Raw genomic sequence first — 124,619 nt, forward strand, 5'->3', positions numbered from 1 at the left:
ACAAGTAGGCTGCCCAAACTAGGTGCATAACGCGCCTAGTTTCTGTGATGAGCCGCCTTCCCACCTAGGGGCATAACGACCCTAGTCCAGCGGGCGAGGCGTGCTCGGCCAACTAAGGGCGTAACGACGCTAGTTTAGCAAGCACAGCGCAGCGCCAACTAGGCGCGTAACGACGCTAGTTTGGTCCGAGTGAACAAAACCTCGGCCGAGGCGGACAACGCTCCGGCCTAACTAGAGGCATAACGGCACTAGTTTGGCATGGCGCGTGTGTGCCGGCGCCTGCCTAGGTGCGTAACGCACCTAGTTTAGGTGGTCGGACAAGTGCGCTCCCGTACCTAGGTGCATAACGGCCCTAGTTTTGCAGGCTTCGGACCATGCTCTAACCAAACTAGGCGCATAACGGCCCTAGTTCTGCAGGCTCCGGACCATGCTCTAACCAAACTAGGCGCATAACGGCCTCAGTTCTAGCCCTAATCCTAACCCTAATCAACAGATTCAATCTGATTCAAACCCCAATCTGTTGCAAAAACCAGGATCAGAGGGTTAGGAGAGAGGCTCTGAGCAGCAGGCACCGGAAGGGTCGCCTTTCGCCTCGTCGTTGAGTCTAAAGCCGACGTGGGCACTCTTATATTCGATCTCACGCGCGTGCGCTGTTACACGCGCACTACACGCTACCCAAGCGCTCCCGCGCCCGACCGTCGCCAACGGGCGACCACTCTGCGCTCGCCCCTACCCGCTCGACTGGCGAGATCCCCACTCGCGGGCCCAGAGCTCCCGCACTCGTGGCTTGAAAGTGTACTGTGCGCCCTCAGCATGCCTCCGACCCCTGAATGCTGACAGACGTGTCGAAGAGGCTGCCGAGGCGTACTATTCTTGCTTCTTTTTTACAAGACACGCACCGGAAGCGCAGGACGCTCACCTCAGCGTGTCTTCGGCTCCGTCAAGACACGCACGTGACTCGGCTGATCGGAGCGCCCGGCCGGTGATTCCGGCGCCACGCGCGCCTTATCTGATCCCGCGTCTGCCTCCGCGTCTGCCGCCGTCGCCGCCCTCTCCTCGCCCGCGTCGTCGTCGTGTACCCTTTCCCATCTCCCTCTCACCAGTGTTACCACCCTGTCTGATGGCTTTTGTAGAATTGAACTCGCTAGCACCGTCTTGAACACTCTGTATGCCCTTGACCACGAATAAATTGGTTGCCAGTACTTGTGCGCGATGTTCACTGTGAGCCCAACGGTACAAGTGTAGGAATCAAGGGCAGAGTCGTTAGTAGCGCCAAGGTCATGCACAAACGCGTGGTGCGAGACAGAAGTAGTACAATAAATCAGCAAGACAACAGAATCATGCCAAACGTGAACGAGAAATAGGCTCGCACAGCACGCGAGAGCGCGAGAACACGCAACCACCGGGAAGACGCGTCTCTCACTCGTGTTCGTATCCTTGAGCCTGGGTTCGTGTGCAGAAGCAAATTTTCTCCGTAAATAAGTGTTGATTCATAAGCTACACTGCATTATCTGCACTATATAGTAGGATGCGTCCCTGTCCATGCACGGCCGCGCGCGTCCTCTACGGGTGCGGTAACAGCGTGATACAATTTCTTCTATCGCACCCAGCATCCCACTGCCCCTCGGTCTTCGCCTCGCTGCCCAGAAGCAAAGAAATAGCGCTCCAGGCGAACTTCCCTGCATCTCCCCCTCCATTTCGCCCCCCCAAGTCTATCTCCTTCCCTTTACCCTTGTAATCAATGCATCGAGCGTGTTTCGTCGCTATGTAGTAATTATGTGAGGTATTCCGAATATCACACCGCGCGAGAAGCGGGGAAACGTACCCATAACGCGCCATATGTGCCGGTCAAGATCACGGGAAGGCGGCATGGTGCTGCCAACACTTCAGAGCTCGAACGGAGACTCGCGCGCGAGGCGCTCTTCCTGTGCGAGCCTCAACGGGAGCCGCGTAGCGCTGGCGCAATTCCTTGACCTTGCGCTTTATGAAAGCAATCTGTGTACATTGTCAGTGAGGTCTAACAAGATGGAGGAGGGAACACGAGATAAAGGAGGGTGAGAGGAATTTAGGAGGGGACGGGGACACGCTTCGTGTAGTCAGCACTTGACACCATGACGTCACGTTGTATTTCCTCAATCTCCTGGTATATGTAGACTTTTGAGTACTAGAGAAGCCCCGGCTCCGCCGGCTGCATACCTTGCTTGCATCACGCACGTGAGTCTGAAAACTGCTATCGTGGTCTATTCCGCCATGCCCAGGGTTGCGACGCTGTCGTCCAGAGGGCTTGTTGCAAGGAGGCAAATAAGTAGGACTTGTGGACGACGGTGTCTGCGCATTGACCGATGTTGTCTTGGAACGTGCTACGCACATGGGGTCATTTTTGATGGGGTCAATAAGACACGGGAAAGACCTTGCAAGCAAGGTGACTTTGGGGCATGCGAAGCTCGGCTGTATTGAAGAGGGGTGCGTCTGAAGAGTATGCGGCGGAGGCGGCGGTGAGAGACAATGTAGGCCTCATCAAGAAAGGGGTGGTGTAGCAGGGCGGTGCGGTAGGCTTTCGTCAATGCGAGCGTGGACATAGCGTCTGGGGCTCCGTCAGCTCAGATTCTCTGCACTCAAGGGCGAAGGCGAGCCGAGAAAACTTACCTTCGAGCGTGAACGGGCGGTGTCGCCTTTCGCGTGTTCCGGGAATTTGTTCGGGGCGGAGCCGCGCCTGTTGCTCAGCCGTGCGCGCCGGCAATGGTGCAACAGCATGCGCACGTCTGCGGTGGTCATGGAATTGATATGGCCCCACGTCGAAGGACCAAAACCTTTGCGAAGCGGTCATCAACAACGGGGATCGGCAACACTGGTAAGCTGCGAGCAACGCACCTGCCTGCGCTGGCCATGGCTTGCGCCGGTTCATCGCCGGTCTGTCAGCGTCACGTACAAAACCCCCCGGCTCACCTCACGAGCTAGGCGGATCGCCCATCGAAGCCCGAGCGTGAACCAGGTGAATATTATTAGCTTGCGTGTCTTGCGAGGACCTGTTACTTATTCCTTCACAAGACACGCATCCCCTAGGCCGCCCGCCCAGGATTTGCGTGTCTTGTGGGGTGCTAAGCGTCTAATCCTTTCACAAGACACGCAACTCGCCCGCGGAAATTGGCGTGGCGTTTGGACGTTGGCGATGCGCATAAAAGCATTAAATATTGGCAGCGTTGGATAGCTGCAGATCGTGCAATTCCAGCGATATATAACATGTGGGGGTAAGCTACGGTAGGGTGGGCACGGTGGGGGGGAGGAGGATGAGGCGCGCGACCTTGATCTGGTCCCGCGCCGGGTCGCCGACCGTCACGTTACGTCGCCCGCGTTCGGCTCTTACCGGTGCGTGTCTTGGGTCGATCTAAAGGTTGCTTTGCGTAGGCGAGGGATCAGATACATCATGTGATCCTGTAGATCGTCAATATACACTTTTTATGACCATCATGTACTGTCTGTTGACTGTCTGCGACAGTCTCAGCTCACAATGGTATCTTGAGCGGCAAGGCCTCCTATTGGCTTGCCCTCAATTTGCCCTTCGATCGACCTGTCGTCTTTATCCTTCGCTTATCCCCAAGTTGTCTCACGATATTGGTACACCTTGTGCTCAGGATTATTGAGAGGCGGGTCTAGTGCTATTGGCCAAAAGGATCCGCCGGTGCACTGGTCGTCAGGGCAAACATGCAATGCGCAGCAATATACATGCGGTACACCGTACCCGCATGGCATTGTTTGTCGTTGTATGCGAGATTCCTGTTGTGATAACGTAATCGTCATCGATCGCCATCGCTCTTTGACCTCTTACCACCATGGCGACGCTACTCGATCCCCTTTTCTTCCGCCCTGGTCGTGCCCGCACATTCACCTGTGAGTATCGCATGAGTTGCACGCACGGCGACATCTCAATGTCTTACAGGTGACGAGAGGACTTTCAATCCTGGTGACGGGTTTGTGTTTGCGGGCCCTTCTGTTGAGCTTGCGTTAGCTGACTGACATGCAGGCTGTGGATTGAGACCGAGGAACCTCCCGAGCTTGATCTGATGGATCCTGCGGATGATAACGACGATGAAAACTCGGATGTCGACAATGACGACCTTCCGGTGTGGGAGGAACCGTCGTTCTCCCCAACCCATGACCCATCCGAGCTCCATGAGAACGCTGTCCCTGCGGCGTCGTATAATTCGGTCCATGGTCCCGCTTATCAGAAAGGTGACCTGGATATGTATGGGGAAGATGAAGTGCCGGATGTCCCCGGGGTGGCGGTCAAGCGTGTCCTGCTCGTTCCGTCGGATGTAAATCATCCCCGTGCAGAGACGTATGTTGTCGGTGCTCATGAAGCGTGTGATGTCGCCACTGATCATCTACTCACATCAGGATTGTCCGCTTTCCCGAAGGTCTCTTAGAGGACAAGATCACCCTTATATCGGAGCGCTCGACCTTCGGTGAGTTAGCTGTGGGCTTGCTTTCGTTACATCAGTTTACATAGGTATTCTCCGCGACAGGTACGATGCCTCGGATCGTGATTCCAGCTGTGACCTCCATGGCCGTCATCGATAGGGTCACAGGCCGTGCTGTAATGCCGCCGTGCGATCCTAACGACATCTGGTGTCGATTCAGGGTTGCGAACGAGGAAGAAGACATCATGCAGGTGAGCGTTGCTCATGATTAACGGGAAGGTGTTCATCGGCGTCGTAGTTCGACGAGAAAATCTGCAAGGAGGATTGCAAAGCTGATGGCCTATGGAATGCCGCCCAGGCAGGCCAGTCACGCTTCTGCCAGACATGCGTCACGTTTTTCCATGTGGGCTGTATGCTCGGAAGGCTTGTGAAGCCTGAACAGCTCAAGGATCACAAGGATCGCCTCTCCGAGTATGGGCAGGAGTACCTGAAGCCGCTGTGCAGGGCCACTTCGCCACCAAGTTCTGTCAAGGTTCCCAATGTGATCATCAACGCGCGTAGTGCCGAAATCGATGCGGACGTCCACGACAAGCTGAACCTTATCAAAATGCCAAAGACGACGTATGCGGAGGTGGCGTGTCTGCCCATTCGGCGGCGCACGTATCCGGGCAGAACTCCTCTCACCAACGAGGTCTTAATCCAGCATGCCATCCGGGAGGTACAGGATGGTCGCGGGGCGAAGAGGGTTTCGAACCTGTTTGACGTCTTGGTTGCCTCGGGGCTGTGTCCACAGGCCAGTGCACGCGGTGCGAAGACCATTCTCCTAAAGGACTTGCGCAAGCATCGCGGTCGCGTCATGTGGTGGTTCTTGTGCCCAGGCTGTTCGAAGCGGTTGATTTAAGGGTGGAGTTGTGTTTGTTATGGGCTTAATGGGTCCGTCACTTAGTGTGTAGAGTTTGCTGGGCTATGAGTGTAATCATATTCAAACGTCAGGCAGACTGGACTTTTTGCGGCGAAAAAAGTGAGGGAAAAAGCGTGTAAAGGCGAAGAAAAAGTACCCAAAAAGAGGGAATAATGTAATGAGAAACCCAAACGTAGAAACCTTATCTAGAAATCCGGTTTCTGTCGGCGAGAATCCCGGAGACGCGCTGGGGGGTCTTCAATGTCGCGCTCACTGCTGCACGAGGCTATCGGCCAACTCCGATAGGCAGACGACCTCGATAGGGCCGGCCTCTACTGAATACTTTTGTAGGGCATCTCCATTGTATCTGAGGCACGAAGGCATACATGAGTGCATATAGCTGTATCTTGGTACAGTACAGGCCTTGGAGCCCTCCGGAGGGTGCTTTCCGAGGATAAATGTTCATCTTCCCATTGTAGCAAGGGGTGGTCGATCCTAAAATCCGACACATCCCCGGTGCACGCGAGTGATTGACGGCCGTGTTGACCGAGCAATGCCGAGCGCTCGCCGAATCCAGCTGAGCGGCGCTTACCTGGCTGCTGGCGAGCATCGACGCGGCGCACGCTCACGAGCAGTCCTGACGAGCGCACCAGAGATACGCTTGCTAATTATGATTTCTTGCAGATGATTCGTCAATAATATAGCACCTTTGGCTGTGCGGACAATATAATATGAGTTGGAGATCTCCTACGAGCACTTTGTAATACTCATGGGAGACCTCCAGCGGAAGTCACCGGTAAGTCGCCGGCCTCCTAGGCCTCGTGGGCCGGCCTGGCTCACCGGGAATCCGTCCGCAGTACACGAGGCTCAAGAGCGCGATCGACACGAGCGCGCTCGCCGGCCATAGCCGCATCCGCGCTCGCTCGCGGGCCACGCATCGGCCTGTCGGGCCCGCTCCCTGCGCCACGCGCACTTACCGGCAATCGCCGTCGTCGTCGCGCTCGCCGATGCACGCGGCACGCGGCGCGCGGCGCGCGCGTCGGGGGTCGCTCGTAGGGGAATAAAAGCGCGAAAAAAAGTGATTTGATATGTATATGTATATACATTGAAGAGTGTCGCGACGCGCTGAGCGCGTACACGACGCATGAGCAGGGATGAGGGGGTCGGGGTCGGGGTACGACACAGTGGGGGCGGGATCGCTGCGAGAGCAGCGCAGTGCCTCGCCGTCACGCAATAGCTCGACGGGGGTATGGGAAAGCCCCTGCGAGGGGGCGATACGGGCTTGTGGGGGGAGGGGGGGGGGTGCGGGGCACGCAGTCCAGCGGCTCGCGTACTGCGCGTGCGCCACGTACAGCGCGCGCGAACGCACTCGAGCTAGCGGGGAAGGGTGCATGTGGGGTGTAGCGCGCAGGCTAGAGCGTGGCGAGCGATTTGCTCGCGCATGCTCGGCGCTGCTGCCTCCCCGCTCCCTTCACCCTTGCTCGCGCGTTCCCCTCCCTCACGTGCCCCCCTCCCTCGCGCGTCCCCCCTCGCGCGTCCCTGGATCGCGCGGCACTCTGCGCGCGCGTAGCCTTCACCGCAGCGTCCCCTTCCGCGCCTCGTTGAGAGCGCGCGCGCTGGCTGCAGCTCGGCGCGTGGGCATGGCCGAGCGCAGACGAGCTGGACGCGCGGCATGCGGGGTAAAGCCCCAGAAGTACCGGCGCGTTGCCGGCGCAGCGCGGGATCGCCGTGGAGGCGATCCCGCGCGAGGGAAAGAGGGGAAGGGGGAGGGGGAGGGGGGAGGCGAAACGCGTCGAACGACGCGTGCAGAGCACGGGCAGCCGGTGCTCACGCTATCAGCGAGTCGCCCAGGACGCATTGCGCGTCCTAGGCGATCTCGCTGCTTCCTCGGCCGCGGTCTGCGGTCTGGGGGTGAAAATGGCGAAGAGGGGGCTTTATTCGGCCCCGCTCTGCTCGCCGTCGCGCAGCATGCGCCTCCTCCCCACCACCCTCCACGCGTGAAGCAAGTAAAAGTTAGTAAAAGTCCGAATGCGGGGCGTATTCACGCACCCGCTTCCTCCTCCTCGCGCCCTAGGCCGTTGGTGGTTATCCGGATCGCGGCACCGTCTTGTGCAGCGCTCGGGCCGCCGGAGCGGGGGCTTCTCTGCCTGCGCGACTCTCTGTGAAGGAGGCGATGGGGGAGGGGGAGGGGAGGCGGGAGAGGCGATGGAGGCGGCGTGATGGTGGTCGGAGGTGAAGAGACGCGCTGATCGAGCGCGTCGGATGACCGGTCCGGCGCGTCGGTCCGGTGTCCGAGCGAGGTCGTCGTCGCGGTCGATGACCTCGGAATGTCGCCGAAGGAGGATGTATGCTCTATAGATCTCGGAAATGGTGATATATAGATGAAAGAATGGATCCTGAAAGTTTGGTGAGATTCCGAGCATGGGAAGTAGGTGAACTCCTAACTCGCCTTGAATTCGTGCAAAACCAACCTGAATCCCTTGTACATGGGCCTTCGTTCGACGCCGTTTCGTCTGCCCCCTCCCCCAAAATGCTCCGATTTTCACGAAACAAATTGCGGTGTGTAGAGACAGAACTCCCCTATCCATCTCATTACCTTTAACAGTGTCTACTATCATAGATAGAAACAAAACTCATGATACATGTTGGTTAAGGCCCATCAAGTGAGCTCAAGCAATTTGGATATATACCTGACCTCCTGCAACCCATCTCACCCAAGATATAATTAGTTTCGCATCTGCATATCACTTTAAGTTACTTGCGCCTCTCACAAAGCGCCGCGATATAGACCTATGACCATCCCTTTCCCGCGGGCACGTCGTGATGCGACGCGAGTGTGACGTGACGTCCCTCGCGCCGCTTTTTGCTTCTAACCACCATCGCGCATCGAAGATGGTCTGGCCGCGTCGTCTGCTACCAAGGGAATGAGGCATGAGGACACGAGGGCATCCAGGTGCGTCTGCTACCCGCCCCGCCACATCATGTCACTGATCTATTGTTTTTCATTTCTATTTCGTCGAGCACGCGTCCTCAAAGACGCGCGTCGTCGGGGAACACGAAGGGGGATCAGCCGCTGCCACCTCCGCCGCAGTGAGACACGGAGGATCCCCCTTAGTAGTCCCCACTGACGCGCGCCTTCGTGGACGCGCGCGATCAAGAGCAAAACAAGAACAAACAAGAAAGCGATCAGCGACGCAGGCGCGTTCCCCCTCGCCGCAACCCCCCTCCCCCTCCTCCCTCTTTTTCTTTTGCTCTCTGCATTGCATACGACAAGTAGAAGACACGCCGTGCATGCGGCTCAAGACGTCGCCAACAACCCCGATCAAGCCGCCCACAAGGTCGCCACCCCCCACTCCCTCCCCCTCCCCGCTCCCTCTGCCTACGCCACATGCGCGCGTCGCGTCGTCTCGCACTGCGAGCTGAACGCGCTACGCGGCACGTGCTCACTGAAGCGCGGTGATCGACGGCGCGCTCGGTTTGCTGAGCGCGTCCGATCACGACGCTGAGTGGTAGTATGTAGCGCGCTTCTTCCCCCACTTTGGGAAGAAGAGGTTGCGCGCGCATGCAAGGGGACGCGTAGGCCGCCGTCGCGCTCGGACGCCGCTCCCCCTTCGTCAGGCCGTCATTCGTGATGTGCCGAAAAATGTCGCCACCCGCGCGCGGGCCCTGCCCCCTTCCTCCTCCTTCCCCTTCCCTCCTTTTACCCAACAAGTGTTTCCATTACACATTGTATAGTATATAAAGCTTCTGTATATAATTTTCCTCAACTTCCGACCGTGCGATAACAACATCGCCAGCGCCGCGTGCGGCGGCGACCGCGGCACATCAGGGCGGTGACGACAATGACGCGACGTCATCACGCGCACAGCGCGATGGACACGCGGCGGGCGAGAGGCCGGACGCGGGGGCACGAGGCGCTGCAGGCCACGCCCCGCGCGTTTCCGAGCCACGCCGCGCTCGCATCCCAGTCAGGCCTGAGCCGGCAACCCCTGCCCCACGAGCCGGACCGGCCTGCGAGCAGCGGGAGGGCCGGCGACTTACCGGTCAATTCCCCCGGAGGTCTCCCATGTATATTGCAAAGTGCTCGTGGGAGATCTCCGGGTCATATTGTATATGCCCGCACAGCATCAGCTGAATATAGAGCACGAAAAAGGTATCGAAGACCACCGAAATAGGCGCAGAAATGGACGTGTCGTAGATACGAGGCTGCAAAGTCGCCGACTGATAAGGAGCGCGCTCAATTGCGCCTCCATGGCTTGTTTTCGCACCCCTGTGGTGAACTGCGATTGGAGACTGTGAGGCACGGTGTCGCTTCATGGCCAGTACCGACTGAAGGCAGCCAACCCGCAGGCGCCGCTCAGCTGGGTTCCGCGAGGGCTCGGCATTGCTCGGCCAACACGGCCGTCAATCACTCGCGTGCACCGGGGGATGTGTCGGATTTTAGGATCGACCACTCCTTGCATTGTAATCACATGACTGTTGCGTCTACCGGTGGACACGATGTCCCATAGGTCAGTGACAGTCCTGCTAGCTAGGTGGGCTACCCGAGCGGTATCGAAGTCAGTATCCTGTCATTCTACACCTCTATTCCAGGTTACTGAGCTGAAAACATGCGGTACTGTGGCAAACGAAGGAGAACCCGCCAGCTCGGCGGCTTCGGCACCCGCAGGCGGGATTGATGGCGCATCACCGTCTTCCGGGCGCACGGACGCCGGTAGAGATCCAGCCTCGTGTAACGAAGTTGAACGGGTTTCTACAGAATTGCCTTATAAGGAAGGGAAACCGTAGAAACGGGGTTCCTCGTCAGAATATTCCCAGATAAACCGCCAGAGTACTACGTAGACGCGCTCGAGATGTCCAGCTGCGTGTACCAGGACTACATGCAACATTTCGCTGACCCAGCTATTGGTCTTTTACGAATCGAGCACCTGGTCATAACAAGCGTAAAGAAATCTCTTGTTCGCCCAACAACGTCCTACAGGTTCTCTAACATCTCTTCTGCCGTCCCGAAGCTGCAAAATCTGTCAAATATTCGAATCAAAGCCAGGCTGTTGTACATAAGGACAGGATCATCACCGATGACAAGGTCGAGGACGCTGTGCTCATGGTACGTTACGCTCGCATGGTTCTGCACATGTATAACGATTTCCACAGCTTCCGCATGAACTCGACGGCGCCAACAAGGCCGCACTGTGGAGAAGGTGTTTGCGGCTCCTTGGTGTTGAGGATGACCTGCAGGACTCAGAAGACAAAACCGATGGCGATGGCGAAGGTGCTGCGTACCGGACGACATGAAGGCAGCTACTGCTGAGGAAGTATGGTCTTCGCCGCTACTTTGTTGTTGTGCAAGCCTTTGATCACGCATATAGGAGAGTCTTCGGGCACATTAGCTTTGAGCCCTGACGCCGTCCCGTAAAGTAGCGGCAGCGGATACTCGACACGCAGTCCAAAACTCGCGACTTTGCGGCGGCGCTCATGCGGGCTCAAGCTACGCCGTCGCGCTTGTCTCAGCGACCTGGCAAAGTGATCCGCCTCGCTAATCGGTCTGATCCCAACCAGGCATTCGCCAGGCAGACGACTGTCGCCCAAAGCCGTGCTCTCGCCGCCAGGGACTTTTCTGCTGTGGGCCTCAGGCTCCGGCCCTAACTGCGTCGATATCGCCCGCCGCCGAGGCCGGCCAACACAGCTCACGCACCATCTCGCAACAGGGTTACTCGTCAAACCGCCCCCGCCCCGGACTCCTCTCTCGTCAGCTGTCAGCCCACGCTAACTCAGAACATTCACCTTCTCACAAGCGGGGTCAAGACAGGCACATCGAGTCGAATCCGCCCTAGCCGGAGGGGGTCGCAGCTTCGCCTTGGCCTCGAGCTCAATGACTTTGTCGGTCATGAGCGAAATGAGGTTGTAGCCTGTTACAGTTCTGCGTGACATCTTTCCCTAGGTGTCACCCCGCGTGTTGCGCTCCCATTTATGCCTGGTCCCTCCCTCCATACACGACACATATCACCCGATGTAGCCCTGCTCCGCAGGTCGCAAGACGCACATCTGATATATGAGCCCGAAAGCCCAATGGCCAGGAACTGGAGTGCGGTAAAGCACGGCCTTGGAGTCATCTTAGGTGATCACAGACTCACCCGACATCAAAAGGATCGCGCTGAGGGCCACCGAGATTATCCTACATGACGACGTACCTGATAGCTGACAGGCTCAACGACCCGCTACCGATTACTAACGCGATCTAGGGCTCTCTTGATTCACTCAAGGTATTGGAGTCCAGTGATTCGACGACTCGGAAGACAATCTACGCCATCATATCCGACATACCCTACCTCGAGGTGTGCGTCCTCGCCAACGTCAGCGACATTGGGGTGGTGTTCTGCGGCGCGCTCAAGAAGTGCGGTGCCTCGATGACGAGTCGGCTGTCTATAGAATTGGCAAGCACAAGTTCGTGCGTGACGGCGATACCCGTGCGCATCTCGTACACATGGCATCACTCATTGGGGGCTTCACAGAGTGCACCATGAAGCTCGAGGACATCAACTACTCAATTTGGATCCATTCCTTCCTCGCCAGCTGCGAGCGGTTGGACTGTGAGAGCGAGTAAAAGTGAATTAGGGTGATATCTATGGAGACATCAGCGTAAGTACAGTACATAGACGCATGGAGCGTGCACTCCTCGGTGGCAGTAGGTCATTGAGGAGACGCTACGCTGTTGGCGACCAAGAAACAAGACAAGTTAACAAAGGTAGACTACGAGTGTTCCTGTCCAAGATGGGGAGTAAAAGATTCGGATGACTTGACCCTAACAAGTACTGCTACTTCCCTGGCCATCCAACTGGACGGCGATACCTGCCATGTGTCAAGACGCTTTCATTGCGATAAGGCAGCGATCGATGACTTACGAAGAGCCTCTGCTTTCAAACGCCAGAATTCAGCCTCACCAGCCATCGCAGCTGCTCGAACGGACGCCTCCCCTTCCAGAGTCTGTCCAAGTCCGTGCTCGACTTGCTTCCAGACGAGCGGGACATCTTGTCCTTGTGGGTCAGGCCTGCCTTCCGAAGGAGCACTTCCCAAACGGAGTACTGCGTCCATTGACCATGGGGGTATATCTAAAGTGGCTCAGCAGCACATTCCTAGGAAGTTCGCCTGAAAGTTACCTATCAAGGACAGCTGGGGTCCTCGACGTGTCTTCTTTCCCTTTCTTGAAGGCTTTGCAGAGTTGTTCTGTGGTCGCTGACGCTTTTTGGCTGACACGTCATCCTTCTCCGATAGATGGCTCTGCGCGGGAACCGGGCTGGGTGTGGAAACTGAGGAAGATGGCAAGGGGTCGTTGCCGTGGTAATCTATCTTCTGTGTCTGATTGGCAGCCGCTAGCCTCCGTTTAGACATCAGCGGGAGCTCACAAGAAGGGCGTATGGGCTCGGGCGCCTATCGTGCGCCTCTGATGGCATCACATCACCTCGTGCCCATCGGTCCGGAGAGGATACGTAAAATTGTGCATGTTGTTCTTTGCTCCGTCTGTTCCATCGCACCGCCCTCCTTTTCGCATCGCGTAGTCTTCGCTCAGCACATCAGCGTCTTTAGAATGCCAGCACACCGCACTGCTGAGGCTGCTTTGGAGTTGGCATTGGCGTGCACGGACTTGCTGCCTGATGTTGATGTGTCGACGGCACATGGCAAGAGTAGCACTGAAATCCCTCGACAGAGTCTTCCTCAGAGGTCCAGACCTGATTCGTCCGAACCAAGTGTTGAGACCAATCATCAGCGAATACTACCCTCTTCGCAGGCTCCACCTCCGCGCTCGTCGCGTCGTGTTTCGGACCGTCGCCTGGTCAGAACCTCTATCGGCAAGGATTTCGGGAAGGTCGTTGGGATGGTGGAAGAGTCTACTGAGCCACAGGAATGGAGTTTGGAAACTACTGTGAGTAGCGCATACGCACTGCTGGCCCTGGTAAGACTGAGGCTGCTACGAAGGCATGGTCGAGTGACCCCCGATTGCGACATCGGTGCATTGACAAGAGCGTCATCCCGACGTTGCCAACTTCGACTCCGGCTACTTTTTTCGAGCAGAGAAGCTCTGCTCCGTTAGCCGACGGCGTGTCGGCTCGCGGGGCTCGGGTTTTTACCCAGGACCTCCGTCCCTTCGCATCGACTGGGGAGCATGGCGAAGTGGTGGAAGGTTGGGACGAACGTCTCGCTAGGGCAGACGGTGCAGGTCAGCAGCATGCTCGTAAAGCCGAGGAAGCTACGTCTGTCGATGCCTCGGCAAGCGGTGACCATTCGACCGGCGAACCTCCGAGGATGCGACGCTTAGCTCGCTGCCGTGTAGAGGGTGGGCCTCCCGTCCCCAGCGACGAGCCTTTGGTGAGTATCGGCTGGATTTTGACCGAAGACATATCTGATTGGGTTGGTAGATCAGGATGAATGAGAAGCGTGGCCACCATGAGACGAAGGAGGTGTTGGACCGGTTTGACCCTCTTCGACGTGCGTCGTCGAACACCCTCGAAGGACCGGGGATCAAGAGGCGCAGGACGAAGCTCATAGAGAAGGTCGTGTGCATCCACACATGTGGACCGCACGGCCACTGTCCGGGGCACAAGTTACTGCCATCCGGGGCACCCGTCAACGTGTTGCTGTCGACGAGAGGGGGGAATCATTATTCGCACCTCAAAACTCATCTACGCGTCTGCAACGACCCCTTGTGCCCGGGCAGAGGCAAGGACCCGGCTGACAAGAACAGCTTCAGACCCCCGACCGACTTGGAGCTGGCGGGGCGAACTACGTCTGCCCAGGACCTTCCTCTCTGGAAGATATCGGAAAGCAGTGTTCCACATCGGTTGAAGGTCCTCTTCATACCTGATCCCGTGATATCGAATGCTGGACACCATCTCGATCCTGACCAAGGTGTCCTCCATGTAACCATCGTGAACGCGACCCCGGAGGAGATACTCGCTCTTGAGCGCGTTGCGCCAGGGACGGTTGCCCAGGATGTTCCGTCAGAATTGGAGGCGGATGTAGCGCCAACGCCTGGTCGCGATACAAGAAAAGTAGCGTATTGGGAATGGGTAAGCCGCATTCTGTTCATCGTTCGTCCTCTTTTTGGTCGACTTCTCTGTCATGACCGCGTGCTGATGGACCCCCGGCAGGCTCATCTCCCTATTGCTCTGCAAGAGCTTTATGGGAGGGAGGTTGACGTTGTGGGCATGCCCTACGATCCCTTCTTTGAGGCTGTCATGTATCCCTCCGAGCATCCGGATGTGTATGCGGCCCTACAGAACTACGACATCATCATTGGAGGCGCACTTTTGAATGAGGATTTCAGGTACGTTCGTTCCTCTCGTCGTACACGCCTTCGCCCCGAACTCGACGTTCAAAATTCTTCAGCAATCCGAAATATAGGATTCGTAACAATGACGATCTGTGTCGATACCTGGCGGGAACGGAGAACTTGCAGAAGTCGACGGTCATCTACCCACCTCCAGACGAGCTTCTTTATGGCGGTGATAAAGTCGTCTTGACCGCCAACTTGGACGCAATCGCGAGGGATATGGCCACAGCGCGACCGCTGACGGAGACGAGGAAGTTCACCGAAAATCGACTGGAGGTCGTCGGTGTCTACAAGCGGGGTTATTCTTCGAGGTGCGACGATGTCGTGATCGTCCGGTCCGACGCCGATGCTGTGATGCGACCCGAGAACGTCTACAAGACGCCCATCAGACTCGTGCGACGGACGGCCGAGAAGGAGCAGCGCATGACTCCGTCGACCGGATTCCACATCATAGACCATGATTGGCTCGTTCAAGCATACATGCGGAGCCTTCACGACCATCGATTTGGAGAGCTGCGGTGCTACGTGATCGGTGGACGCGTCAAACGCATCGTGCAGACATCCCCTTGGAAAGATGGTACGTGGACAGAGAAGTTGTCAAGGGGTTGCTTGACCAGACAGAAGGCCTTGTACGATCCATTCCCTCTGTTCTGTTGAGATCCAGGAAGTTGACTCCGATTTGCAGCGAAGTTTTCAACAAGGGCGATGTGCCTATCGCCGAAGCCTGGACGAGGTACACATGTGCATCCTTGACCCATGCTGACTTCCGGGAGGGCCAGCGCGAGCTAGTCGAGTTCGTGGAAGATTTTGTGTATCGCTTGATCCGGCTGGAGAACGACAAGCTTCACAGATCGACGTCCAGCATGTGGCTGTTCTGTCGAATTGACGTTGGGATTCTTCCGGGCACGCACACTATGCACTACTTCGTCAACGAGGTAGAGCGGGGCCTCGCCACCTGTCTATGGGGATGGCATGACTGGGCGGACACGGTGATGGACATCAACACGATCGCGGAGTTGATTCCCTCGTACATTGCGTACGTTCGCGCTTCTCAGTAATGGCCTTTTGAATTCTTTTAGTTGGGATTTCATGTAGGATTGAGCAGAATGACGATGTCTTGGTTACTTTGGCGTGGTGTGAACTACTGGCAGTTGTTGACTTGAGTACGTGTTCGAGGTATAGTAGCCCCGGTAACTTGGACAATCGCTCGTGTGCAAGAATATGGAGTTCTCACATTGAGAGTCTGCTGCGAGACCGTGTTGTGTGCGCGCTTGAAGAACGCAGCTCGGCGCCAGGGTATTGGCTGTAGCCGTACCGCCAGGCAGAATATGTCGCACGCGCTGGGTTGGAAACGGCGATCGCACGCAGCGCCGGCCAACCAATCTGGAGCCGCCGTTGAGCAATACTGGGTCCATATCCCATGAAGGAATAAGGTCCGGCAGTGGACGTAGCCCTTAACATGCAGCCGTCGGTACTGACGCAGTTACCGTTTTGCCTCATACCCCGCAACCTCACTTCAGAGTCCCGAGCTTGCTAATCGGGCCGCGTTATTACGGCGGTGCGTTTGTGGCATGCTACGACTATTTATGAAGGTTCTGTCGCACCCTTGGAAGCCCTTGAAAGTCAGTCATGGTGCCGTCTGATGGCACCGTGCACACTGACTGGTCACTGTCAACGATGGCATCTCATTGTTTCAATGCCGTGTCTCCGTGGCCACATGCCCCATGAGCGTATGCATGTTCGCAGGTCTATAGTTGCGTGGGTCTAGCGCTACATCATCAATCCTCCTTCCCGTCAGCCCTCATCAGTGTTCCTTCCGACAGTGGACAGGACGAATAGGGAAGACCTTTCTATGGCAATAGGGCTCGCTCAGCGCTACTATAGCACAGGTCAGCTTTATTACCAAGCCTACTGTGGTGTCAGTCGTGAACGACAATTCTAAACAGATTTGTCTATAAAATGAAGGTAGGACCTTGTGTACTAACCATCTCTAGAAAGTAAACAGTTGCAGAGATGACATGTGACTTATGTGTACCATTCGTATCAGCACCGACAATGAATGTGTTTTTGAGGGCAGACAAAGAAAAAGGGGACTCCTGCAATGTCCGAATGGTTACTCGAATTCGCCCCGTGTCGTTGTCTACGTGTGCTTATCGACCTTGTGGCGGCGTAGCCAGCCAATCATGCTGTATGTTGCTGTGCAGCCAACGGCATCGCACCTGTGTATAACACGAGACTGGCTGCTCCGTTCATTGGTTGTCCTCCTCGCTCGCCTGCTTGCTATGCTGCTGCGCTCGTGGCCATCTCTCAATAGGAGGGTGCGCTGCTCGTGCCAGGCCAAGTGGTTCCAGTACGAGGCTAGCAAGGCATAGGACTTGCGACACCCAGGTCGCGAACAGACCAGTCGTTGCGAAGAAGTTGGTTCGCTGCATGTCACAACTGGAGAACGGTGAGGAGTGGTCGCAACTGATCCGTGGGTGTCGATGGCAGCGGCAGACGACGCAGAGATTGACTCGGCCGTAGTAAGGATGTGTACATCTTTTTGATGTGTCAGTTGGTCCCTATTGCGCGGAATAGAAGATGACATACTGATTCCTTGCATGCATTGAGGCTCAAGGGCACACTGCGCACCTTGTGTGGCTGATTCATGTGTTGCTGCCAAGCGTGGTTAGGGAGGTAACTGAGATGTGGACAGAACGAGAGTATTCACCATCTATGATGCCTTGACTAGAGGGATTAGCTTCGCATGAGGCGACGGTCTGGGCAGTAGGAGATAGAGACGGCACAGATGTGTTAAGGTTCAGCAATCCGTCGATGGCGTCCTCAAGTCCTGTGTTACTATTACATGAGGCAAGGGGCAAACAAAGGTCAGTCTATCGAGCAGCGCTGGAGGCAGGTGATCACGTACACTTGACCGTTAACGAGACCAAGGATGTGACTATCCTCGGAGTCGTCTGACATCATTGGGGGACAAGGGATGTGATGGCGATTATCCTCTACCACAGCTCTCATCTTGTCCGCCAAAGAGTGGATGGCATCGGCAATAGGAAGCATTGTTGGACGTGTTGCCACAAGGTCCATGTAAGATGCGGCAGCCAGGTCGCGCTCATCGCGTGCTTGGTACGCACGCTCAAGGGCAGGGTAGGAAGCCAACAAGCCTCGCGGGGAGCATAGACGTACAGCGGTGTCTATATGTGATAGCTAGGAAATAATCAGCAGTGCAGTCCTGGCATAAGTGGATGTGACAGACCTCGATGCCGTTGTCATTGACATCCTCAGATGGATATCGTAGTTCTTCGGAGAAGTCAACATCAGCGTCACCTACAGGCATGGTGTAGCGAGGTGAAGATGGAGACAGGATCACGACTGATGCTTTCTCTTGCCAGATGGTAGGCCCCGAGTATGGCCTTCGTGGCATGCAACGCACGGACGGTTTTATTCCTTTGCGTGGGAACAGTTAGATGTGATACGTGTACAGGTTTGACACTCCGCCTCGGAACAGTCGTACGCGTGCATATTCCCAGCAGGGTCCGAGACGTGTGAATGCCACACATATTTGCAAGACAAATGCAATGTGGAAGACCGATCACCCGAAGAAGGGACGTCAAGTGAAGGTGATGGAGGAAGGGGCCATCTGGTTACCGACGTCAAGCATGCATGCTGCGCACCTTGACGTAGGATATATCATCGTCGACGTCGGCTTTGTCTTTTGGGGCAAGAAACCAGCGTTGATTGGTCGGTAACAGCATGGAGCATCAAGGGCTGGTAGTACGAAGCAACCGCGTGTACATCAGTCTTTCTCAATTCAATTGTTCTGAAGGAGAGGCCGACCGAGTTCCGAGTGGCCGAAATACGACGAGCACGCCCGGTCCTGTCAAGCCCCGACAAGAAGATGCTAGTTGGCAAGACACTGAACCTCGGTCAAATCCCAGTCCTTGGGTGGCATGGCGGGCATTGTGGTCAACGTTGAGGACATCACCAATGGGTTAAGCTCATGACATATGTGACTTTCATCTTGACCGAAATCAGTGCGATGAAGCCAAGCCGTATGGTGCACCAAGTACGCCTCCTAGCAGGCTGCCGTTCACCAGACATTACGAATTTCAAAACAGTCTCGGAGCGGCCTCAAAAAGGGAGCAGGTAGAGCTGTGCTTCTTTCAGTATGGCAGATCCCCTCGAAGGGCATTCAGAACTCGTTCGGAACGTCATATTGCACATCGGATCGAACAAGACGTTTGGACACAGTTGCCTCTCTTGGAGCAACCGTTGCTGCTGTAATTGTGGAAGACATAGTTATATGGGATCTGACGCAGACCGACAGCGTGGTTTGGCCCCGATAACATCGTTTCCTGCATGCATACCTGCCCACATGCGTCCTGTACCTGGGACCAAGCCCCGTGCCATATGTCCTTGCACAGGGATGTCAGAGCCTACCCAGCACGTTTGGAGGCGATCGGGGCTCCCTGGCAGGCTCAGTGGGCCCGACGGCTCTCGCGCATACTACCATTACGTGATATGCTGATATGCGCGAGAGAGGTTTGGCTCACTGAGCGCCCGCGGCGGCTCCCCGAGTGGACCAGCGACGGTAGTGGGGCTGCAGAAGGCCCTGCGGCAGTTCTGACTGGTGCCGAGGCCCGCGCGGCTGTTGGTTCGCGCTCAGGAGGTGCGTGCGGCGTTCGCGCCGTTCGCGCGTGCGTGCCCCACCAAGACTGCTCCTCCACCCAGCGGTCCTCGGACACCTTTACGCCCTTGCACAGGGATGTCAGAGCCTACCTAGCACATTTGGAGACGATCGGGGCTCCCTGGCGGGCTCAGTGGGCCCGACGGCTCTCGCGCATATCAGCATATCACGTAATGTCAGTATGCGCAAGAGAGGTTGGGCTCACTGAGGCTCCTCGCCCACCCAGCGGTCTTCGGACACCTTTACGCCGTCGCACAGGGATGTCAGAGCCTACCCAGCACGTTTGGAGGCGATCGGAGTTCCCTGGCGGACTCAGTGAGCCCGACGGCTCTCGCGCATACTACCATTACGTGATATGCTGATATGCGCGAGAGAGGTTTGGCTCACTGAGCGCCCGCGGCGGCTCCCCGAGTGGACCAGCGACGGTAGTGGGGCTGCAGAAGGCCCTGCGGCAGTTCTGACTGGTGCCGAGGCCCGCGCGGCTGTTGGTTCGCGCTCAGGAGGTGCGTGCGGCGTTCGCGCCGTTCACGCGTGCGTGCCCCACCAAGACTGCTCCTCCACCCAGCGGTCCTCGGACACCTTTACGCCCTTGCACAGGGATGTCAGAGCCTACCCAGCACGTTTGGAGCCGATCGGGGCTCCCTGGCGGGCTCAGTGGGTCCGACGGCTCTCGCGCATATCAGCATATCACGTAATGTTAGTATGCGCGAGAGAGGTTTGGCTCACTGAGCGCCCGTGGCGGATCCCCGAGTGGACCAACGACGGTAGTGAGGCTGCCGGAGGTCCTGCGAGTATTCCTGACCCTCTAAGTGGCATCGTCAACAGGCTGCTCCTTTTGCTGCATCCACCATCGATGCTTCACTGACTCTTGATTACTCTTTTCGAAATAAAATGACACGAGACATGTCCTTCGGAAATGAAGAAGATGAGATTTTTGTCGAACTATCCTATATAGTCCTTCAGGTGTGTAGATGGTCGTACCATGCTATGACATCTGTGTCGGCCTTCACCTGGTCAAGTATAGTGAGTTAACTTCGAGAATGAGCCTCAGATGGCCATCGCTTCCCGACCTTGTCTCGGCGATAGTTCAAAACTTGTAAGCCTTCCAAGGTTGTAGCTCGCGAGATGGCGACGTATGCTTGACCTTCATTTTGTCAGTGGTTGATTTCGGATCTGCAAGCCCCGTCGTACCAGGTGCAAAAACGTCGGCGAGGTCTACAATCACCCGGTAAAGCGTTTGTCCTTGACTTTTGTGGATTGTGACTGCCCATGCAAGTACCAGCGGAACCTGACCCTGTCAGCATACAAACATTTCAGTCATTGGCTGAGCATGTCACCTGAATGCGGCTGGCAAGCAGATGATTGTCTCTTGTCTCGATCCGAAATTCATCTTCATAAACCAAGGCTGTCCTCATTCCCTCCATAGTGTTGAAATGGACGATGGGATACTTGACTCCATTCGTCCATGTTTTACCGATGTGGACCATGGGATCAATTCCGTCGGGTGCTTGCTCGGTCGGTGTCATCATTCCAATGACAGTGCCTGTGGACCCGTTGACGAGGGTCTCGTCGACATTCTTGATGAGCATGACGCGTGCGCCTACTTTTATGGACAAGTTTGCCATGACGCGCAGCTGATTGAGTGCTCTGCGGGCGGCCTTCTGCTCTTCTTCGTTGCTAGCGGCAATGAAGTCTTTTGCGCCATACTTATGGACGGAGCCAGGAAGCCCTGCCAGCCGAGATGAGTTGAATCCATCGACCTTATCGTTTTTAGCGAAGAGTCGAGTAGGTTCGGGACCCGGGGGTAACTCCCTGCAAAGAGCTTGGAGGATTGTGTTGGCCTGGTTCGGCACAAGTCCCTTGCGTAGGTCATTCAGGAGTTTGTCGAAGGCTTGAATGTGTTAGTTCTGAGCAGCAGTTCTGCAGTAGGAATAACGCACCTTCGTCTTTCTGTCTGTGCACGCGCGTGAGGCAAGCAGTCTTGCGAAATGTCAGGTTACACATAGGACTCTGAAACGCGTATAGCTTCTTATTGACAGGTGGGAGCTATACAGCGACAGATGAGTCGCGTCGCAACTGACGAGAAACCAACACACGCACCTGGAAAAAATCGCCAATTGCAATCACTTGAATACCTCCAAATACACACTTGTTATTTCGTTTCCTTTGGGCGACCTGATAGAGTATAGTGAAGAGCTCTCCATCCAACATAGAAACTTCGTATTATCAGATTACTGCTCATGGTTGGTTCCAAAACTGACCTAACCTTCGTCGATTATCAGGACCTCGACGCTTTGCCATCGCTCCACAGCCCGCGGATTTCTTCGTATATGATCGATGTGTTCTTGCAGGGTAGTCGGATTGACTCCAATCCCTCCCCAAGCATGAAGAGTCAGTCCTACGACATGTAAGTTTCCACTTTGCAATCAAATCAAGCGAATACAACTTGCCGCCAATGTTGGCGGCGGCGACACCTGTAGGGGCCGTAATTGCCACTGTTCCAACTTTGTTGAGACCCTTGGCCAGCGCCTCATGCGCACTGATGATGGCACGAGTGGTCAGTGACTTGCCGGTCCCTGCAGTGGCGACAGATGCGGCGTTAGCAACATCACCAGAATTTGTAGGAAGCGCCCAACCTGCTCCAACAGTCACAAACATACTCGTTGACTTCTGCACCGTTACCTCGAAGACAGCATTTTGTTCGTACAACAGACATACATTTCCTCCTGCTTGACCATCGAGCTGAGCCATAATCTCGACGGTTCTTTTCAGGTAGCCATTGATGGAGCGTTGTGCCAACATCGCTGGCAGAGACGAATAAGGGGGGATGCGCGTGTGCCATTTCCATACTTACTGGTTATATACAGTCCCAAGAGGTAATGACGTGATGGTGGGCTGCTATCAATACGTACTGCAAGATGTTACCATGTACATATGGCCGGTAGACATACGATTGTATCGTCGTATTACTGACCTGGGCTGGATCGGATTTTTCAATGACTGGTAAGGAGGCTTATTTCTACTTCGGCTGCGTCGTCCTCGTCCTCGTCCTCGCTGTCGTACATATGAAAGGTCCGATCACGCTCCACGTTAGTGGCGAAAACCTCGAGGTGAGCGACCTGTCCAACTATTTCTGCCCTCCTGGACTCTTGAAAGTCGTCCATAGCATCCTGGAGGCCGTCCTCGATGTGGTGTCCACCGCAAAGGAGTGAGAGATATCTGAGGGAGGGGAACAGTGGTTGTTTCCCAGGGGTGTAGAGCATCGCCCTCATGAACGGCACATATCGCCTCGGTGGGAGAAGTGCAGTTGGCCTGTCGAGGATTTCCAGATGCTCCACGGTAGCCATGGCTTGCGTGCATACAACATCCGCCAGACATGCACCCCATGATGAGACGCGCTCGAGCGTGACACACCGTAGGGATTTAGTGGCCATACCGGACGCCAGTCGCCTGATCAACCCGAAAATGCACGGCGGGGCGACGGCGTCTGAGATGTCACGGAGGGACACGGACACGATATTTGGGGCGCTGATGAATGTTCCAATGACGATTACGTTGGAAGTGAGGTCGATGGTGTGGAGTGAGGTGAGGGTCAGCATGGGTGTGCTGGCGGCGCTGCTCGGGATGATTGAAGCATCGACAATGAGAGTAGTGAGGGTGTCGTGACAGGATTCGATCACGCGCCATAGGTCGCACGAGGTGAGGGCAGTGACGAGGCTGATGCTCAGGTGCGTGAGCCGAGGAAAGCGTGGGAAGTCTAGGCTCATGGACTGGACCCAGGGTTCGAACGCGAAGGCAGCCAAGTGAGTCCGGCTTTGCACCAAAGACAGATGCTGAAGGTTTGGCGCTCCAGCGATGATGGACAGAGTGAGCTTGGATATCTGACCGCTGATGGCGATGGCAACAGATGTGAGGATGGGCAGGTCGAACTGGCGCTGGTCGACGAGTTCGTGGCACGTCCCCCCAAAGGCGAAGCTCCGCAGCCTTGGCCCGCATTGGTCCAAGATTGGGTCCAGTTCCATCTGGCTGTTGCAGCAGTATTGTATACCCAGAGGCAACTGGCCAGTCCTGGCAATCTGCCGCTCGACCTGATTGGGATCGAGCTGAGTCCACCACCGAGTCATTGGCAGTGGAGGTCGAGAGATGTCGACGTACGTCCAGATGTACGGGTATCCCTTGGCGGTCTCTCTCCAGGTGAAGCATACGGGCATGATTTTGGCGCGGAGGATGCGTGCCCAATCATACGAGTCCTCTTTCTCGACGAAGGCAAGGAAGATGAGCTGAAGGATCTCTGTGGGGAGCCTGCGCACGGGCGCGAGTAGGCCGGCGTTGAGATCCTTCTGGCATCAAAGCCGGTGAATCCGACGGAATACAGTCTCCTTTGTCGGAGCGCTCGAGCGAGCCTTGTGGCGGGGTGGCACCAACGGAGCCGCATGTCCGTCGACGTTCCACCGTAGGTCCCTCAGGCTCTGGATGCGTACTATGATAGTCGCCAGCCTGGCCTGGTATGGGAGCGCCTGAGCCCCTTCTGGACAGAAGCCGGTTCTCAACAGCGATATAGTGGCTAGGCCGATTTCATTGTCGAGTAAATCGTTGTCGTTGAAGAAAGTGGTGGGCTAAGTTGGTGAATCAGCCATAGAAGATGTCCAAGTTATGCATGGCTCTTACCGCCATAGCGAAGAAAACGTTGGATGGAAAGGGCAGGAAGCTGTTTGAAAGGTGGAAATGTGCGCCAATTTATACCACAAATTTCCGTTGCAAGCTCGGCCAACAGAACGGATCGAGCGGCGAAGGCATGGAGACCACAGGATGGCGCGCCCGTGTGTGAGGTTGACATGTGTACGTACATTCGCACACGTCCAGGGCTCAGTGCAAGGTGTACTCCAGAACGACGGCATCAATGATGAAGGGTTGTATCGCCGACGCGGGGATCAGAAAGGGCTGCGCATCAATAGGACTTGCTTCCAATGCGTGGAATCGTGTAGCAGCAACAATCAGGCTAGTAGTCAACCTTTTTCTCAGGGAGCGGACTTGATCTTCTTTGATTTGCAAACGCAGTCGGCGCTCGGCAGGCGGGGCTCCGAGGCTCCTGGGTTTCTTTCCTGTGGCCCTATTAGCACGTGATCTCCCTTCCCGAAGTCCCCGACAGCATAGAAGAGAAAGATACAGTGGTGGCCAGACCAATCACACGCTGCCCTTTTGGGGGGAATCGCCGGTGCCGGCGGTGGGCAAGGTCAATCACAGTTGTATTTTTTTTTATTGCAACAAGCGGTCCAGCAACGCTGAAGACCCCAGATACGAAGTTTCAAGCGAAATAAGCCTGTATTCTGTGAGATACATCGGCGGCAAGATCAATTGCGCGCTGCCTTTTTGGAAAAGAAATCGCTCGGGCGGGTGCAGGGCGTGGTCAGAAGATTCTGGCTTTTTTAGAGTACGATAGAGCATAACCAAAACACCCCACATACGAACTTTGAAGCGTAACGGGCTCTTATTTCGTGAGACATGTGCCGTAGGCTACTCGAGGTCGTTCAGTGCTATATGACACGTGTCTGCTTACTTTACAGGGTCATCCACGGTCGCTGGCAAATTCAGTATGCAGACAGGGGTTGTAAGGGCGCCATGCCTCTTTTAAAGATCACTGAGACCCGCAGAGTATGCCTAATGCTCACCTCGACAGCTTTTCCCCAAGAAAGGTAGCGTGTAATTATCTTGGCCGCCACTGTAAGTACAGCTCGCCGTCCTTGCCTACGGAACGCACTATCAGCTCTGCTGGAATGCGCTCCAGCTAAACAGCAACACTGCTCCACAAGCAGGGACGCGCCGAGGAACCTGACGATGGCTGTACATCTCGCAGAGAATTGGCCGTGGAGATGAGAGACGTGGAAAGAGCGATAGAAGTCAACTCAATTGGGCGTTCTGGGTGCTGTTCCGAGGGAGCCCTAGATGCCATTCAGAATGTACCAGAAATGTGAAAAAAAGCGCAACCACATACTCTCATTTGCTGCCTATCGCCCTTTTGTGCCTGTGCCAAGGTCGGTTCTGGGAGCGGGCATTGCAGGGCGCAGCGTTTAGCAAGCCTCGTCGAAACACAAGGCGCGCTCTCCGCTTCGTTTGCGCAAGACGGGCGAACGGAAGCCCGCCTGGAGGCATATTTGCATTCAAATTCGCCGATGTAGGTCAAGATGAAGGTTATATGACAACATAAGTGAAACCCTTCGATGACGTTGTTGACGTTGACCACAGGGCCCAGCCAAAGGGTCAAAGGACACGGACTTTGACCAAGGCACCGCGCCCTGCCGCGTCCTGGCAAAACCTTGACAGGTTTCGACATCACTGCATGTTCACGTCCTACTTTGAGCATCCAGCACTCGCTCAAAGCAACATTCTGAATGCCGAATTGAGGAGAACGAGAGCGAGCGAGAGAGGGAACAATGACTTGGTCCACCTCGTATACACATCTCAGATGCCTGTCACATAATGTATGAGCCTCGCCTGTCAATAGCATGAAGCATTAAGCCCAATGACGTTACTATAGAGTACCTTTCGAACACGATTCTCATACGTTGACCCTGTGTGTAGCTTCCAGGTAGTGAGGCTCGTAGACAATCACAACCAAGTCCTCGCATCGAGTCGTGCAGCTCGCACAAGAGCAGACATAATCAAACCCATTCCTTTTGCGACACCACGCAAAGGGCGATTTGGTGAGTCAACTCGCAAATTCCACACGAAAGGGTCACACTAAGATGTTCAACCAGGGGATCATTCGAATATGTCTATCTTATCGGTGACCACGAGCCTGGAGGTGGACCCCGTCACATAGACGACCACACCCACCTCATTGACCACCCGCTGCCGAATCTTTATATCGCAGGATGGGACGGGATGGCTTTGCTGTTTACCGAGGTCCCGCTGCGGGGTCTACGCAACATGCGGGCACGCGGCAATCCACGACACCCAGGGCACGTGCTCTCGGGACCGACGGAAGTGGCGCCGACGGTCACCAGGGCAAAGTCAGGACAAGTCGAACTAGTGCTGCCGAAGTTCGGTTGAGTCCAGTTCAACCCCCCTCGCGATGAACCTGAACCTGAATCGACGGCGAGATGGTGAACCTGAACTGAACCTGAACTGAACACCTCGAACGAGTTCACATTGGTTCGAACCAAGTTCGCACTTGTTCGAACCTCTTGAAGATAACATGTGCTGTACGCACCCTACTTGGCAGTATTTGAGAGTAATAGTTACAATATATGGGTAATCAGCCCAGTCTCTTTCACCCGGGTCAGGAAAGGGAACAATATAGGCCAGAGGCTAGCCCGTGAGCGTGACTGATACGTGACATGTTGAACTCGGGTATCGCCGAGTGTCGGCGGCAGGCAGCTGCCATCGCTTCATTTAAGCCTCTTGATGCAGGTATGAGGCATCAACTGCAGCATCAAGACTGATACTATGCTAAACATACAGGAAACACAGTGCATTAAGACTTAAAGCCCTTGGTGGTGGTTCAGGTTCGAACAAATCCAGCGGTGCCCGAACCTGAACCTGAACTGAACATTGTGTTCGGTTCAGGCGGTTCGGGTTCGAACCGATGTTCTGAACCGGACATCGGCAGCACTAAGTCGAACCAACGGGAGATGACTCGGCGGCATAGCCTTACACCGCCTCGGAGGGGCGCGCTCCAAGACCCTCGGAAGGCCTAGATCTTGAAGCTGAAGGTATACAAAGGCTCCAAGTATATAGATTAGACGCTGAATAATACTGCAAGAACCACCCGAATCGCTGCCGCTGCGTCCCGTCACGAACGGAATGCCCTTTTGACTCAGAACCGCCCCGTACGTCGCCGCCCTTGTCGTCGACGCGCTAAATTCACAGGAAGTCACACTTGCGATCAAAATGATTGCAAGATCGCCGGTCATCCAAATTAGGGTATCTTCCCGGCACTTTGAGGAATCCAACGCGGCACCCCACCGCTGTGATGTCTACTGCACCAACATACCGTGCATACAGTATGACTGAGCTCAGTGTCTACGGAGGGTGAATAATGCTCGATTGTTTTTTTCCGGGAATCTTGCAATCATTTTGATCGCAACCACTGACCTTCGAGACTTCTTTTAGGTCGTCACACGTGACAAACCCCCGCCGCTCCCCTTAGGACGGTCCCCTCCCCCTCAACGCCTCTTACTAGGGGCTCTTAACTCGCTAAACGAAGAGCTCCGACCTCTCGCTCCCTCTCGCTCCGCACCCAAAATTCATCGGCGATCTCCCTTGCCTCTCGGTAAATACCATCTACCCCGCTTCCACTTGCGGATCGGAACGCCGCCCCGCTCACAATCCCACGCGAAGCCCACCACCTCGCCAAGAATTTACAGCGTACCAGGAGAGAATAAGAGGTAGTTAGATTTCATTCAAACGCCACGCTACCACTACATCCGGAGCCCACCGCGAGGGGAGGTACTAGAGGATTGTAAGCCAAACGGCACACACCCGATCGCCACAGATTCTCTCGAAATGTCAGGAGACCACCATTCGAGGGTACAATACGATATGGTAGGACTAGGGGAAGAAGGAGTTAATTCTCCGAGGCAGACCTAGAGGGGCTCACAGAGAGAGATGAGGAAATGTCGGAGGGACCAGACCGAGACTCGGGAGAGGAGGAGGAATCGCAGCCCGCATCCCGAGCGCCTGATATGGCGGGTCGGACGCGTTTCCCGCCCGTGCCCATGTCTAAGCACCCCCGTCCCACTGGCACACGGCCACTCTCGGTGCTTGACATGCCGATGCCAGGCTCGCGACAGGCAGCCAAAATCTTCAGAGGAGCATACTACAAGGTAGAATGTTTTCTGGAACACTATGACAGACTTTTGCGACAATACAACGTGCTGTCGGGGAGGGACAAATGTTGCAGCGTCGTTCAGTACTGCTCTCAGCAAGTAGGGAATTTTATTATGTCTACCAGGAGTTTCTCCCTGCATGACTGGCCAGGTCTTTGAGCGGCGCTCCTCAAGTACTAGAACGCGGATCACATGCACGCCAAATACCGGCCGTCCGACGTAGTAGCCTTCGTATCGAAAACTCAGAAGAGGCGTGTCGAAACCCTGACTCAATGGCACCAGTACTATACGCGCTTCGTCCGAAAGCAGCGAGACTGGTTATCAAAGGAAAAATGACCGCGGAAGACGAGGCCTCATACTTCTGGCTCTGAGTCCACCCCACGCTCCGGGATATCTTCGAGAACCGCATTCTGGCGAAGCGCCCCAATCATGACCTCTCGAAGGCCTACCCGATCGAACTCATATGCGAAGTGGCAGAAGAGCATTTCCAAAGACAGAAATTTACAACGATGCGTCTGGATGCCGGAAAGTTCGGATTCCTCCCTGAGGACGAGCAATTCGTTTCGGACTCGGAAACTGACTCATCGTCAGACGACAGTGATGACTTGGAAAAGGATGAGCGGCGACGACGGAGGCGCCAGGGCAAACGAAAGGAGAAATCAAGGAGAAGGGAGGAGAAACGACACGAACGCACCGCCAAAATGACCGGAACGGCAGGGGAAGTCGCGAATCTTGTGAGACAGCTCAATACCATGAGGCCTAAGGACCCGATGTACGCCTCCCTGTACTACAAAGCGATATCACTAGACGACACAGGGAAAGTAGATGACGTGATCCACTGACGACCTATCGCCCCTAGTCAGCGGCTAGCACGAACGCTCGCCGCGCAGCCGCTCCTTCAGCCTGGAGCGCGTGACAATCGAGAGCCACCCCCACATCTTCAGTCGCAGCATCGCCCAGCCATGCCACCAGCGACGGCTCCCGTTAACGGAGGACTTACGTGCTATGGATGCAGCGAGCCAGGGCACCGCATCAGTGAGTACACTCTTCCATTGATGTTATGGAAAGAACGAGCGTGTCAGAGAAGAGTGTCCACATTTAGTAGCGCCCATCAAAGCCCAACGCGCAAACAAGCGGTACTCATTCGTCGTTCATCCCCCAAGTTCCATGCTCAGTACGCATGTGCCCATAAATCCCATCCCCACCCGGAAACGTCTCCATACATTGCCAGCATATATGGGTCTGGCACTGCGTGCATGTGACGTGGTGACATCCTCCACTGCGCTCGATGGGCGCTTTGCAACCTGGACAGCGCTGCACTCCATTCGCCTTCATCCACTCCTCCAGCTCAGCCGCACCATCATCTGCATTACAACGCAGAGTGCCATGAAACTCGGATTGGCAGAGTGAGCAGATGCGGAGCAGACACGCCGGACACTGAAGGACACGACCCCTGCCTACGCTTCGGTACACCTGCTTGCAATCCGGAGTTGGACAGTAGTGGAATTCATCCGGCCGTGCGTTGACGTACGCGGTGAACGCCGCTTGGACGAGACGGTCCAGCTCCACTTCGGATAGAACAGCAGACGCAGTCTGGTGTGTGATGCTTTCCCTGCAACGACCACTGGAACCCAAACAGCCTATTGGGAAGATTCGGTTCTCCCCGCAAGACACGAGGAATCCGCGGATGCACTCGCTGCACCAACTGTGTCCGCAGCCCAAGGTAATGGGGGTGTCTGCCTCTGCGAAGCACACGGGACAGCTGCGAGGATCCGACAAAGCCTCGCAGCGCCGTTGTTTCGCACGATGGACGGCTGTCGCTGCCTCGCTGTTCATCACATCACTCCCGTAGATGATGAGGGTATCCTGCGTCGTGTCCAACATCATGCAACCATTGCCAAAGCGCGCGCGCAAGGCGGCGATATCGGGGTCCAGGTAGAGACCGACTGCATCGCCCGATAGAGGAATGGCCGAAGATTGTTGTTTCGTGAGCCGCCCAACTTGTGCCCTCAGTTCACGAAAGACCTCCGCTCTATCTTTCCGGGTAGCAGACACCCTGATTTGCTGTCGATCCCCGTCCGCCATGATGCTGACGTGCGGAAGCCGACCTTCTATCCGCCGCACAAACGCGCGCCCTTCTGGGTGGATGAAGAAGGGGTGCCAGATCACTTTGCCGTGGTCACGAAGAACCTCACCACGCACAATGTGCTCCAGCTCCATCCGCAGATAATTGACGGCCTGAAGGTTATCTGCCTCCATTCGGACCTGCAACGTGCGCCCCCCGTTCTGCTGGGCGAAAGTCATGTCCATTCCGCCCTGTTGCGCCATGACCGCCAGGCTGTGGATAGCGTAGGTGTTCTTGCTGTACAGAATCATGTCGATGTCGTATAAAACGCTGCATATCTGCTGAACCTGAATACGTGTGCCGCCAGTGCACCCCGGGCTGGTACCGTCGAACGCAGCACAGACCGCTTTAGCTTCGGTAGCGGACGAATACATCGCCCAGGCCTTAGCCACGCCACCGTAGTAAGGCGGAGACTGCAACGCGAACCTGACCAGCCCGCGATTACGCCGAAAGTGTCGCTCGAGCGAAGCGCCAACCTTTGCAGGCGAGCTGAAGTAATTTGGCCGCTCAAACATTTGGTCCACAGGTGACCCGAGCGTGCTGACTTCGCTCTGCTTGACGTCTGCGGGCAGGCCAACGAACTTGACGGTGAAGTTGCTGACCGCAGGCACACTTTTGTGGTGTTCGGCGGACGGCACGTGGTGGCGAATACCCTGCCTGGCGCGAGATATGCCCACCTCCGCCTGCGCCAAGGTCTGATATCCTCCGTATATCACTTTCGTTGGAAGGTCGAAGACGATGCGCACAGTTGCGTCGTTCAGCGTCAGCCTGGATATGTCCCTTGGTGCTACGCTCTTGGCGTGTACCTTGCCACCAAAGACACTCTTTCCGTCCCAAGCTGCACTTGCAGCTGTGGCGTCCTTTGAATGCACGTAGCGGGCGAGGACAGTGCGCACGGACTTGCGATGAACGCCAACAAGGGCGCCGTACACGCCAAGTGCCTGCGAGAGGTACTTCAAGGGTATATCCTCGCCAACTCCATCAATCTGGATGGTTGATGACTCGAACCCTGTGATGACTCTCTCCACACAAAATCCTGGGCGCATCTCCACGGTCATGAACTCTGCCACCGTGTAACGCGTCAACGCTGCGTCGTTCAGCGGCTGCTACATTGCTAAATGTGAGAGGTGTCCCATGTGACTTTTGACACAACACGCACCCCATTGGAACACATTCCTGTCATGGGGTAAATCATGGATGGAAAGGGAGGCAGCTCGACGTCCGGATCATCCACACGCGCATAGTGCACAGTACCAGTCATCGCGCGTGACGAGTCAGTTTCCTAGCATGACTTGGTTTGAGTGTGATTCAGAACGCAAAACTCGCTTACCATGTGCGCAGCTCTCTCCAGATTCATAGCTTGAGATGTGCTGCCTCCATCATGCTGCATATTGAAGCTGGATGTTACTCGACGAAGCTCGCCTCGAGGTGCTTGCTGCATGGTGGTCTGAGAAAGAACGGCCACGAACACAATGATCACATGATACCCAAAAACCGTCATCGTTCGCAGGGTATCAATTGGCTGCCATATGGGGAAAATCACTGCCATCACACGAGGTGTCCGCAGCTGCCTCGCAGATGCGAGATGGAATTAGCAAGCCTCACAGTGTTCCTCTTTGTTGGGCTCAGACGGCATCTTCAACATCATCACGCATTTGCGACACGTTTTGTGCCGTGCGAAGGCGGTGGTCAATGTTCTACCTGCATGTCCACGTGATTGATGCAGCGGCAGCGTTGATTGATGCGTGTCACGTTTTTCTGCTGTTCGCTGCTCCTTATCATCGCCTTATCATGTCAGTCCAGCGAGCAGCCAGTCTCTTTCACCGCTTCAATCATCAAACTGCTCGATTTGCAACGATCATCTTCATTCCTGATCCCAGACTTTCGGAATCCGTCAATGACCATGACGATACATCCACATATCTATACGAGATGACTTGTTGGATTGACCCTCAGGCGCTGTCTCGCATCTCGCTCGCCGCTCCGCGCTGCGTACGTGCAAGTGAAGCTCGGGAGATGAATGCAGACACCGGCGAAGTCAGCGCTGTACTGTGGGAATGGGTTCTTACATTTTTTTTTCCGTCACCGCAGCGAGCTGACCTTTGTAATGTAGGCATACCTCCCTGAGGCTTTGTTGACCAAATCGGCTGGAAGGGACGACATCAACCTTTCCATCGATGTTGTAGATTACCCAGACTTTGTGACGGCCGTAACGTTGCACTCTCCAGACGATGAAATGTGGCGTCGCCTGCTAAGGGCAGACGCCATAATCGGTGGCCCTGCACTGAACGAGAACTACATGTGAGCCTGCCACACACTCTTTCTCGCTTTACAGCTCACACATCAGGCTAGGCATCCAGCGTACATGATCCATCTTGACGCGTACATCGCGGGGGTGTCGCTGCTTGAACAGCGCGTGTTTCTCTGGCCCTGTGCAAAGTCGCTGTGGTGTGGTGGGAACAAAACTACGCTGGCCGCTGAGCTCCAGTTCATCGCCACGCACATAACACATACGCCCCGTCCGGCAGAACGTGGAATTCAGGGGCCTCCTGGTCCTCCCAAAATGGGCTGGGTCCAGAAGAGAGGATACTCTGCGCGTGCGGAACATGTGCTCCTTCCATCCGAGATGGAGATTGGAGGAGTGCCCAAGAGTCTGGATGAGCCTGCACCACCTGAAGCTCGATGGATAGAGCAAGCGTACATCGACACCTTGCGCGACACCAGGTTTGGGGAGCTGCGCTGCTTTATTGTCAGCGGCGAAGTAACCCGCATCATACGGACGGTGCCCAGCGGTGATGGAATGACCTGCAATGGCGTGGACGACGGGTGGCCATCACTGGCTCAGCATTGGTGTGTGGAATCAATCGACTGTATCAGGGAAAGGGCGCTGATGACTTCCTGCGATAACCTTTGATCTCCTCGCATTAGGAGGATATATCACGGCATGCCTCCATCCCCTACGCAGCAACGCCAGGGCATTCTTGAGCTGACGTCATTTGTCCTGGACACGTACAAAGCGCTCGTCGGAAGAGAAAAGGCAGCACTCGCAATCAGGGACAGTGACCTGGAGGTAGTTTGCAGGATGGACATTGGCTTGCTGATGGACGATGTTGCGGCACATTACTTCGTCTTAGAGGTCGAGAGAGGGTTGACGCTATGTATGTTCTCGCACCATGATGTCGAAGGAGCGTCCCAAGACATAGAGGCTGTGGCAACATGTATCCTTAGCCACATTTAGACATGCCTACATGTGTTGCCTTGTAGATTTACTCCGCTTCTTGCTCTGCTCCGGGGCATGAAGCAGATACAGAAAGTAGGTCTGGCTCTTTGCAATGAGCTCGGGAGAGCGCGTGGCGACCCACTGACAACAACAGGGACGAATACCCTTCGATGAGCTCGCGATGAAGGAGGAGCGGAGGTCGTAAAAGAAGTAGAAAAGAACCAAGACAAAGCAAAGAGGGCGAAGAATCAGGTGAAGATGAGTAGGCGTAACAGCACTGTTCACCTTATCGTAGTCCGCATGACCCATGTGCTGAATTCTCATACCACGTCTACCAAAGAGATTACAGTAGTACCCACGGGCATGGAGACAGCATCTGTCTAATATTTCTCTTGCGACGGTGACACGTCGTGAGCCTGACACGCCTCAAAGGCCCTGAGCAGGCTGGAAATGATGACTCAAACTCATCAAACCGAACCTCCTGCAGAAGGTTGATAACTGGTAGAAGAACACAACCGTGTTGCCATTCCTTCTGGGACCATTGCGCACAAGCTATAGACACTGTAGAGTTGTTACTGGTCATCCTGAAACACATGGCTAGGGATAACACATCCCACCGAGCCCAGAAGGCGGTGAAGAAAGCGTACACGTCGAGACAATTCCCTGCGAACCCAGGGCACCAAGAATCTCTCAAGCTGTATATGAGCATATAAAACGACCCTGTTGCTCCCGTGCCCGCGCTGTGCCCTTCCTTCCTTCCAACTTTCGGAGGCACAACCCCAACCGCCACTGTAGATGATCGCTCCCTGGTTCCAGCCCACTACGATCGCTCAAAGTCTGCACTCGAACTGCTCTCTCATCGCACTCAAGCGAGGGTAAATAGACTCATATGATCCCGCTTCCGTCGTGCAGTACCAGCTGCTTGAACTCGGTTGCGCGTCCAAATTATCAAAAACACTGCCTTGTGTGCAGTGGCATCTGCACATACAAAGAACTTGCGTCGTAAGCCGTACAAGCAACGTCAAGATGGAATCTGAGACCAAAAGATGCCAAGTTTGCTGTAGGATGCCTTCCGCAATGAGCGGCTGCCATGGCAAATATATGCATGGACGTCAGCAGTTTGGTGCTGACACTATCCCCCATCCGAAACGCCGCCTTTCCGACCGTCCGCACATTGATAAAATCGAGGAAAAATCACGTTAATCTAGCGCGTAAGTAAAGAGCTCTAAGTACATAATCACAGACCTTTCGATTGGATAGAGAGCGATAGGTGCAACGCAAGCCTTCTGGAAGCAAGAGGGCCGCATCCACTCCCAGCGTGAAAGGCGCTGCTATACCTGTTTATTTCTAGGGTGTTTTCTAGGTGTTCTGATCGACTATGCCGTTGATTCCGTAAACTTATTGATATCATTTTGGGCGACTGCGCTCGTCCTACACCTGCTTGAGCGCGGTGTTTCGGATGGTGGGCACAAAGCAGGTTCCCAACACAATGCCAAGCCCCCTCTATTAAGCTCGACTCTTCATATATTCGTCTGAGAGCATCTATGCATATACTCTGCAACATCATGCACCAATCAACTACGCTCAATGTCCACAGTCGGCTTGAATGTTCAGTTGCAGCGGCTGCGTAGCAAATCCACTTTGGACGGGGATCGCCGTCAGTACCTAAACTGCCAGAACACCGACATGCATTCAGGGTGCGTATGACGCGCAGTGACCAGGCTGTCCAGCTGATCAACCAACCGGAGGCCGGAACGGCACTTCTGAGGTCTAGGCACACTCGTTTTCGCAGACGTCTGAACGTACACGGGCCGCAAGCCATGACATGTCCATTACGTGTCACTGAATGGTAGAAATCAAGTTGTGACCGTGACAGAACCCTCCTTGTATCGTACCACCATCTCCACCATGCCACGCACGAAGAGAACAGCGCGGATTAGCAGGGGCGGCAAGGCCCCGCGTAGTCTGTGTCTCGTTCTGCTCACAGTGAAGCTGCGCGCTGATGTACGCACCAGAACAGCTTGCCACGAAGAGGCCAGCGGCACCGCAGCCTATCAACGACCATCGTCCATCTGACTCGGAGGACTCGTACGATAGCGACGACAAGGTCAAGATGATCGTCAACAAGCGCCGGAAGACAGCGATCGACGACGAGCTGACAAGTGCCGACGCCAAGGACACCATCACGCCTTCCGACACTCACCAAGTCCCTTCCACCTCCTCCCAATCAGCAACGACCGGTGTACATGCTTCCCAGTCTAGCTCTGCGGCTGCCCACCTGATCGAGGCTGCTGAAGACGAGAAGCGGGCGATGGATAAGCGGTGGGAAAGCGGTGAGAATCGCGCTCGCACCGTCGGCCGGCCGCCAGCTGATCGGACCGATCTGTCAACAGCCGTCGCAAACGGACAGCAGGGGCTCGAATGCAAGACTGTGGCGCCCGCAGGCAAGTTGGAAGGCAATGTTTCATCCTGCTCAGATTGCATTGCATCCGGTGCGTATCTTTCCAGCTGCCTGGGAAGCGCTCTTCGCAGATGGCTGATAGCGCCTTCTCTCAGATTCCGCCAAGACTGAACAGTCCGAGCATACGTCGCGCCAGGTGCTTCACACTGATCTAGTAACCGTACCCGGACAGCTTTGACCAAGGGCACGAGTAGTGTACAAATGTTGTTGATGTTGAATTGATGATTTCCGTGCTGGAGGGCACGCTTGCGCCACTTAAATATTTATTGGAATACGTGAATGTGCCCGAATACTCCAATGGGAAGCACGGCTTCTCCAGGCGTCCCTCCAGCCACGTGCCAAGCAGGCGGCGATGTGGCTTGAGTCCGGCTGCCAGTGCCGCTGAGCTTTCAGATTGCCCGTCGTCTGCCATAGCAGTGCACCCTTCCCACCCAGTGACCTTGTGAGGAGTCAATGGTTGCAGCATACTGTATGGCTTCGACCATAGGTCCGGTGCGGAACCTGGCCGCTCTGCTTCCACTCCTACCCGCTCGACTGGCGAGATCCCCACTCGCCGGCACAGGGCTCCCGCAGGCTCAGCGGCTGTGACCTGTGACCGTGCGAACTCGCCTTAGTGACGAGACCTGCTTGCCAGGCTCGTCTTACTACACCACGCCCATGGGCGGAGGTCGGGGAGACGTCCGGCGGATCATCTCCGGTGTGGTCTGCCAGACGTCCGGCGACATCCCGCGAGAGGTCGCTGGGCATTGAAACAGTAGTGGCCCGACGTCTTCAGACACGCGGTCCCAGTGATGTCGCTAGCCTGACCTCTTGAGATGAATAGCGGGACACGTAGCCTCCTCGGGATATTCGCTTATTTTTCGATTTTCTTGTTCATTTCCGTCATTTGTGGGGAGAAAACTTGTTCATATTGCACTTGAGAGGTATATAACATGTACAGGACTGTCCAATTAGTGCTGCCGATGTCCGGTTCAGAACTTCGGTTCGAACCCGAACCGCCTGAACCGAACCACGAAGTTCAGTTCAGGTTCAAGTTCAGTTCGACCTCTGCCGTCGAGGTTCAGGTTCAGGTTCGGGCACCGCTGGATTTGTTCGAACCTGTTCGAACCTGAACCACCACCAAGGGCTTTCAAGCCCTGATACACTGTTTTTCCTGTATGTTTAGTGTAGTATCAGCTTTGATACTGGAGTCGAAGCCTCATACCTGCATCTAGAGGCTCTCATAAAGCGACGGCAGCTTGTAGGCTGCCTGTCACCGACACTCGGGGATATCCGAGTTCAACATGTCACGTATCAGTCACACTCACGCGCCAGCCTCTTGCCTATATTGTTTCCTTTCCTTACCCGAGTGAAATAAAATGGGCCGATTACCATTATATTGTAACTATCACTTTCAAAGACACCTAAGAAGGGTGCGTACAGCACATCTTATTCTTAATAGGCCCGAACAAGTTCGAACTCGGTTCGAACCTATCTGAACTCGTTCGAGGTGTTCAGTTCAGGTTCAGTTCAGGTTCACCGTCTCGCCGTCGGTTCAGGTTCAGGTTCAGCCCGAGGAGGTGCTGAACCGGACTGAACTGAACTTCGGCAGCACTACTCGCGCCACCCCAATGGGTGCCGCTGCCTTTCACCTTCAGGTGATGCCCTCGACCTCATGTGCTATGCACCTTTTGTGATTGCGGGAGCGTAGAGCAACACCCCTCCCCCTCCCTCCCCCCACCTTGCTACGTGGCGACCGCGGACGCGTCCTTGGATGCGAATGGGCGCACGAAGCTCGGGCGGCTTCTCATCCTATTCCTCACCGTCCACTTGCACTCGCACTCCTGCGCGCTGTGCAAGTGGCAGGAGCCCTCGCCACCACGACCGCGCGCGTTCGGGCCGGCCGACTTGGGCGCAGAGATATGGTACGCCTCGAGGCATGCTCACTCGAGAATGACATAAAGCCTACGTTGCTGGCTAACATGCGCTTGCTGCGGGGGCGTCTGCGGGTTGCTGAGAAGTGATGGCGCGGGCGCGTATGCATTGGCTGCTGCGACGGGGACGGGACGCGGCTGGGCGTACACGATCTTGACGTTCGTGGCTGCCATGTTGCAGGCGTGCGATCCGTTCTGCGTGGTGGTGGCAGAAGAGGAGGGGGCGAGTCTTGTGGGCAGCAGCTACTAACCAAGTAAGACCCAATGGCGTAGCTGGTTAGAGCACCACTCGAACTGTACAAGGTTCGAAGTTCGAACCCTGCTGTGGTTGGCTCTCATGCCTGGAGCACGGGTGCAACTCCCATCGCTTGTAGGCATCCGAGAAGCCCGGGCAAATCCGCTATCAGAGATGATACTGCTCTAATAGCGGATTTGCCCGGTCCTCTCAGATGCCTATAATCGACGAGACTTGCACCCGTGCTCCAGGCATATGAGGGCTAACTGCATTTTAAGGTCGGAAAAGTGGTCTATTGAAGAATAGAGAGAATGCATCACAGTACTTTTTCTGTGGCTGAGGTCAAAACAGCCAAGTTGATGTATGATTGCATGGGTGACATACACGGTCCGAATGTACAGTCAGACTGATTAACAATGCGAGTGATGGGCCCTAGCATTAATGGATGGGTCAGATCGAAGGGGGACTGCAACAGATCTGTTGACATGCACACAAGGAAGAGCAATAGAGCTTAATAGTTAGCACACATATCATCTTCTTCGCTTACAAAACGCGGCTAGACTTCATGCAGTGCCTGAAGCAAAACTTGCGACGGCTACTGGCGGTAACCCCCATCCGAAACAGATCCACCGTCCGAAATGCCGCTTTTGCTACAGTGCTCACATTCTAGAAATGGAGGAAAAATCACCATAATTCAGCCCGTATATCAAAAGCGTTATGCACAGAAATTCAAACCACCCGACCAGATAATGAGCCATAGGCACGATGGAAGCTTTATGCTAGGGAGAGGGCTGCCATCACCCCCAGGATTCGTCTAAAATATGCATACAGATACTATACGATGTGATCTATCAATATATAACAGCGGCCACGAACCGCTTGGATTTCGAGTGGCAGGGGGGCGGCAAATCCGTGTGGGATGAGAGCAACCGTCAGTGATGAATATGTCCGTATGTAATAGAAAATATTAGTAGGATAAAAAATCAGCGGGGTTTACATCAAGCGCCCATTGTTCTCAATGGACAGTGGATGCAAAAACTTGTGATATCTATCGAATCTGATATGTTGAAGATTCCCGCTCGCATCTGGTACGAGACCGACATGACTGTGAACATCAACGAAAGCGCCCATCCGTTCACGAACAAGATGACAGGTATGGGTAGACCGCTTGCAGAGTCTATCGAACGGTATGTACCCCACATAACTTGTGTATGCCATTCTACTGACGTTACAGTCAGCAGACGGACTGCAGACCGCATGATTTTCGAGCAACTCGGAGAGTGCTCGCAGCGCTGCGACCATCTCAACACAAACATCACCTTCTCCGACCGGCACAGTGCGAATCGCTTGCGCCACGAGTCCCGCATCCGCACGAAGGCTGCGAAGACGTCGAAGGAGGACGAACTTGCTCGTCTCAACAACACCAGCAAAGACACTCAGCAGCAGAAGAAAGTGCTTTCGTAGGCTGGCGTGAAGGCACCGTGTGCCAGGAAGGGGTCGCGCGGCAAGAATACGCCCAACGCGGTCGAGATGCACCGGTTCTCGAGCCCACCTTCACCCTCTCCTTAGTGTGGTGACTTCGATGGTTCTGCCTTTGAATTTCCATCAGGCTCGATTAGCGCAGGCGCTTTTGATGTTGTGACTGGCTTGGGCGACCTCGACAGCACAGAAATCAACGCCCCACTGCAATCAGCACTCACGGGCGATGTCTCGAGGTGGGACTTTGGTTCCTTCCTCACGACGTCAGGACCATCTCGCTCTACCATACCCGAGGAGGCACCTGCTGATGCTGCATCATCCGCATCGCGCGCTGCCACCTGGACGCCCTGGTCTGGCTCTATGACGCAGGTCGACAGCTCCCAGCCAGCATCCCAAAGCACCGGTATCGGCTCAACAATGCAGTCGCTTGCTGGGCCGATCTCGAGGCCGCAGCCGGGTCAGGTCCTCGGCTGGTCGCCTGACGCAGCGTAAGCGGGATCTGACTTCTTTCTCTATCATCATAGCTACGCTATATTTTACAACAATGTATTATAATGGCAAAGTTGACGCCGCCGAATTTCACCGTGCGGAAGCAAACCTGGCCCGGGAATTGCCGTGCATCACTTTCCCCCGGTGAAAGTGGGATGTCTGACAACTAGGCCACTTTCACTTCCATCGTTTTCGTCACGACTCCACCGGCCTTGCCTCCGGTTTCACGTTTTGAGCGTGATCGGTGAGCATATTACGCAACGAAAGAAGCCTTTTGACGCACCAAGGACTCCAGCCCTCTGTAGAGTCTTGTTTAAAGCAGGGCCATCTACGCGTGCTACTCATGGTAATAGGAGGCACAATCGGATGGTGAGTCCGTTAGTCCTCAACCATATTTTCGGCAATTGCCGCAAACAGCAGATATTGCCTTCCTGCACTTGCTTTTGCTTGCTGGTACCCTATAGACTGATAGAATATACACATGTACAGTTCATGATGGAGTTGTGTCCAAGCTTTTGCTCTCACATCTAATATCAGAGCTACAGAAGGCCAAGATCCTCTCGCGCATAATACAATTACGTAATATGCTGATATGCGCGAGAGCCGTCAAGCTCACCGTGCCCGGCCCATGGCTTCAATCGCCACCAAACTTTACATGCAGTCTCTCACAGAGATATACAAGGGCCCACAGGTGTCTCGAGACCGCTCGGGGGACGGTGAGCATGGGGGTGGTGTGCACGTGCACGAACTGTGCGAATGTCATACACACTACCGATCGTGAACCACCGACCGAGCGAGCCCCAGCAATGGTCAGAAATGGTCGCAGAGTTCTCTACAGTTATCCTGGCTACTTTGGTTTACTGGGAATGCCAGCGCTGGTGCTCTAGTGGCAAAATCTCTCTCGTGCATACTACAATTACGTGATATGCTGATATGCGCGAGAGCCATTGAGCCCACCGAGCCCACCCTGTGGCCCTGATTGCCACCAAACTTGTCCGGCAGTCTCTCACAGCCATATGGAACGGCGTAGAGGTGTCCAAGGACCACTGCGTGACGAGGAGCACGGGTGGGTGTGCGCATGCACGAACTGCACGAATGTCGTACACACCCCCAATTGCAAACCACCAACCGAGCGAGCCCTGGAGATGGTCGAGGAGAACCACAGAACCTGCTACACCCCCAGCCCCCTCCCCCCCTAACTATTTTGGCTTACTGGGGATGCCAGCGCTGGTGCTCAATCAGCTGAATCTCTCTTGCGCACACTATGATTACGTGATATGCTGATATGCGCGAGACCCGTCGAGCGCGCCAACCCATGCTAGGTCACCACCAAGTTCCGCAGATAGTCCCTTACAGCCATATACAAGGGCATACAGCTGCCTGACTGCTCATAGGGCAGGTCAATTGGTGGATATGTGTGCAGGATCCGAATGGCCAATGTTAGCTGGGAGGCAATAATGGTCGGGATCTGCGTTAGATCCAACATGACCGGGTCTCCTTCACTTTTGACAGCAGCTGTAGACCTACACACAGCACACATCTACATTGATGTAAATGAAGGAAAAGTCACGATGTTTCAGTCCATAAATTAATCTCGTTATAGGACGTATCAGTAGACAGATTTATCAAGTTCTGCACTTAAGAAACGGAGCTCCACTTGATGAAGCAGCAAGTTTAAGACCTACGAGGACTGATGAATTTTCTTGCAACTCAGGTGCGTGGAGTCCCGACAAGGGTGCAGCCCGGCGCGGTATTCAGGGTGATTCTGGCAGGCGGCGCGAGGGAAAGCCCTGGGTAGTATCGAAACATGCATCGTAGGGAGCGCCGGCGGGGTTTTTGCGTGTCCGCTGGCCCAGACTCACGCTGTGAGAAGCTCCTCGGCTTGCCATCCAGCGCAGGCTATGAATTCTCTCTGCATTTCATCGTTCTGTCTTTTCATTTAATCAACGAATTTACTTGACTGTTCACTTGCCTTTTCATTAGTGAATTCTCTGATATTTATCGAATCTAATACGTGCTTATGTACAGAGTTGGAGACCATTCGACCTCATGATAAGCGACAGGCCTCTTGCAAACCTCATGGCAGTTAAAAAAACCGCCATATGGCCGATTTTTATCATGAAAGCTGCTACTATACATGCGCTTCTTCAAGGGTGTGCTCCCCTTGAAGGACATCAGAGCATATTAGTTAGCAGAAATATCGATTTCTTCACTTACAAAATGCAGCTCCACATCATGCAGTGGCTAATGCAGAACTTACGGGGGTTGATGAATATGTTCGTACGTAGGAGGAAAAATCGCTGGCAGTCGAACTCTGGTGCGACCACGTGATGGCCTCGTGCGCGTCTGGGCGAGGGCACGTATCGGTCATTCTCTTCGAAGGTCCTTGTTGCTCTGGCCGACATCAGGCGTGCGTGCAGGATATGGAAGGCAAAAAGAAGGTAGCTGCTCAGGCGTACACGTGCACAAGGGGGAAATCAGCAGGATCCTGGAACGCGGGTTGGCGAACCAATCTGCCTCTTTACATTTCGTCGTTTTGATCTTTCATTTGCAGTGGTTTTTTAGATGAATTTTCATTTGTGCCTTCGTTAAGGAAGTCTTTGATAATTATAGAAACTAATACTGTACGCTCCATTGACCCATCTGCTTGTCATCTCAATCTATCACTTGATGTACGTTTTTCTGACGATTTTCTGCTTGTGCTTGCGTTCAGAAATCCCGTGATCGTAGTCTTATGTAATTCCTTCTATTACAGCCCTGTATAACTATAGCCTCAAGACATCGCCGAGCGCAAACGTGAAGGAGCCTTACAAATAGCGTGGACATCTGCAATCGTACTGTACCACCCTTGCTCAGGTAAGACGGGGACGAAGGGAGAACGTCATTGCTGCCGATTCACATCCCATGCGGAATACGGTATGGATGCTTATGACTCACGCATCCCACATCCACAGTGACAATCTTTTTGTTGACCGAATGACTACCTAGCGCAAATGGCGGATGGGTCCGATCACCTCGTCCCTTGCAGAAAAAAAACAAAAAAGCAGGGTGTATGTTGTGGTCTGGGGTTCGAATCCCCAAAATGCGCTAGGGCCCTTTTTGTTCCGTGCGGCTTTTGCAGTCAACTAAGTGCATGGAGGTAAGCAGGGAATGCGGGGAATGAGAAAGACTGGCCCTGATGGACTGTGGCACTGCAACAGCAGTTGCTTTGCATATCATCACTTGCCTTATCTTACTCTGCCAGGCATCATGCTTGTCCATCATATATGGACTGATTATGCACCGATGATTACGTTCTTGCAGGTGCTTTCCCTACTGATTTGCCTTGAACAATGGTGGACATAAGTGCACGTACTTGTTGCGAACGAACGTGTGTACGTACGTACGTACGTGCGAAAATTGGACAACACCACAAGCCGGGGAGATGCAGGCACGACCATATCAAACTATTCACTCACTCATTCAACATCAGGCAGCACTTTTGCATGTTCCAGAAAGGCTTGTTGAATTGGGTACGGATACACGCCGACTAACGTATCCAGACGTCACCTAGCCCGCACTTCAATTGGGTGAGCACATGACCCATTCCCAAGAGCTAGCCGACGTCTCAGCCCGTTAGCCAGCGTATGAGCTGCAGAATATATATGTACAACATACCTGTAATCACTTGAGACGCTTTAGACGTCGGCTAACGCACCTGGACGTTGGCTAGCCCGCACTCAGATTTGGCGAGCACGTGACCTCACCCCCCAAGGGCTAGCCGACGTCTGAGTGCGTTAGCTGACGTCTGAGCGGCAGAATATATGTTTACAACATATCAGTAACCACCTGAGACACTTTAGACGTCGGCTAACGCACCTGGACGTCGGCTAGCCCGCACTCGGATTGGGCGAGCACGTGATCCCACCACCAAGAGCTAGCCGACGCCTGAGTGCGTTAGCCAACGTATGCGCTACAGAACATGAATCTACAACATATTGATAAACATTGTATGGCCTTCAAACGTCGGCTAACGCACCTGGACATTGGCTAGCCCGCACTCGGATTGGGTGAGCACGTGACCCCACCACCAAGAGCTAGCCGACGTCTCAGCCCGTTAGCCGACGTCTGAGCTGCATAAGATATATGTACAACATACCTGTAGCCATTTGAAAGGCTTCAGACGTCGGCTAACGCACCTGGACATTGGCTAGCCCGCACTCGGATTTGGCGAGCACGTGACCCCACCACCAAGAGCTATCCAACGTCTGAGTGCGTTAGCCAACGTATGAGCTACAGAACATGAATCTACAACATATCGATAAACATTGTATGGCCTTCAAACGTCGGCTAACGCACCTGGACGTCGGCTAGCCCGCACTCAGATTTGGCGAGCACGTGACCTCACCCCCCAAGGGCTAGCCGACGTCTGAGTGTGTTAGCTGACGTCTGAGCGGCAGAATATATGTTTACAACATATTTGTAACCACCTGAGACACTTTAGACGTCGGCTAACGCACCTGGACGTCGGCTAGCCCGCACTCGGATTGGGCGAGCACGTGACCCCACCACCAAGAGCTAGCCGACGTCTGAGTGCGTTAGCCAACGTATACGCTACAGAACATGAATCTACAACATATCGATAAACATTGTATGGCCTTCAAACGTCGGCTAACGCACCTGGACGTCGGCTAGCCCGCACTCAGATTTGGCGAGCACGTGACCCCACCACCAAGAGCTAGCCAACGTCTGAGTGCGTTAGCCAACGTATGAGCTACAGAACATGAATCTACAACATATCGATAAACATTGTATGGCCTTCAAACGTCGGCTAACGCACCTGGACGTCGGCTAGCCCGCACTCGGATTGGGCGAGCACGTGACCCCACCACCAAGAGCTAGCCAACGTCTGAGTGCGTTAGCCAACGTATACGCTACAGAACATGAATCTACAACATATCGATAAACATTGTATGGCCTTCAAACGTCGGCTAACGCACCTGGACGTCGGCTAGCCTGCACTCAGATTTGGCAAGCACGTGACCCCACCACCAAGAGCTAGCCGACGTCTCAGCCCGTTAGCTGACGTATGAGCTACAGAACATGAATTTACAGCATATTGATAAACATTGTATGGCCTTCAAACGTCGGCTAACGCACCTGGACGTCGGCTAGCCCGCACTCGGATTGGGCGAGCACGTGACCTCACCCCCCAAGGGGCTAGCCAACGTCTGAGTCCGTTAGCCGACGTCTGAAGCCTCAGAACATATTCATATTACATCTCTTCTTACATTATTGCACTTGAAAACCCCAGCCAACGCTTCCAACTCTGACTAGCCCTCGCCTGGTCTCGCAGGCACGTGACCTCACCGGCCAAAAGCTAGCTCACGTTGTGCTGGGGCGGTTGCCTTGAGATTTACCAGTACCATTCACAGTGCGTATCTTCACCTCCCAGTGCACTTAAAGACGTTGGCTAGCCCCCTCAACGTTGGCTAGCCCTGACGGTCCCAGAACACGTGTGTGATGGACGTCGGCTAGCCATCACAACCGCTTTTGGCGACTTTTCCCACGGGCGAACGAATTTTTTCGTACAAACGCGTGCGAACACATTCGTTCGCGCCATTGTCTGGAGCGCTTCCCCCTGCCCCCCTCGCCTCCAAACTTCGTCCAGCGGTGGATGGACATGCTGGCTACCCTCCTGCACCATTGGAACGTCAGCTAACGCGCATGGCGGGGCTCCTGACGTCGGCTAGTATTTCGGTAAATCGTGGGAAAATTTGAACGCGTTTCCCACGGTGCTAGCTGACGTCGGCTAGTGAGGGCAGATAGTTAGAAGCGGGAGCCACGATTCATACCGCATCAGAAACAGTTGTGCAGCAGTGCGGGGAGTGGTCGAGCGTGCTCACGTTCGTCCGAGGTCCGAGTCCCGCTGATGAGGTTGCTCTTCTCTTCCATCGCGGGCGGCTCGCATCTCCCGTATCATTCATACATGCGAGAGGCGCCTACCTCCCGCAACGACAGTCGTATATACCGACTGCCGACACGCCGAATAGTGCAGCTGGCGGTCGGATGTCCCGCGAGGTCTGGTCGCTGGGAGAACAACATCGTCAACCGCGCGAAGAAGGCGCTAAGCGCTTACCGGGCTTGCCACCTTCGGAGTCGCGCACGTCGACGGGCCCGAAGGCGGTGCAAGAGCTTGACGAATTCAGCGCAATCCATCATCCCCCTCATCGCGTGAATGAGGCTGCTCTCCCCTTCTCTGGGCGTTGGGCCTGCCTCCATCTCGTCCCAGGCTCTTCCCCCAGCTCGCCCATTGCCCCTTGCCCCTCCCCAATCACAAGGATATAAGGTGTAGGTCTGCACCAAAGAGTCGCCATCCGCCCCCGAAGCCATGACAGCACCAACAGACAAACAAGCGCCGCTCCCGCCTTCGTGCGCCACGCATCCTGTAATTCTATCGTGGCGCGCGCCGCCCACGACCTCCGTTGAAAAGCTAGTAGGACGGGAAAAGAACTCACCGGATACGAAACAGCCCTTGGCGCGCGGCATATGAGGCCAACGGCCCGTCGGATGCCAGGGGAATACAAACGCAGGTCGCACACGAAGTCAAAACCCATGCCATTGGTCTCGCGCTGCTATCGCAACACCAGCTGAACGCTTTTCAGAACTCCACGCACCCGACGCTCACATACTCGTTATCGGGCCCATGGCTCCCCATCTCGCACAGGTGGACCGCACGCACTTCGTACGAGCCGAGCGAGATGGGGATGGGGTGGCGGGGGACGGCGGATGAGGGTTGCGCGGTCGAGGAAGCTGAGTGAGCGCTTGAAGCCGTTGGGTGAGAGTTCAGACCCGCTGAGGGCGCGTCCGAAGCCGAGTGCGCTGGAATATCGACCTCCACCACATCCACCCGGATGTCGGGCTTCTCTCCCTCATTCCGCGCGACCTCCCCATCCGCCACCACCCGCGCAATCTCGCCCCGCGCGCGCACATCGGGGACGATCGCATCCCCGCCCGCCTCGATCTGCTCCAGCGCCTCTGCGTCCAGTTCAGCTTCTTCCGCGGCGGCGATGGCGTGTTTGACCATGGCTGCCTCCGCGTCGGGCGCCTGGTGCGCACTCATGGGCGTTCTTGTTTACTCGCGGGAACGAGGACTAAACTCACCTCCGCGTCGCCTGCCTTCGCGTGTCCTGGAAGTACCGCACCCAGGAGCTTTACCGCCTCGGACTGCAGCACGTCGGTGTACGAGAATGCGAGCCGCCTCCGCGGCTTCTTGCGGTGCGTGGTGTTCAAGAGGGTGACGTGCAGCTAGAAGGAAGACGAGCGCGTAGTTGAGCAAGATCCCTCCGAATAGAACCCACACCAAAGCCCAGCACAGCAGGACGCACCTTCAACGGCCTCGTCTCCGTAACATACCCCTCCCGACGGAAGGTCTGATGGACGAGGTCTGCAATCGCGTACAGCGAGCACTTCTCTGTACCCCCGCTTGCTGACTCGGCAGCCTCCGCACGCTTCGATTCGGCAGCTCCCTCGCGACCCTCCCCCTCCCCCACCTCCCTCGGCCCCACCCACAGCACATGCGCCTCCCGCCCGCCCCTCTGCGTCTTCAGCACGCCGAGGCGGTCCAGCTCGACCCGCGCGGGGCCGAGCGCGGCGAGCTGGGGCGCGAGCGAGTGGAGGAGGGCGAGCGCGGTGGAGACGGTTTTTTTGGGTGCGGGTGCGGGAGTGTTGGATGCGGGAGTGTTGGAGGCGCCGACGGCGGTCTGAGCGCGTGGTTTGGTGTGAGCGTGAGTGCCGACTTCGGTCTGAGCATGAGCGCCGACTTCCGTCTGAGCATGATGAGCTCCGACTCCGCTCTGCGCGCCTCCGGGACCGATGGGCCTCGTAGTCACTGGATCATCCTTCTCCAGGCGCATCACACCCAGGGTCAGGTGTACGCGCCGAGGGTCGATGACGATGCTCCTGTCGAGGCCGGCGACGGGGGGCGAAGCGGCGAGGAGCGCGTCGCCGAAGGCGGTCAGGCGCTCGCGGAGCGTGGGGTCGCTTGCCTGCGGGCATGATGAGTATTTTGGGGAGGGCGCGCGGAGAGGCATGACACGCGGAAAGGCATGTCAGGCGACGCGAAAATGCATGCCAGGCGTACCAGCGAGAGGGACAAGACTGAAGGAGCAGCGTGAGCTCTTTCGGCCTCACAGAGGAGTAGACGTCTACTTGCAATGTGTTGGACGCGGCGCTTGCTCCTTCGCCGGGCCCTTATTTTTCTTCTCCCTTTTTGCACGCTTGTTCGCCTCGGTGTTTGCGATTCCGTCTTCACCTGCCCCGGCGCTCGGTCCTTCGGCGCTCGGTACGCCATCCCCGACGCGCTTCTTCCCCATCTTCTTCCTGTTTCTGTTCGCCTCCCCTTCCCGGGGCTGTCGAGCCTGCCGCATTGCGCTCGTTGCACCGTCGTCCCCCGTGTTTCCTTCCGCAACCGCGACGACTTCTTCAGTCGCAACAATGGTTGCGCCCTCAGCAACAGCCGCGCTGCTCCCCGAGACCAGTCCTCCACGACCACGACCACGATCACGTCCCCCGCTTCTGCCACCGCGCCCGCTCCTCGGAGGGGCGTCGACTCTTGGCCGCGCCGTCGTTGCGTTAGTTGCAACCGATGCGGGATTCGGGGACGAGTCTGCCATCCCACGCGTAGGCAAGACGTACGATGCAGTCAATGAGGTTCTGAGCGAATGTGTCAGTGTCATATGGAACAGAAAACTTGGAAGAATGAGCGGCCCAAGTCGGGGACAAGACGGATGAGCGGGCGGGATGACGCGTTGGGAAACTAGATTGGACAGGCTCACCTCGCAAAGCAGTGGGAGCTTGTCCTTTTCGTGATCAGCGACGATAGAGGGCGCTTGATATTGATGAGCAGCTGTGAGGCGCTGCGCGAGCTGGCGAGCATGTACCTAGTCCACGCCAGTTACTGGACAGTGTCGCCGGGCAGGAAGTTCACAGAGACGAGCAGTGTAAGATGTCCGAGCGATAGAGTCGCAGACTTGGTGCAGCACGGTAGGCACTGCCGTCGACCAGACTGCCAAGCGAACGCGAAGGTAGAAGGCAACCTGTTTGCGTAAGTTGCAGTGTATGACGTTATGGTCACGGGCATGTGATGCGTCACAGTTGAACTTCAGCCACTGGCAGGATCAGTACTTACTCGCTGTGTCGGGGGTTGGGGGTTTGGGTCTCTGGAGGTACAGTATACAGCACAGTTGTTCTGAAAATCTGAAACATGTAGTACAGAACGTATCAATACACGGACAAACACAGTCACTCAGATGATGAAGGCTCTCGGAAATCGGTGCCGGGCGATGATAAAATGGTTGTGCGGTCCAGCGTAAGCGCGCAGTTGTCATGAATAGGCAGGCTGACCTCCTGCGTCTGCCCCTCGTCGTCTCCAAATCGCAAAGGATGGGTTATCATGGTTTCCCGGAGCGTCTCCGTCGCCGAGCGCTGCATGGCCACAGCGAGGATGATGAATGCGGGATATATGCTCTTAGGAAGGGTCATTTAAGGCAACAAGCGAGCGAAACAATGACTTACGACGAGGGAGTGATAAGTTCTGATGACCACGTCGGAGGGGTGGAAGTAGACCATATCCTCCGTCATGACCAGCGAGATGTAGACGATCTGCTGGCTATCAGCTCCTGTGTAGTATGTCGAATGCAGTAAAATGCTCAACTCACCCAGAACAAGCAATAAAATAGCCCAACTTCGATTAGCAGGACAAGTATCTTTTCAACTTGCGACGCCGTGTTCATTCTTCCCAGCGAGCCCTTGACGTCACGCCTGTAATACCTACGAAGTAGGTGAGCATGCGCAGCGCGCAGATGTTGTCTTTCCGGTGCTTTCACGAGATACTAACCAGACCTGCAATCCCACCAGTGTCGTAGCGAGGACGTTAGTGACTAGCACCGGCACCGCCCACATGAGCCAACCAGTCGCTGTCCCGCTGATCCTCCCGTGCGTCAACCACAGCGCGAAGTCGACAACGGCGCCGACTACGATGGTCATTCTAGGGAATGGATTGAGATTGGCGGGTGTCATACTCACCTACGGTCGCGATCATGCACAAGGTCAGCGCTCCCTTGACACGGACGCTCTCTGGCCATAGGACCCACGCACGCCACACGACTATCCCGTTGTTCAGAACGTACTGCAGTCGTCTTAGCACCCTATATTCGCAGGAAAAACGGCACCAGGCCCACTCGCCTGTAACCGCGATATCACCGCCATCGTGCAGTCTATGCGGTACAGCAAGCGCATCACATCCGTGTTCTGGTCATTCCGCGACTGGGCGAGATAGTACGTGGCATCCATGACGACTTCGAGAGTCGAACAGGCGAGGAAGATGACAATGACGGCGAGAAGGATGCGGGACGTCTTCTCTCGGCGGCTGTGGAGCGTGTTACGGGGTGAAGTGAGGCGGTTCGGAGTCGAGATACGCACGCTAGGGCTGCCCCAGCAGCGCCGAAGAGGCAACATTGGACACCTGAAGATCGTCGTTTATTAGTCGGGCCCGATGGGAAACCGCATGCGGCATACCGTAGAAAAGAAAGTCGACGCCTAATGTCATGAGGATGATCTGCAGCGCCGTCACATCCATCGCGATCAGAGAATTGAACTCCATGGGGGGAGATTCAGCGTAGGCCTCAGTGCTGGTCTCTCGAGGGAGCTGGAGGGAAGTGATCAAGTCAAATCAGGGACACACGCGCTCGCTATAAGGGATTGCATGGACTTGGAAGGCACCCGAACCCCGTCCTGGCATACAATGGGCATCTTGATGAGACTGCGTGGATTGCTCAAGAAGCTGATGACCACCGCACTCGACAATGTCGCGGCCAGGAGAAAGCTCCGCTCAACAGTTCTCGATAGGCCGCTGACATGATCCTGATTGCCTTCTATTGCGTATCGTCCGGGTCTCATGGTCATGCTTGGGGACAAGATGAGCGATCGATATGCCGTGCGAACGCGATGGACCTACCGAGGATATGGCTTTTCCCGAGTTTCGGGCACACCTGACAGGAATTAGTAGCAGTACTGATCACGTACTTACCTAGACTACCTAGACTTCGAGTGTCCGTCAACGGACTTGCGCCCAACCCTCAATCGTACCAATCGCCGCTACTGGGGTCGTCAAACCCTTCAGAAATCATCGTCCAATTCCGCAAAGTACGTGGACATGATATGATACGCTAGATTGAACACGTCCACATTATCGTGCTCGAGCAGCTTGTGCACCGCCTCCAGCCCGCCCGCCTCCTCGAGCAGCAGCGCGTACTCGTTCAGCGACCACTCATCGTCCGCGTCGCGGTCCAGCTCCCCCACGCGAAGGACGTTGGACAGCGCATCGAGGACGACGAGCGTGATGCGGGCGTCGCCCATGGAGAGCATCCCGCAGAGTGGGGGCACGACGCCCTCGGAGACGAGGTAGCGCACCTGCTCGGGCTCGCCCGCGATCGCGTTCGCGAGGGCCCAGCACGCCTCCTTACGCAGCGAGGGATCACCATGCTGGCACGCGCGCACGAGCGGCGGAACGGCGCCGGCGTCAAGCGCGGCCTGGATGTGCGCTGGAGGGCCGGCGGTTACGTTTGAGAGCGCGAGCGCGGCGTCGCGGCGGACTGCTTCGCCAGGATAGGCAAGCAACGAGACGAGGACCGGGATAGCTCCCGCTTCGATGACCGAGTCCGTCGCGCTGTCGTCCGCGGCGGTAATATTCTTCAGCGCGAGGAGTGCGGGCGTGACGATTCCAGGTGAAGGGTGAGCGAGGAGGGTGACCAACGGGTGGCATACACCGATGCGGGCTGCGAGCGGCGCGTGCGTCTTCTCGCAGAGATCGGTAAGCGCCCAGCATACGTCAACGAGTAATTCGCCATCTGGCGTATCGAGTAGGCGAAGGACGGCAGGAAGCGCAGCCCCAACCTGTGAGGATATCAGAACCAAGGCCCAAGACCACGCAGATTGTGTGACCTACCGAGGAGCTGTCTAATCGCGCGCTCATGTGTCTGCAGAGGTTGCTCAACGTCCACGCCGCGGTGCGCAAGACGGCAGGTTCCGCGGGCTCGTCGAGAACGTGAAGTACGCCTCGAAGCGCGCCGCGCTCTAACAGATGCGCGCGTGCCGGCGGCCCATCACCTGCGATGTTGCCAAGCGCCCAGACCGCCTGCTCGCGTACGCCAGCGGAGGACGAGTAGAGGAGCTGTACGAGCCGCGGCGCCGCGTTGGCGTCGAGTACCGCACGCGTCTCTTCAGGCGTGCCTCCAGCGATGTTGGTGAGTGCCCAGGCAGCTTCAAACTACGCAGAGAAAAGTGAGCGCGCAGCGGTGGCATGATTGGCTTCAAACTTACCTGCAGCATCTCGTTGTCGAACGAGAGGAGCGCGACTAGTCTGGGAACTACACCTCGCTCAATCATCTTTTCAATAGGTGGGTCCGCGGTTGTTAGGATTTTTCGAAGTGTTGCCACAGACGCTAGGTGGCGGAGGCGGTCCTCGGAGAATAGGCCGGTTATGGCGCTATCTATGTTCTATACTCGCACCGTCAGCCCATTATCTCGAACGTAATGTCTTAATGCCTTCGTACTCACGCTCGTGTCGACCGCAATGGCCTCGTCGTCGGAGTCCGCGCCTGAGGAAGGCAAGAAATGTCGGCGCTTAGACACTTGCTCCTCGCGCTTTTGACGACGGATAGAGACCTGCTGCTCTTCTCGTCGTTTGCGGCGGTCATCCGCCTCCATAGGCACGGTAGCCTTGTATGCTACACGCAAAAGGACATCGAACCGTCAGGGTCAACGCGCGTCATTCCCAAAGGAAGTACCCACTATTTCGTCTTGACCGCATCGTACGCGCGAGAATGTATCAAAAGGGACGGTGATTCAGTGCGTTGTTCGGTGGCTGAACGCTTTCCAAGGTACAAGGTTTGTCAAAGTGGCGGCCGTGACCGTTTGAAAGAACCCTATGACACCGTGGGAATCAACATTTGCTCCCGGACATCGGCCCGCGTCCCCCATTTCGTGTGACGTCGACACCCCGATGCACGCAGCGCAACCGGTCGACTATAGATCGAGGTTCGACGCTGACAGTGCATACGGCGATTCGTACTGTCGACCTCACGAGCCTAGGACACCTCACGGCTACAAGTGCAGTGGCTGGTGCAGCGACCTGCGCTTTACAGCAGTACGACAAGGATAAAAAGATTTCTGAGAAGGAATCCATGCCGTCTATTCCAGATATACCAGTGATAATTTACACAACGTCCGCCCGCAGCCCCTCATCGTCAACATTGAGCTTGCGCTCGTACGTTCGTCTAGCTTCATGTGCGGCAAAGCTCGCGCCTGCCAAGTTATTCGTCAGTCCAAAGCTCACATCTTCGCAAATATCGAGCACGCTTACCCGCCAAGATTAGGATGAGACTTATATCGCCCAGCCCCAACGCCTCCGTCTGGAATATGCGTTGGAGGAAGGGCACGTAGATGAAGGATAGTTGTGTCGTGAGTGAAATTGACACCGAGAGCGCGAGCATGCGATTTGCGCCGAGGCCGGAGACCAGGGAGCGGTTCTGGATGGCGGAGACGAGGTCGAGGACGACGAAGGCGGTAAATGTCTATAGAAGAGGACCCTGTCAGTACAGTTAGAGCACGTGAGATGGTGCGAAGCTTACCAGCGTCTGCTCACGCTTGCTCAGGCCATTGTCCTCCAACGCCCACAGGTAGACCAGAAGCACACCGGCCACGATGAGCGACGCGGAGAACAGCACACGATACATCAAACGCTTCGTGATGATGGCGGCGTCCTTCTTGCGAGGCGGCTTGCGCATGACGGCAGGATCGACCGGGTCCACGCCCAAGGACTGGGATGGCGGGCCTAGAGGTACCACTTTAGCAGATTGCGAACAAGGACTAGGTGTACGACGTACCGTCCATAAGGATGTTGATGAACAGGATCTGCATGGCGTTCAAGGGGTTACTCAAGCCCAGGAGCGTACTGCAAGTAATGAGCGACAACTATTAAGCGACATAAGCACACGCTGGACAGACGGACGATACGAAAGAGACACACCGCAGCCACAGCCGTACTCAGCTGGAAGCCGATGAAGTTTTGAATGTTGTGGAAGATGGATTTGCCTACGATGCCATGAGCATCCGGAGAACTTCAAGAACGACGTCGCACACGCACCTTCCTCAACTGCAGGAAGCAAAGTCGTGAAGTTGTCGTCGACGAGGATCACGTCGGCGGCCTCCTTCGCGACATCTGTCCCGCTCTTGCCCATCGACACGCCGATGTCGGCCATCCGCAAAGCCGGCGCATCGTTCACTGCGAGGTACGGTAGCATCGTATTCAGCGCACTCTTGTCAACAGGTGTGCTTACCTCCATCACCCGTCATCGCCACTACCTCTCCGCGCGCCTGGAACGCAGCGACGATGCGCATCTTATGTCGCGGCGTCGTCCGCGCAAACACGCTCACAGCTCCCACGCGTTGCTCCAGCTGCTTCGGCGTCATCCCATCGATGTCCGCGCCCGTCAGGATATGCGGGGAGCGCCCCGCACCGGGGACTGTACTCGCCACCATCTCCCTGCCTACGCCCAGACCCAGCTCGCCCGCGATCTTTGCCGCCGTCTCCTCGGCGTCGCCCGTGATCATCACCACATGCACCCCGCCACGGCGCAGCAACCCAACCGCGTCTGAGACGCCCTTCCGAGGCGGGTCCAGCATCGCGCAGAAGCCCGCGAAGACGAGGGTGGGGGCCGCAACATCGGCGTCGACGTTGGCGAGCCCTTCTGCGCTGCCTCGGCCGTAAGCCATGGCGAGGACGCGAAGACCGCGACGCGCGGCGTCGTGCGAGCGAGACATGATAGTGGAGCGCATGGTTGCGTCTGGAAGAAGCTTAGATCGAGTGACAGCCAGGCCACTTGAGGTACTGACCTATGTCTGGAGTTGACCCCTCCGCGACATGGTACGAGCGACATAGCGGAAGCACCGCCTCTATCGCGCCCTTCATATACAGTACTTCGGGCGCTGGACGATGCTCAGTTTCTGAGCTTCGCGATCGCGTACGTTCGACTTACCAGTCGCATCCCCACTCGGCTCATCCGTATGTACCCCGCTGACCGCCATGTACTTCGTCTCACTCGAGAACGGGCGCTCAGATTGTCGTCTGAAGGTCTGCAAGTCGCGTCACGTCAGCTGCATCCATTCCAAGACCCACAGCTTCGACTCACCCCTCTCCTATCGGCGACTCGCATGCCGACCGCCTCCGCTGCATTCAACAGCGCGACATCCATGGCATGCCCGACATAAATCCCGTCCCCATTGCGCGCTACCGAGGCATTGTTGCACAGCGCGCCTATTTCGAGGGCCTTCCGCAGCGCCGGAGAGAGTCCGTCCCGACTCGGCGTCGCGCGTCCGGATAATTGGCTGAGGGATGACGGCGGACCATTGAGATGTGGGGGATGCGGGTGGAGGGAGGATGGGCCTGGCGGATAGGCGCCGGGCTTCTCAGGATGGGTGCTAAAGCCGACCTGTTAGGCAAGTGTAAGAATGTCAGTATGGGTAATGATAGCGACGTGTACTCACCGACGCTGCGCCCTCCAACACTTGCCCGTCCGCGTCTAGATGTACAGTCGTGTCAACCGTGTAGGCTTCTACAACGGTCTGTTCGTTCTTCGTGAGAGTACCTGCGGAGTGTCAGCGACTGTCTCAGGCTTTCGTATTTCAGCACTGTTCACCCGTCTTGTCGCTACATACAACGCTGACGCAGCCGAGCGCCTCAACCGAGTGAAGCTTCTTGACGATCGCCTTGCGGTTCGCCATACGGAGCACGCCCTAAGGGTGGAGATAAGATTGCTGTGCGGACTTCAACAGACCGCTAGTCGCGCTTACCAGGGCCAGCGTCACCGTCGTAACAATGGGCAGGCCCTCCGGGATAGCAGCCACAGCGAGGGAGACTATATGGGCTCGTCAGCAACTTCGTGATACTGTCGAGCTTTTCGATGTCATACCTCCAATCGTAAACATTTCTAGCCATGAGCGATGCTGGAGTACACCTGCAAGTTGTTCGGCCAATAGCTCGTGAAAGAAACCGATTCACGTACCAATGAGACAGATTACACCAATCACCGCGAAGCTCATCATACTAAGCTGCGACGCGAGAGCGTCCATCGAGAGCTGCAGGGGTGTCCGTTTATCGTCGACCTGAAAGGCACGTCAGTCAAGGCGATTGATTAAGAGGAGCGCGTCGTATTGATGAACGACCAGTCTCGAGACATCGTACTGGACGCAAGGGGTGTAAATTGCAACTCACCTCCTCCATCATCGAGAACACTACACCGAACTCCGTATCGCGACCGGTCGCGATGACGATTCCTCGCCCGCGACCTCGAAGGGCATATCAGTCATCGTGTGTGCACCACCCATTCAACTCGCACTCACCATTCCTCACCAACGTCCCCATATACGCCACGCACGTTCTATCCGCCAGCGCCGTCGCTCCACCTCCATTCGCGCCCTCCGCAGCCCCACATTCATCCACGCCCTTCACCCTCGCCTCCGTCTCGCCTGTCAAGCTGCTCTCGTCCACCTCGAACTCGACCGCCTCGACCAGGCGCAAGTCCGCGGGCACGCGGTCGCCGGTGCTCAGGGTGACGACGTCGCCAGGGACGAGCTCGTTCGCGAGGACATGGTGCGCGCGGCCAGCGCGAATGACGTGGCAGTGGTGGGGGACGAGCTTGTTGAGCGCGGCGAGGGATTCTTCGGAGCGGCGCTCTTGGATGAAGCCGACTGGGAGGGCGTGTCAAAGAGGTAGGAGCAGAACAGAGAGGAGGCGCAGGGAGCGGGGATGGGAGAGACGGAGGGGATCGTTCACAGGGTCTGCGGCATACACACTTACCTGTAAGGACGATAGCCACTGCGACCGTAATACTGACCGCATCGTCCACATTGCCTACCAGGGCACTCACGAAGGCGCTTCCGAGAAGCAATGGAATGAGGGGGGAGTCGGTAAGGGTCTGAAGGTGTGGTCAGGGGCGAGAGTGGCATGAGAGAGGCCCGAAGGTAGGAGAAGAAGGAATGACGGGATGAGGATGAGGCTGTTAAAACGTACATTCCATAGCTTGACAGCCAGGCTCTCCTTCGGGCCGACAGTAAACTCGTTGTAGCCATAGCTAGATGTCAAGAAGTCAGCTAAGCGAAAGCTGTAGAGGGGAGGGAGGCGCGCACCGTTCGCGAAGGCCTGGGATGGCGGACTCGTCCAGCCCGTCTGTTGCAGAGGTGCTGAACGCAGAGACAGTCTCCTGCGCAAGATCAGAAGGTGCAGATACAGTGAGACGTAGAACGCACCTCGATCGACATGTGCGCATAGCGCGCGGACGCGGTGTCCTTCCGCTCGACGTGCTCCATCTCGGTCTCGCCTGCATCGAACACGGTCCTCCCGCCGCTAGCGTAGTCAACGCGGTCATACTCGGGCTGCCCAGTAATGTGCGCCACCGCACGGCGGACGAGTGCGCGCGCCTGACCCCACATATCCTGAGGGCCGGGAGACTCGCGGTACGGGAAGGCGCTCGCGTGCGCTCTACATAAACAATGGTCAGTGGAGCGCCAATCATCAAAGAAGCCCCGCCACGCACCGGCTCTCGAGCCCGAAGCCCCCGAGACTGCCTGCGCTCGCGCTCCCAGGTATCAGACTATGCTGCCCGTGCCGTCTGAGCGTCGTGCTGTACGCGAAGTGATCCTCCGCGCCCGGAGCGGGTCTCGGCGTTGAGTCGCTGTCATCACGCAAGTTGGTAAAGTACGCTGACGCCGGCGGGCTCTCCTCTCGAGGGGAGAGGGTATTGGCGAAGGGGGGCGCGGCGAAGGGGATCGACGTGGCTCGACGGGGAATGCGGATGTGTGGGGGCGCGCTGTCGCGCCTGTTCGTCGCGCTAGAGACGACGCGGCGGGACATCTCGCCAGACGCAGAGAGATGCTGGCGCGATGGTTTTGGAGCTCAATGTCGACAGCCGTGCTCGATGCCGACGACGGCGTGCGGGGAAGGAGATGAATATGTGGCGTTGACACGCTACGCGCGACGGAGGGAATCACCGGACGCCGGACGACACACAAACTCTGATCTGGTCAGTGAGGTTATTCCAATATTCTCAATGCATAGTTCTGGCACTCGACGCGACAAGCGCGTAAGAGTTTATCTTGCCAGAGCACACAATGGGCTTTCTCTGGCGCGTCCCGGAAACTAATAATTGTCGAGTGCGATGTACTCTGCTGGATACCACGGACATTAGTCTGCACGCGAGTATGCGGTGAGAGCATGTCACTCTGCATACCGTAGAGGCAGGTGCCGACGGTCAAAATGGGAGGGTGCTAAACTCATACTATGTGCAGGCGAATTGAGAGGGCGAACGACCCTCGAGATCAGCTGGAAGTACGAGATGCATTCTCCCAGCAAAAGCTGCCCTCCATGCCTCCAGAATCGTTCATGGGCGACCGTCATGTGAGACCTGCGTGGAGTCACCTGGCGCTGGTTGTACGTGGTCCGCAAAGTTGGATGGGTGATCCAAGTCTTCGAATATATGGCGCCGTCACGTGGCGGCGTTCATTGTCCTCGATCCGTTGATTGGATTGGGCCGCTGTTTCGAACCACCACGTCGTCGAACGCATAATGTAACTCGCCTCTTCATTTTCTCCCGCAACGAGGACCATGCTCGAGGACGTCTATCTGTTATCGCCCGTTTCCCATATCTATAGAGCTTTCACGCTTCTTCGTATCCTGTCTCACTCGGCGCCTGCTTCTCATCGACCTATCTGCTCCTCCTGCGCAAAGCGCCTCTGCTCTCCAAGCGCGCTATCCGCCACTTCCTACAGGCTCGCTTGGATGAGACTGACGATAAAGATATGGTCTGGATAAGACTGGAGCAAGGAGACTGGCTGGATAGATGCGGTGGCGATAACTCGCTCAGCGTCCCTCGACGGCTTCCCGGTGCGTTAACTTCCCTACCGCATTCCGCACTTCAGTGACCCTCTTCAGCTTGCCTGACCTAGCCGCGCAGTCGGTCATCCCGCCCACGGGTTAAGCCTATCTTTAGATAAGGCGACCTATACGCGCAGATTTCGCCGCCGTTCGCAGCGCTTAACATCGACCAGTCTGCATGACAGGTTCGATCGCGGTGAATTCATTGGCCAGTTTCGTCTCTTCCGACTCGAGTACATGCGCTCAGATATAACTTGCGTGCCGGTGAGCTCGAATATTATCAGATACCTTCCATTTCATCCTCCCGTCGGACGTTTATCATCCGGACAGCCAGGATACGTACTCCACGAAGTCACGACGGGGACGAGCCAATAGACAGGCGTTCCCCGCGGTCTACAATGACAGCTTCTTTTACGCTCGTCCTCTGCCCCGCCTAACCCTCCCCAGCCACCCGCGCTGCTTCTCCAGAGATAGTGCCATCCGCCTCCTCCCATGATAGTATCACGCCTCCTCTCCTTCGCGATAGAGTTGCCCGCCCTCGCCCGCGTTATCTACTATACCTCACGGGACGCCCCAGCCCAATTCTGCGACCGTGTAGATATAAGGGTACGTCGTCATTGAGCATCCCCATCCCTCGCTCTCTTTCCTGCCTGGGTTCTTTTAGTCGACTCGCCATGTCTCTATCGTCATTCCTCTCTTACCTCCTCAGTTTTCTGTGGCCAGCGTCGCCTCCAGCTCCGCCAGAGTACATCCCGCCATCTGTCACGGAAGAAGATCGTGCGTAGCGGCTTTTCTCCTACTCTCATGTTACTGACGGTATAATCAATCTACAGTCGATTATGCCTCCCTCGCCATCATCGATCTGTCCAAAGCCGCCACCCCCGAAGGCCGCAAGGAGCTCGCCGTCGAAGTCTCGGAGGCGCTGCGTAGTCAAGGGTTCTTCTACGTGATCAACCATGGGTATACCCAAGAGCAAGTGCGTACGTCCTCAGCGCCGTATACACGCGTGGCTCATATGCTCTCACAGACGAACCGTATCTTTTCCATCGCCGATGTCACCTTCGAAGAGGTCTCCGAGCGCGAGAAGCGCGCGTACTCCATGAAATCGCAATCCGTCTACCAGGGCTACAAACCAAAGCAGACTTGGGTACGCTTCCTCCTTCTCCGCTTCTAATATCGATCACTGACTCGCCATATCTACCAGAACCTTGCCTCAGGCGTACGCGACCAGATCGAGCACTACAACAGTGCGTCGTCTTCTTTCCAAACTCCGCTCCTCACTCACAATCTCGCAGTCAACCACCGTGTCAATCGCGCCGCCCATCCCACCGCCCTTCGCCCCTATATGAACGAGGTCGACGACTTCGCGCGACATTGCCACTTCAACATCCTTTACCCCATTCTAAGGTGCGTTTTCATTCCGCATTGGTTCCTTTGTTTCCGGTGCGCGGGGGCTTTTTTGTCGACGCCCAGCCGGGGCCCTCTCATGAGAGGACCGTGGATCAGCCCCACTTGACTCAGCGCGTTGAACGTCGCTCACGCTTCTCGCAGACTGCTCGCGCTCGGTCTTGAATTGCCGGAGGACACGCTCGTCAACCAGCACAAGTTCGAGGACGTTGGCGAGTCCTCTGGTGAGGTGCTATTCCTTTCCCCTCGCATACATATCTGACTGATCGTCTGCTTGTCCAGTCCGCTTCATGAAGTAGTACGTCACGCTTCCTCCTTGGGTGATGCCTCCTGCTGATCCGTGCATGATCAGCCACCCGCGCACGGACTACGAGGAGCTGAAGACGAAGAACGTGTGGCTGAAGGGCCATACCGGTCAGTCCATGTCATCGTTGCGAAAGTACTCGCTTACCAGGCGACGCGCTCACAGACATCGGCTCTATCACGATTCTTTGGTCTCAGCCCGTCGGTGGACTTCAGATTCTCTCGCCGGACGGACAGTGGCGCTGGGTGCGCCACATCGACAACGCGCTGGTGCGTTTCGCTCTTCAATCATTTCCACACGACCCCTTATCCGTCATCGCCGACTTCCACGACTCCTGCTCTGCTCTATGCCTGACCCTGCCTCTCGTGCATTCACTCACCCACACCGCATAGGTCATCAACGCCGGCGACGTCATGGAGTTCCTCTGCGGCGGCTACTACCCCTCCACCCGCCACCGCGTCGTCCTCCCGCCCTCCGACCAGCGCAACATTGCCCGCCTCGGCGTCTTCTACTTCGCGATGGCCGCCGACCACATGCGGCTTACGCCCCACGAGGAAAGCGAGGTGCTGAAGAGGGTTGGCGTTCGCCGTCTCTGCCCTCCGGGCAAGGAGCCGACGATGGAGGAGTGGCGCACGCACCGGACGAAGAGCTATGGGGCGGTGGAGCTGACGCAGGGTCGGGAGAAGAACGTCGAGGAGGAAATCGTGCATGGTGTCGTGGTGAAGCATTACAACTGATCGCACATGTTCCTCGGGATGGTGATTTACTGAAATTACGTAGAGGCTAGGTAGGAATCGCGGTGTGTACTTGTATCGCACGTTATGCATATTTTTCCTATGTAAATCGTAAGCTTGCTTGCCGGGTTGAGGGGCGATGAACAGTGCACTCACGCAGCCGCATCGGGTGTTTAGCGCAGTGGTAGCGCGTTCGCTTTGCACGGACTATTGCGAAAGGCCAGGAGTTCGATCCTCCTAACATCCACTGTAGGGGCAATAAGAATGCCCACACGCTTTTTGACCTCGTATGCTCTCCGGCTCAGTCCTAATCCGTTTTTGCCACTTCCGAGGAGTACACATTACTCTCAGTAGGCAGCCACCATCCGCCGACGCCATCCTCCGGCTCTCGCGCTGCCGACCCGGCACTGCGTGACGCGAATTGCCTCTCGTAAGACAAGGCTGTCCAGATAAGGTAAATTCGAGGCACAGCCTCCCCGAGGCCCGCCTCCGAAGGCCTCGTGATCCGCTGCGCGCAGCGCCGCCGGTCCAGGCCGCCCCGCCCCGCCCCACCTACCTGGCGCCGCGCCCTCGCTTGCGCGTCCTCTGCCCTGCCCCCGGAGGTGCGGGCGGGAGGGATGGCGCGCCCTGCCGCGCCGCCATGAAGGACGCGCAATTAGGCACGGCGCGAGCGCGCGGAGGGAGGTGGCGGCGCGGAAGCGGGGGCAAAGTGCGCTTGACAGTGAATAGGCAGGGGGCGCAGACAGGGCGGCGGCGGCTAGGCGCGCGGGAGTATTCAGTCAGCTAAATGCGTGCCTTTGGGCGGGAGCAACACGGGAGGCAACCGGGAGGAGGGTATTGAGTAGCCGAGCGCCGCGCCGCCGGCACTTCCAAGGTAGGGCGCGCGACGATCGTGGCGGGGGAGGAGGTGGCGGGGCTGCAAGACGGCGAGGATAGTATCGCGAAGTTGCTCACCAGCTCGCTCAGCAGACCAAGGACTCTTTGTCAGATGGACGGTTGATGGACGAACGCGCGGTCTGGATGTGCGCACGCGGCGCTATTGTTGTGTCAGAATGGAATCCCTCTTCCAGGACACGGTATGCAGAGCCACGCATTCTATCAGCGGATCGAAGCGGGATCGTGCCTCTAAAGTGCGATCAGCCCTCCAAACACTCCCACAATACCGCAACACGTACCTAGACCCAGATCGCGAAGATCGCGCAGCCGGCGAGGGCGGAGGAAGTATGGGCGAGCCGGAGGAAGCATGAAAGAGGAGAGAAAGTACGGTATGTGCGCGTGGAGGAAGTGAAGGAAAGCGGGGAAGCAGTAGAATAGGTCAGATGGGACAGATGGAAAATTGAGGGCGCGCATGGTGAGGAGGATAGAGCGGAGGGTTAGAACAATTGAGTGGCAGGGCTAAACGATCGAGCAGCAGGGGCAGACAATTGAACGGAAGCATGGCTGAGGGGAGCGGTCAGTTACCCGGCATGAGCGGAAGGAACGGAAGAGGATACATGTAGATTTATGCGGATGCATGGGGGAGGAGAGGTCTAACCCACTCGAGGAGAGAATCCGCGTGCTCGAGAGTCGAAGTAACGTACTCTTTAAGAGCCCTCACGTGCAGAAGGACGGAATTAACGTACTCGAGGGTGGGAGCGCGGACGGCAGGAGCGAACGGCCGAGCTCAGAAGCAGGATCGACGCATGGGAGAGGGGATCTGCGCATGGGAAACGGAATAGGGCGGACAGAGAGTACACAACTTGACGGTTGAGTGCGCTATGCATGGTTGTTCGCGTGCGAAGATTGATGGTCTGTCGATGCGAGGCCGTCGGTTGAAGCGAAATCATCCGAGCTGAAAGTATTCGAGGGACATTAGTGCGATAGATTGAGTTGCAGTCAGATTGGGGGAGCGGGCTCTGTAAGAAGAGAGCACAATCATGCGGAGGGAAGGGTCGCAAGGAACGGACGATAGAGTGTAGCGCGCGAGGATGGAGGTTACGCACGAAACAGTGTCCGTTAGACGACCTCTGGAGGCCAACAAAAGGGTATCCGATGGAGCTAGGTCTCAGCTGACGGTCGAGAAGACGTTCAACAAACGCGCAGCACGAGTTCTTCGATTTCTTGGATGCGCTTGTTCGGCACATACATGAGATTCAGCCATCGAGCCTGACCTGACTTCGTCAGCGATTCGGGCGGTACACGCACTGAAGCTGAGCCTACGTCTCGATTGGGTTGACGTGCTCTGTCGGGTACAGGCCGCTATCGGACGTTGCGCTGACAACCGCGCCACCAAATACGGTTCAAGTGCGTTGCGATAGGCATGAGCAGATGGTCTTCCGCTGCGGGGACACTAGCAGTTAATATACGGGAATGGAGGGTTGATGGCGCGAAGGCGGAGATGCGGGGGAAGAACTGGCAATGGAAGGCATTCGCGAAGAGATGCTCTTGGTACTGTAGGAATGAAGGGATGCGAAGAAGTAGAGCGCACGAGGAAGGGTACGCGATGCCGAGCGCGTTGAGTCAAGCTCGAGTGAGTCAGTCGGCAAGGAGAAAAATGAATTAATCAGACGAGTGGCGATGCATGTGATTCTCGTCCCTTTGTACCCAAATGATCATAAATCGCTGTAGCGAGGGCCAATTTTGGGGCAAATTGAGGCTATAGCCACGCGGGAGGGCTCACTTGGGCGATCGAGGGTAGTGGCGTCCAGGTTGCGGGATATACAAGATGCGCACAACCGGCCTCGTTACAGTTTGCTGCGAGAGAGACCGTTGAGTCAAGAAGGCAACAAGCGCCTTTCGAAGGACATCCTCAAAAGGTCACAAGATGGTTCAGTGCATTCAATGGGCGGACCGAAGCGTCGACGGGTTCTTGATGAGCACCTGCGTGCGCCTTCGTCGTCACAGACCCAATGGCTCCACACCACGTTCACGCAGGGCTATTCAGCTACGTGGAGCCAGAGCGACGCGTCAGCATCGACAGAAAGGTCAAGCCACTTTCATGAACAGGCAGTGGGAGAAGGGACGCGGCGAGGTCGAGCGGGCTGTGACTGAGGCGATGGCTGTGGATCTTGGGGAGGAGCAGAATTGGACATGAAGAGGGAGGGGGACATGAAGCAAGCGATCGGAGGATGTATCCCTCCGCGGCAGGTTCGTATGTGGGTGGATGGGATCAGGGAGTTTGTGCGATACACAGATCCGCGAGAATAGCCAGGGCGGCGGGCAGGCGAAGGCTGAGCCTCCGCAGCAGCCGTCTGGAGCTCGTAACGAGTAGCCTGTAGAGCGTTGGGCTGGTCGGAAGGCGGGTGTCGGCGCATGAGAAAGCATGACAAAGCGAAGTTGGCCGCCGGAGGCAGCATCGGACCTGATCTGCAGCGAACGCGGACGACGGAACACGCGCCGGAGGCTAACACGAGGCGATCACGTGGTACTCCCTCGGCGCGTGCCGTTTTCGGTGTTCTGCGTCTGCTATCGCGCCCACACAATTGAGAACACAGGCACTCGAGAAGAGAACAATTCCGCCTCTTCATGCCGCGTTCTGCCTCGCTCAGAGGTCCATGAAAGACGTCCGAGCGGCGCCAAGTTCGCGCCCCCGAGCCCCGCCTCCGACCAGCACAGCCATGAGCCATCAGCCGGGTGGATTGCTCCGGAAGGTGCCTGATTTGAAATCGTAGATCTTCCGAGAAAGCGATGCAGGCATTCTGCACTTGTCGTCTCCGTATATAGCGCTTCAACAATGGCGCTGCAAAAATTTCGCCACTCTCTCCTCCACTTCCATCCTCACCATGAACGGTGCATCGTCCTCGAGAGGCGTTGGATCGCGTACGAAGCCGCTGAAGCGCGGTAAGGCATGCATGAACTGCAGGTGCGTCGCTAGCCCATTCCCTCTGAGCAAAAGGCTAACGGATCATGCACAGGTTCCTGAAGATTGTGCGTACACTCACACGTTTCCCGTCCCTCCCTTCTCACCATGTCCACAGAAGTGCGACGGCGCCCGGCCCGTATGTGGTCCGTGTCTCAAGCACCCCAAAGACGACGAGTGCGAATACGACGGTCCGGGACGCTCAAGAACGAAAGCCCTCGAGGAGCAGGTCCACCGCCTCGAGTCACGAATACAGGAGCTGGAGAATCCGGGCGAGACGACACCCTCCGTGACGCTCCATGAGCCATACTCGCCGACCCATCAACTTTCCCTCTCCCCTCATAGTTCCCCCACGTCGCACGCAGGCATCTCGCTCAGCGCGTCGATCAGCCCTTACGAGACGACACCCGCGTCCACGGACTCCCCCTCCCTACTCGACAGGCCGCATGCGCTGCCGATCAAGTCATCCAGCTCGGGGGGCTCAAGAGCATCGCCATCGGTGGCAGATAGAAAACCGTTCTCGCCGTTCGAGGTGCGTGCACTAGGCTCCCCCTTCCATTTTCCTTGCTGACGTGTACGTACAGGAGCCCGACGTATCAGTCATCCGGGTCTTACTCGACAATTTCCTCCCCCACGCGTCCGAGTTCGGCTTCTTCCTCAGCACCTCAAGGTTCTACAATGCAGCCCTCGTCCCCGCTCCAGCCGGGCACATAACACGGCCCCTCCCTGCCCTCCTCTTCGCCGTCTACCTCTTCGGCGTCCATCTATCACGCACGGACAGCAGTCAGGCGCAGTCTACCACGTTCCTCAATCAGGCGCTGCAGACTCTCAGTGTCGCGCTCACCTCCGGCCATCCCCAACGCGTCCTCCACACCATACAGACGCATGTCCTCCTCTCCTACTTCTTCTACCGCTCCGGGCTCAACATCGAGGCCAAGTACCACGCCGCGGCCGCATGCTCGCTCGTCATCTCGTCCGGCTTGCACAAGGTCCGCTCACCGAGCGCGTATCCCGGTGCGATCGGCGAGTCGCCTATACGGACGAGCCCCATTCTGCTGCACAAACCCGTCGCGGACGCGATCGAGGAAGGCGAGCGCATCAGCGCGCTGTGGTCCACGTTCGCGCTGAGCCGCCTGCTCGCGGTCGCGCTGGACCCCCCGGATGCGATCTGCGGCGTGTTCGATGTGCCCGGGGTGCAGATCGACACGCCGTGGCCGCTGACGATGAAGGAGTACGAGGACGGGGCGATGCCGGAGAACTTGCAGAGCACGGCGACCGTGCGCAACTTCGTCACCAACAATGACTGGTACTCGGGCGATGGAAGCTCGAGCGCGGCGCTGTTCGCGAAGGCGGTCATCTTGATTCATAGGGCGGCGTATGTAGCGGGACTGTTCTCCGATCGTGCGTGTCGTGTCTTCCTTTCGTTTGCCCTTACTGATACTGCTCCTTCAGCGATGTCGCAACGCGACTATCAGACCTTCTCTAGCCTGTTCACGACCACTCACTCGCTTCTCGTCGGCTTCCGAGATCGGCTCCCACCACTGATTGTGCATACACCGCCGTTACTCGCGCACGGCGCCGCCTTCATGCCGCACCCGGGCAGCCCACCACCACAAGACCCGGCTCTTCGCACCCTCCTACTTACGCACAACCTCATGAACGCCGCCTTCATCAAGCTGCACATGCCCTTCTTCCGCTCCGACCCGGTCAGTCGGCAACATTGCGTCGCGGCGGCGCGGGCGATGTTCGACTTCGGCAACGTCGACATCAGGCGCTTTCATTGCTTGAACCCGATTGTTGGGGTAAGACTTCTAACTCTCACTGCATCCTTCTCAGTTACTAACGCCTTGCAGACCCTCTGGACCCTCGCTGTGCAAATCCTCATTGACGAGGTCGTCCGGCTTCGCACCGCCTGGGCCGGCCCACACTCCCTCCCCGGCGGCGTCGTCCCCTACGACGCTACCGAAGAGGGCCTGATCATGCGCGCCGAGGAAGAAACGTCGCTTGGCCGCCTACGCCTAGGCATCCAAGCGCTCGATGCGTTCGCCGACGACAGCGCGCTTATGAGTACGTGCTCTCTCCTGGCTGCGGCCGACCTCTCCGATATCGCAGCCGACCTTTTGCCCACAGAGATGCAGGCGGAGAAGTGCAAGAACCTATTCGCGAATGTGCAGTGAGGGACGTCCTGCCGAAAGCGAGTAGCGCTTCGCCGTTGCTGCGGAGTGGGATGCGCTGCTTCTTGTACAAAGGAGGGTTCATTCGCCGTCCTTGGCTAGGGGCGGTGCGACTCTTGCGCGCGGAGTGCTTCGACTACGCGCGGGTGCCGGGGTACGGTTTGGTCTCTTCGATTCGTCCATGTCTTTCTCGTTCTCCACCCCATGCACGATTACTTTACCCTTGTCTGGCATACCCCTTGGGCTTGTGTTGACCTTGTTGTATACGGATCGTCCTGTTTCTCATACTCTATCTTCTTCTAATTCTGTCTGCCTCTCGTGCGCTGGACGACTACCGCCATTCAGGTGCTGCCCTTGATCCCTTCGCGTGCTCGCTCTGCGTGCTCGCGTGTGCCTACCTACTACTCTACCCACTTGTACCATCCTCATGAAAGCTCTGTACACGCCACTGACCTGAAAATATCGCATTGCATGTACTCACAAGGAACTCTCGCATACGTACACAACCCAAGTCTCTCCGTCGCTCTCTAGCTTTCTGTTCATCTCGCATATCATCTCGTAGAATTACTGTACGTGTATGTACCTATAGTAGCCACATAGTCGTATACACGGGGACTTGTTGGCGCAAGCTTGGTGACGCAAGCTTGGTGGTCTAATGTAGCTGTGGGGCCTGACATCGTGTCGCTGTACAGTTCTGAGTTGTGACCGCAGCTGTACTCCAAGTGGAGGTGCTCTGCCGGTGTTATTTGACCTCTAGCCTCTGGCTAATTAAGGCAGATGGTACCGTTGCTCCGGGCGGCTTTACTGCTGAAATCCCCCTGAGATGTCGATTAGATGAAGTTCAACGGCCACATCACGTGATCTGAAGAAGCTGTTCGGCGCTCACATTGATGTGCACTTTGTCTCTCACCATCATCATCTCAGTAGATTCAGGCTATGGGGAACAAACTATCCAAGATTGTAGGTTACCGTGGTCCGGACCTAGAGGTGCGTATATCGCCTATCTTGCACTTAGGCAAGCGGATGTATACCTCATTGGTAGGTGCGGTGGAAACGACGCGATGTCCAACTCTATGAATCAGGCATCAGCGAAGTGGGGACTGGTATGTCTTCAAAACCCTACTCCCGCTCCGATGATGACCTTTGTTCCATCGCTCAGTCATCGCAGTTGGGGAATCGATCCCTGCTCCGACTTATGCCACCGTCCTCCCATTCGTAGCCACTGCGTCAAGGAATCTTTTACTGGATCGCCTTTGTGGGAAACCAGTACCGACGCAGGATGGTGATACCCTCGTATTGGAGCCACGGAATGTCGTACGTGATCCCAACTTAACCGTAGCCCTCATTGATCCGCAACGCAGGTGCACACAGGGACGGTCGTCGAGTCTCTGAAAATGCTGCCCATCGAAAGTGGCGATGGCTTTAGAATCACGTCTCGGTATGTAAAGGGAAAGCATGATGGTGAGTATCATCTCATGCTTCCGCGATTATCTCTTACCCACCGTTCACTGTACTAGACGGCGGCATATATTTGACGTTAGAAAACACCATCATCGACAACGAGGGCGTGGTTTACGCCAAAGTCTATGTATATATAATTGTTCCGTCCCTTAGTGTCCGTCTAATCCCCGTGTCAATAGTCTACGACATACAACCCCGGGGCCCGACTCTCTGAACAGGAAAACCCTCCCGACATCATCGGCATACCGGAAGGGCAAACGGCACCTACACGAGCTCCAGACCACATCGTTAGGCGTGAAGTAACCCAACAGCAAGTTTTCAGTTTTCAGATGAGCGGCGACTATGAGCTGGCTGACATTGGTGAGCTATACTTCACCGGGGCGCTCTAAGGTAAGGCTGACTACACATTGTAGACCCGCGACTGGGAGAAGTAGCTGGCGTAGGTGAAACCGTTGCCCATCGACTTGAGACTTTTGGCATTTCGGCACGTGCAATACTAGCAGTCGTCGCTGCAGGCGATGCGCGCAAATTGGCATTGTTTGGTGCACAGTACTCTTCGCCTGTCCACATAGGCGACTCGCTGGAGATTCGCATGTGGACGTCATCCCATGTAACGTCAAACACCCGCGAAGTTGTCTTCCAGACTTTGAACGCCGTAACAAGAAAAGTAAGCCGATATTCATGCGAAAGTCCAATGGCGTGTTTAGTCCATGCTTTTCGTGCCTTGTGGAATGCAGTTTCGTTTGCCCTTGATGCTCACGCCTACAACAGGTCGTACTAGACCGTGGATTCGCCAAGCTCAAGGATATGTCCCATCCGCCTCATGTCTTTTCCAGACTCGGTGGGCCTTGACAGCACTGCTCCAAGTTTATATCTGACTTTCTGACCCCAAGACCCTGGGGACACAATAATGGAAGATGCTCACGGTGATACGCACCACGAGTCCGGCGCTGATACTCAACAAATGTCTGCTCATCTTGCGATAACGTACTCGCCATGCTGACTTTTGTTCCGCAGTATGGATGTTGATGACGAGGATGCGGTGTCGCAGTCAGCCTCAAGTAGGCAACAAAGTCCGTACGTGTCTTCCCTGTCACACGTATCCGTTGTTGGTGCTGAATCTCAAATTGAGTGTCCAATACGTCAACCCAAACTGTGTGAGCGCACCCGATCTCGTAGAAGGACCACCCATACCAGCGCGGTGTAAGTAATCATCCTCGACGCAGGTTCGGATGGCTTGTAATCGACTTCGACAGATCACTATGGAGAGGCCGTTCAAACACAGTCCCGGCGATTTGTGAGTATCTGTTATGCTCCTATGGAGGCCTACGCTGAGCTTGTGGTTGATATGAAGCCTTGTCATCAAGAGATCTCATGATGAACCGCCCCTACACCGACTCTACGAGGTCGAAGTCGATGGTGCTGATCTCAATGTCATGTATTGCAAGCTGATCGCGCCGGCATTTCGCGTGGGTGACGTGCCAGCAGCATATTCTGGGAGCATTCCAGACGCAGCTGGCGCGTTTGTGCGCGTCTACAATCGTTGCCCGGGCGACGTGGACTCAGGCTTGTTGATGAGACAGTGAGTTCCTCCAATTTAGGTCGTGCACTCGCTTTTGTATCGACTCGGCGCTCGCAGGTACCGAAGATATCCTCGGCTGCTCGGGGATCTCTCAGCGACCCCCATTCGCTCTGATCAGATTATTGGTGAGTGGTATGCTCGATCGAGTCGCAAGGCAGCTCATTAGCGGCTTCACGCCATAGCTCCCGTCTGTCGAGTCGTGGAACAACTTGACAAGACTGACTTGGTGATCGAACATTTCGAAAATGGCAAGATCAGACCTGCTCTCGTGCCGATGGATCGCAACGACGTATGGTGCACAGAGCTCATCGGACCTGGAGAGGATATAGTATGATCTTCTTCACTTTTGCCTTCGCCTATCTGAACATGGCTTCTGATAGGCTCGGCCGACGATTATATGTGTGAACGGCTGCACGGAAGGGCGCGCATGGGAGGATGCCTTCACTGGGGAGGTCCGCTACTGCCGCAAATGTGGTAAGATGATGCATGTCGAATGTCTGGAAGCCGACGGGCCAGAAATCGTGGACTTGAGCGTGTACGCGGACTGGCTCGAAGAGTTCGACCAGGAATATCTTCGGTACCTCCTGCGCGCGCGACGTCCAAAGTCCAGAATGCCCTATAAGCCACCCGAGTTTGGGAAACACCTGGAAGTGGACGAGGATGTGGACGACAAAGATAACAAGATTCCCTGGCCGCCGAAGGTGACCTACGCCGAGGTGGCCTGCCTGCCGATTCGCCGCAGAACATCGCCTGGAGACGCGCCCCAGACCAACGAGATCCTCATCCAACATGTTCTTGACCTCCTGGAGAGGGGCGAGGTCCGGGAAGGCGACCCCGTCCCGCATCCCGCGGAGGGTGGGTGGTTTCACAAGGTGGCTCCGCAGGCTGCACTTCGCGCTGTGAAGGATATACTCTGCCGTGACTTGAGCGACGCACGTACAGATAACATGCGTTGGTACATATGTATTGGCTGCCACAAGCAACTGGTATAGTATGACTACTAGAAGTGCTTGCGTCCATCTGATCGATGCCGATATCACATCGTAAAATATCTAGTCGCGTTCAAGCTTCTTCGTTACCAGACGAGGGGGCGCATATATAGATAGCACATGTTCGTCCTGTTCACTGTCGTCGAATTTACAACATGGTAGGGGCAAATATATTACCGAAGTGCATCAGAAGTCGATGATTCTCGAGAGGTTGGCCCCCAGTCGTCGATGCTGAGATTTTAAACGGTGGCGCCGGTGTGGATGGCGAGAGCACTGCGCGCAGGGACGGTAGCGTCAAAGGAGCCGCCGGAAACGGTGATGCTAATCGGCGTGGTCAGGCGCTGTTCGATGAAAAGCAGACGAGAATTGCTCACGTATTGCCAGAGCAGGAGCCGTCGGAGGCGTCGCCGCTGATGACATCGCAGTAGGAGCCGTCGGCGAGCGAGGTCGAGAACGTAGTCGACCATTCCGAGTCCGCATTGTTGATAGCGACATAGCCGGCTGAGCCTACGTATCCCGTCAGCCTTCCTATCCTTCTGTACCGAGTCTCAGTCGCACTCACCCCGTCCGAACGCGATCTGCGAGCCTTGCGGGCTAACCCAGTCGGTGAGCTCCGCGTCGCCGACCTCGTTGCGGAAGGCGACCATGTTACGGACCGCGGGCCAGCGGTGCTGGCAGATCCAGCCGCTCGCGCCACCGTCGTCGGAGCACGTGCCGGCGTTGCCGTTGGGCGCGCCGTCGTCCGAGTTGGAGAACTCGAAGGAGGAGAGGATGCTGGGCGTGCCGTAGGGGTGCGCGAGGGAGAAGATCATGGCGGTAGTATAGATGTTGTTGGGCGAGTTGTAGTTGAGAGAATCGCCGCCCTGCGAAGGGTTGTGGGTGAGCGTCCAATACATGCGGTTGATGGCGATGCTACTCACCCGCTCGGTGTCGTGGTTAGCGACGAAGACGTTCGCTGAAGAGCCAGCGACCCACCCTAAACAAGGCATCAGAATGCGAAGACGAACAAAAATCAAGCTGCTTACCCTTGGAGTCGAGGTCCTGCAGCTGGTCGAGCCCGCTGTTGGTGAAAGCGTCCTGGATAGTATGGGTGTAGCGGAATTCCTGAACGTCCCCTGATAGCCGACGCAGTCAACAACTAACCTCCATCGACGAATGAAAGGCGCATACCATTTTGTACATACTCGGCCGGGGTGATGGGCTCGCCGTCGCCGTAGATGACCTCCTGCGTGATGTAGACCGACGAGTTGAGCCTGCTGATGATGGCCGCAATGTCGTCCGTCGGAATGTCTGCAAACACATGAGTCCCTGGTCCGCGCGGGTCCTTGAACATGACTCACGCTTGGAGGCATCAAGACGAAGACCGTCCACACCGAGGGAGATGAGGTCGTTGGCGTAGTCCGCGAGCTTGCCGCGAACGTAGTCGGTGTCTGTCGCGAGACTGGAGAACCCGTCAGCAACGCCAATCGCCGAAACATGAGCCGCGACTTACTCCGCAAGGTTGACCAACTCGCACGTCTGCACCTCCTCACGGTTCGAGTAGTTCACGATATCATCGCCCGACTCGAGCCCGCAGTGGTGGAAGTCCTGCGTCTGGTAGATGCCCGGGTAGTCGTAGTGCGTAAAGCTGCTGCCCGCAGTCCCAGTGCCCGAGTCCACGCCCGCCATATGGTTCCAGATGGTGTCTGCGGCGCGTCGCGTCAGCGCGTGCGGCGGTGGCACGACGACGATCATGACCACGTACCAGCGATAACGCCCACGCCTGCGTCGTGACACGCCTCAACCATGCTTCGCCGTCGTAAGTCGCTATCGAGCACACAAGAAAGGCGAAGATGATGCTTACGCCGCAAAGCCGTCGCGGTCGCCGCGCTTGCCCTGGAGGATGTAAGAGACGGGCTGGTAGTCCGTCCACCATTGGTCTCCGGAGATGGTCTCCTGGGGTGGACTGACTGGAGGGCTGCGTGAGCGCTAGTCAAGAGTGGAAGCGAGTAGTTTGCTTACCTTGCACGAAGCCATAGCCCGCGGGACCGATGAAGTCTGTGCACTCCTGCGCGATGCTGTCCCAGTTCCACTCAAAAATCTGGATGATGACCTTGTTGTCAGACGAGGGTGCGCGAGCACCGTGAGGCGCAGGCAAAGCGCGGGCGCCAATCAAGGCGGACGCGAGCAAAGCCGAGCGAAGTGACATCTTGGAGGTGGACGAGGAGGGACGGATGCGCCGAGGGCGATGAATTGTCAGGCAGGATATCTGCGGATTTTATACTAGCGCGCGGTCTCGCTCACGGGACCGAATCCAAGAGGGAGGTCAAATGGGAGGCTGCCGAACCAGACGTCGGTGATTGCGCCACCGCTCGACCGAAGCCTCTTCTCTGCCATTCGTTGTCGACGCGCCCATGCGGCTCAGAAGGAATCGCATGCACAAAATGTATGGTGGAGCAGGACGGAGAAACAAGAATGCCCCTCACAAGCCCTCGATGGGCTCAAGCAGCATGCAGCATGACGCGCAGGGGGTCCTTAAGATAGAGTCCGTGTCGGATGCGCGAGCCATCGCCAGGGTCATAGGGCTTTTTGACGAAGAGAGTTGCGGGCGCAGAAGGTGACCTGGGAGATTAGACTGTTTGTTGTATGCTCGCGTCTGAAGGGGGAAACTGAGAAGCATGTGCAGCGATCATGGACGTTGCGGACAAGCCTGTGATTATCGCCGGCCCGCGTGGCCGGTGACTACGAGTTCGGTTATCCCTTCCCACGACCCTCCTCTGCTTCCCAAACTCGGCCATCATCCATTGTGGCCCAATGACCGCCCGTGCCTATCCAAGGCTTCTCGAGACACGTTCATTCCCCCAACCCCTGACCCCCTCGGCTCTTTGTAGAGGTGTATGGGGCCCCGGACCTGCCTAAACTCGTAGCGCTCATGCTTTTTCTCCCTCACGAGGACGATTTACTCGACGATTCAGGCAATGTCCAACTCTGACCCGGGGAAATAGACGCAGGCTCTCTCACGAAGGCTAGCCTCCGGCGAGATCATCCCATCGCACCTCGTCCTTTCTCACCATGTCAGTTGCGAAATCGAGAACTACGACTCGATTTGGCCCCTCCTTCCTATCGTTCACATCACGCACGCTTCTCACGGGCGCTTCCCTTGAATTTTCCAACTCAGCGGCACCTAGCATCGTCGTTGACTGTCGTAATACCCGCACGGAGCCGTATGTGCGTAGCGCCGACTCTGTATGGCCGTAGCCCTTCGCAGAGTAGCCGTAGCCCATCGCAGTATAGCCGTCGCCTCGAATCAACGACCGGACACCATTCTTGTGGAGCTCGCTGCTGGCCAAAGCCATTCGCGCGGTCAATCATGTACGCGGCTAGGACCCGCTGACCAATTTTTCGCCAAGTTTGCGGCGTGAAGACTTTCCTTATTCGCCTCATCAATGCAAGATTGTCGAGCCTGCTAACCGTGGCTCTCCTAGCATTCGCACGCAGGCGTCCTCCGAAGCTTGGCGGGTGTGAGGACTGTTCGCCACGGTAACTTGGCCAGGTCATGTAGTAGTAATTGTCCTCCGTACGCTAGTCATAGTGCTGTCATCGTGTTCGTCGTCGCCGTCCCATGCCCCGATAGTATACAATGTGAATAGCTTCATGTGCTTCTGTGAATTCTTGGGCGTACCGTTCGTCGCGAGAGATCGGTGAGTTAGCCCCCTCAAAGCGACATCGCCCCCACATGCAGCGCCAGAGCGCTGCGCGCCGGAACCTTGCCCTCGAACTTGCCACCAGAGACCGTATACCTACGCGCGAGTTATCAGCATCCCCTCTTACGAAAAATTCCCTTAACCACTCACGTCGTCCCCGAGCACTTGCCCGCCACCACCTGCGCGTCAACCACGTCGCAGTACTTCCCGTCCGGCAGCGACGTCGCGAAAGTCGTCGTCCACTCCTGATCGACGTTGTTGATCGCGACGAAGCCGAGCGCGCCTGCGATGGATCATCAGCGTAAGCTCCCTTTCTCCCCCTTCGACCCCTCGATCCAAATGGAACTGAATACAAAAGGCGATTGACTCACCTCGCCCAAACGCAATCCGCTGACTCGACGGGCTGACCCAGTCCGACATGGGCACGTCGCCCACCATGTTGCGGAAGCCGACCATCCCGCTGATGGCGGGATAGCGGTGCTGGCAGAGCCAGCCGGACGCGCCGCCCTTCTGCGAGCAAGTACCACCGCCTGAAATATTTGTTAGCTGGTAATCCGACGAGTCAGGCGGGGAGTACAGAATGGATACACTCACCATTACCCGGCGCACCGGCGTCGTGGTCCGAGAACTCGTAGCTCGAGAGCACCGAGGGCATCCCGTACGGGTGCGCGAGCGAGAAGACGGTAGCAGTGATATAGGTGTTCGATGGCGACTTGGAGTTGAGCGAGTCTCCTTGCTGGTTGCGTGTTAATCGTCATTTAAAAGGCCGAATGGGGGAGAGAGAGAAACTTACACGTTCGGTATCGTGGTTGACAACGAAGACGTTCGCCGCCGAGGCCGGGACCCATCCTGCAAAAAGGTGATCAGCCACGGTAAGGAGTTCCTGCGCAATTGACGCACCTTTGCCGTCGAGGTCCTTCAGCTGGTCGATGCCTCCGCCTAGGAACGCGCTTTGCAGCGCGCGTGTGTAGCGGAATTCCTGAACGTCGCCTGTGAGAATTGATGAGTCAGGAGCCCAGCGCGGATTTGACGACGGCTTACCATTCTGGACATACTCCTCTGGCTTAACCACGTCGTCAGGGCTCGAGGTGACCTCCTGCGTGATGTAAGGATGACTTGCGAGCATGTCGATGATTGTTGCGACTTCGCCCGTAGGGATATCTGCAAAAGAGTTAGCTCGAGTAATGCACGCGACGAGTATCATCCATGCATGAAGCAACGGGAACACCAGTAACGGCGAGCAGACGAATGATAGAAGCATAATGACTCACGCTTCGCCGCATCCAGCCGAAGCCCATCGACTCCGAGTGACAGCAAGTCATTCCCGTACGCCGCGAGGCGCGCTTGCACATATACCGTGTCCGTTGCGAGACTGTCAACAATGTGTCAGCATCCCATCTCGAGGAACCCGCCTGTCTTCGACGAGCGAGGGCAGCAAAAGCGAGATCAAGAGAAACGAAACAAGGAGAAAACAGGGAGTATGACGAGAACCACGCGAAAGAGACCCAAAACTCACTCCGCCAAGTTCACCAATTCGCACGTCTGTACCTCCTTCCGGTTCCCGTAGTTGTTGATGTCGTCGTATGGCTCGAGCCCGCAGTGGTGGAAGTCCTGGGTCTGATAGATGCCCGGGTAGTCGTAATGCGTGAAGTGCGAGCCGCCCGTGCCGACGCCCGAGTCCTGACCGGACATATGGTTCCAAATGGTGTCTATAGGAGAATGGTGGTCAAACCGAGAGCGAGAACGGGTAAAAGAGAGAAAGGCGCACCGACGATGACCTTCACGCCGGCAGCGTGGCAGGTTGCGACCATGCTACGGAGATACATATCAGTAAGGGAGAGCCAACGAGCGACGAACTTAGACGGACGTCGCAAACTGCGTGCGATCGCCGCGCTTCGAGACCAGGTTGTACGACACGGGTTGGTAGTCGGTCCACCACTGGGGGCCTTGGATGTGCTCCTGCGGCGGGCTCACTGCGCAAAGGCGAGTTAGTCAAGATGCACCTCCATATACTGTCAAGGAACAACGCGCCTTGCACATAACCGTAGCCCGCCGGTCCGAGGAAGTTCGTGCACTCGGCGGCGACGCTCTCCCAATTCCACTCAAACATCTGCGCGATGACCGTCCTCTCGCTCGGCATGGACTCTGCATTGTGTACCGCGTTATTCACGATAGGGTGTGTAGGAAGGGCGCGTGATGCGCCCATGTATGCGGAAAGGAGGAGCGCGGTGCGGGGGATAGACTTGCCCATAGCGAGGGTGGGCGAGGATTAGGGAAGTGTGATGAGGGAGTGCGGAAGGGCGAGAGGAGGCACGATGGCGACCGAGCACTTTATACTTCCCGCGTCGCAGCCCGCGTGGCACGCTGCACATTAGCTTTGCGGAAGCGCCTTGATAGTTCCGCGCGCGTGGCTCCGAACGCGGTCCGAGGAAGAGGGAGCCACGACCTCGTTCCAGCGTCCATGATAGGTGAGAGATGGAAGCAATACTGGCTGGTTGAACAAATATTTGAACTTCATGTTGAGCTTGAGTGCGTGTTGTTCAGGTCCTGTGCGCGTGTGCGGGTGGCGAGCTCGCCCTGGGGATAGGCAGAGCACCGACGCTACTAGAGTTGAGTTCTCCATCGTAGCAGAGTACAATATGGTTTTCGCGAGCTCGCTACAGCGGGCGTTTTCAGTCAGAACTGGAAGTGGGCGTCAAGGTCGAAGGGCAACGTGGTCGTAATTGGCGCTCGCGCGTTCAATTTGGAAACTCGTTCGCACGATTTAACTTCGGGCTCGGTTGTTCCCGACCAGCATCTGGCTGTTGCTCGACGAGTGCCTATCCGACGTCGCATGATAGGAGTGTAGAAGTCTCCAGCTTCCTACCATGCACAACCCTCTTCTGCAAGTTCCGGTTGCCCAGAGTCTACCAGCACAAGCGCAGTGTCTCTCGCCTCTCTTCCTGATTCCCGAGCTACTGGTCGAAGTCCAGTTCTCCGCTCTATCGCCGTGAACTCCTGACGATCAGTACAAAGAGGTCTTTTCACCTGCTACTTGGTAGCTTCTCGCCGGGTTCGTCGCCGAGCGCAGCGCTTCTTCGCCCTATGGGCGCTACCGACGACGAACGATCTTTCCACTGACCCCATGACCATTCATGGGCCCAATCAGCTTCATCGCCACGCAGGTCGATCGTCTTTCTGGTTTCTGCCCTCGAGATTCGAAGGCCGCACACGCGCGACCTCCCGCGCCCGCGCCCTATGACGTCACGGATGCATGCGCCCTCCCCCTCGCTCATCGTCGCCCTTGCGTCCTGACTTCACCACGCGCATCGCGATATTCGCGCGCAACTAGCGAGAGAACCCCCAGATCTTCATCGCGCATACGACTCTGACTTCAGTGAGCGCTCATAGCGCACACCCTAACTTGTCTCGTACCCTATACCATCCTCATCCATCTTTCGACGGACTGACATCCCGGCATGCCTTGGTCATCCACACACTCAGGCTGGCGATCGCGCGCGACGCCCTACAACGGCCCTACCCCAGACCTCGCCGCCGCCGAGCTCAAGTTCGCCGTCAAGATCAGCGCGCCCGCGGGGGAATACCCTCTGCTCGCGGTTTTCGCGGGGCCCTCCTCTTCATCCACCCCTTCTTCCCCATCACCCTCGTCACCCTCGCCCGAATCCAACTTCGCCATCGACGCCAAGGGCCACGTCCTCCGCTTGGCCCCCGAGGACTTCACCGCGCTGACCGCGCTCGCTCGCGGCGTGGACGCGATGCACGATGCCGGGGTGTACGACGCGGAAAGGCGCGGCGCGTGGCGCGTCAAGAGCCCCATCACCTGCCGCCCATTCCACGTGCTGCTCGTGCCGCAGCCGCCTGAGAGCGCGGCGGTCGCGGTCGCGGCAGCGCAGGAGCTGGGGAAGGATCCGGTAGAGGGACTGGGGGATCCGGCGCGGGCGAGTGGGGGGCCTGCAAGCGCGAGAGCAGAGGCAATCGCGGAGGGGGAACTGAGTGCGGTCGAGGGGACGCCGACGCCGGTAGGTGAGTACTGGGTGGAGGGAGTGGAAGGGGCGGAAGGCAAGGGCAGTGTATATGTTGCTGATTGGGACGCAGAGGATCCGAAACCAACCCTACGCAGGACCTCCGTTTACGCGTTCAAGAAGGAGAACGCGGAGCTCAGTACGCCGGTGGGCGAGCTGACGCAGTTGCCCGCCGCGCTGGTGGAGTTTTTCGGGTTAGCGGAGGAGGCGCAGGGAGAGGGAGAGGCGGACAAGGAGGTGTTGGACAAAGTGAACGCATTGCTAAGGGGTGAGAGGTAGGAGGGTAGCATGGACACGTGAAGAGTCGAAAGCGAATTATGTAGGACTATATACATGTATCGTTACTACTTTTCCGGGTGAATCGATGTTCGTCCGCACCATAGCGCGTGATAAGTGAGCGAAGATCGCGCACTATACGAAGATCCCGAGTAAATCAACCACAGCGCTCGCGTTGACACTGATGCCAGCCAGCGCGCGCATATCTACGCGCTATGCGATTTCGTTCTCCGCGAGAAGCTGATAGCGATGAGAGATAGAGCTCGACATCAGCAAAAGCACTTACCATGTTCGGTATCCCGTTTGATATCGGATATTTGTGGCCACAATTTGGGCAGGTCATAACGCCTTCCTCGACGTGGATCTGCGTACACCTTCAGTCTATGCAGATGCATGCCGGAGCGTTATCGTTACCTCTAGTAAGACATGGTGCAGCGCCTGCAAGAACTCGTCGTCCATCATCTCAGGAATCTCATTCGGAAGCGATGTATCCCCAAGCTAAGCCTCGATCTCAGCATGCCTATCCCGCGAGACCAAATCGCGGACATGATGCTCGAGCTCACCTCCTTTGCCGCATCTACCAGAGCTTGCCACTCTATCTTCGGAAGGAATCCGCGCAGAAAGTCAGGATTGAATTCCGCATCTCGCAGCTCAATCTGTACATCGCTGAACCGGAGTGGGAAGTTATTCGAGGTGCAGCCCTTCACATGGCACGCGAGGAGGTTGTGGGTGATGAGGCGGACCATGATGAACCGGTTGAGTGTTTTCTGACGCGGTACAGTTGACAAGGGCCAAGCAGAGCGGGGCGATACGATCCCTAATCCGAACGTGACGGTGCGAAAGCAAAATCTCGAACATCACACCGTCACGCCACGCGAGCACAAGGCGTGCCGTGTTTGGCAACCCCTTTGACGCGGGCAAATTTCCGCATACGGAATGCCTTGTTCCTTGATCGCTTCCTGCGCGGGCGTATACAGTAGACGCGTCAATCAGCGCCGCGTCCCCTCTCACAACCAAAATTGCGTCCATCACAGGTCGGGTAGGCCTTCAGGAAGCGCAGCATGAGACCACCCTCGCCGTCGATCCCTGAGAAGGAGTTTGTGTTGCGAACGGTGCAGGAGGGTCTACGCCTCGACGGGCGGCAGCCGTTAGAGATGCGCACCCCGGAGATCACATTCGGACCAGAACTGGGCTGGGTAGAATGCGCGTTTGGGCAGACAAGGTGTGTAGTCGTACAAGGTAACCCTCGCATGCGAAGCTGATCGACGCGTCCTTTCTCCCCTTCCTCCCTTCCCCCGCCACCTACAGAGTCGTCGCCCAGGTTGACGCGAAGATGGTTAGGCCGCCGCCAGAAAGGCCCTTCGATGGAATCATCACCATACACTCCGAGCTGTCCCCCATGGCGTCGACGGAGTACGAGATCGGCCGGTAGGTGAGGTGCTTCCAGGTCTTGACGCGGCGCAAGGCTGATGGCCCTCTTCCTACCAACCTCTTTCCTCGTCGCCCGCTGGTCTGCGTAGAGCGTCAGAAGAAGAAGTCGTCATCACGCGCGTACTCGACAAGCTCATCAAGCGGAGCGAAGCTGTCGATCGGGAGTCGCTATGCGTGCTTGCGGGCGAGCGGGTGCGTCCTATGCAGCCTCGATTGCGCCCATTGACCTCACCTCCCCCCTCTCCTCCTAGGTATGGCACGTCCGCCTCACCATTCACTGCCTCGCCGACGCGGGGAATATGCTCGACTGCGCCTGCTTCGCCGCCATGGCCGCCCTGAAACATTTCCGCCGACCCGATGTCGAGGTCGTTGGCGATGAAGTCACTATCGTGCGTCTTTTCTTTTCATATGACTGCCACCACCCAACTAAACATCCCCCAGCACCCGCCCTCCGAGCGCGCCCCCGTCCCCCTCGCCATCAACCATGCACCCTACTGCCTCACATTCGCCTTCTTCGGCTCGGGGGCACCCCCGCTCCTGGATCCTTCCCAACTCGAGGCGACGCTCGCTCTGGGCACGCTTAGCGTCGCGCTGAACGCGCAGCGGGAGATCTGCGTCATGCAGAAGATGGGCGGGGCGCCGCTGGCGGCGGACGAGATTTTGGGGCTGGTGGACGTTGCGGTCGGGAAGGCGAAGGAGCTGGATGGGTTAGTCGAGAGGAGACTGAAGCAGGATTGGGCACAAAGGCATGTGGAGGTGAGGTGATGGTTTGATTCTTTATGTTTGGGCGCCATGTACGATCTGGGTCCGTCATGTTCTTCTTCGATCTTGTGTCTCTCAAGTGATTGCGCTCCATCCGTCTTTCCATGTAAGGTCCGGGGACATATGCACCCTGAGTTCTCTTTTCCCTCCTACGCTTCTAATCTCGCGCGGTTGTGAGCATCCAACGTCGTATCGGCGCGACCGAGAGCGATGCTATTCTCTAGTGGCTCCAGCTTGACCTCGGTACGTCGCTGCTTTCAAAAGCCGTACTATCGTTTGACCGACTCTGAGTTACAGTGGACGTTGTGTTAGAAGATGTCAGCGACCTACCGAGACTTACTGAGAGGAGCTTTCGTCTTCACGCCTGTTCCTCTTCCTCGGAGACTCAGCGCATATCTATCTTGGACCTTCATTATCCTCAGCCTCGCCTTCAAGACGCTCACCCCGTTCTGTGCGAGCTTTGCAGGTCTGCGAGGCGCGTGCAGCGTGTGGGCTAGCCGGTTGATAGACCCGAGCTCTTCCCTTCGACGCGCGCTCACGAAAGCTCTGTGTGGCTTCAGAATGGCATAATTCAGGCCTTCCGCGTCTCTGCTGCCTCAGAGACCGTCGCTGCTGGAAATACGACAAGAACTCCCAAATTTCTGCGAGATTGGCTCAGTGTTTGCAAGACTGGTTCAGTGCCTGCGAGCAACCGCCGCGTCGCATCGCGCATGGTCAGTAATTGATCTAATCGGCTTTTAAGACACAGCTCGGAACTTTTTTGCCCAAGACATGATCAAGGTGAGACAATGCCTTCCTGAGCATATATAACTGACCCCCGCGCAGCTAGATCTGCAGCGCGTACGTGTGGTCTTCGGGCTTGGTACGTGGTCAGAATTGCCCTCGCGTACACGGACTAACGGCTTCTGACAGAAGTTGAACATGTGCCATATCCACGCACGCAATGCGCAATTGGAGTACGAATCGAAGTTCACCCTCGACCTGCCAAACTGCAGCACGCTCTGGCGCCCCCATACGCTCGACGTCAACTCGGCCATACGCCACGCGATCCGGCACAGTCCTCTCGGCTATCTCACTTTCCCACATAGCGACCCTCCCAACCTCGATCGCGCTCTCCACGCGACCGAGCGCATCGATCCCGCAACCGCTCTGCCCTTCGAGATCGTGTCGAAGATCTTCGTGCACGTATACGGGGCCGCACCCCTATTACGGCGCTCTGACCAGATCGCGCACACGGTTGCGTGTGTGAACCCGCAGTGGCGCGACATCGCGCTCGCAAGCCCCGCGCTCTGGGCGACCATCTCCGTCGGGAACTGGACGGGGCGAACGGGCGACTATACCGCACTGGCCCTCGCGCGCAGCAAGGGGACGCCCATCACGGTCGCCTGCATCTCGCAGTCCGACAGCGTCTTTGAGGAATTCATGGGCTTGGTGCTGCCTCATATCGCGCGGTGGCGCACCGCCATCCTCTTGTATCCCTGAACACGTCACCTAGCCCTATCGCCTATGGGCCGCACTTCGAGTCCGCGTTCATCGATGTTCTACCCTCGTCGTACATCAAGGATTTCACCTTCCTCGCGCGCGCCACGAACGCGCGACAAATCGCGCTGTGGTGCAATGTCTACTCGTTCGCATTCGCGCTCCCCGCCTCGCGGACCGTCACGGACCTGATGGTCTCCGTCTACACGTCGGACCAGTTCTCAGCACTCATCTCCGCGGTGAGGTCTCTGCCGAACTTGGAGAACTTGGAGGTCCACTTTCTCTGGTGCTCCAGGGACCGAACAACGTCGGGCGTGGTCGCAGTGCCCGCACTCACCTCTCTTACGGTCTCCGAATCCGGCTACTTCATCCTAGACCACCTCTTCGCGCCCAATTTGCGCACGGTGGTGGTGATGGACGAGCACGACAGCATCGAGAGCTTGTCGAGGTTTGTAGAGGGTCATGACCCGTTTGGCACGATGTTGCGGCGCTTGGAAATCAGTATCCGCGCAGATCAAGTGCGGGTATATGGACCATTCCTCATTCCGATTTGGCTGTACCTGGAGCGCTTCGGCTCCATCCAGGAGTTTGCTCTTACTTACTATCGGGTCTAGGACTCGGAGCGCCTTATCACAACTGTCATCGCGTTGACATCCATCTGCACTCCTTAAAAACCTTAGCACGTTATCATCGCTTCGCTGTTCTCCCTCACTTTTTCTCGACCCCCATTCGTGTTCTCGGCATTCCAATCAAAGTTCAAGTTCAACCGTGACGCACCACAAGCCCGTGACCATGACGTCATGCCAAAGTCAATTCCTGTTTTGGATATCGGCCTTCATCGACGACACCGTACGTCTCCTTCACGGGTAGGATGGCAGACACTTCTGCAGCTAGTACTGGCCCGGCTGTGGCAAGCGCAACGACGGCGCCGTCGAGATCCGACGCCCCTTCGAGAGATGGTCGGGGTGGCAGAGGTAGAGGTCGTGGACGAGGGCGTGTGCGCGGTGGACGTGCCTCAGGCTGGAGGGCCCGCATTGCTGAGGGCGTGGCGGTTGCTGAGAGCGCGGCGGCTGATGAGGGTGCGACCGTCGGCGCGACCGAGGAAGTCGCTACAATGGCGGAAGGAAATACGTGGACAGACAGTACCACGAGTGCTACGCAACAGGCTCAACAGCGCCAGGCAGGGGAAGTTTCGAGAGACAAAAAGAGGAAGGGGAAGAAGCGCGCTAGGGTTGAATTACCGGGTGCTGAAGGCACGAGTGCCGCGGTCGCGGGAGGGGCACGAAATGCCGAAGGTGAAAGCGCGAAGGCGGATGTAGTAGAGGAGAACAAGCGCACGAAGATGGGAAAAAAGGACAAGGGGCCTGCGAAGGAGCAAGCTCCGCGCCCTACGCATTGTGAGTCAACATCCTCTCCTCCTACGTCAAAGCTCGCGAGCTGACGGTCCTTCATCGACAGTCTTGTCGCTCTCGCTGGTACGTCTATTACCATCTCTCCTTCCCCCATCTCTCCTTCCCCCATCCCTCCTTCCCCCTTCCCTCCTTCCCCATTCCCTCCTTCCCCATCTTTCCTTGCCCCTTGGCTCCTTCCCCCATCTCCCTTTAACCCGTTCATTCAGTATGCTCACACCACCCACAGGCAAGCGACCCCACGCTCCGCGCGCGCCTGACCGCCTTCGGCGACGCGCTCCTCGCCGCTTCGCCCCCCGTCGCCGGCCTCGACAGGAGCATCGTCATCGACCCGCGGCGGGTACACTTGACCCTGGGTGTGATGCGCCTGGAGAAGGAGGATTCGGCGACTACGGCGCCCATCGCCCCGACCGGCGCCCCGACCGCAGGCAGCGCTCACGCTCAGACCGAAGTCAGCGCTGCCACTCACGCTCAGACCGAATCCCGCGCGCAGACCGAATCCCACGCGCAGACCGAATCCCACGCGCAGACTGCACTCGGCGCCCTTCCCCCTCCCGCACCCAACACTCTCGCGCCCAACACTCCCCCAACTGCCACCCCCCCTCCACCTCAAAAAACCGTGTCCACCGCGCTCGCCCTCCTCCGGTCGCTCGCGCCCCAGCTCGCCGCGCTCGGCCCCGCGCGGGTCGAGCTGGACCGTCTCGGCGTGCTGAAGACGCAGAAGGGCGGGCGGGAGGCGCATGTGCTGTGGGTGGGGCCGAGGGAGGTGGGCGAGGGGGAGGGGGAGGGTGTTGATAAGGTGGAGGACGAGGGGGATATTGGGGTGGGGGAGGCGGACGAGGCCCCGCCCCCTGTGAATCACGACGGCTCAAAGAGCTCCCTACACGCGATCGCCGACCTCGTGCACCAGACCTTCCGTCGGGAGGGGTACGTGACGGAGACGAGGCCGTTGAAGGTGCGTCCTGCTGTGCTGGGCGTTGGTGTGGGTTCTATCCGGAGGGACCTCGCTCAACCACGCGCTCGTCTTCCTTCTAGCTACACGTCACCCTCCTCAACACCACGCACCGCAAGAAGCCGCGGAGGCGGCTCGCGTTCTCGTACACCGACGTGCTGCAGTCGGACGCGGTAAAGCTCCTGGGTGCGGTACTTCCAGGACACGCGAAGGAGGTGAGTGCAGTCCTCGTTCCCGCGAGTGAACAAGAACGCCCATGAGTGCGCACCAGGCGCCCGACGCGGAGGCAGCCATGCCCAAACGCGCCAGCACGGAAACCGCCATGCTCAAACGCGCCAGCACGGAAACCGCCATGCTCAAGCATGCCATCGCCGCCGCGGAAGAAGCTGAACTGGACGCTGAAGCGCAGGAGCAGATCGAGGCGGGCGGGGATGCGATTGTCCCCGATGTGCGCGCGCGGGGCGAGATTGCAAGGGTTGTGGCGGATGGTAAGATCGCGCGGGTGGTGGCGGATGGGGAGGTCGCGCGGAACGTGGCGGATGGTGAGGTCGCGCGGAATGAGGGAGAGAAGTCCGACGTCCGGGTGGATGTGGTGGAGGTCGATATTCCAGCGCACCCGGCTTCGGACGCGCACACAGCAGCGCCGAACTCTCACCCAGCAGCGCCAACCGCTGTGTCGGCGGCGTCGACCGCGCAACCTTCATCCGCAGTCCCCCGCCACCCCATCCCCATCTCTCTCGGCTCGTACGAAGTGCGTGCGGTACACCTGTGCGAGATGGGAAGCCATGGGCCCGATAACGAGTATGTGAGCGTCGGGTGCGTGGAGTTCTGAAAAGCGTTCAGCTGGTGTTGCGATAGCAGCGCGAGACCAATGGCATGGGTTTTGACTTCGTGTGCGACCTGCGTTTATATTCCCCTGGCATCCGACGGGCCGTTGGCCTCGTATGCCGCGCGCCAAGGGCTGCTTCGTATCCGGTGAGTTCTTTTCCCGTCCTACTAGCTTTTCAACGGAGGTCGTGGGCGGCGCGCGCCACGATAGAATCACAGGATGCGGGGCGCACGAAGGCGGGAGCGGCGCTTGTTTGTCTGTTGGTGCTGGCATGGTTTCGGGGGCGGATGGCGACTCTTTGGTGCAGACCTACACCTTATATCCTTGTGATTGGGGAGGGGCAAGGGGCAATGGGCGAGCTGGGGGAAGAGCCTGGGACGAGATGGAGGCAGGCGCAACTCCCAGAGAAGGGGAGAGCAGCCTCATTCACGCGATGAGGGGGATAATGGATCGCTCTGAATTCGTCAAGCTCTTGCACTGCCTTCGGGCCCGTCGACGTGCGCGACTCCGAAGGTGGAAAGTCCGGTAAGCCCCTAGCGCCTTCTTCGCGCGGCTGACGATGTTGTTCTCCCAGCGACCAGACCTCGCGAGAAATCCGACCGCCAGCTGCGCTATTCGGCGTGTCGGCAGTCGGTATATACGACTGTCGTTGCGGGAGGTAGGCGCCTCTCGCATGTATGGATGATACGGGAGATGCGAGCCGCCCGCGATGGAAGAGAAGAGCAACCTCATCAGCGGGACTCGGACCTCGAACGTGAGCACGCTCGACCACTCCCCGCACTGCTGCACAACTGTTTCTGATGCGGTATGAATCGTGGCTCCCGCTTCTGTGTCTTCGCCGTGATGGGCGCGCGCTGTCGCTGATATCGTAGTGCCGGATGGCGCTTCCAGAGGGCTATATAATGTGCGCATCCTCGATTGAGACGCACCCTTCGCCAGACCACCATCCTGAACAGTGTATCTAATCAGCGTCAACTCATGGATCCCGCAGGAGGGAGTACAGTCGGCCTCGACCGGGCACACGTGGTAGTCCTATCGGTTGGCGTTAACTGCGGTTTCCATGGTGCGTAGGCCGCCACCGAACTCTACAGCATCACCGAAGAGGATACATCGACAGGTATGCAGATGGAGTTGACGCTCGCCGTTTTCGCTACGTTGTTGTAAGGGCTTGTATCACCGGTGCAAGGCCAGTCTGATTCGTACAGACAATGGGAACACAAGTCAGCTCACCTGCTCGCGGCCGTCGTCCCGCTCGCCTTGTGCGCGACATTGGGGATCGTTGGACACATGATTTTCTACGTCTTGGAATTGACCAGATACCCTGGCGGTCCAGAGTCAAAGGCTCAAGTAGCTGCAGATTCCGCCCAACTTGCCGCGTCTCGATGCAATGTACGTCTCGTGGCATTCTCCATCTTGACGTCTACAGCTAGGTATCTTCACCTGCGCAGCTCGGAGGGGAGTTTCTTCGCCGCCATCTTGTCGAGTGGCGCACCTTCGCCTCCGCTGCCTTTGGGGGGTGTACCTCTGCCTATGCCTCCGGGGGGTGCGTCCCTTCAACCCTTCGAGGGTATATCACCTCCGCTGCTTCGAAGGGATGTATCGTCTCCTGCGCCTCTTGGAGAAGTAGAGTCGCCTCTGCCGCTTCGAGGGGGCGTATCTTCATCTCCACCTTGTCGAGTGGCGCACCTTCGCCTCCGCCGCTTCGAGGGGAGGGCGTACCTTCATCCCCACCGCTTGGAGGGGCGGGGAGCGTGTACTTGACGAGAGGTGCGTGCCTTCGCCGCCACCGCCTCAGGAGAGGGGGGGGGGGGGGGGAAGCGTGCGATTGACGGGAGGGCGGATATTCGCCGCCTCTCCATTGGACGGGGAGCCTGAGATGGACGAATAGGGGCGTGCTTTCACCGCCGTCTCGTTGACGGGCGTGAAGCCTGAGACGGACGATAGGAGCGGGGGAGCCTGAGATGGACGAGAGGAGCGGCGTGGAGTCGGAGGAGAAGGGAGGGACGAAGGTCGAGCGAGGGACAAGGGAGGGACGAGAGGGGCGGGGAGCGTAGATTGACGAGAGGGGCGGGGAACGTAGATTGACGAGAGGGGCGGGGAGCAGGCGATGGATGAGAGAGAGGGAGGGCAAGGGAGGGGGAGACGCGCTAAAAACAGAGGGCCACGCAGGCGAGGAAGAGAAAGGGACCAGAGGGTCGAGTCGAACAAGAACGGGAGAGTCGAGCAAGAACGGGAGAGTCGAGCACGAAGGGGAGAGTCGAGCAAGAAGGGGAGATCGGGACAAACGAGCGTAGGCGAGGAGGGGTCGATGGGTCGATGGACGGGAGGGTGATGGGTGCGTACGCGGAGAGCCCGTGGCCACCGCTGGAGTAGGATGCGGTTTGGGAAAGTCGTGCTTATGTTCGGATCGTCGGAGGAGAAGCGATCCGTTGCGGTTTTGTGAGTGTAGTGGTACTCGTACATTTCTCCGTCGGGAGGACGCACAAGCGAGGACTGCAAAGTCACCAGTGAAGTGGTATCACATCGCAATCGAGTTCAGTGCTCATATCCGACGTTCTATATGATAGATGTAGCCATCCTTTCCTGAATGTGATTGCCGAGGGAGGTGATTGCTGCAAGAGGGACCCGCGACGCTGCTTCCGGTCGACAGCAACGTCTTGGCTCCCTCTGGTCCCTTCCTCCCTCCCTTTACATCGTCACTAACCTTCCCATCCCCCTTCTCCCTCGCTCCTTCGCCTGCTCCTCGCCCCCTTCCCGCTCACCGTCCGCCCCCGTTCCCGCTCGCCCCCTTCGCCCCTTCCCGCTCACTCGCATCGTCCCTCCCTTCTCGCTCGCATCGTCCGGCCCTTCGTTGCCCTCGCTCCCTCGTCCGGCCCTTCGTTGCCCTCTCACGAATCCACGCCCCTCTCTCGTCCATCCTTCGCTCCATCGCGCACTCCCACCTTCTTCACCCTCGACTCCCCTTCCCACTCTCTTCACCCTCGACCCATCTCCCCTCTTCTCGCACGCTCCCCCTCGACGACGCGCCGGCGAAGATACGCCCCCTCTCATGCATCGCCTGCTCCCCGCCCCTTCTCGCTCCCACCTTCGCTCGTCCATCGCGCACTCTCGTCCATCACTCGATCCCGCCCCTCTCATCCATCGCTCACTCCCCGCTCTCCGAAGTGGCGGCGGCGAAGGTACGCCCTCCCCTCGAAGCGGTAGAGATGCGGGTGCGCCCCTCGAAGAATTGGGGGCGAAAACACACCCCACGAAGCGGCGAATCCCGCCCCTCGAAGCGGCGGAGGCGAATATACGCCCCTCGGAGAGGTGGTGGCGAGGATACGCCCTCCAAAACGGAGGCGAAAGCACGCACCCTTCGAAGAGGTGGAGGTGAAGGTCCACCCCTCGACGAGGCGCGGGCGAAGAAACGTCCCTCCAAGCGGCCTGGTGAAGACACGCCCCCCGAAAAGGTGGCTGCGAGAGTACGTCCGCTCGAAGCGGCTGAGGTGAAAGTACGTCTCTTCGAAGAGGTGGCGGTGAGTCCCTGCCCCTCGGAGCGGTGGAGGCGAGGGTACGCCCCTCTCGAAACGGCGGAGGCAAAGATACGCCCCTCCCTGAAGTGGAGGTGAAGGTCCACCCCTCGGAGCGGCGCAGGCGAAGATACGCCCCTCGGAGGGGTGGCGGTGACGTCGAAGGTGCTTCCTCGCGCTCTCCCAACGTGCTTCCTGTCGCCCTCCCGCCCGCTAACCCTCTCGCCCGCGTCCCCTCTCGCCCGCGTACCCTCCCGCCCGCGTACCCTCTCGCGCTCTCCCAACGTGCTCTCCGCCCGCGTACCCGCTCGCCCTCTCGCCCTCTCGCCCTCTCGCCCTCTCGCCCGCGTCCCCTCTCGCCCGCGTCGAGAATCAGCTCGTCCGGCGTCGAGAATCAGCTCGTCCATCCGCTCCTGCGATCCGAGGCGTGTCGTGTACTGCTCCTGCGATCCGAGGCGTGTACTGCGGGTGCGGGAGAGAGGAGGGAAGGGGGTATGGGAGTAGGGAAGGGAGAAGGGAGGAGGGGGGAAGGGAGTGGCGAGGGAGGGGGAGAAGGGAGGGAAGGGAGGGAAGGGAGGGAAGGGAGGGAAGGGGAGAAGGGGAGAAGGAGGGAAGGGAGGGAAGGGAATGCTGCGAACTGACGCGGGGTGCTGCGCTGCGATCGCAAGGTGGGCGGGGTGGGTGTGCTCGGCGCGTTGCTCGGGCTCTGATGTGGAGGGGGGGGGGGGAGGAAGGGCGAGGAAGGGGCGAGGCAGGGGTGAGAGGGTAGGCGAGGAAGGGGGGGGAAGAGCGAGGAAGGGGATCGGAGAGAGGGCGACGAAGGGGGAGACAAGAGGCGCGGGTGGAGGGATGTATGCGCACGGTAGGGGAGTTGCGGGCGGCAGGGGGCGGGCTCGTGTATGGCAATGGGAGGCGGACTCGTAAACGGCAATGTCATTGACACAAGCAAGGAGACGACGGCAGGCTGTGTGCGTACGTATCTGGACCGTGGTGCGCGTACGTATTGGGACCGTTGTGCACGTACGTGTCGGGACGGTTGCGCACGTACGCATTGGGACAGAGCAACCATCGTCACCGAGAGCGTTGGGTCGGAGGAGATCGGTGCAGAACGCGCGTGGTGGATGAGGCGAGCGGGGGTAGAGAGTGGGAGCTAGCAGGGGGAGGGTGGGAGCTAGGGGGGCGGTGAATGCAAGCTGGAAGGGTTGCGTATGAGAGCAGTGAGGTTGCGAGTCGCACGTCCAACAAATGCATCGCGCATCCGACAAGCGCATCGCCCACCCAAAAAGCGTATCCGTATCGCGCACACACCAGCCCGCCTCACCCACCCAGCCCCAGCACCCGCGTCCCTCCCTCCCCCGACCAACGATCGACGGCGGGAGACGCCGCGACGCGATCGGTCACGGCGCGGGGTCGCTGTGACACGGGCCGGCGCGCTTCGGCGAGTCGGGCCGGTACACGATGCGTCATGATCTGCCACCCGCGTCCGTTGTCTGTCGCCGTCCCTGTCCGTCTTCGAGCGCAGGCACGTCTACTGTCCTACACCAACCCGTCCCTTTTCCGTTGCCGACCCGTCCATTGTCTATCACCGACGCGTCCATTGTCCTCCACCGACGCCTGCTTCCAACGCATCTACCACGGTTTCTCACCTATATATGCTTGATCACCATCGCTCACTCGCGCGTCGCGAATTCTGTTACAACTGTCGCGTCTTCAAACCTCGCGTCTTCAACTGTGTACGCTGCTCCATCCATCGCGCTTGACGCTCGTGAAGGCTGTCGCCAGCACGATCACACTCACCCCACGCGCTCGCGGCTGCCTCGGCCAATCCGGCCGTGCACTCCTCGCTCCGTCCCCTCCTGTCTTCCTCTCTCAATCCTCTCCCTTCCCTCCCTTCCCTCCCTTCCCTCCCTTCCCTCCCTTCCCTCCCTTCCCTCCCTTCCCTCCCTTCCCTCCCTTCCCTCCCTTCCCTCCCTTCCCTCCCTGACCTCCCTTCCCTCCCTTCCCTCCCTTCCCTCCCTTCCCTCCCTTCCCTCCCTGACCTCCCTTCCCTCCCTGACCTCTACTCCCCTCGCCCTACTCCCTCGCCCTCCTCCCCCTTCCCAAACTCCCTCCTTCCCCTTAGTACCCCCTCGTTATCTCTCCTCCCCCTATATCCCTCCCTCCCCCCTTACTCCCTTCCCTCCTTCCTTCCCCTTCTCCCCTTCTCCCCTTCCCCCCCTCTACCTACTCCCTCGCTCCCCCTTCTCCCCCTTCCCCTCCCCCTTCCCCAACCCTTCACCCTGCACGGCTCGGGTAGGAGATCCCCGCACGGCTCGGGAAGCAGATAGTCGAGGGGGATGGGGGGAGGGGATGCGGAGATGAGCGATGCAGAGGAAGGGGAAGCCGACGCAGAGGGGGGTAAAGTGAGTGGGGAGGGGAGGGGCGACCAATGCAGAGGAGGACGCAGAGGAAGGCGGGAAGGAGGACGCAGAGCAGGGGGTGACCGACGCAGAGGAGGGGGCAGACCGATGCAGAGGAGGGCGCAGACCGACGCAGAGGACGGTAAAGTGTGAGGGGGCGAGGGGCGAGGGGAGGGGCAGCCGACGCAGAGGAGGGGAGAGCGGCCGACTGAGGAGGGGAGGGCAGGCGAGTCGGTGCGGCAAGCAACGCCCCCGACGAGTTAAGCAACTCCCCCCACGCGTCGATGCGGCAAGCAACTCCCCCCGACGAGTTAAGCAAGCCTGGGGATGCGCGGCAGAGGGGAGCACCCAGTGCCATGCGCTCTGGCGCCCTTTCTTTCGTTCGATTTTTTCGTTCCGTTTTACCGGGCCTTTTCGCGCGCTTCGTTTTCTCCCGCGCGCCTGCTTTCGTTTCGCGCGCTTCGTTCTCTCCCGCACTTCTGCTCGCCTCTTCTACTTCCTTCCACTCCCGCTCCCTCCCGCCGTCCTCCTCCCCCGCCGCTCCCGCCCGCCCTGATCCATTCTACTTTCTTCCTTCCCGCCGTCACCCTAACCCTAACCCTAACGGAATGTGGCGGAGGGCGAGGTCGCACTGAATGTGGCGCGAGGCGCGATCGCGCGGAACGTGGCGGACGGCGATGTTGATGCGGCGGCGGCTGGGAACGAGAGATCACAAATCCGGGTGGATGTGGTGGAGGTCGATATTCTAGCGCACCCGGCTTCGGACGCGCACACAGCGGGTCTGAACTCTCGCCCAACGGCTTCAAGCGCTCACTCAGCTTCCTCGAGCGCGCAACCCTCATCACCCACCCCTCACCACCCCTCCTCCACCCCTCACCACCCAACCCTCCCCGTCCCTCACCACCCCACCTCCATCCCTCACCGCCCCACCTCCGCGATAGTCGTCCCCCACCACCCCATCCCCATCTCGCTCGGCTCGTACGACGTGCGCGCGGTGCACCTCTGCGAGATGGGGAGTCACGGGCCGGATAATGAGTATGTGAGTGTCGGATGGGTGGAGTTTTAGGGGGTGGGGTGCGTGTGGGGTGGATTAGTGTGTGTGTGTGGGGGGGGGGGGGGGGTGGGTGGGGACATGGAGTCTCAAGGAAACAAAGAGTGGGGAGGTTAGGAGGTGTGGGAGGGCGAGGGCTTATGGGGATTTAGGAGGCGGGTGGGGGGTTTAGAACGCGAGAACGATAGCATGGGCTTGGTTGGACCTGCTTGTGTGGTGGACAGGCTCGGCTGTGAGGAGCTGTACCTCGAGGTGCGAATGGCAAACTTCGAGGTGCGGACAGCGATTCTCGACGAGGACGTGCACACCACGTGCGCGGAGAGCCCGCAGCTACCGCTGTAGTGATGCGCGGTTTGGGAGAGCCATGCTCATGTTCGAATCGTCGAAGGAGAAGTGATCCATTAATTATCATGTTTTCGAATGCTCCATCGTGTTTTTCTAATTGTACATCGACCCATCGACCCGTCTGGTAGAGCGCACATCGACCCGTCTGGCAGAACGCACATCGACTCGTCTGGCACAGAGCGCACATCCACCCGTTTGGCAGAGCGCACAAGACAAGGCTGCAAAGTCGCAAATGGTGTCACATAGAATCTCTCGCTCGCTCCCTCAACCTCGACTCCCCGCCCCCTCTCGTCCATCGCACGCTCCCCTTCCTACTCCCTCAATTTCGACTCCCCGCCCCTCTCGTCCGTCTCAGGCTCCCTGCCTCCCGACGAGGTGGAGGTAACGATACGCACCCCGAAGCGGTGGCTGCGAAGATACGCCCCTCGACAAGGCGCAGGCTCCCGCACCTCGAAGAGGTGTCGGACAAGGTGGCGGCGAATGTACGCCCCTCTCTCGTCCATCGCACGCACCCCTTCCCGTTCACCGCCCCCGCCCATTCATGGCGCCCTCCCCAATGTGGCGGAGGCGCAAATGCGCCTCCCTCCCCCCTCGAAGCGGTGGAGGTGAAGGGACTCCCCCTCAAAGCGGGCGTCGGCGACGGTACGCCGCCTCAAAGCGGCGCTCCCCGCTCCTCTCGTCCCTCCCTTCGTCACCCCCTTCTCCCTTCATCACCCTCCCAACCCCCCTCGCCGCCCTCTCCCCCCTTCTCCCTCCGCCCCGCTTCTCCCCCCCTTCTCGCTCGCTCCCTCGCTCCTTCGTCCCCCTCTTTCCCTCTTGTTCGCCTCGTCCCTCCTTGTTCGCTCGATCCCGCCCCTCTCCTGGGTGGAGGTGAAGATACGCCCCTCGACGAGGTGGCGGCAACGATACGCCCTCTCGAAGAAACAGGGGCGAAGGTACGCCCCTCTCGTCCATCGCTCCCGCCCCTCAAAGAAGTGTAGGTCGAATACACGCCCCTCAAAGAGGCGGAGTCGAAGACCCGCCCGTTCGAAGAGGCGAGGGGCGAAGACACCCCCCCCCCGGAAGCAGCGGGGGTGCGGGTGCCATCCAGGGAGCGGAGCGGAAAACAAGCGGGCAGGAACGGAGGGAACGGAGGGAGAGGGAACGGAGGGAGAGGGGAGAGGGGAGAGTGGAGGGGGGGAAGCAAGCGAGATGTAGCGGAGAGAACGGAGAGGAGGGGAAGGGGAGAGGGGAGCGAAGTGGAAAACCAAGCGGGCAGGAACGGAGAGAATGGAGAGAGGAGGGGAGAGAGGAGGGAAGAGGGGAAGGAAGGTGGTGAGGAGGGGGGGAGCGCAGACGAAAGGCGAGTGAGAACGAACGAAAGCGGGGAAAAGCCCGCGAAAAGGCGCAGGAAAAGCAAACGAAAAGGCGCAGAAAAACGAGCGAAAATGAGAAGAAGCGTACGAGATTGAAAAAACGAAAGGTACGAGATTGAGGAAACGAAAGGTACGAAATTGAAAAAAAAAAAACAAAGGTACGAAATTGGGAAAAAGAAGCGAAAGAGCGAAAGAAGAAGCGCACAAAAAAGCGCGCGGAAACGAGCGAAGACAGGGCGAGGGCGCATGGCAGGTGCACCTCTTTCCCCCTCCTCCTCTCCCTCCCCACTCACTTAACCCCCATCCCCCATTCTCTTCCCCCCCCCTCCTCTGCGTCGGTTGCTCCTCCCCCTTGCTCGTCCGCTCCCTCCCCTGTGTCGGTCTGCCTCCTCGGCTCCGTCACCGGCGAGGTGCTCCTCCCCTGCGCTGGTCACCCTTGCCCTTCCTTCGCGTCGGTCTGCCCCCCTTCCTCCGCGTCGGTCTGCGCCCTCCTCTGCGTCCGTCACCCTTGCCCTTCACTGTGTCGGTGTTCTCCTGCTCTGCATCGGTCTGCGCCCATCCTCTGCGTCGGTCTGCGCCCTCCTTCGCGTCGGTCGGCGCCATCCTTCGCGTCGGTCGGCGCCCCTCCTTCCCGTCGCCCTCCCCCTTCCTCCGCGTCGGTCTGGACCCTCCTTCGCGTCGGTCTGCCCCCTCCTCCGCGTCGGTCTGGGCCCTCCCCTCGCTCATCCGACCCCTCCTCCGTGTCGGTCGGCCCCCTTCCTTCGCGTCGGTCTGGACCCCTCCTTCGCGTCGGTCTGGATCCTCCTCTGCATCGGTCTGGACCCTCCTCCGCGTCGGTCTGCGCCCTCCTCTGCGTCGGTCTGCGCCCTTCCTCTGCGTCAGTCTGCGCCCTCCTCTGCATCGGTCTGCGCCCCTTATCTGTGTCGGTCTACCCCCCTTCCTTCGCGTCGGTCTGCCCCCCTTCCTCTGTGTCGGTCTGTGCCCTCCTCTGCGTCGGTCTCTCCCTCCTCCGCGTCGGTCTGGACCCTCCTTCGCGTCGGCCCGCGCCCTCCTTCGCGTCGGTCTGCCCCCTGCTCTGTGTCGGTCTCTCCCTCTGCCCCTGCGTCGGTCTGTGCCCCTCCTGAGCGGCGTCGGTCTGTGCCCTCCTTCGCGTCGGTCTGCGCCCTTCCTCCTTAGTCAGTCGGCCCCTTCCTCCTTAGTCGGTCTGTGCTCTCCTCCGCGTCGGTCTGCGCCCTTCCTCCTTAGTCGGTCTGGACCCTTCCTCCGCGTCGGTCTGGACCCTGCCTTTGCGTCGATCTCCCTATCCTCCTTAGTCGGTCTGCGCCCTCCTCCGCGTCGGTCTGCGCCCCCCTCTGCGTTGGTCTGTGCCCCTTCCTCCTTCGCATCGGTTGGTCTGGACCCTCCTTCGCTGCATCGGACTGCCTCCTCGCCTCTTGCGTCGGTCTGCACCCTTCCTTCGCGTCGGTCTGCGCCCCTCCTCCGCGTCGGTCTGGACCCTCCCTCCTTCGTGTCGGTCTGCGCTCTCCTCTGCGTCGGTCTGGACCCTCCTCTGCGCCTGTCGTCCCCTCTTCCCCTCGCGTCGGTCTGCGCCTTCCTCCGCGTCGGTCTGCACCCTTCCTCCTTCACTGCGTCGGTTCTGTGCCCTTCCTCCGCGTCGGTCTGGGCCCTCCCTTCACTGCGTCGGTCTGCCCTCCTCCTGAGCTTCGGTTCTGCGCCCTCCTTCGCGTCGGTCTGCCCTCCCCTTCGCTGCGTCGGTCTGCGCCCTTCCTTCGCATCGGTCTGCGCCCCCCCCCTTCCTCTGTGTCGGTCTGCCCTCCCTTCTTGCGTCGGTCTGCGCCCTCCCCTGCGTCGGTCTGCGCCCTCCTGAGCTGCGTCCCCCCGCTTGCATCCCCCCCGACAATCTGCGCAGGGTGGAGGGTACGGGGGGGGGACATGGAGGGAGAGGGGGGAGAAGGGGAGGGAGGGCATGGGGTGTGAGGGGAGGGGAAGTGAGGGCGAGGGAAGAGGAGAAGGGGGGATTAGGGGGGTAGATGGGGGGAGGAAGGGGGAGGGAAGAGGAGAAGGAGAGACGGGTGAGGGAAGAGGGAACGAAGGTGGAGGGGGAGAGGACGAAGGGAATGCCGCAGTGGTGGTAGGGGAGGGGAAGAGAGGAGGGAAGGGTAGCGGGGGGATATGGGAGGTGCGAGGGGCGCGTGGATAGCGGTAGCGGGCGAGTGCGATCGTGCTGGCGACAGCCTTCACGAGCGGCCAGCGCGATGGATGGAGCGTCGTACACAGTTGAAGCCTTGTAGACGCGGGAAATTGAAGACGCGGCAGTCGGAACAGAATTCGCGACGGGCAAGTGCGCGATGGTGGTCAAGCATATGTAGGTGAGAAACCGTGCATACATAGGCGAGAAAAGGTGATGGATGCGTCGGAAGCAGACAACGGACGGGTTGGCGACAGACGACGAACGCGTCGGCGACAAACAATGGACGCGTTGGTGCAGGACAGTAGACGTGCCCACGGTCGCAGACGGACAGAGAACGGACGGGTGTGGCAGATCGTGACGTGCACCGGCCCGACTCGCCCGCTGTGTCACAGCGACCCCGCGCTGTGACCGATCGCGTCGCGGCCTCTCTCCGCCATCCATCGTGGTCGGGGGAGGCAGGGATGCGGGTGCTGGGGCTAGGAGGGCTAGGCGGGCTGGTGTGTGCGCGATACGGATACGCTTGTTGGGTCCGCGATACGCTTGTTGGACGCGCGATGCGCTGGCTGGACCTGCGATGCGCTTACTGGACCCCAACCCGCGACTCGCACCCTCACTGCTCCCATACGCAGCGCCTGCCAGCTTGCTTTCACCGCCCCCGCTAGCTCTCGCGGCTACCCCCGCTCACCCCAACTAACACGCGCTTTCTGCCCAGTCTCCTTCCGACCCCAACGCTCTCGGTGACGATGGTTGCTCTGTCCAGATGCGTACGCGCACAACTGTACCGATGCATACGCGCACAGCGGCCCCGACAGGTACGCGTACAACGGTCCCGATACGTACGCACACAGGCGCAATGCATCCTGCTGTCGTCTCCTTGCTTGCGTCAATGACATTGCCGGTTCCGAGCCCGCTTCCCTAAGTACTGTTCGTCATCGATCATACATTCCTCCATCCGCGCCTCTTGCCTATCGCCATTCACGCCTCCTTCCTCGCCCTCCATCGTCACCCGCCCTGCGTCCCCTCTTCCTCGCCTCTTAACTCCCCTCTTCCTCGCCAGCCCTCCCTCGCCCTTCCTCCAATCTCCGCTCCCCACCAGAGCCCGAACAAAGCATCGAGCACAACTAGAGCCCTTTCTACACAACTACAGCCCTTTCTACGCACCAAGCAATCTGCTCGCCTTGCGATCACACCCGCTGCCTTTCCTCCTCAGCCGCGCCCTTCCTCGCCTTCCCTTCCCTCCCTCCCCCCTCGCTCGGCCCCTCCACGCGCCTCGGATTGTAGGAGCGGGTTGACGGCGTCCGGTCGAGCTGATTCTCGACGCGGGCGAGGGGGTACCACACTGGGAGAGCGCGAGGACGTCGTCTGGACGAGCGAGGGTGCCACGCTGGGACGAGCGAGGACGTCGTCTGGACGAGCGAGGGGACGGCGTCTGGGAGAGCGCGGGGGTACCACGCTCGGAGAGCGCGAGGACGAGCTGATTCTCGACGCGGGCGGGGAGGGTGGGGAGGGCACGCGGGCGGGGACGTCGCCGGGAGAGCGCGAGGAAGCACCTTCGAGCCGAGAAGAGGACGCCTCTTTGATGTCGAGAAGAGGACGCCTCTTTGATGTCGAGGAGAGGACGTCCTTTGACGCGGAGGCAGACGCTCCTCGACGCGGAGGCAGGACCTCCTAGACGCGGAGGCAGACCCTCCTCGCGGCGGACGCAGACCCTTATCGACGCGGACGCAGACGCACCACGACGCGAAGGCAGACCCTTATCGACGCGGGTGAGAGGGTGTGCCTAACGCAGCGGGAGGGTACGAGTCCACGCAGCGGGAGGGTGTGCCTAACGCAGCGGGAGGGACGAGTCAACATGTTGGGAGGGACGACTCAACGCAGTGGGAGGGACGACTCAACACAGTGGGAGGGACGACTCAACGCAGCGGGAGGGTGTGCCTAACGCAGTGGGAGGGTACGACTCAACGCAGCGGGAGGGTGTGCCTAACGCAGTGGGAGGGTACGACTCAACACAGTGCGAGGGACGCGTCAACGCAGTGAGAGTGTTTCTCCTCTCCCACCCTCGCACCCATCCCGCCCGCGCACCCCTCCCGCCCGCGCAAGGCGTCCGAGGGGATGAGACCGAGCCAGAGAAGCGCTCGACGACTGCTTTTGTATCGTACGGTCGTCGTGTCTGGCTGGCTTTTGGATCGTATGGTCGTCGTGTCTGGCTGGCTTATGTATTGTATACTCGTCGTGTCTGGCTGCAGCCTGCTGTCCGCGTCTGCCTGCGTCGCGTCTGGCTGCACCTTGCTCGTCGCGTCTGGCTGCACCTTGCTGTCCGCGTCAGGCTGCAGCCTGCTGTCCGCGTCTGCCTGCACCTTGCTCGTCGCGCCCCACGGCATCCCGCTCGTCGCGACGGCAGCCTGCTGTCCGTCGCGTCTGGCTGCACCTTGCTCGTCGCGCCCCAAGGCAGCCCACTTATCACGCCCGACCGCACAGCGTGTTCGGCGCACGACCACACCGCGTGTTCGGCGCCCAACCACACCGCGTTTTCGGCGCCAGCTTGCGGCCTATTTGCTGCGCCAGCCTGAGCTTGCGCCCTCTTCGCAGCGCCAGCTTGCGACCCATTCGCCGCGCCAGCTTGCGACCTCTTCGCTGCGCCAGCTCGCGACCTATTTGCTGCGCCCGCTGGGGGAGTCTAGATCTGACCGAAAGACGGTGGCGAGTCTGACCGAGAGACGGTGGGGAGTCTGACCGAGAGACGGTGGGGAGTCTGACCGAAAGACGGTGGGGAGTCTGACCGAGAGACGGTGGCGAGTCTGACCGAAAGACGGTGACGCCGATGCCCGAGAGACGGTGGCAAGTCTGACCGAAAGACGATGGCGCCGATGGCCGAAAGACGGCGACGCCGATGGCAAAATGGACGGGCGAGTGACTGTAGATTACGGGCGAGTGACTGTAGATTACGGGCGAGTGACTGTAGATCTTGTCAGGAACTTCGCGGAGGAAGTCCTCGAGAAGTGCGCGAGCGAATTACTCGAGAAGCACGCGAGCGGCTTACTCGGGGAGTACGCGAGCGGATTACTCAAGAAGTGCGCGAAGGAAGTCCTCGAGAAGTACGCGAAGAGTACTCGGGAGCTGCGCGAAGAGTACTCGAGGAGTACGCGAAGAGTACTCGAGAGCTGCGCGAAGGAAGTCCTCGATAAGTACGCGAGCGGAATACGAGAAGGACGCGAGCGGCTTACTCGAGAAGTGCGCGAAGCAAGTCCTCGAAAACTACGCGAGCGGGATCGTCGATCACAGGATTGGTGCGAAATTCGAGCGCCGACTTGCGAAGGCCGGTGCAGAGGGTCGATTGGATGAGCGCGCGGAGGGCCGATTGAACGAGCGCGCGGAGGGCCGATTGAACGAGCGCGCGGAGGGTCGATTGGGCGGGCGCGCGGAGTAGATGGTAGGTCGGAAGTAAGGATCGCACGGTGAGTGGGAAGACGACGCGGTGAGTGGGAAGACGGCACGGTGAGTGGGAAGACGGTGCGGTGAGTGGGAAGACGACGCGGTGAGTGGGAAGACCGCACGGTGAGTGGGAAGACGGCGCGGTGAGTGGGAAGACGACGCGGTGAGTGGGAAGGCGGCGCGGTGAGTGGGAAGGCGGCGCGGTGAGTGGGAAGGCGGCGCGGTGGGACTAAGGATGGATGAGGGGGAAACATGACAGAAGAGGTAGGGGAAAAAGCTATGCCCGACCTATAGTCGAGAAGAGAGAGAGGGCAGGGATGGAATGTGTGGAGGTGGGGATGGTATGTGTGAACGTGAAGATGGAATGTGTGAACGTGAAGATGAAATGTGTGAACGTGGGGATGGAATGTGTGGAGGTGGGAATGGCACGTGTGAGGGTGGGCAAGGGATGCGAAGGCGCGCAAGGGATGTAAAGTGGCGTACAGGGAAGCGCCGGAGGAGTGGGTCGGAAGGGCGGTCTGAACGCGAAGGAAGGGCGGTCTGAGCGCGAAGGAAGGGGATGTGAGGGTGAAATGCCCCACCACTAGAAGTCACGACCAGCAGGCCTCGCGGCATCTGATTGGATCGTACGTGGAATCATCGCTGCTGTCGATACTCAAGAGGTGAGTGGGCGACGCTGCCTCGCCACAGTAAGCACAGCCGCGGCGGAATCGGACGATAAACGAGCAGCCGCGCGGCCACGTACGAGCGCGTCCTTGCTCGGGTGACGTTGTGCAGCGCCTTGAAGGCTCAGCTGGAATGACGGGAGTACGCATTGGACCTGGGGCGAGGGTGCGCTCCAGCGGGTACGAGGTCCGCAACTGTCCGTGAGCGGGTTCGGTGACTGTCCTCGCAAATCCGGAGAAGACAGCTGAGAGCGGGTGCACATGAAGCTGGCGTCGGCGGAAGGTTTTGGGCGTGAGGGTTGACGAGCTGACAAGGAGATGGGCGAGGGAGCAAATTATGGGCGCGATGGAAAGGAGGCTCGGGCGGGTGAAGACGATGTTGGACGGGCAGTTTCCGCCCTGATTCCTGACGCTTTCGGCGCAGATGGTCAGGAAGAAATGTCAGCTTCTTCGCGTCCGCTGGCCGAGACGCATGAAGCAGGGCTGCGAGTCTTGGTGAATGGGAATCGATCCAACGCTCAAAGTCCCGCGCCTTCGGCGAGCTCGATCGCAGAGCGAACCACTTCAATGGAGTGCTTAATCGGATGTGGTAACAGTTGCATGTGTCGTAAGGAGGAAAGAGGTCGAACAGGCTTACGCAGCTTGCAAATTCTGAACGCTTGTTGACGACCCATGGCTCAAAGCAGATCCGGGTTACCTGACATGATCGCTAGACGAGTTACATATTCCTATCTTGTCGTTCACGATGATAATATCCTGAGGATCGACCAGCGACCGGGCAAGTATCCCCTGTGAATCTCTGTAAGTCACAGGAAGACTTACGCGAATGCTCATCAGCCATGATCGGGCGCCACCCCATTGGCAGGACTGCAGTCTCCAGCAGTAGGCATACGCGAGCTCGCGAGCGCCTGGAAATCCAGTAGACGAGTCCGAAGGCCGCGCGGGTTCTTGCTATTGCAGATACAGCGCAGCAGAAGTCCACAAGATGCCAACTCCATATTCGCTACATAAAGGGTAAGAAATTGGTTCAAGTCCGTGTAGAGAGCGACGGAGAGGGCAGGAAAAAAGCCAGAGGGAGGAGGAGTCGCGATGATGGCGGAGGGAAACAAGCATGGAAGCACGTTGGGGGATGTCACGCTGGTGACGCCGTCAATAATCGTCAACAAACAACGTTGTCCGCCACAGTCATGTTCCGCGCCCGTTCTGGCCGTCGCCACTTTGAGAAACCTTGTCTGTGCATGCACCAATGCGCTATTTGAATGATCTGCCTGCGCTGAACTTTTCACATACCGAAAGCAACATTTTCCTGCTCGCGGCCTTCGCCTCTTCGTCATGGGTAGGCTACGGCCTCTTTTCCCTCATTTTGTCTCTGTGTCGATTATCAACACGCAGTCCTTGCTGATGTTACTCGCAATACGGTTGCCTGCTATACCGCGTGCGCGTGCTGGTCGCTCCCTACGCGACTGCGACACAGTCTCCGGCCCTTTCAACATCGTACTTTCCAAGAACGCAAATACTCTCTGTCCCGCCGACGTCGTAACAGTAGGTGTTCAACCCGAATATGGCATCTTTATAGCACTGGTCGATCTGAAACTCACCCACTCACGGTTGCAGTGAAATGCCGCAGTCCACGAGTGATCTTCGTGGTGGGCACCCGCCATTGCTATCAATGGGCATAATATCACGGACTACGGCTCTACACACTCTTCTGAGACATCCGCGCCACCGCCTAGATGCTATCACAGATGAGCCTGCTTCTCTTCCGAGTCATGTCGCGCTTTCGGTGGAAATTTTGGTGAGTTAGGAATTCTCAAATTTTGGCAGTGGACTACTCCGTACTCCACTATCACAGACGGGAGGGCGGCGCCTGATACAGATTCCGATGATGGCTGACCGCTCTGCCACTCAGTCCAGATCCATTTCATCAATCCCCTCCCGCTCGTCCGTCGCTTCTACGTGACAAGAATCCCGCCGTTCTTGATGTCAGTGCAACTGGGGGCTGTTACAGTGGCATATTAAGCGCGTACTCGAGTACTCCGGCGTCAAGGTGCCTTACTCCCTCCCTTGTATCGACCAGTCCGCGTCAAAACATGGACCGTCGAGCATTAGGGCCGGTCGACGTTGTTGGAATGCAGTTCACCCATGTGGTCATATGCGTCGACGGTGTATTCTATGGTATGTCCGACGATTTAGAGTTGTATTCTTCCTATTGACAGGAATGAGTCTCCAGGAATGCAATTGGCACTGGCCACTGCCGCCGTATCGATCTTATTGTGAGGACCCGAACATCTTTCTCGTGTGAACACCAAAGATTGATCGTGCAGGCGCCGGCAACAACGATCGTATCGCCTCATTGCGGCCATCGTCGCACTCATCCTTTTCTCATCATTGAAAACGATCGGAACCATCCTATTCTACGCGGTGCAAATCAGGGCCAACTCGAGCTTGGCGATTAGTCCGATCAATCTTCGAGTTGTGGACATACTGCTTGTTGTGGCCGCTCGATGCAGTGTAAGTTGCAGCTTCTTCCGACTTATGTCTCGCGTTGAACCCATAACTCAGTACGTGACCGATATCTGTGTGGTTGTCTGGCGGGCTTGGGTGTTATACGCAGATAGCCGTCGTATCAAAGCTATCCTAGCGCTGTGTGTCGGCGCAGTTGTGGGTAAGTGAGCCTAACCATTCACACTACTCCTGATTGATCTTCGGGAGTCTGCACCATCGCTGACTTCGCGCGTATCACCTGCAAGCGAGTGCGAGGAGAGGAGATAGATCACCAAGCTGCATTCACGCTTATATGGGCTGTCCCTCTTCTACTCACCAACATCTTTACCACTGCGCTCATAGGCATGCGAACATGGTACGCAATGCTTTCTCTGCCATGAACGCGTTACTCACATATACCTTCAGGCGCTACCAGCGCGAGGCGCGCATCTTCCTCTCCCGAGGTTCACGAAGAACCGGTCCAGGGAAGGTACTCGTCGTGCTTCTAGAGACTGGCCTTATCTCTTGTTCACTTTGGGTGCGTCGTACGCCTGACACAGGCAGAGGGAGCCATGCAAGTAATAGCAAAATCAGATGGTATATATAATCCTGGCGGCCATAGACGACCCCGACACAAGCACTCCTGGCGATGTCATACTCCAGGCGTACCATTCTCTTTCTGTGAGCAACCCCCCGATCGCGCCCGTCCCCGGACCCTCACACGTACGTCCAGGGGATATACCCGACCGTCGTAATCCTTGTGGTGGCGATGCGGCGCCCTGAGACGGAAAGCTTCCTCGAGGTGGAAATTTCGCGCGGTTTGCGCTTCGAGGGACGCGTTGAGCTCGCGACGTCCTTCGCATGGGATCCTGCTACGACAGATAGTACGGCGCAAGATCATACGAAGACGCCCATTGCGCAAGCCCACGACGCGACCAGAGGATTGCTGGCGCACGAGACGGGGCTGCATCCTTCGAGCGGCGTCGCGGGCCCGTCTTCTTGCGGAGCTCACAGTGGGGGGTGGGTCCTGAGTGAATGTTGAACGTCTAGTCATCGAGTATGTACCTCCTAAACTCTGTACCGATAAAAAATATTGTGACAAATGCGTATCGGTAGCTGTTTGGCGCACGCAAGGACACTTTGCGCTTGGATAGACGTGAGCGTTACACGACGGCGCGTATGAGGGCTCACCATCACCTGAAGTCCCGTCTGGTTCTTATCTCCGGCGGAGGTGTCGACGATTTATCTAGATTCGCACGATATGACATCGCTTCGGCTTAAGCATAGGTTCGTCACAGCTCTGGTGAGACATCGTACTCCGAGAGCGGTAAGCAGAAAGTCAGGTCGTCGGGCCGCTTTGTCAGATCAGTACGATTTAGGAGAGCGCTCACCACCTCTCCTTCGACAACAACGAGGTAGACTATCTGGCGTGCCGTCGTCGTCAGCAGCCGGATAGGATTATGCGGGAGTCAGGAGACATACCCATAAAACACCGGTCGCGAGAAGGACCCGCTCTACGCTTGTCGGACCAGAAAGCCTTCCCAGCGAGCCTCTAATGTTGCGCTGGTATTCCCTGCGAGCTAATGGGTACGGCGCGAGCGGCCATGGCCCACTCACCAGACACGCCTCCCGATCAGCGCCGCGGAGAGGACATTGACGCAGATCATGGGCCCAAGCCACACCAGCGTGCGCAGCTCGTAGAACCAGATACGGTCTTGGAGAGGCATGTCGGACGGCCGCTGCCACGCCCAGCGAAGGCCGAACTCCAGCACCACACCCACTGCCGCCGTTCAGCACCATTAGATTGGATCCGGGGCTCTCCCTTACACGCAACCACGAGCATACTAGCGGACAGCGCGGCTTCTGCGCAGCGGCTACGCGGCCACAGCACTCACGCGCGCCAGACGACGACCGCCGCGTCCACCAGGTATTATGCAGATGACCTCAGTCGTCTGTCCCAAAGTCTCAATAGTCGCATACTCACGTTGCCCCGCGTCGCCATGAGGGCGAAGGGCTCCACGCCGTCCACGATCCCCGTCGCGTGCTGGCAGGAGGCGGGTGTCCGCGCTGAGCTCGTGCGATCCATCGCGAGGAAAGAGATCGCCAATGTGGAGCAGGTGCCAATGACTACGAGCGCCAGGACGGAGGGAGGAGACCAGGTTTGGAGACGCCTGGCAGTGCTTGGTCATTATCACGACCAGAATGTTGCGCCACGAGTCGTGAAGGCAAGCAGGGGGCAGGCATCGTCGATTCTAATCTGGCTCCCATAGCGCTCCAGGAATCCGTGATTCTTCAGCTATAGCCATCTGCGTGTACTTACAACCTTTTCGACGACGGACTATACAGCACGGCCGGACGAGATATTCTTTAGTATTGCGCTCCGACGTCCGTACGCACCCTCAAGCAATCCAGGTCGCCACAAGGATGGTCATTTGCACACCTGCAAGCAGAATTTTGCATGCGCACGATCAGAGATATGAAAAAGCGGCGAAAGGTGAGGTCGCAGACGCACCATAACACACGCATTCGACCGCAGTTTGCACGATCATTTCTGGAAGCCCAAAACCAGAGCAGGTCGAACGTAGTGGTCGGGCGGAGGACATGAAGGAAGCAAATGAGCGGAAACAATGAGACTGAGTGAGGCGGGCAAGGTGATACGGGCCTGCCTATGCAGGCCCCGACGTATATACGTCCACGGGGTACACATCTTGAGTGTAGCGCGCCTATCGCTGCGCCCGCTCGGGAGTCTTGTTAAATCACTGAGAGTTGCGCAGAGAACTGAGACGTCATATAAGTCAGTGCAACAATGCGGTGTGCAGAACACTCACGCGCATCGAGCACAGGGATCCGCTCCTCGACACCCGCGCCGGCATTTTGTTTCCTGGTATTTTGTTGTTTCCGGGTGTCGCTGTGAATTGTTGTACTCGCGCATACTAGTAATTATGGACCTGTCATAATTTGAAAGGAAACCAGGCACGAGGTGGAATGCGCAGAAGCAGCGAAGGAGCGAGTGGCACTGGGCCACTGGCAGACGGAGAGAGGTATACGAGCACGTGACTAACGCGCCTCACGGGCTGTCACGCTTGGTCACACTTGCCATCAACCTCAACGTTGTCCGCCGCCACCGTCATCGACGCCGAAACGAGGGCCGCCGTTGCTCACGACGACACGCAAGAGATACGACGAGAGATGTCTCGCCTACCGCGCCTGCAATCCTCCCCGACGGCCGTGCCGCCAACGATCACGACGCGCAAACGCGCCGCGGCCGAAATGCAACAAGAACAGGTAGCGCCTGCCAGCCGCAAGCGCAAAGCCGTCGACGACGATGAAGACGAGGACGAGGCGCGCGACCAACCGCGCAAGCTGCCAGCGATTGGCATAGGGCGCGCGAAACCGCTGCAGCCATCGCGGTCGACGACGAACACACTCGCTCGACCCACCACTCGTTCAGTATCCGGCGGCAGCCTCGCTCAATCCAACAATGCGCGCCCCAAGCTCACTGTACCTCGCGGGCCCGCACCCTCCCGATCAACGAACCTCGGCCGCTCGACCCGCGGCACGAGCGCCCCGCCCGCGGGCGCCTCCTCCGTCAAGCCACCGTCCCGCCCGGGCTTCAACGTCTCCACCAACCGCAAGCCACCCTCTGCTTCCTCCACCACCACCCAACCCCCCTCCACCCACCGCCTCTCCGTCCTCCACTCGCGCCTCGAAACCCTCGAGGCGCACGCGCTCGCCGCCGACATGGACGCCGAGCGCGCCAAGGCCGCCGCGATCCAGTCCACGCTCGTCGCCCAGCGCGAGGAGCACCTGGCGGGCCGGCGCGCGCTCGCCGCCGCGCAGGACGAGCTCGCGGACGGGAAGCGAGCGTGGGCGCGCGAGCGGGAGGAGCTCGAGGCGGACGGCCGCCGGCGCGACCGCGAGCTGAGGGAGCTCGGCGAGGACCTGCGGATCGCGCGCGCGGATTTGGACCGCGCGCGGGGCGAGGCGACGGAGCTGAGGGCGGCGGTGAGCGCGGGGAGCACCGCGCAGCTCACGCTCCAGGCGCAGAAGGCGGCGCTCGAGGCGCGGTGCGAGGCGCTGGCGTCACAGCTTGAGGCGGTGACGACGGGCAAGGAGAACGTCGCGAAGGAGAACGAGGACCTGCGCGCGGAGGTCGCGCGCTTGAAGGCGCAGGCGGTCAAGCACGAGGAGATCCGCCGACGGATGCACAACGAGATCCAAGAGCTGAAGGGGAACATTCGCGGCCGCGGCTGGGCGAGAACGAGGGGGCCGGGTCCGCTTCGATGGCGTCCGACATCCCTGCGACGGATTTGGGCGGAGCCCGTCGGTGCGCGCGGGAGGGGGTGGGGGGTGGGGGGAGTAGAAGGTGGGAGGGGGGGAGGGGGGCATGCCCTTCGAGAGACAGCTCGCGAGGGGCTGCGCCTAGGTGCGGGGGGCGACGCGCGGGGGTGCAGGGGAGGGGAAGGGGGAGGGGGGGACATAGCAGGTAGCACGTCGTACGTAAGTAGCACGCTGTACATATGTAGTTACTTCAATGAAAATGACTTTCTTGAAACAACGAACGCGCGATGCCGGAGTCAGTGAGGGGAAGAGGGGGGGACGACGGAACATGCGAGGAGGGGCTCACTAGAAGGAAGGGACTTGACGAGGGAGCCCCTCGCACTCTCAGGAATCGGATTCTACCATCATTTCCTACGACGACCATACGTGATTTCGAGATATGAGAGAAGGGAGGCGGAAAGTGAAGGCATCCGAAGGGCAGTCGGGTGCACGAACAAAGTCACGAGCATGTCCATTGTCGAGCGTGAACTTCGTCGCGAGGATGAGCGCGAGCGGACGAGATGGCTTAATCGAGGCTAGATTCCCTTTAGATGGTGGAGGGGAGCGAGGGGAAGGGAGGGGTTCGAAGGTAGGGACCCGACGAGCTGAACCCCGAGTCGAGTTTGTGGCTTACCGAGTTGGACTTATGACACGACCTGGATTCACGCCACGTAGCATACTCATCTCTATGTCGCGCGAGCACGCGGGAGGGGGGGAGATATGAAGCAAAGACATCTTTAATTTGGTATCTACTGACACCTCGTCTACTCGAGCATCGAACCTGTAGCTACACGAAGAAGGGGAGTGCTTACCCACACCACGCACCCGGAAAAGCGACCCCACCCTCTAGCGGGTGCACCCGAGAACGAAGGGGAAGGGATCCCTCCCACACCCCGAGTCTTCCCCTCGTCTTATGCTTCCCCCTCAATTCTCGCAGCGAAGGTGCGCTCAGCGCCTTCGGGCCACCCTCTCGCCCGATCCGAGTTCCCCACCTTCGTGGATAGCGAAGGGGGGAGGTGGGGAGGGAATATCATCAGGAGATCTGTAACAGTGTTAGTTAATCGGAGCTGCAAGGGAGCTCGAGAAATCCTACCTCTGCGATGACTCGATGCTCCCACCCCCTATCGCACCTTCGTAGCGTTGAGGGGTGGGGATATGCGTGGGGTGGGAAGGGTAGCTCACCCTCGTCGCACTCGCTCGACGAGGGCGCGAGGCATGCCTCCGGACGAAAAGAACCCAACAAAAAATGTCAGCGCGCTTCAACTCGTCGTATGAGGCGGGAGGGAGCGGTGGTGCACGACGAGGGGGTGCTACTCACGGGAAAAAAAGGGACGCCTCGTCGGGACCACTTACCGATACTCCTCCCCTCCCCTCCCCCCTTCAAGTCCTTTTCTGACGTGAACGAGGGGTACACGCCATCGACCCCGGCGCGGCGAGACAAAGGGGGAGGAGGGGTGGGTAGGCTGAAATGAATTCATCAGTATTGGAGTGCGAGGGGGCTTGTACGAGGCGTACCTTGCGAGATTGGGGAGAGGGGGAAGGGAGGACCCCTTCCCTCTTCGCATCAACTCGCCGAGGGGGTGAATGCACGCCTCTGGCGGCCGAGAATCAGTGATAAACCTGAGAAAGGGGTCAGCATAACGATGAGGCGGGAGGTGGGGGGTGGCGCAGGACGAGGGGGGCGACACAGGACGAAGGGGGGCTTTCATTCCGGGAAAGGGGACACCCCCCGCATTGACAGCCTTCAACTCTTCCTTTTGTGAATAGAACTCACCGACGCTCCTCCCCTCGTCTTCGAGCCTTCCTCGACGCAGAAAGGGGGTGCGCAACCCCTTCGCAACCTCCCCGTGACCCTCACGGGCGACGCCAAGACGAGGGGGAGGGGCTAAAGTCAATCTATCAGCATTGAACTGCGAAGGGGGAGGGGACCAAGCGCACCTCACGGAGGGGGTGGGGTGAGAGGACCCCCTCCTTCATCGCACCAACTCGCCGAGGGGGCGCACACAGGCCTCCGGCGGTTAGGGGGGTCGAGAAAAATCGTCTACAAACAAAATCAGTACGCCTTCGTGACAGGGAAGGGGTCGAGACAAGGGGGAGGGGTGTGTGGGGGAGTGATAGGGGAAGGCTTCTGATGTATACTCACCTGAACGCGATGGGGGATAGCTCCCCCTGCCCCGGTTCGACAAGGGGGAAGGAAGGGGATGGGCCCCCACCCCCTTTCGCATCACTCTCATACGCGAGCACGCGCGTGCCTTCGGCGATGGTGAGCGAATGTATTTACGAGGCATCTGACTCACCAGTCACACAGGGACCCACACCCCGCACCGCTGCTCGACGACCGTCGGGGGTAAGGGCGACAAGGGGTGGCGTGGGGAGAGGGTGCCCCACCCTCTTCGCATACCTCGTCTAGGGGGTGCGCGCGTGCCTCCGGCGGTTCGGGATCAGCGAAAAAATCGTCTCAAAAGGCGTCAGCACGCATTTTCAGGTAGGGGAGGGGGGAGTGGTGAACGGGGAAGGCTGATACGGAAGGGGTAGCGCACCCCCTTTGCACGACTCGCGCATGCCCCCCGACTGCCGCACGCGTACATCACCCCCTTCGAGATCGCCCGAGAAAGGCGACGGACCCCCACCCTCGATGATAAACTGCGGGGTCGAGGTCAGTGCGAACACGTTTTTCGACAAAGGGAGGACGTAACATAGAAGTCGTGCGGACGTCTCCGGTAGCAGGGGGGCTCTGAGTGAATGTCGGCGGGGTTTTTGCTCGGCAGGTGCGTTGGTCAGCGGACAGCGGCGCAGCGCAGCCGTGTCAACCGAAACCCCACGTAATAGGGAGGGGCGGTTCGGCGGCCGCATTGAAGGGTGAGGGCGAGACACGAGGCGCGGCGAGCGGGTAGGTATGGGTGAGTGGGGTTGGGTGAGGACAACGTCGAGGGTGGGCTGTGGAATGGCGCCGCAGGGCTTCGGTTAGCGTTATTTCGGCATAGAACGTCGCGCTCTCGACGGCGAGATCGGGGAGACAAAGGCGTCGACGTACGCGCAGACGATGCTCGCAGTAAATCTGCTTTTGAGCAGGTCGAAGACGGCGACGAGGGCTTGCACGTCGTCGCCGAGCAAGCAGCGTGAGGCAGGTGAGGTCATCATCACCGAGGGCGGGGAGGAAATCGTTGGGGCCGAACGAGGACGACGAGGAGCGCCGTCACTGCGAAACGTGTCAGTCAATATGCACCCCGAAGACGCGGCGAGCGACGCACTCGAGGCCAGCCCAACGATCGTGTACAGCGTAGCACGCACGAGAGTGCGTTTGGTGTCGATTGATGGTGCGCGTGCGTGCCAATGACTTGCTGTGGTGGTGGTGGTGGGAGAAGGAAGGAATCTGTGAAGGGATCAGCAACTCGTACGTGGAAGGGTGAGTGCGGGGACTCGCTCGTAGCAATGGTATTCCTGTGAAGGCAATCTGAGTAGAGTAGGACATCAGTACAAATGAGGTTAGTGAACAAGGGATGGACTTACAAAGTCAAAGGAGAGGACGAGACCAAACAACTGGAGACTGATTAGTGACAGCGGGAAGAGCGAGGGTTAGAAAAGCGCACCGACTGCGAATCAATCATGGGAAGTAAGTTAGAAGAGAGGAGGAAGATATTGGAGGGAAGGAGGGAGGGAGGGAAGGTTAGGTTGCTGAATCAAATGGTCAGACCAGTCACCTTATATACACCGCGTCCCGGATAGACGCCGCGCCCGGGCCCCGCCAAAACTTCCAGCCCATGTTCCGCCATCACTCCGCGAAGACCTCGGTGGGGCGCGCCCGAGTTCTGCCCAGGCAGAAGCGGAAGATTGGGGGAATAAGCGTGTTTCGCGCGCGTACCATCTTCCGCCTTTCCCTGCGCGAATGTCAGCGAGAACGCGGTGGAAAGTGAATCGTACGTACTTGTTCGGGCACGGGATGCCGTCGCCGGAGCGTCGGAAGGTAGGGTGGAAGGTTGGGCGGTCGTTCTTGCGCGGTGGGCCGTTGAGGGTGTGAGCTGCTCTGTGCTGTTCTCATCGAGCTCAGCGTCAAAAGCAAAGCCCCAGAGCGTACCTAGCGAGTACACGAGGCGGTAAGTGACGCGTAACAGTGTCTCGCGGTCGGGGGCGGCGCAGAAAAGTCAGGAAAATGTCGAACATGGCGCGATCACACTTGATCTCCATTTGGCAGGCTTTGAGCTGCGCCAAATCCAGCGCGTCGAAGCCGTGCCTCCAACCCCCTCAGCTTCCGAGAGCACCAGCGCGACCACGAGACACGTGTTTGCGATACTGTAGACATGTTGCGGGGGGCAGATTGGGCAGGGGTGGGCGGTGAATGCATGTCCCCCCGCCAAGGCGAGAGTGTCCGACCGAGCTCGAGCGCAACGTGGCGTTCGTCAACGCGGATTAGTATTCCGCAGGTCTGGATCAGTATGTAAGCATCTGGACGCTCAGTAGGTGACTATCGTCATACCGGTATGCGGGGGGAGGGGGGGTTGGGGACGGCATCTGTGCATGGTGTATGTCGAGTTTTCCGAGGCACCTCAGTGCGCTGGGACCGTAGATAGGTTATTAGTGGTGAAAGGGTGGTGCACTAATGTCGGTAGGAGCGAAAGTGCAGGGGGTGACGCGGCATAGGATGTCGCGCGCGGGGGGAAGGGGCGGTATAGGGCATTGGTGTTGGAGGGGAATGCGCTCAAAGGCTCAGTGCCCTATCTCAATGTGTCTAAAGTGAAGGGGGAGGGGTGAGCGATGTCGACGTCGCGTCCATCGTGCATGCATCCCACCGCCGACGTGTCCATTACCCTCATTACGCGTCCTAGCCGCACCAGGCGCGCCCCCTTCGTTCCAGAGGCGTCGTTCGCGCAAGATATGCGTCGATCACCACGACGACGCGCTTGCCGTCGTCGAATGCGCAGGGGACTCTGGCGATGGATGGGTATCGAGACGGACGCGGGGGACAAGAGCGGTCGGCAATTGCCGAGAACCGGCGGGGCGGGGCGAAGCGCCGAGTGCTTGTTGATCCCGACCGTCACCTTCGGCGGCGTCGTTCCTCGAGGTGCCTCTCCCCTTGTTCTCTCGTGCCGCGGGCGCGTTCCCCTCTCTCACATCTACCCATTCCTGCCATTCCCGCTCATATTTCCTTCCATGAAGCCAAAGTGTTGATTTCTTGCATTCCGTCCTGCGAGCTTGACCCAGCGGTCGACATGTTCGAGCGCCGCTATTATTCCCAAAACGTCTCAGGGTCGTCGGCGAGGCTCTCCGCGTGCAATGGCGACTTGTCGACCTGTCGCATGTCCGTCCTCCGCAGATCCCCGCCCCATGTTGCCTGTCCCGTACCGTGCCTCGCGTCTTCTCTCATTCCACCCCTCCCACGCAGATGCTTTCGTTGTCTGTGGGTCACTCGATTCATTCCCGTCTTCTCTCGCAACATATCTATTTACCGCCTAGGCGATGAGGCAATGTATCGCCGTCCGCCGAGCAGGCTAATACGATACGTGCTATGGTTTTAGAAGTACTCGTAATATACCCTGTCTCGCTCACCGTGCGTGATTCATGTTCGGGCGCTTGCGGAATCTGCTAGCGCGGCGATGTCAGTGAGCAGCGGGGCTCTCCGACTCGCTCAGTGACCAACTGTGTCCTCCTCGAAGGCTGTTCATTCCCTCCTTTCTAGCCACTCCTCCGCCCACGCTCCGATTTGTCTGGCCTTCCGAATCAATCGACCCGTTCGAGCTCATTACGCAACCTCCGCACCATGCCTCACCGCCGCACACCACATCACACGTTTCCACCATCGCGCCATCCCACAACTTGCTTCCCGCTCCCACCATCTCGCTTCCTGCTCCCACCATCCGGCTCGCTGTTGCGCTTTCCCTCCCGCTCGCTGTTGCGCTTTCCCTCTCGTTCCGCCACCCTTCCACTCGCCATGCATGATGACACTTCTCGCTGTTGCTCAGGTCTCCTTCATATCAACTTCTCCTTAGCCTTATTCCCTTCAATTCCTCTTTCTGTCGCAAGCTGTGCCGATGACTTGCTCAAAGGCCGTACTCGCACCCGAAGACTGCCACCCGTGCTCCCCATCCCGAGTGTGTGAGTTGATGGCATATCTGCTAGGTGTGTGTACTGTGCTTCGAGAGCGAGTCTAGCACTCACCCGGTGTCTGCAGGCTGTGGAGCAATGTAGCTCCGTGTCCTGAGCCCCTCTATCCCCTCATTTGTGTGCCAATCCCTTCCAAGAAAATCGAGGTCTCCCCACGAGTAGTCTATACACATCTTCTTGCATAGCTTCTACCTCTATACACACTTGGAAGCAATGAATTCTTGCTGAGCTTGTCGACAAAGCTTGCAACACTGCCATCTCATACCCTTGAGCCTCCGAATGTTTGTGCTGATTGCAAGACCAAGCCTGAAACCCGCAGTGAAGCAACATTGTGACATCCTAGTTCTTGTTTGACGTAACTTGGCAAGCAAAGTCTGTAACTCGGTCAAGGAAGTCCGCAGCCGCAGACAACTACGTATTCGATGCTTGCACGCCTGACGAGTTGTCTGGCTTGACCGAGTTCTGGGAGGGCAGCCAAGACCTGTCCAAAAGAGGGAAGAGAGGGAGAAAAAACCGTAGGACAGAGGAGAGAGGTGCTGAAGATGGGATTGAAAGGCATGTTGTTGAACCGAGTGCGTGCTGCCACCCCCCGCTTGAAGCAAGTCGAGAGCGCGAGCGGTTCGAACGCGAGCGCGGCCGGAGATAATAGTAACGGTCACAGTGGATCGGGAATGGGATCGGCGGGATGGGGAGGATATAGAGGGCGAGGGAGGGCAGATACGAGGACGAGGACAGCATAGAGTACCTTGTATTTTCTCCCTCTATCGAGCCCGCTTTGTCCGAGGGCGCAAATCGCAGCGGTTCGCGAGTTGTATGTTGCATTTTTTGGACTTGCGTTCACACCAAAAACTCGCTCGAAAAGGAAGTTCAACCGTGACCAAGCCAAGCCAGACCCTGCCCGAGCCCTGCCCGCGAGGCAAGGGTCGTCGCGCGCAGCCAGCGTACAAAGGCAAGCAGCTGGCAGAAGACAGCGCGGATCCCCCACCCGCATGACGTCGACGTCGCCCGCCCGCGCACGTGCACCGACCCCGCCCAACCGACGTGAGCAGCCTCATCCCTAGGCGGGGAGACGCGATCGAGCAGCCGTTGACAGGTGCGGGCAATAAGGACGGGATCCCAGCAGTCGAGAAGGCCTGCTGCGGCGTCTGCGTCGACGGCAGCAAGAGGCCACCACGCGCCTAACGCGACGCGTCCATGTGACACAACATCACGCGTCACCCTGTCATCAACGTTGCTCGCCACCGCCATCATCGACGCCGAAGCCTGCAAGGCCACCGCCGGTGCTCACGTCGACGACTTACGCACCCAAGACAACGAAGATGTCGCGTCTTCCTCGGCTTCAGTCGCCTCCAACGGCCGTGCCGCCAACGATCACGACGCGCAAACGTGCCGCAGAACAAGAACAACTGGCACCCATCAGTCGCAAGCGCAAGGCCGTCGACGACGATGAAGACGAGGACGAGGCGCGAGACCAGCCGCGCAAGCTGCCTGCGATCGGCATAGGGCGCGCGAAACCGCTGCAACCATCGCGGTCGACGACGAACACACTCGCTCGACCCACCACTCGTTCAGTATCCGGCGGCAGCCTCGCTCAATCCAACAATGCGCGCCCCAAGCTCACTGTACCTCGCGGGCCCGCACCCTCCCGATCAACGAACCTCGGCCGCTCGACCCGCGGCACGAGCGCCCCGCCCGCGGGCGCCTCCTCCGTCAAGCCACCGTCCCGCCCGGGCTTCAACGTCTCCACCAACCGCAAGCCACCCTCTGCTTCCTCCACCACCACCCAACCCCCCTCCACCCACCGCCTCTCTGTCCTCCACTCGCGCCTCGAAATCCTCGAGGCGCACGCGCTCGCCGCCGACATGGACGCCGAGCGCGCCAAGGCCGCCGCGATCCAGTCCACGCTCGTCGCCCAGCGCGAGGAGCACCTGGCGGGCCGGCGCGCGCTCGCCGCCGCGCAGGACGAGCTCGCGGACGGGCGGCGCGCGTGGGCGCGCGAGCGGGAGGAGCTCGAGGCGGACGGGCGCCGGCGCGATCGCGAGCTGAGGGAGCTCGGCGAGGACCTGCGGATCGCGCGCGCGGACCTGGAGCGCGCGCGCGGCGAGGCGACGGAGCTGAGGGCGGCGGTGAGCGCGGGGAGCACCGCGCAGCTCACGCTCCAGGCGCAGAAGGCCGCGCTCGAGGCGCGGTGCGAGGCGCTGGCGGCGCAGCTCGAGGCGGTCACCACGGGCAAGGAGAACGTCGCGAAGGAAAAACGAGGACCTGCGCGCGGAGGTCGCGCGTCTGAAGGCGGAGGCGGTCAAGCATGAGGAGATCCGCCGGCGGATGCACAACGAGATTCAGGAGCTGAAGGGGAACATCCGCGGCCGCCGCTGGGCGAGAACGAGGGGGGCGGGTCCGCTTCGATGGCGTCCGACATCCCTGCGACGAATTTGGGTGGAGTCCGTTGGTGCGCGCGGGAGGGGGTGGGGGGAGGAGGGGGGAGAAGGGGGGGAGGGGGGAGAAGGGGGGGAGGGGGGAGAAGGAGGGGAGGGGGGAGAAGGAGGTGGGAAGGGGGGAGGGGGGCATGCCCTTCGAGAGACAGCTCGCGAGGGGCTGCGCCTACGTGCGGGTGGCGACGCGCGGGGGTGTAGGGGAGGGGGAGGGGAACGGGGAGGGGGAGACAGGGTAGGTAGCGCGTCGTACGTAAGTAGCACGCTGTACATATGTAGTTACTTCAATGAAAATGACTTTCTTGAAACCACGAACGCGCGATGCCGGAGTCAGTGAGGGGGATGGGAGGGGCTGACCTCGAGAAGGGGGAGGGGATGAACACGCGAGGAGGAAGGAAGGGACTTGACGAGGGGGATCCTCGCACTCTCAGGAATCGGAATCTATCATCATTTCCTACGACGACCATACGTGATTTCGAGATATGAGAGAAGGGAGGCGGAAAGTGAAGGCATCCGAAGGGCAGTCGGGTGCACGAACAAAGTCACGAGCATGTCCATTGTCGAGCGTGAACTTCGTCGCGAGGATGAGCGCGAGCGGACGAGATGGCTTAATCGAGGCTAGATTCCCTTTAGATGGTGGAGGGGAGCGAGGGGAAGGGAGGGGTTCGAAGGTAGGGACCCGACGAGCTGAACCCCGAGTCGAGTTTGTGGCTTACCGAGTTGGACTTATGACACGACCTGGATTCACGCCACGTAGCATACTCATCTCTATGTCGCGCGAGCACGCGGGAGGGGGGGAGATATGAAGCAAAGACATCTTTAATTTGGTATCTACTGACACCTCGTCTACTCGAGCATCGAACCTGTAGCTACACGAAGAAGGGGAGTGCTTACCCACACCACGCACCCGGAAAAGCGACCCCACCCTCTAGCGGGTGCACCCGAGAACGAAGGGGAAGGGATCCCTCCCACACCCCGAGTCTTCCCCTCGTCTTATGCTTCCCCCTCAATTCTCGCAGCGAAGGTGCGCTCAGCGCCTTCGGGCCACCCTCTCGCCCGATCCGAGTTCCCCACCTTCGTGGATAGCGAAGGGGGGAGGTGGGGAGGGAATATCATCAGGAGATCTGTAACAGTGTTAGTTAATCGGAGCTGCAAGGGAGCTCGAGAAATCCTACCTCTGCGATGACTCGATGCTCCCACCCCCTATCGCACCTTCGTAGCGTTGAGGGGTGGGGATATGCGTGGGGTGGGAAGGGTAGCTCACCCTCGTCGCACTCGCTCGACGAGGGCGCGAGGCATGCCTCCGGACGAAAAGAACCCAACAAAAAATGTCAGCGCGCTTCAACTCGTCGTATGAGGCGGGAGGGAGCGGTGGTGCACGACGAGGGGGTGCTACTCACGGGAAAAAAAGGGACGCCTCGTCGGGACCACTTACCGATACTCCTCCCCTCCCCTCCCCCCTTCAAGTCCTTTTCTGACGTGAACGAGGGGTACACGCCATCGACCCCGGCGCGGCGAGACAAAGGGGGAGGAGGGGTGGGTAGGCTGAAATGAATTCATCAGTATTGGAGTGCGAGGGGGCTTGTACGAGGCGTACCTTGCGAGATTGGGGAGAGGGGGAAGGGAGGACCCCTTCCCTCTTCGCATCAACTCGCCGAGGGGGTGAATGCACGCCTCTGGCGGCCGAGAATCAGTGATAAACCTGAGAAAGGGGTCAGCATAACGATGAGGCGGGAGGTGGGGGGTGGCGCAGGACGAGGGGGGCGACACAGGACGAAGGGGGGCTTTCATTCCGGGAAAGGGGACACCCCCCGCATTGACAGCCTTCAACTCTTCCTTTTGTGAATAGAACTCACCGACGCTCCTCCCCTCGTCTTCGAGCCTTCCTCGACGCAGAAAGGGGGTGCGCAACCCCTTCGCAACCTCCCCGTGACCCTCACGGGCGACGCCAAGACGAGGGGGAGGGGCTAAAGTCAATCTATCAGCATTGAACTGCGAAGGGGGAGGGGACCAAGCGCACCTCACGGAGGGGGTGGGGTGAGAGGACCCCCTCCTTCATCGCACCAACTCGCCGAGGGGGCGCACACAGGCCTCCGGCGGTTAGGGGGGTCGAGAAAAATCGTCTACAAACAAAATCAGTACGCCTTCGTGACAGGGAAGGGGTCGAGACAAGGGGGAGGGGTGTGTGGGGGAGTGATAGGGGAAGGCTTCTGATGTATACTCACCTGAACGCGATGGGGGATAGCTCCCCCTGCCCCGGTTCGACAAGGGGGAAGGAAGGGGATGGGCCCCCACCCCCTTTCGCATCACTCTCATACGCGAGCACGCGCGTGCCTTCGGCGATGGTGAGCGAATGTATTTACGAGGCATCTGACTCACCAGTCACACAGGGACCCACACCCCGCACCGCTGCTCGACGACCGTCGGGGGTAAGGGCGACAAGGGGTGGCGTGGGGAGAGGGTGCCCCACCCTCTTCGCATACCTCGTCTAGGGGGTGCGCGCGTGCCTCCGGCGGTTCGGGATCAGCGAAAAAATCGTCTCAAAAGGCGTCAGCACGCATTTTCAGGTAGGGGAGGGGGGAGTGGTGAACGGGGAAGGCTGATACGGAAGGGGTAGCGCACCCCCTTTGCACGACTCGCGCATGCCCCCCGACTGCCGCACGCGTACATCACCCCCTTCGAGATCGCCCGAGAAAGGCGACGGACCCCCACCCTCGATGATAAACTGCGGGGTCGAGGTCAGTGCGAACACGTTTTTCGACAAAGGGAGGACGTAACATAGAAGTCGTGCGGACGTCTCCGGTAGCAGGGGGGCTCTGAGTGAATGTCGGCGGGGTTTTTGCTCGGCAGGTGCGTTGGTCAGCGGACAGCGGCGCAGCGCAGCCGTGTCAACCGAAACCCCACGTAATAGGGAGGGGCGGTTCGGCGGCCGCATTGAAGGGTGAGGGCGAGACACGAGGCGCGGCGAGCGGGTAGGTATGGGTGAGTGGGGTTGGGTGAGGACAACGTCGAGGGTGGGCTGTGGAATGGCGCCGCAGGGCTTCGGTTAGCGTTATTTCGGCATAGAACGTCGCGCTCTCGACGGCGAGATCGGGGAGACAAAGGCGTCGACGTACGCGCAGACGATGCTCGCAGTAAATCTGCTTTTGAGCAGGTCGAAGACGGCGACGAGGGCTTGCACGTCGTCGCCGAGCAAGCAGCGTGAGGCAGGTGAGGTCATCATCACCGAGGGCGGGGAGGAAATCGTTGGGGCCGAACGAGGACGACGAGGAGCGCCGTCACTGCGAAACGTGTCAGTCAATATGCACCCCGAAGACGCGGCGAGCGACGCACTCGAGGCCAGCCCAACGATCGTGTACAGCGTAGCACGCACGAGAGTGCGTTTGGTGTCGATTGATGGTGCGCGTGCGTGCCAATGACTTGCTGTGGTGGTGGTGGTGGGAGAAGGAAGGAATCTGTGAAGGGATCAGCAACTCGTACGTGGAAGGGTGAGTGCGGGGACTCGCTCGTAGCAATGGTATTCCTGTGAAGGCAATCTGAGTAGAGTAGGACATCAGTACAAATGAGGTTAGTGAACAAGGGATGGACTTACAAAGTCAAAGGAGAGGACGAGACCAAACAACTGGAGACTGATTAGTGACAGCGGGAAGAGCGAGGGTTAGAAAAGCGCACCGACTGCGAATCAATCATGGGAAGTAAGTTAGAAGAGAGGAGGAAGATATTGGAGGGAAGGAGGGAGGGAGGGAAGGTTAGGTTGCTGAATCAAATGGTCAGACCAGTCACCTTATATACACCGCGTCCCGGATAGACGCCGCGCCCGGGCCCCGCCAAAACTTCCAGCCCATGTTCCGCCATCACTCCGCGAAGACCTCGGTGGGGCGCGCCCGAGTTCTGCCCAGGCAGAAGCGGAAGATTGGGGGAATAAGCGTGTTTCGCGCGCGTACCATCTTCCGCCTTTCCCTGCGCGAATGTCAGCGAGAACGCGGTGGAAAGTGAATCGTACGTACTTGTTCGGGCACGGGATGCCGTCGCCGGAGCGTCGGAAGGTAGGGTGGAAGGTTGGGCGGTCGTTCTTGCGCGGTGGGCCGTTGAGGGTGTGAGCTGCTCTGTGCTGTTCTCATCGAGCTCAGCGTCAAAAGCAAAGCCCCAGAGCGTACCTAGCGAGTACACGAGGCGGTAAGTGACGCGTAACAGTGTCTCGCGGTCGGGGGCGGCGCAGAAAAGTCAGGAAAATGTCGAACATGGCGCGATCACACTTGATCTCCATTTGGCAGGCTTTGAGCTGCGCCAAATCCAGCGCGTCGAAGCCGTGCCTCCAACCCCCTCAGCTTCCGAGAGCACCAGCGCGACCACGAGACACGTGTTTGCGATACTGTAGACATGTTGCGGGGGGCAGATTGGGCAGGGGTGGGCGGTGAATGCATGTCCCCCCGCCAAGGCGAGAGTGTCCGACCGAGCTCGAGCGCAACGTGGCGTTCGTCAACGCGGATTAGTATTCCGCAGGTCTGGATCAGTATGTAAGCATCTGGACGCTCAGTAGGTGACTATCGTCATACCGGTATGCGGGGGGAGGGGGGGTTGGGGACGGCATCTGTGCATGGTGTATGTCGAGTTTTCCGAGGCACCTCAGTGCGCTGGGACCGTAGATAGGTTATTAGTGGTGAAAGGGTGGTGCACTAATGTCGGTAGGAGCGAAAGTGCAGGGGGTGACGCGGCATAGGATGTCGCGCGCGGGGGGAAGGGGCGGTATAGGGCATTGGTGTTGGAGGGGAATGCGCTCAAAGGCTCAGTGCCCTATCTCAATGTGTCTAAAGTGAAGGGGGAGGGGTGAGCGATGTCGACGTCGCGTCCATCGTGCATGCATCCCACCGCCGACGTGTCCATTACCCTCATTACGCGTCCTAGCCGCACCAGGCGCGCCCCCTTCGTTCCAGAGGCGTCGTTCGCGCAAGATATGCGTCGATCACCACGACGACGCGCTTGCCGTCGTCGAATGCGCAGGGGACTCTGGCGATGGATGGGTATCGAGACGGACGCGGGGGACAAGAGCGGTCGGCAATTGCCGAGAACCGGCGGGGCGGGGCGAAGCGCCGAGTGCTTGTTGATCCCGACCGTCACCTTCGGCGGCGTCGTTCCTCGAGGTGCCTCTCCCCTTGTTCTCTCGTGCCGCGGGCGCGTTCCCCTCTCTCACATCTACCCATTCCTGCCATTCCCGCTCATATTTCCTTCCATGAAGCCAAAGTGTTGATTTCTTGCATTCCGTCCTGCGAGCTTGACCCAGCGGTCGACATGTTCGAGCGCCGCTATTATTCCCAAAACGTCTCAGGGTCGTCGGCGAGGCTCTCCGCGTGCAATGGCGACTTGTCGACCTGTCGCATGTCCGTCCTCCGCAGATCCCCGCCCCATGTTGCCTGTCCCGTACCGTGCCTCGCGTCTTCTCTCATTCCACCCCTCCCACGCAGATGCTTTCGTTGTCTGTGGGTCACTCGATTCATTCCCGTCTTCTCTCGCAACATATCTATTTACCGCCTAGGCGATGAGGCAATGTATCGCCGTCCGCCGAGCAGGCTAATACGATACGTGCTATGGTTTTAGAAGTACTCGTAATATACCCTGTCTCGCTCACCGTGCGTGATTCATGTTCGGGCGCTTGCGGAATCTGCTAGCGCGGCGATGTCAGTGAGCAGCGGGGCTCTCCGACTCGCTCAGTGACCAACTGTGTCCTCCTCGAAGGCTGTTCATTCCCTCCTTTCTAGCCACTCCTCCGCCCACGCTCCGATTTGTCTGGCCTTCCGAATCAATCGACCCGTTCGAGCTCATTACGCAACCTCCGCACCATGCCTCACCGCCGCACACCACATCACACGTTTCCACCATCGCGCCATCCCACAACTTGCTTCCCGCTCCCACCATCTCGCTTCCTGCTCCCACCATCCGGCTCGCTGTTGCGCTTTCCCTCCCGCTCGCTGTTGCGCTTTCCCTCTCGTTCCGCCACCCTTCCACTCGCCATGCATGATGACACTTCTCGCTGTTGCTCAGGTCTCCTTCATATCAACTTCTCCTTAGCCTTATTCCCTTCAATTCCTCTTTCTGTCGCAAGCTGTGCCGATGACTTGCTCAAAGGCCGTACTCGCACCCGAAGACTGCCACCCGTGCTCCCCATCCCGAGTGTGTGAGTTGATGGCATATCTGCTAGGTGTGTGTACTGTGCTTCGAGAGCGAGTCTAGCACTCACCCGGTGTCTGCAGGCTGTGGAGCAATGTAGCTCCGTGTCCTGAGCCCCTCTATCCCCTCATTTGTGTGCCAATCCCTTCCAAGAAAATCGAGGTCTCCCCACGAGTAGTCTATACACATCTTCTTGCATAGCTTCTACCTCTATACACACTTGGAAGCAATGAATTCTTGCTGAGCTTGTCGACAAAGCTTGCAACACTGCCATCTCATACCCTTGAGCCTCCGAATGTTTGTGCTGATTGCAAGACCAAGCCTGAAACCCGCAGTGAAGCAACATTGTGACATCCTAGTTCTTGTTTGACGTAACTTGGCAAGCAAAGTCTGTAACTCGGTCAAGGAAGTCCGCAGCCGCAGACAACTACGTATTCGATGCTTGCACGCCTGACGAGTTGTCTGGCTTGACCGAGTTCTGGGAGGGCAGCCAAGACCTGTCCAAAAGAGGGAAGAGAGGGAGAAAAAACCGTAGGACAGAGGAGAGAGGTGCTGAAGATGGGATTGAAAGGCATGTTGTTGAACCGAGTGCGTGCTGCCACCCCCCGCTTGAAGCAAGTCGAGAGCGCGAGCGGTTCGAACGCGAGCGCGGCCGGAGATAATAGTAACGGTCACAGTGGATCGGGAATGGGATCGGCGGGATGGGGAGGATATAGAGGGCGAGGGAGGGCAGATACGAGGACGAGGACAGCATAGAGTACCTTGTATTTTCTCCCTCTATCGAGCCCGCTTTGTCCGAGGGCGCAAATCGCAGCGGTTCGCGAGTTGTATGTTGCATTTTTTGGACTTGCGTTCACACCAAAAACTCGCTCGAAAAGGAAGTTCAACCGTGACCAAGCCAAGCCAGACCCTGCCCGAGCCCTGCCCGCGAGGCAAGGGTCGTCGCGCGCAGCCAGCGTACAAAGGCAAGCAGCTGGCAGAAGACAGCGCGGATCCCCCACCCGCATGACGTCGACGTCGCCCGCCCGCGCACGTGCACCGACCCCGCCCAACCGACGTGAGCAGCCTCATCCCTAGGCGGGGAGACGCGATCGAGCAGCCGTTGACAGGTGCGGGCAATAAGGACGGGATCCCAGCAGTCGAGAAGGCCTGCTGCGGCGTCTGCGTCGACGGCAGCAAGAGGCCACCACGCGCCTAACGCGACGCGTCCATGTGACACAACATCACGCGTCACCCTGTCATCAACGTTGCTCGCCACCGCCATCATCGACGCCGAAGCCTGCAAGGCCACCGCCGGTGCTCACGTCGACGACTTACGCACCCAAGACAACGAAGATGTCGCGTCTTCCTCGGCTTCAGTCGCCTCCAACGGCCGTGCCGCCAACGATCACGACGCGCAAACGTGCCGCAGAACAAGAACAACTGGCACCCATCAGTCGCAAGCGCAAGGCCGTCGACGACGATGAAGACGAGGACGAGGCGCGAGACCAGCCGCGCAAGCTGCCTGCGATCGGCATAGGGCGCGCGAAACCGCTGCAACCATCGCGGTCGACGACGAACACACTCGCTCGACCCACCACTCGTTCAGTATCCGGCGGCAGCCTCGCTCAATCCAACAATGCGCGCCCCAAGCTCACTGTACCTCGCGGGCCCGCACCCTCCCGATCAACGAACCTCGGCCGCTCGACCCGCGGCACGAGCGCCCCGCCCGCGGGCGCCTCCTCCGTCAAGCCACCGTCCCGCCCGGGCTTCAACGTCTCCACCAACCGCAAGCCACCCTCTGCTTCCT

The 124,619-nt window shown here is 58.1% G+C and overlaps 47 protein-coding genes and 1 non-coding gene across 48 annotated transcripts; 26 read left to right on the top strand and 22 right to left on the bottom strand.

Annotated features, from left to right (window-relative positions):
• Positions 1-3,830: 3,830 nt before the first annotated feature.
• On the top strand, positions 3,831-5,319 carry SCHCODRAFT_02664991 (uncharacterized protein; the record flags this gene model as incomplete). The annotated part of the gene is made up of 6 exons (XM_003032392.2): positions 3,831-3,888; positions 3,938-3,968; positions 4,022-4,336; positions 4,396-4,463; positions 4,524-4,669; positions 4,717-5,319. 6 exons carry the CDS (start codon positions 3,831-3,833, stop codon positions 5,317-5,319), a joined length of 1,221 nt encoding a protein of 406 aa, XP_003032438.1.
• Positions 5,320-7,253: 1,934 nt separating this feature from the next.
• SCHCODRAFT_02497106 (uncharacterized protein) lies at positions 7,254-7,742 on the bottom strand (the record flags this gene model as incomplete). The annotated part of the gene is made up of 1 exon (XM_003032983.2): positions 7,254-7,742. The coding sequence occupies one exon, from the start codon at positions 7,740-7,742 to the stop codon at positions 7,254-7,256; it is 489 nt and encodes a 162-aa protein (XP_003033029.1).
• Positions 7,743-11,859: 4,117 nt separating this feature from the next.
• On the bottom strand, positions 11,860-12,708 carry SCHCODRAFT_01169151 (uncharacterized protein; the record flags this gene model as incomplete). The annotated part of the gene is made up of 3 exons (XM_003032984.2): positions 11,860-11,942; positions 12,222-12,428; positions 12,477-12,708. The coding sequence occupies 3 exons, from the start codon at positions 12,706-12,708 to the stop codon at positions 11,860-11,862; spliced, it is 522 nt and encodes a 173-aa protein (XP_003033030.1).
• A 196-nt stretch (positions 12,709-12,904) lies between these two features.
• Positions 12,905-15,705, top strand: SCHCODRAFT_02664994 (uncharacterized protein; the record flags this gene model as incomplete). The annotated part of the gene is made up of 6 exons (XM_003032393.2): positions 12,905-13,240; positions 13,294-13,683; positions 13,734-14,384; positions 14,466-14,641; positions 14,704-15,224; positions 15,269-15,705. 6 exons carry the CDS (start codon positions 12,905-12,907, stop codon positions 15,703-15,705), a joined length of 2,511 nt encoding a protein of 836 aa, XP_003032439.1.
• Positions 15,706-16,787: 1,082 nt separating this feature from the next.
• On the bottom strand, positions 16,788-17,234 carry SCHCODRAFT_02495285 (uncharacterized protein; the record flags this gene model as incomplete). The annotated part of the gene is made up of 1 exon (XM_050343016.1): positions 16,788-17,234. The coding sequence occupies one exon, from the start codon at positions 17,232-17,234 to the stop codon at positions 16,788-16,790; it is 447 nt and encodes a 148-aa protein (XP_050200809.1).
• A 58-nt stretch (positions 17,235-17,292) lies between these two features.
• On the bottom strand, positions 17,293-17,978 carry SCHCODRAFT_01169153 (uncharacterized protein; the record flags this gene model as incomplete). Its single annotated transcript, XM_003032985.2, has 3 exons — positions 17,293-17,485; positions 17,556-17,848; positions 17,898-17,978. The coding sequence occupies 3 exons, from the start codon at positions 17,976-17,978 to the stop codon at positions 17,293-17,295; spliced, it is 567 nt and encodes a 188-aa protein (XP_003033031.1).
• Positions 17,979-20,641: 2,663 nt separating this feature from the next.
• SCHCODRAFT_02497413 (uncharacterized protein) lies at positions 20,642-21,208 on the bottom strand (the record flags this gene model as incomplete). The annotated part of the gene is made up of 1 exon (XM_050343059.1): positions 20,642-21,208. A coding segment is annotated over one exon (567 nt), but the record flags the coding sequence as incomplete, so codon positions are not given.
• A 1,113-nt stretch (positions 21,209-22,321) lies between these two features.
• On the bottom strand, positions 22,322-23,965 carry SCHCODRAFT_0107504 (uncharacterized protein; the record flags this gene model as incomplete). Its single annotated transcript, XM_050340976.1, is given in 3 exon segments — positions 22,322-23,668; positions 23,810-23,946; positions 23,962-23,965. 3 exon segments carry the CDS (start codon positions 23,963-23,965, stop codon positions 22,322-22,324), a joined length of 1,488 nt encoding a protein of 495 aa, XP_050200811.1.
• Positions 23,966-28,665: 4,700 nt separating this feature from the next.
• On the top strand, positions 28,666-28,998 carry SCHCODRAFT_01088133 (uncharacterized protein; the record flags this gene model as incomplete). Its single annotated transcript, XM_003032394.2, has 1 exon — positions 28,666-28,998. One exon carries the CDS (start codon positions 28,666-28,668, stop codon positions 28,996-28,998), a length of 333 nt encoding a protein of 110 aa, XP_003032440.1.
• Positions 28,999-29,296: 298 nt separating this feature from the next.
• Positions 29,297-31,722, bottom strand: SCHCODRAFT_01169155 (uncharacterized protein; the record flags this gene model as incomplete). The annotated part of the gene is made up of 3 exons (XM_050341158.1): positions 29,297-31,387; positions 31,441-31,563; positions 31,612-31,722. 3 exons carry the CDS (start codon positions 31,720-31,722, stop codon positions 29,297-29,299), a joined length of 2,325 nt encoding a protein of 774 aa, XP_050200812.1.
• A 350-nt stretch (positions 31,723-32,072) lies between these two features.
• Positions 32,073-33,519, top strand: SCHCODRAFT_01087865 (uncharacterized protein; the record flags this gene model as incomplete). Its single annotated transcript, XM_003032395.2, has 4 exons — positions 32,073-32,273; positions 32,395-32,582; positions 32,634-33,131; positions 33,210-33,519. The coding sequence occupies 4 exons, from the start codon at positions 32,073-32,075 to the stop codon at positions 33,517-33,519; spliced, it is 1,197 nt and encodes a 398-aa protein (XP_003032441.1).
• A 1,984-nt stretch (positions 33,520-35,503) lies between these two features.
• SCHCODRAFT_01169158 (uncharacterized protein) lies at positions 35,504-36,140 on the top strand (the record flags this gene model as incomplete). The annotated part of the gene is made up of 2 exons (XM_003032396.2): positions 35,504-35,993; positions 36,058-36,140. The coding sequence occupies 2 exons, from the start codon at positions 35,504-35,506 to the stop codon at positions 36,138-36,140; spliced, it is 573 nt and encodes a 190-aa protein (XP_003032442.1).
• A 3,032-nt stretch (positions 36,141-39,172) lies between these two features.
• On the top strand, positions 39,173-40,081 carry SCHCODRAFT_02665000 (uncharacterized protein; the record flags this gene model as incomplete). The annotated part of the gene is made up of 3 exons (XM_003032397.2): positions 39,173-39,297; positions 39,352-39,562; positions 39,680-40,081. 3 exons carry the CDS (start codon positions 39,173-39,175, stop codon positions 40,079-40,081), a joined length of 738 nt encoding a protein of 245 aa, XP_003032443.1.
• A 6,606-nt stretch (positions 40,082-46,687) lies between these two features.
• Positions 46,688-48,946, bottom strand: SCHCODRAFT_02534330 (uncharacterized protein). Its single transcript, XM_050343567.1, has 5 exons — positions 48,273-48,946; positions 48,204-48,217; positions 47,446-48,108; positions 47,222-47,365; positions 46,688-47,165 (listed from the first exon to the last, which is right to left on the bottom strand). The coding sequence occupies exons 1-5, from the start codon at positions 48,793-48,795 to the stop codon at positions 46,719-46,721; spliced, it is 1,791 nt and encodes a 596-aa protein (XP_050200813.1). The 5' UTR covers positions 48,796-48,946; the 3' UTR covers positions 46,688-46,718.
• A 211-nt stretch (positions 48,947-49,157) lies between these two features.
• On the bottom strand, positions 49,158-51,017 carry SCHCODRAFT_02686101 (uncharacterized protein). The gene is made up of 8 exons (XM_050346786.1): positions 50,636-51,017; positions 50,540-50,582; positions 50,303-50,486; positions 50,144-50,246; positions 49,956-50,091; positions 49,777-49,888; positions 49,634-49,720; positions 49,158-49,585 (listed from the first exon to the last, which is right to left on the bottom strand). The coding sequence occupies exons 1-8, from the start codon at positions 50,718-50,720 to the stop codon at positions 49,361-49,363; spliced, it is 975 nt and encodes a 324-aa protein (XP_050200814.1). The 5' UTR covers positions 50,721-51,017; the 3' UTR covers positions 49,158-49,360.
• Positions 51,018-51,193: 176 nt separating this feature from the next.
• On the bottom strand, positions 51,194-53,029 carry SCHCODRAFT_02617049 (ARM repeat-containing protein). Its single transcript, XM_050344784.1, has 5 exons — positions 52,910-53,029; positions 52,676-52,845; positions 52,439-52,615; positions 52,065-52,385; positions 51,194-52,012 (listed from the first exon to the last, which is right to left on the bottom strand). The coding sequence occupies exons 1-5, from the start codon at positions 52,926-52,928 to the stop codon at positions 51,236-51,238; spliced, it is 1,464 nt and encodes a 487-aa protein (XP_050200815.1). The 5' UTR covers positions 52,929-53,029; the 3' UTR covers positions 51,194-51,235.
• A 187-nt stretch (positions 53,030-53,216) lies between these two features.
• On the bottom strand, positions 53,217-58,178 carry SCHCODRAFT_02617051 (calcium-transporting P). Its single transcript, XM_050344785.1, has 22 exons — positions 57,712-58,178; positions 57,425-57,656; positions 57,305-57,378; positions 57,189-57,249; positions 56,976-57,093; positions 56,519-56,866; positions 56,391-56,464; positions 56,182-56,281; positions 56,089-56,133; positions 55,970-56,034; positions 55,816-55,912; positions 55,664-55,764; positions 55,309-55,608; positions 55,156-55,252; positions 55,013-55,105; positions 54,457-54,963; positions 54,264-54,401; positions 54,147-54,211; positions 54,004-54,091; positions 53,749-53,951; positions 53,481-53,691; positions 53,217-53,422 (listed from the first exon to the last, which is right to left on the bottom strand). The coding sequence occupies exons 1-22, from the start codon at positions 58,026-58,028 to the stop codon at positions 53,334-53,336; spliced, it is 3,423 nt and encodes a 1,140-aa protein (XP_050200816.1). The 5' UTR covers positions 58,029-58,178; the 3' UTR covers positions 53,217-53,333.
• A 1,430-nt stretch (positions 58,179-59,608) lies between these two features.
• On the top strand, positions 59,609-61,623 carry SCHCODRAFT_02617060 (Clavaminate synthase-like protein). Its single transcript, XM_003032398.2, has 10 exons — positions 59,609-59,825; positions 59,882-60,024; positions 60,076-60,195; positions 60,253-60,295; positions 60,344-60,455; positions 60,600-60,679; positions 60,738-60,753; positions 60,808-60,869; positions 60,925-61,028; positions 61,152-61,623. Exons 1-10 carry the CDS (start codon positions 59,723-59,725, stop codon positions 61,494-61,496), a joined length of 1,128 nt encoding a protein of 375 aa, XP_003032444.1. The 5' UTR covers positions 59,609-59,722; the 3' UTR covers positions 61,497-61,623.
• Positions 61,624-61,660: 37 nt separating this feature from the next.
• SCHCODRAFT_t60 lies at positions 61,661-61,740 on the top strand. Its single transcript has one exon. It is a non-coding gene; the product is annotated as a tRNA-Ala (tRNA).
• A 789-nt stretch (positions 61,741-62,529) lies between these two features.
• Positions 62,530-62,843, bottom strand: SCHCODRAFT_01198414 (uncharacterized protein; the record flags this gene model as incomplete). The annotated part of the gene is made up of 2 exons (XM_050341218.1): positions 62,530-62,618; positions 62,669-62,843. 2 exons carry the CDS (start codon positions 62,841-62,843, stop codon positions 62,530-62,532), a joined length of 264 nt encoding a protein of 87 aa, XP_050200817.1.
• A 1,614-nt stretch (positions 62,844-64,457) lies between these two features.
• SCHCODRAFT_02495058 (uncharacterized protein) lies at positions 64,458-64,796 on the bottom strand (the record flags this gene model as incomplete). Its single annotated transcript, XM_003032990.2, has 1 exon — positions 64,458-64,796. The coding sequence occupies one exon, from the start codon at positions 64,794-64,796 to the stop codon at positions 64,458-64,460; it is 339 nt and encodes a 112-aa protein (XP_003033036.1).
• Positions 64,797-65,254: 458 nt separating this feature from the next.
• SCHCODRAFT_02495705 (uncharacterized protein) lies at positions 65,255-67,508 on the top strand (the record flags this gene model as incomplete). The annotated part of the gene is made up of 6 exons (XM_003032399.2): positions 65,255-65,334; positions 65,387-65,399; positions 65,450-65,863; positions 65,916-66,732; positions 66,784-67,133; positions 67,185-67,508. The coding sequence occupies 6 exons, from the start codon at positions 65,255-65,257 to the stop codon at positions 67,506-67,508; spliced, it is 1,998 nt and encodes a 665-aa protein (XP_003032445.1).
• Positions 67,509-68,687: 1,179 nt separating this feature from the next.
• SCHCODRAFT_01089361 (uncharacterized protein) lies at positions 68,688-69,747 on the top strand (the record flags this gene model as incomplete). Its single annotated transcript, XM_050341002.1, has 5 exons — positions 68,688-68,819; positions 68,867-68,966; positions 69,023-69,093; positions 69,146-69,326; positions 69,380-69,747. Coding segments are annotated over 5 exons (852 nt in total), but the record flags the coding sequence as incomplete, so codon positions are not given.
• SCHCODRAFT_02209947 (uncharacterized protein) lies at positions 69,739-71,658 on the top strand. Its single transcript, XM_050342073.1, has 9 exons — positions 69,739-69,807; positions 69,860-69,932; positions 69,984-70,043; positions 70,099-70,169; positions 70,223-70,263; positions 70,321-70,548; positions 70,606-70,673; positions 70,731-70,876; positions 70,929-71,658. The coding sequence occupies exons 5-9, from the start codon at positions 70,229-70,231 to the stop codon at positions 71,538-71,540; spliced, it is 1,089 nt and encodes a 362-aa protein (XP_050200819.1). The 5' UTR covers positions 69,739-69,807; positions 69,860-69,932; positions 69,984-70,043; positions 70,099-70,169; positions 70,223-70,228; the 3' UTR covers positions 71,541-71,658.
• SCHCODRAFT_02676633 (alpha-amylase-domain-containing protein) lies at positions 71,415-73,929 on the bottom strand. The gene is made up of 11 exons (XM_003032991.3): positions 73,539-73,929; positions 73,381-73,486; positions 73,282-73,325; positions 73,030-73,222; positions 72,878-72,978; positions 72,708-72,827; positions 72,563-72,652; positions 72,458-72,513; positions 72,100-72,400; positions 71,912-72,044; positions 71,415-71,858 (listed from the first exon to the last, which is right to left on the bottom strand). Exons 1-11 carry the CDS (start codon positions 73,723-73,725, stop codon positions 71,777-71,779), a joined length of 1,413 nt encoding a protein of 470 aa, XP_003033037.1. The 5' UTR covers positions 73,726-73,929; the 3' UTR covers positions 71,415-71,776.
• On the top strand, positions 73,907-74,219 carry SCHCODRAFT_02617071 (uncharacterized protein). The gene has a single exon (XM_050344786.1). The coding sequence runs from the start codon at positions 73,961-73,963 to the stop codon at positions 74,135-74,137; it is 177 nt and encodes a 58-aa protein (XP_050200820.1). The 5' UTR covers positions 73,907-73,960; the 3' UTR covers positions 74,138-74,219.
• A 726-nt stretch (positions 74,220-74,945) lies between these two features.
• Positions 74,946-77,924, bottom strand: SCHCODRAFT_02570936 (glycoside hydrolase family 13 protein). Its single transcript, XM_003032992.2, has 12 exons — positions 77,252-77,924; positions 77,088-77,193; positions 76,989-77,032; positions 76,737-76,929; positions 76,492-76,592; positions 76,262-76,381; positions 76,121-76,210; positions 76,014-76,069; positions 75,815-75,956; positions 75,592-75,750; positions 75,371-75,503; positions 74,946-75,316 (listed from the first exon to the last, which is right to left on the bottom strand). Exons 1-12 carry the CDS (start codon positions 77,469-77,471, stop codon positions 75,232-75,234), a joined length of 1,449 nt encoding a protein of 482 aa, XP_003033038.1. The 5' UTR covers positions 77,472-77,924; the 3' UTR covers positions 74,946-75,231.
• A 345-nt stretch (positions 77,925-78,269) lies between these two features.
• SCHCODRAFT_02617078 (uncharacterized protein) lies at positions 78,270-79,627 on the top strand. Its single transcript, XM_003032400.2, has 2 exons — positions 78,270-79,243; positions 79,316-79,627. The coding sequence occupies exons 1-2, from the start codon at positions 78,679-78,681 to the stop codon at positions 79,519-79,521; spliced, it is 771 nt and encodes a 256-aa protein (XP_003032446.1). The 5' UTR covers positions 78,270-78,678; the 3' UTR covers positions 79,522-79,627.
• On the bottom strand, positions 79,462-80,359 carry SCHCODRAFT_02617084 (Trm112p-domain-containing protein). The gene is made up of 4 exons (XM_003032993.2): positions 80,082-80,359; positions 79,933-80,016; positions 79,805-79,882; positions 79,462-79,758 (listed from the first exon to the last, which is right to left on the bottom strand). Exons 1-4 carry the CDS (start codon positions 80,262-80,264, stop codon positions 79,732-79,734), a joined length of 372 nt encoding a protein of 123 aa, XP_003033039.1. The 5' UTR covers positions 80,265-80,359; the 3' UTR covers positions 79,462-79,731.
• Positions 80,360-80,468: 109 nt separating this feature from the next.
• On the top strand, positions 80,469-81,869 carry SCHCODRAFT_02686111 (ribosomal protein S5 domain 2-like protein). Its single transcript, XM_003032401.2, has 5 exons — positions 80,469-80,740; positions 80,827-80,946; positions 81,039-81,141; positions 81,201-81,338; positions 81,391-81,869. Exons 1-5 carry the CDS (start codon positions 80,580-80,582, stop codon positions 81,712-81,714), a joined length of 846 nt encoding a protein of 281 aa, XP_003032447.1. The 5' UTR covers positions 80,469-80,579; the 3' UTR covers positions 81,715-81,869.
• A 650-nt stretch (positions 81,870-82,519) lies between these two features.
• On the top strand, positions 82,520-83,287 carry SCHCODRAFT_02210069 (uncharacterized protein). Its single transcript, XM_050342074.1, has 2 exons — positions 82,520-82,573; positions 82,624-83,287. The coding sequence occupies exon 2, from the start codon at positions 82,633-82,635 to the stop codon at positions 83,191-83,193; it is 561 nt and encodes a 186-aa protein (XP_050200821.1). The 5' UTR covers positions 82,520-82,573; positions 82,624-82,632; the 3' UTR covers positions 83,194-83,287.
• On the top strand, positions 83,288-83,835 carry SCHCODRAFT_02210070 (uncharacterized protein). Its single transcript, XM_050342075.1, has one exon. It carries the CDS (start codon positions 83,382-83,384, stop codon positions 83,802-83,804), a length of 423 nt encoding a protein of 140 aa, XP_050200822.1. The 5' UTR covers positions 83,288-83,381; the 3' UTR covers positions 83,805-83,835.
• A 697-nt stretch (positions 83,836-84,532) lies between these two features.
• On the top strand, positions 84,533-86,383 carry SCHCODRAFT_02698588 (uncharacterized protein; the record flags this gene model as incomplete). Its single annotated transcript, XM_050346921.1, has 5 exons — positions 84,533-84,587; positions 84,649-84,665; positions 84,829-85,554; positions 85,635-85,766; positions 85,823-86,383. 5 exons carry the CDS (start codon positions 84,533-84,535, stop codon positions 86,381-86,383), a joined length of 1,491 nt encoding a protein of 496 aa, XP_050200823.1.
• A 137-nt stretch (positions 86,384-86,520) lies between these two features.
• SCHCODRAFT_02210074 (uncharacterized protein) lies at positions 86,521-87,483 on the bottom strand. Its single transcript, XM_050342076.1, has one exon. It carries the CDS (start codon positions 87,290-87,292, stop codon positions 86,807-86,809), a length of 486 nt encoding a protein of 161 aa, XP_050200824.1. The 5' UTR covers positions 87,293-87,483; the 3' UTR covers positions 86,521-86,806.
• A 2,042-nt stretch (positions 87,484-89,525) lies between these two features.
• On the bottom strand, positions 89,526-90,299 carry SCHCODRAFT_01088509 (uncharacterized protein; the record flags this gene model as incomplete). The annotated part of the gene is made up of 1 exon (XM_003032994.2): positions 89,526-90,299. One exon carries the CDS (start codon positions 90,297-90,299, stop codon positions 89,526-89,528), a length of 774 nt encoding a protein of 257 aa, XP_003033040.1.
• Positions 90,300-93,815: 3,516 nt separating this feature from the next.
• SCHCODRAFT_02496258 (uncharacterized protein) lies at positions 93,816-95,138 on the top strand (the record flags this gene model as incomplete). Its single annotated transcript, XM_050343037.1, has 2 exons — positions 93,816-94,622; positions 94,668-95,138. Coding segments are annotated over 2 exons (1,278 nt in total), but the record flags the coding sequence as incomplete, so codon positions are not given.
• Positions 95,139-95,417: 279 nt separating this feature from the next.
• SCHCODRAFT_02210210 (uncharacterized protein) lies at positions 95,418-96,081 on the bottom strand. The gene has a single exon (XM_050342077.1). It carries the CDS (start codon positions 95,941-95,943, stop codon positions 95,545-95,547), a length of 399 nt encoding a protein of 132 aa, XP_050200826.1. The 5' UTR covers positions 95,944-96,081; the 3' UTR covers positions 95,418-95,544.
• Positions 96,082-99,299: 3,218 nt separating this feature from the next.
• SCHCODRAFT_01120486 (uncharacterized protein) lies at positions 99,300-100,232 on the top strand. Its single transcript, XM_003032403.2, has one exon. It carries the CDS (start codon positions 99,346-99,348, stop codon positions 99,964-99,966), a length of 621 nt encoding a protein of 206 aa, XP_003032449.1. The 5' UTR covers positions 99,300-99,345; the 3' UTR covers positions 99,967-100,232.
• SCHCODRAFT_01198424 (uncharacterized protein) lies at positions 100,132-100,660 on the top strand (the record flags this gene model as incomplete). The annotated part of the gene is made up of 2 exons (XM_050341219.1): positions 100,132-100,372; positions 100,428-100,660. 2 exons carry the CDS (start codon positions 100,132-100,134, stop codon positions 100,658-100,660), a joined length of 474 nt encoding a protein of 157 aa, XP_050200827.1.
• A 1,852-nt stretch (positions 100,661-102,512) lies between these two features.
• Positions 102,513-103,267, top strand: SCHCODRAFT_02210276 (uncharacterized protein). The gene is made up of 3 exons (XM_050342078.1): positions 102,513-102,666; positions 102,723-103,125; positions 103,240-103,267. The coding sequence occupies exons 1-2, from the start codon at positions 102,577-102,579 to the stop codon at positions 102,945-102,947; spliced, it is 315 nt and encodes a 104-aa protein (XP_050200828.1). The 5' UTR covers positions 102,513-102,576; the 3' UTR covers positions 102,948-103,125; positions 103,240-103,267.
• SCHCODRAFT_02210277 (uncharacterized protein) lies at positions 103,268-104,995 on the top strand. The gene is made up of 8 exons (XM_050342079.1): positions 103,268-103,505; positions 103,554-103,603; positions 103,655-103,841; positions 103,893-103,995; positions 104,043-104,190; positions 104,241-104,352; positions 104,409-104,495; positions 104,548-104,995. The coding sequence occupies exons 1-8, from the start codon at positions 103,473-103,475 to the stop codon at positions 104,854-104,856; spliced, it is 1,029 nt and encodes a 342-aa protein (XP_050200829.1). The 5' UTR covers positions 103,268-103,472; the 3' UTR covers positions 104,857-104,995.
• A 423-nt stretch (positions 104,996-105,418) lies between these two features.
• SCHCODRAFT_02686115 (uncharacterized protein) lies at positions 105,419-106,219 on the top strand (the record flags this gene model as incomplete). Its single annotated transcript, XM_003032404.3, has 1 exon — positions 105,419-106,219. The coding sequence occupies one exon, from the start codon at positions 105,419-105,421 to the stop codon at positions 106,082-106,084; it is 666 nt and encodes a 221-aa protein (XP_003032450.1). The 3' UTR covers positions 106,085-106,219.
• On the bottom strand, positions 106,197-106,544 carry SCHCODRAFT_02617113 (uncharacterized protein). Its single transcript, XM_050344787.1, has 2 exons — positions 106,327-106,544; positions 106,197-106,254 (listed from the first exon to the last, which is right to left on the bottom strand). The coding sequence occupies exon 1, from the start codon at positions 106,519-106,521 to the stop codon at positions 106,360-106,362; it is 162 nt and encodes a 53-aa protein (XP_050200830.1). The 5' UTR covers positions 106,522-106,544; the 3' UTR covers positions 106,197-106,254; positions 106,327-106,359.
• Positions 106,545-106,938: 394 nt separating this feature from the next.
• Positions 106,939-108,352, top strand: SCHCODRAFT_02676636 (uncharacterized protein; the record flags this gene model as incomplete). The annotated part of the gene is made up of 3 exons (XM_050346713.1): positions 106,939-108,141; positions 108,220-108,314; positions 108,341-108,352. Exons 1-3 carry the CDS (start codon positions 107,004-107,006, stop codon positions 108,350-108,352), a joined length of 1,245 nt encoding a protein of 414 aa, XP_050200831.1. The 5' UTR covers positions 106,939-107,003.
• Positions 108,353-109,082: 730 nt separating this feature from the next.
• On the bottom strand, positions 109,083-112,319 carry SCHCODRAFT_02497768 (uncharacterized protein; the record flags this gene model as incomplete). The annotated part of the gene is made up of 16 exons (XM_003032995.2): positions 109,083-109,176; positions 109,228-109,444; positions 109,488-109,597; positions 109,650-110,019; positions 110,078-110,175; positions 110,278-110,386; positions 110,432-110,540; positions 110,721-110,777; positions 110,957-111,092; positions 111,169-111,333; positions 111,386-111,588; positions 111,645-111,674; positions 111,725-111,809; positions 111,997-112,012; positions 112,060-112,163; positions 112,210-112,319. 16 exons carry the CDS (start codon positions 112,317-112,319, stop codon positions 109,083-109,085), a joined length of 2,013 nt encoding a protein of 670 aa, XP_003033041.1.
• Positions 112,320-115,450: 3,131 nt separating this feature from the next.
• On the top strand, positions 115,451-116,723 carry SCHCODRAFT_02534380 (uncharacterized protein). Its single transcript, XM_050343568.1, has one exon. It carries the CDS (start codon positions 115,553-115,555, stop codon positions 116,540-116,542), a length of 990 nt encoding a protein of 329 aa, XP_050200832.1. The 5' UTR covers positions 115,451-115,552; the 3' UTR covers positions 116,543-116,723.
• Positions 116,724-117,695: 972 nt separating this feature from the next.
• On the bottom strand, positions 117,696-120,932 carry SCHCODRAFT_02494553 (uncharacterized protein; the record flags this gene model as incomplete). Its single annotated transcript, XM_050343007.1, has 16 exons — positions 117,696-117,789; positions 117,841-118,057; positions 118,101-118,210; positions 118,263-118,632; positions 118,691-118,788; positions 118,891-118,999; positions 119,045-119,153; positions 119,334-119,390; positions 119,570-119,705; positions 119,782-119,946; positions 119,999-120,201; positions 120,258-120,287; positions 120,338-120,422; positions 120,610-120,625; positions 120,673-120,776; positions 120,823-120,932. 16 exons carry the CDS (start codon positions 120,930-120,932, stop codon positions 117,696-117,698), a joined length of 2,013 nt encoding a protein of 670 aa, XP_050200833.1.
• A 3,131-nt stretch (positions 120,933-124,063) lies between these two features.
• On the top strand, positions 124,064-124,619 carry SCHCODRAFT_02746089 (uncharacterized protein; the record flags this gene model as incomplete). The annotated part of the gene is made up of 1 exon (XM_003032405.3): positions 124,064-124,619. A coding segment is annotated over exon 1 (453 nt), but the record flags the coding sequence as incomplete, so codon positions are not given.

The sequence above is a fragment of the Schizophyllum commune genome (assembly GCF_000143185.2).
Source record: "Schizophyllum commune H4-8 unplaced genomic scaffold SCHCOscaffold_4, whole genome shotgun sequence".
NCBI classification, from domain to species: Eukaryota; Fungi; Basidiomycota; class Agaricomycetes; order Agaricales; family Schizophyllaceae; genus Schizophyllum; species Schizophyllum commune.

Coding starts and splice junctions, on each gene's coding strand:
- SCHCODRAFT_02534330 (XM_050343567.1), bottom strand. CDS start 48,795: ATGACACTGACACATTCGCTCAGAACCTCATTGACTGCATCGTACGTC. Junction 47,366..47,445: donor CGGAGACGAGGCCGTTGAAG/GTGCGTCCTGCT, acceptor TCTTCCTTCTAG/CTGCACGTCACCCTCTTGAA. Junction 47,166..47,221: donor CGAAGGCAGGCGACGCGGAG/GTGAGTTTAGTC, acceptor AGTGCGCACCAG/GCGCCCGACGCGGAGGCAGC.
- SCHCODRAFT_02686101 (XM_050346786.1), bottom strand. CDS start 50,720: ATGGAGTTCAATTCTCTGATCGCGATGGATGTGACGGCGCTGCAGATC. Junction 50,583..50,635: donor CGTCGACTTTCTTTTCTACG/GTATGCCGCATG, acceptor GACGATCTTCAG/GTGTCCAATGTTGCCTCTTC. Junction 50,487..50,539: donor GCTGCTGGGGCAGCCCTAGC/GTGCGTATCTCG, acceptor CACGCTCCACAG/CCGCCGAGAGAAGACGTCCC.
- SCHCODRAFT_02617049 (XM_050344784.1), bottom strand. Junction 52,386..52,438: donor TCGACAACGAGATGCTGCAG/GTAAGTTTGAAG, acceptor TTCTCTGCGTAG/TTTGAAGCTGCCTGGGCACT. Junction 52,013..52,064: donor CGCGATTAGACAGCTCCTCG/GTAGGTCACACA, acceptor ATATCCTCACAG/GTTGGGGCTGCGCTTCCTGC.
- SCHCODRAFT_02617051 (XM_050344785.1), bottom strand. CDS start 58,028: ATGTCCCGCCGCGTCGTCTCTAGCGCGACGAACAGGCGCGACAGCGCG. Junction 56,282..56,390: donor TGTTCTCGATGATGGAGGAG/GTGAGTTGCAAT, acceptor CGTGCCTTTCAG/GTCGACGATAAACGGACACC. Junction 55,609..55,663: donor TGTTGGAGGGCGCAGCGTCG/GTGAGTACACGT, acceptor CTTGCCTAACAG/GTCGGCTTTAGCACCCATCC.
- SCHCODRAFT_02617060 (XM_003032398.2), top strand. CDS start 59,723: ATGTCTCTATCGTCATTCCTCTCTTACCTCCTCAGTTTTCTGTGGCCA. Junction 60,456..60,599: donor ATCCTTTACCCCATTCTAAG/GTGCGTTTTCAT, acceptor CGCTTCTCGCAG/ACTGCTCGCGCTCGGTCTTG. Junction 61,029..61,151: donor GCCACATCGACAACGCGCTG/GTGCGTTTCGCT, acceptor CACACCGCATAG/GTCATCAACGCCGGCGACGT.
- SCHCODRAFT_02209947 (XM_050342073.1), top strand. CDS start 70,229: ATGGAGAGGCCGTTCAAACACAGTCCCGGCGATTT. Junction 70,674..70,730: donor TCGCTCTGATCAGATTATTG/GTGAGTGGTATG, acceptor TTCACGCCATAG/CTCCCGTCTGTCGAGTCGTG. Junction 70,877..70,928: donor TCGGACCTGGAGAGGATATA/GTATGATCTTCT, acceptor GGCTTCTGATAG/GCTCGGCCGACGATTATATG.
- SCHCODRAFT_02676633 (XM_003032991.3), bottom strand. CDS start 73,725: ATGTCACTTCGCTCGGCTTTGCTCGCGTCCGCCTTGATTGGCGCCCGC. Junction 73,487..73,538: donor GGGCTATGGCTTCGTGCAAG/GTAAGCAAACTA, acceptor GCAGCCCTCCAG/TCAGTCCACCCCAGGAGACC. Junction 71,859..71,911: donor GGCTCCTGCTCTGGCAATAC/GTGAGCAATTCT, acceptor CACGCCGATTAG/CATCACCGTTTCCGGCGGCT.
- SCHCODRAFT_02617071 (XM_050344786.1), top strand. CDS start 73,961: ATGTATGGTGGAGCAGGACGGAGAAACAAGAATGCCCCTCACAAGCCC.
- SCHCODRAFT_02570936 (XM_003032992.2), bottom strand. CDS start 77,471: ATGGGCAAGTCTATCCCCCGCACCGCGCTCCTCCTTTCCGCATACATG. Junction 75,957..76,013: donor TCAACCACGATACCGAACGT/GTAAGTTTCTCT, acceptor ACACGCAACCAG/CAAGGAGACTCGCTCAACTC. Junction 75,751..75,814: donor CGCCGGTGCGCCGGGTAATG/GTGAGTGTATCC, acceptor CAAATATTTCAG/GCGGTGGTACTTGCTCGCAG.
- SCHCODRAFT_02617078 (XM_003032400.2), top strand. CDS start 78,679: ATGCCTTGGTCATCCACACACTCAGGCTGGCGATCGCGCGCGACGCCC. Junction 79,244..79,315: donor GGGGACGCCGACGCCGGTAG/GTGAGTACTGGG, acceptor ATTGGGACGCAG/AGGATCCGAAACCAACCCTA.
- SCHCODRAFT_02617084 (XM_003032993.2), bottom strand. CDS start 80,264: ATGGTCCGCCTCATCACCCACAACCTCCTCGCGTGCCATGTGAAGGGC. Junction 79,883..79,932: donor TGCACCATGTCTTACTAGAG/GTAACGATAACG, acceptor AGGTGTACGCAG/ATCCACGTCGAGGAAGGCGT. Junction 79,759..79,804: donor CAAACGGGATACCGAACATG/GTAAGTGCTTTT, acceptor CATCGCTATCAG/CTTCTCGCGGAGAACGAAAT.
- SCHCODRAFT_02686111 (XM_003032401.2), top strand. CDS start 80,580: ATGAGACCACCCTCGCCGTCGATCCCTGAGAAGGAGTTTGTGTTGCGA. Junction 80,741..80,826: donor TGCGCGTTTGGGCAGACAAG/GTGTGTAGTCGT, acceptor CGCCACCTACAG/AGTCGTCGCCCAGGTTGACG. Junction 81,339..81,390: donor TTGGCGATGAAGTCACTATC/GTGCGTCTTTTC, acceptor AACATCCCCCAG/CACCCGCCCTCCGAGCGCGC.
- SCHCODRAFT_02210069 (XM_050342074.1), top strand. CDS start 82,633: ATGTGCCATATCCACGCACGCAATGCGCAATTGGAGTACGAATCGAAG.
- SCHCODRAFT_02210070 (XM_050342075.1), top strand. CDS start 83,382: ATGGTCTCCGTCTACACGTCGGACCAGTTCTCAGCACTCATCTCCGCG.
- SCHCODRAFT_02210074 (XM_050342076.1), bottom strand. CDS start 87,292: ATGCGCACATTATATAGCCCTCTGGAAGCGCCATCCGGCACTACGATA.
- SCHCODRAFT_02210210 (XM_050342077.1), bottom strand. CDS start 95,943: ATGCAGAGGAGGGCGCAGACTGACGCAGAGGAAGGGCGCAGACCGACG.
- SCHCODRAFT_01120486 (XM_003032403.2), top strand. CDS start 99,346: ATGAGACCGAGCCAGAGAAGCGCTCGACGACTGCTTTTGTATCGTACG.
- SCHCODRAFT_02210276 (XM_050342078.1), top strand. CDS start 102,577: ATGCGCTATTTGAATGATCTGCCTGCGCTGAACTTTTCACATACCGAA. Junction 102,667..102,722: donor CCTTCGCCTCTTCGTCATGG/GTAGGCTACGGC, acceptor ATCAACACGCAG/TCCTTGCTGATGTTACTCGC.
- SCHCODRAFT_02210277 (XM_050342079.1), top strand. CDS start 103,473: ATGTGGTCATATGCGTCGACGGTGTATTCTATG. Junction 103,996..104,042: donor GTGTGTCGGCGCAGTTGTGG/GTAAGTGAGCCT, acceptor GATCTTCGGGAG/TCTGCACCATCGCTGACTTC. Junction 104,191..104,240: donor CTCATAGGCATGCGAACATG/GTACGCAATGCT, acceptor ATATACCTTCAG/GCGCTACCAGCGCGAGGCGC.
- SCHCODRAFT_02617113 (XM_050344787.1), bottom strand. CDS start 106,521: ATGTGTACCCCGTGGACGTATATACGTCGGGGCCTGCATAGGCAGGCC.
- SCHCODRAFT_02534380 (XM_050343568.1), top strand. CDS start 115,553: ATGTCGCGTCTTCCTCGGCTTCAGTCGCCTCCAACGGCCGTGCCGCCA.